The sequence below is a fragment of the Pseudorasbora parva genome, chromosome 7 (assembly GCF_024679245.1).
Source record: "Pseudorasbora parva isolate DD20220531a chromosome 7, ASM2467924v1, whole genome shotgun sequence".
NCBI classification, from domain to species: domain Eukaryota; kingdom Metazoa; phylum Chordata; class Actinopteri; order Cypriniformes; family Gobionidae; genus Pseudorasbora; species Pseudorasbora parva.
The window spans coordinates 33,624,555-33,746,375 of record NC_090178.1 but is presented as its reverse complement, the minus strand read 5'-3'; the positions used below and the strand labels follow the sequence as shown (position 1 = coordinate 33,746,375).

The window sequence follows — 121,821 nt, the reverse complement described above, 5'->3', positions numbered from 1 at the left end:
TGACAGTTTTGATGTCAGGCGATAAAACCAAATAGTTTGATATATTAGTTGTACCACCTGACATGGAAAGTGTACCATACTTAAAGTTTGCATACTTAAAATTAGCAGTTTAGTTTTAATTTACCAGTATTTGAGAGAGATCTTTTTACTCTGCTACAATGATCAATCTGGGTAGTCTAGGTTGTTATTATTATTACCTTGTCAATTCATCATAAAAGAGGCATGTTTGCATTTAAGCCTTCCTGTCTGTTAAACAGTCATAATGGTAAAAAATAATAATTAAGCTTTCCATTGATGTATACAGGTCCTTCTAAAAAAATAGCATATTGTGATAAAGTTCATTATTTTCCATAATGTAATTATAAAAATTAAACTTTCATATATTTTAGATTCATTGCACACCAACTGAAATATTTCAGGTATTTTATTGTTTTAAAACTGATGATTTTGGCATACAGCTCATGAAAACTCCAAAAATTCTCAAAAAATTAGCATATCATGAAAAGGTTCTCTAAACGAGCTATTAACCTAATCATCTGAATCAACTAATTAACCCTAAACACCTGCAAAAGATTCCTGAGGCTTTTAAAAACTCCCAGCCTGGTTCATTACTCAAAACCGCAATCATGGGTAAGACTGCTGATCCGACCCTGTCCAGAAGGCCATCATTGACACCCTCAAGCGAGAGGGTAAGACACAGAAAGACATTTCTGAGCGAAGTGGGAAGACTGTGGGAAGGAAAAAGTGTGGCAAAAAACGCTGCACAACGAGCAGAGGTGACCGGACCCTGAGGAAGATTGTGCCGAAGGACCGATTCCAGACCTTGGGGGACCTGCGGAAGCAGTGGACTGAGTCTGGAGGAGAAACATCCAGAGCCACCGTGCACAGGCGTGTGCAGGAAATGGGCTACAGGTGCCGCATTCCCCAGGTCAAGCCACTTTTGGGCTACAGAGAAGCAGCACTGGACTGTTGCTCAGTGGTCCAAAGTACTTTTTTCGGATAAGAGCAAATGTTGCATGTCATTCGGAAATGACTGGGGAGAAGGAAATGCCAAAATGCCTGAAGTCCAGTGTCAAGTACCCACAGTCAGTGATGGTCTGGGGTGCCATGTCAGCTGCTGGTGTTGGTCCACCGTGTTTTATCAAGGGCAGGGTCAATGCAGCTAGCTATCAGGAGATTTTGGAGCACTTTATGCTTCCATCTGCTGAAAAGCTTTATGGAGATGAAGATTTCGTTTTTCAGCACCACCTGGCACCTGCTCACAGTGCCAAAACCACTTGTAACACGTATAAATACTGCAATGGTAGATTAAAATAGTGGACCAGTATCAGAAAAAAACAAATTCAGCTCAGGGAGGAAAATGGCGTGTTCAATGAGACACAGACACAAGGTTGCAATACCCAAAAGTGTAGTATATTATAGTGACATAAGCTGACAGACAGTTTCAATATTTACATGTACACAAAGATGGTATTGAGTTCATAATTGTCAATAAGCAAATCTAAGTGTTGTTTTCTCAAGTCATACACAATCATTTAATCAACCGTCCATGCACAATGCACACAATGGGTCAATCAGTTCATTCAGTTCAAAGAACCATAATGTATGAATGTGTGTATTGGTGTGCGGGGGTGTGTAAGGGGAGCAGCTGCAGCGCCTCCTACCACACCGGCAAATGCTTGCACTCAATCTTCGGTTCAGGGCCTAGTAGCTCCCCATCCATACAAGAAACCTGGCCTGTATAAACAGGACCAAGCCATGAGTAACAATGATTAAGCATTACAAATAAATAACAATTATATAATGTCATCCCAGATAGCATGGTGACATTGATTCAATGTTGAAATTCCATCAGAATCATCATTTTGGTTGAGGTTGAAATTTCAATGCTAAGTAATATTGGATCAATGTTGAAAATTCAATGCTAACACCATACTGGACCAATGTTGAAAATTCACTGCTAAATAATATTGGATCAATGTTGATAATTCCATGCTTTTCAGTGTTGAAAAGACAAACATTGAATCAATGCTGATGTTTGGTCAGCTTAATTCTCCACCGGTGAGGCTTACGGTCAATCTATCTGTCACATTATTCAACATGTTAAGGCAAGTCCAAATCAATTGGCTACATTTGTGTGAATGTTAGCACATTTATTATCCTCAAAGGATACGATGAGTACACCAACGAGTATGTGGATTAACAAAGAATACATAAATGTAAATTTTGTAATTGTAAGCCTTTCTTTAAAGGGTTACTTCAGCGATTAGCATATGGCTTTGTATCAGTAGAAACCCTGGAGAATATTCAAATTATTGTGCTTTCCCCTCTCATATCTCCCTGAGACGAGAGATTTATGCATTTTATTTCTGGAAAAATTCCTCCTATGATGCAAAATGACGATTTTTGCATCATAGGAGGAATGTTTGCCCAGAGGCTAAAGACTACAGCCAGCAGAGGGAGCCATTTCCGCATGTTTTGAATCCGCGCATGGGGGATGGGAGATTACACTCAGCTTGCAGGGAGAGCTCAGCTTGCAGCTACAGGATCATTTAAACGGAGCTATGGTGTGCAATGTAAGTCTTTTAACTTCTCAAATTCATTTCTATGAAAGTTAAGCGTGCAAAGGCATGAACTGAAACGCGCCAGACTGAACTCGCGTTGTGAATGTATGCCGCGAATGTAGTCGCGATTACCTCAGCTCTCAGTTAGTGCTCAGTGCTGTGAGACTCGCGCGGTGACTCACTCATTATATTGAACAGACACGTTCAGTTTTTAATTGTAGTGTCTCTAACTCAGTCACAGTAATGAAGTTGTTGGCGTTGGGAATGGCCTCACAGGGCAGCGAAGCATTCTGGGAATTGTAGTCTTTCATCCCCATGGGACAAAAATACATTTTCTGTCTTTTCTCAGTCTAGAAAGCACCAAATTCAAAAATAATTTCACATTTCTACTACATTGATGACCCAGTTTAAATACAGATTCATCTTCCCAGCGCTGAAGTACCCCTTTAAATTTTTCTGGAAGAGTTAAAATTGTATGTGTGTTTGATGTCTGACTCTTCCAATAAGAAAGCTGTAAAAACTATGAATCTTTTTAAAAGGTATATTATTTTCCTGCTTAATGTTGTCATTCTGTGTTTCATGTTATTATAATAAAAAATGCAAAAAACAAATAAAAACAAAGAACTTCTACCATAAATTTAGTCTATCAGTTTTAAATAAATAAAAATGTAGCCTATTATTATTATTTAAATCATGTAGAATGTACATGCTAGTACATGAATGTACAAGTTAATAAAGAATTTAGAATATGTGTCCCTACCTATCGAATGCGCCACAATCCAATCCAGCAGGTGGCGGTAATGCACCTTCAAGACATCCACCAATCAGATCAAAGCAAGCGCAGCTGAACAGACTTCAATCGCGAAAAAGAGACACAGGACAACGACCATGTTTTTTAGAGGTAAGTAGGCCTACAAAAATATATTTATACAATTCATCTCAATTTTAATTTAGTATTTTTATTCATCTTTATGTTTTACAACTTGTGTGCTTCTGAGAGTTTTAGTGAACTGCAATGTTAATAATAGTCACATGAGCGCCCACAACCAACGGCCAGGATAATATTTATACATTGAGTTTCAGTTTGTTTTTCACCAAACCATATCATATTTGTATTCATTTTTTTTCTTAAGATTGGCATATACACTGTGAATTGCGTCCGAATTCTGACTCGTGCAACTCTTTTTTTTTTTTGGTCGTGCGTCGTTTGTTGTGAGGTGTTCATCTATTTTATGAGATGCTTTTTGTATTAAGATGATTCATCGGTGCGTGCAACGAGTAAAATGAATGTGCGGCGCGGATCCACAAACGTATCTTACTCGGTGCACGCACAGATGAATCATTTTGAATCATCCTATATTCGTCCAGTGTATAAACGAGAGGCGATCGGAAGGTTAGATGAATTTCTGGCTTGTCAGTAATTGTGTTCACCACTCGTGAGAGTATCTCACAGCTGAAGCAGAACTAGAACTGATTGACCTGTTAGCGGTGAGGGGAAATACAATCAGTTCATAACTGCTTCAGCTGTACGATATCATCACGAGAGCAGATCACAATTAGCCTACATCCTTACATTTTAATCTTTAATGCAGCAAGAAAAAAGAAAAGAGTGAGATTTTTAAGTTCTGTAGGCAGCTATATCAAACTACAGAAATTTAGTAAACAGTTGTGCCTCCAATTCGTGTTGTAAAATGGAAAAAAAATATCTTCCAAACCACCATGTAGCCTATACAGCTCCTCTTTTATTTTCTTAATTTAACTATTTGGTCATTCATTTACTTATTTCATTTTCACACTTTATTTATTTACTATTAAATACAATAATATTATTAGATAAAACACCGGATATAGTCACTTTGCTCTTTCATTCATTGTGTGTCTGCAGGTCCTTTAAAGTCTATACTAAAATGCATTAAATAGTCCTGAATTTAATGTTACCGTTTTAACTGGGATATCAAGATTTTGATAAAATTTCAAGTTTCACTTCATTTTGTAGTAGGCTATATTTGTAATGTATAATTAATCACATTTCCAAATATTTACCAACTTCTTGTTGTTTTAGATGGCGTGAATGCTGATAAAAAAGGAGGCATCAGAGTTTATCTTTGCTGGGACGGTGCAAAACTGGCTCCATTACAACCTGAAAGGCTTCGGGGCATTGCTCATGGTGGAACCCCCTGAGTTTGGAGTATTTTATTCTTTCTTCTACCTTCTTTCTTTCAGTAGTACTGTGTCATTTCTGTATTTATTGGCAAGTTTACATTTGTATTTACTTCCATTTTGCAGATGCACGTTGTCATGTTTTTCCAGGCTCTTCTCATTTGTGTTATAAATTCAGATGTAATTGTTTTAAGTCAATGTGAGATTTCCTGTTGTAACTGTGGGGGCATAAATAAATACATTTGCATGTAAACTGAAGGATGGTGTTTACTTTGAGTGACTTTTTGATGCAAAATCATATCGACTGCAGCCACACATGGTCTCTGATTAAAATGAATAAAATAAAGAGACAAATTTACTGGCATAGAATCCTGCTGTACATAAAGCAAGATTGATCTATTTTTCATTGTTGAAATAACATTATTTCACGGTGCAAACCTGATGAAAAATCAATGTTATATTTCAATATTGATTCAATGATATTTTGATTGATGCATTAACATTGATTCAACATTGATTCACTTAAATAAGTGGTTTAATTTTAGTTGTTAAACTATTGATTTTAAGCCCATCTTGATCTATTTTTCATCGTTGAAATAACATTATTTCAGGGTGCAAACCTGATGAAAAATCAACATTCTCAACATTGAGATCTCAACATTGATTCAATGATATTTTAGTTGATGCATTAACATTGATTCAACGCTGATTCACTGTTTGTCTGCTATCTGGGATCATATCATAATCATCATCACCATGTATATGATTCAGTTTTATCCTGCATATAGCAGTCAACAAGAGTACTCTATAAATAGATAATATCATCAATAATTCCAAAACACATCTCAGCATTAATTAGAACCAGTTCACAATCAAACATCAATATTGCTATAAATGCCATTAAATATTAGTGCATCATTTATATAAAATTTATACAATTAAGCACATAATATATTCTGATTAAATAATAAATTGGTACAGCCAGCGGCAGCACCGGCTAATAAATCTATATACCATACATGAGTACTAACATTAGCTCTTTAACACTGTATGATACAAACAATGACACTCACCAGTTCTTGTATGATTATGGTTTAAAAAATGTTCATGTAAATGGTTTACTGACCATGGTATTACTGTGCTCAATTGGCCTGCCAACTCTCCTGACCTGAACCCCATAGAGAATCTGTGGGATATTGTGAAGAGAAAGTTGAGAGAGGCAAGACCCAACACTCTGGATGAGCTTAAGGCCGCTATCGAAGCATCCTGGGCCTCCATAACACCTCAGCAGTGCCACAGGCTGATCGCCTCCATGCCCCGCCGCATTGAAGCAGTCATTTCTGCAAAAGGATTCCCGACCAAGTATTGAGTGCATAACTGAACATAATTATTTGAAGGTTGACTTTTTTTGTATTAAAAACACTTTTCTTTTAGTGGGCAGATGAAATATGCTATTTTTTTAATGATTTTTTTTAGAGGAATTTGGGGTTTTCATGAGCTGTATGCCAAAATCATCAGTATTAAAACAATAAAAGACCTGAAATATTTCAGTTGGTGTGCAATGAATCTAAAATATATGAAAGTTACATTTTTATCATTACATTATGGAAAATAATGAACTTTATCACAATATGCTAATTTTTTGAGAAGGACCTGTAGTTTGTTAGGATTGGACAATATCTGGCTGAGATACAATTATTTGAAAATCTGGAATTGAAAAAATCTAAATATTGAGAAAATCACCTTAAAGGGGTACTTCAGCACTGGGAAGATGAATCTGTATTTAAACTGGGTCATTAATGTAGTAGAAATGTGAAATTATTTTTGTATTTGGTGCTTTCTAGACTGAGAAAAGACAGAAAATGTATTTTTGTCTCATGGGGATGAAAGACTACAATTCCCAGAATATTTCGCTGCCCTTTGAGGCCACTCCCAAAGCCACCGCTACTGAATCACTTTTACTTTCCCACCACCACGTTCATCTTCATAAAATCAGTTCACTTAGAGAACAGACACTACAATTAAAACCTGAAAGTGTCTGTTCAATATATTGTGATTTAGCCGCTGAGGAAGTGTCAGCACAAACAGCAGGAGTCAGATTACACACATCGTGATGAGCTGAATGAGCTCTCGTGATGAGAGCTGAGGTAAACGCGTCCATGTTCGCGGCAGTAGTTCTCAGCACGTGTTCAGTCTGGCGCGTTTTCAGTTCATGCCTTTGGAAGATTAACTTACATAGGAATTAACTTGAGAAGATAAAATACTCACTTTGCCTCGCCGGCGACTCCGTTAATATCATAAACAGTAAAAGAAATGGACAGAGCGTTCCCATTGACTTCTACGGCGTTAAGTGAAGTCAGTAAAGGAGCACTCACTTCCTGATGGCTGAGTGAACTGCGCAGGCTCAGACTGAGCTTGACGACGTAGATGTGACGTGAGCCTCATGACGGCTGTAGGTCTTCTAGTAGTTGTGGAAAGTGAAATCTGAATCACGTTGTTTAAATATTTTCTCCCGTTGCTTTTGGCTTACTATGGGCTTCTCCCCACTTTTTCTCCCTTGACTTTATCAGACTTTATGTTTCCACATCCCCCCGACTGCCTCATAGACAGTAAAAGATTGCCTGCGAGCGTCTCCTCAAGTCTATATGGTAATTTCTCAACTGTGCGACAGAGTCGCGTTGGTTATGACGCAATCGTTAGCCTATTTTTACAAAAACAGCTTCTGCGGGGCGATAGTGTAAGATACAAGGTAATGGAGCCTTTTATGCATTGTCGTGTTTCTTTATAAATAAACAATGGACAAATGGAGTCTTTAAACGCCTCAGATGTAAAGTTATTCACTGTCAAAGTGACTTAAAAAATGAATGGGAGTCAATGGGATGCTAACAGCAGGGGATGGCTTGGTTAGCAATGGCCGCCCCAATGGGAGGAACGCTCTCCGAGTGCTAGATTACCCCCATGGTTAATATGAGCCGAGCTGAGCTGTGAGTGCGACCCCATCCCCCATGTGCGAGTTGAAAACATGCAGAAATAGCTCCCTCTGCTGGCTGTAGTCTTTAGCGTCTGGCCAAACATGTCACCGACAGTGTTGGGTAAGTTACTCTAAAAAAATAATTAATTACTAGTTACTAATTACATCTTCAATAGTGTAATTAGATTACTGTACAAATTACTCTCGCCAAAAAGTATTTAATTACTTATTACTAATTACTTTTTAATTACTTTCTAAATCCTATCAACCTCGAGTTTAGCGATTCAAGGTTAGACATGAAACGGCTCTTTTAATTAATTCAAATACATCAAATAAAACTAAATAAATTACTCTTATTAACTGACCAAAGTATTACAAATGTGAGAAGGAGACACAAAAACATGCATTTTAAAGTTAGACTTTAAATGTTGATGTTAAGTCCACTATTGAATTATGTATAATTATATTTAGTATTTAGTTCAATTCATCAGAAGTAACTGTAATTAAATTACAGAAAAAATAAGAGTAATCCCTTACTTTACTTTTTCAAGGGACAAGTATTTCAATTACAGTAACTAATTACTTAGTGACTAATTACACCAAACACTGGTCACCGATGACGCAAATCGACGATATTTGAATCACCGGAGTAATTTTTCCAGAAATAAAATGCATAAATCTATCGTCTCATGGGGATATGAGAGGGGGGAGCACAATCATTCGATAATCCAGGGTTTCTACTGATAGAAAGCCATATGCTAATCGCTGAAGTAACCCTTTAACCCTAGTGCATCCTTCCAATTCACTTCCCTTTCATTACCCTCATCCTGATCAAAACTACTCATTTAAAAAAAAAAAATCAGGATTTTAAATCTTTAATTGCTAATTTAATAAATTATGTCATTGATTTGGGGAAAAAAACACACAAAATGACCATTTTTCAATATAAAATGTAATTGTAATGGACTGAACAACATGAAAAGGGGCTTGAATTGTACTGAAGTTTTAGAAATGATTATGCAGCCTGAAACCTCCAGTGAGCTGCAGGATGTATTGTCTTCTCCCTCTGACACCAGAGATTATTTGTACAGTTATGTGTACATCTCTCAATCATCATTGTATTGAATTGCATTATACACCTATCATGCATAAAATTTTTAATATTGTGTTATTCCCATTTTGCTGCCAAAACAGCCCTGACCTGTCGGGTCATGGACTCCACTAGACCTCTGAAGGTGTGCTGTGGTATCTGGCACCAAGATGTTAGCAGCAGATCCTTTAAGTCTTGTAAGTTGCGAGTCCATGGATCGGACTTGTTTGTTCAGCACATTCTGCAGATGCTCGATTGGATTGAGATCTGAGGAATTTGGAGGCCGAGTCAACGCCTCAAACTCATAGTTGTGCTCATCAAACCATTATTCCTGAACCATTTTTGCTTTTGTGGCAGGGCGCATTATCCGCCCAAAAACTGCAGTATAGAAGATTCTCTGACTCATGTCATATAGCCATTACATTTTGGCACTTGTCAAACTTGCTCAAATCCTTACGCTTGCCCATTTTTCCTGCTTCTAACATGTCAACTTTGAGGACAAAATGTTCACTTGCTGCCTCTTATATCACAATCATTAAAGGTGCACAATGCAACTTTCCGTCCACTGGAGGGCGCCTATTCTAAACAAAGGCGTAGTTTGATGACGCCAAGTGTGAGCGCAGTATCTTGGGACATTTGGTCTTCACCTCACAGCCAGTGGAAAATAGGACTCGGGCAGAAATCATGTTCATGGATGCGGTTATTAACGTTACTGTAGTGTAAAGCAGAGCAGGACCGAGTGTTGTGGAGCTGAGCACGGCCACTGGAGCGATTGTTATAGCTACGGGACTTTTATTATGACGGGACGGGACACAGTCACTGGGCACCCTCACTTCCGCTTTTTCCGATGATGATTTTAAGGTAAAGCAGCTCTGTTTATCATATTAGATACATTTGTTTAAAAGGATGTTATGACGTTACTCTGTACGTTCGCTCGGCGCTGCTCTGACATGTTCACACTGCTAAGAGTAAAGCGCTTCTGCAGAATAAAACCGAGGGTAACGCAGATATGACGCGATTGACAGGCGACTCGCTCAAACGCTATGCTGAAACGTCCCGGTCCTTAGTGAAAATAGCAATTTTCTCACAATTTACAAATAGTTGGAAACATTTGGGATATTGTAAATACTCAACTGAACAAAATATATAACACTGGCCTGGTGGTTTTTGGATATTTTACTGCCAAAAATACTACATAGTGCATCTTTAACAGGTGCCGTGACAAAGATAGTCAGTGTTATTCACTGCCTGATTAGTGTATGTTTTCCATTAAAAGTTAGATTTGATCATAAAACTAAGCATAAATATCATCTTACAAAAGACATGTTATTGAGAGATATATTGACAACTTATTTACATGCATCATAAATGGTCTGCTGTAATCTCTTTGATTTGCAAAACAATTCTATCTTAATTTTTCTTATATATATATATATAAATTGTCTAAGGTTCTTTAAACTGTTACATTTAAAAAATACATTATTTCATATGTCAGGGTTTACAAGGTTAAGGATTCTAAAATTCTTAATAATTGAGCCATAGAATCTATGGTCATGCATCTTGTCCACTGGTCATCATTAATTTCACTGAAAACTTTGTTATTCAAGTTATGTTAAGTTGTGCCATATGTTATTTAAAATATATAGTTATTTATTTTTTTGTTTTAAGTACCAATATGTGCAGTTTAGGCCACACTACAACCAGGTGGGGGATTTTTGAAATCTTTAAATAAAAGATGATTTTTTTCAATTATTCTTATCTTTATTAGCAGCTGAATTTGGTTTCAATGTGATGGCTCACTGATTTTGGCTCCAGGTAGGGGTGACGGGGATGTCTCAGATGTGGAAATGTGCAAAAGAAACCTTGAATTCTCAGAAACTACAGAGCTGGCCCAGATTCAGTCTTACATTGTCTAACACAACATTTCTGATGCTATTAACCTTGTTACAGCAGTGATTGCCAGGCTGCGCTGATATTTCTTATGCTGTTGTGTCTTACTGTGAGTCAGCCACTGCTTTGTTTCCCTTGGACACAGAGTATCAATATAAACACAGCCATGATAATTATATGCAAACACTGAGGGCCTGGGAAATAAATCCAGTGTTTTGGTCAACTCCATATCTGACATATTTTACATATGGTACATATAATTAATACTTTAATACTTTATTAGATTGATAAACTGACTAAGATAGATAGATAGATGGATAGATAGATAGATAGATAGATAGATAGATAGATAGATAGATAGATAGATAGATAGATAGATAGATGGATAGATGGATAGATAGATAGATAGATAGATAGATAGATAGATAGATAGATAGATAGATAGATAGATAGATAGATAGATAGATACATAGATAGAACCCAAATTGATTTGAAACTCTGTGTCACTAAGATGAGTCAGTGGAAACGGAACTAAGACTCAAACTTCCAGTCTCTGAAGGGAAATTCACACAGTACATTTGTTCATTTGAGTTATTAATGTACAGTCCCTGACAAAAGTCTTGTCGCTTGTGTACAAATTGACCTAAAGTGCCGCTGAAATATATTTCTAATCAAGATTTTTTTTACAAGAAATGGCTCATTTTAATCCCACCAGCTTTTGTGATAATGTTTCAGTGAAAAACTAAACTTTCAAAAAGTATTCTAATATTCACAGCTTGGTAAAGCCCATTGAGTCAATTTTTGCAAAGACATAAGTGTTGTCACCTTGTCATATGAGCTTCCCCTGTGACTAATATTGGATCAATTAGGTCTCAAGTGTGTATAAAAAGAACCCCAGTACACTAGACCTTCACATCAACTGCAACTAGACCTCTGCAAACATGCCTAAGATTCACCCTGAGACTAAAGTTTTGATTATCAAGAGGCTGAAGACCAGATCCACTGCTGATGTGGCAGACACCTTCAATGTGTCTCAGCGTCAAGTACAGAGGATAAAAAAAAGATTTGAAGAGACTGGAAACGTTTTTGACAAGCCCAGGTCAGGCAGACCCCACAAGACAACTGCTCGAGAGGATCGTTTGTTGGCTCGAAAATCCAAGGCCAGCCCATTTTCCACTGCAGCAGAGCTCCACGAGACCTGGTCACCTGAAGTCCCTGTGTCAACCAGAACAGTTTGTCGGATTCTGTCTCGAAATGGCCTCCATGGTCGAATCAGTGCCCAGAAGCCAGCACTAAACAAAAGACAATTGAAAAAACGTGTGGCATTTGCCAAGGCCCACAGCCTGCTAAAAGGATGGACGCTGGAAAAGTGGCAGAAGGTGGATTTTCAGATGAATCTTCTATGGAATTACACCACAGTCGCCGCAAATATTGCAGGAGACCTACTGGTGTCCGAATGGATCCGAGATTCACCCAGAAAACAGTGAAGTTTGGTGGCGGAAAACTCATGGTCTGGGGTTACATCCAGTATGGGGGTGTGCGAGATCTGCAGGATGGAAGGGAACATCAATAGTCTAAAATACCAAGAAATCTTAGCTACCTCTTATATTCCCAACCATAAAAGAGGCCAAATTCTGCAGCAGGACGGTGCTCCATCGCATACTTCCATCTCCACATCAAAGTTCCTCAAGGCGAAGAAGATCAAGAAGCTCCAGGATTGGCCAGCCCAGTCACCAGACATGAACATCATTGAGCATATGTGGGGTAGGATGAAAGAGGACGCATGGAAGACGAAACCAAAGAATATTGATGAACTCTGGGAGGCATGCAAGACTGCTTTCTTAGCTATTCCTGATGACTTCATCAATAAATTGTATGAATCCTTGCCAAACCGCATGGATGCAGTCCTTCAAGCTCATGGAAGTCATACAAGATATTAAATTTGGATCTCACAGCACCACAACTTAATTTGCTGACATATTTTTGTATTTGCAGTAAATTTGTTACATTTCTGTATAGGCGACAAAACTTTTGTCTTGCCAAAATTTGACCTTTCTGTCTTGATTAAATGATAAATATTTCTTCTGTGAAAATTATTTATTTCAGTGCATTAAACATCATTTGGGAGGGTTTTAGCTTTTCATATGAGCTATTTCTAACACCAAATGATTAATTAAAATTCAGGTTAATATCAGGTATTTCTACAAAATAGATAAGCGACAAGACTTTTGTCAGGGACTGTACATTAATGTACAAATTAAAATGGCAAATGATTTGTATATATTGACAACTTATTTACATCCATCATAAATTGTCTGCTATAATCTCTTTGATTAACAGAACAATTCTATCTTATTTTTTGAGCAAGAAAAAGGTTACAAATATTAGAATTTGAAATGTTCTAGATAGATATTTAAAAACTACAATAATCGCTCAACTGAATAAATTCACAGTGCAATTCTCCCATGACTCAAGACTGAATAAGGTGATTACATAAATATTTTATCCTGACCTTAATCTGTCAACATTTAATGTGAGCTCAAGGATATAGTCAGGGAGCAACATGTTTTAGTCAAATGTAGGTGGAGTTAACAGGTGAGGAGGATTACATGTGTCTGCAAGCTTTAACAGGATTGCAGGAAAACACATAGGGGTGAATTTAGGTCATCTCAATGGTAAAAAGTGTCTCAATCACCATGAATTCATCCTATTACTATAGTTACTGTTTGGCTATTGCATCCCAGAAGAGCCTGACTCCTCCAGCTGAGTCATTGTTCCTCTCAAGGTTTCTTCCTCATTCTAACACTGTAGGAACGAAAATAGAAAAATCATAATGTTTTACGAGAAGTTGAAAAATCATCTGCAAAAGCTTAATGATGTCAGATACGTCCTTTCACGGATGCCTCATTTTTTGGATGGATGCACTTTTTTGGGCTTCAAAATCTCACCCTCTATTCACTGCCATTATAAAGCTTGGAAGAGCCAGGGCATTATTTAAAATATCTCCAATTGCATTTGTCTGAAAGAAGAATGTCATATAGACCTAGGATGACTTGATGGTGAGTTAATCATGGGCTAATTTTAAATTTTTGGTAAACTAACCCTTTAATGTTATGGTACCAGAGTCCTCAGTTTCTCTGATACAAATACACATCCTGTGAAGTCACCGAGTGAATGAACAGTGAGGCAGCAAAGAAACCTGCCTAAATACAATTAACTACATTCTGATCCCATATAGTCTGTTCCGAGGTCATGTAGGGAGAAATTACTGTTTTTTGTTTGTTTTTTTGTATATGGCAAAGCTTTTCTGGTTTGCTGTGATTCAAATGATCTTGCATTTATCCTGATGAAAACCAGATTTGAAAACCAAACTTTTTTTATGAGAAATGTTGAAACACTTGTATTGGTTGGCTTGGCTGGAGCAATTTTAACAAACAACATTCTCACTGGATCTATAAACTTGCAAAGAATAAAAAAATCAGCAAAAGACTATGACATCTATGTGAGTCAAGATTTTAGACCAAGTTTGCTCATGGAATACACAGTCAGGAATGGAAAACCAGTGTATATTTTTCCAGAATACACTTCCACTCTACACTTTTCAGAGGTTTATTCGAGGCCTTTTCTGCAAAGCAACACAACACAATATAGAACAAGCAAGGATTTATCTTTCAAAACAGAACAAAACTGAAGCAATGCAGGGTTTCATCGACTGTGTGATAAGTTAAAGTGGACACAAAATGCAACAAGAACAGAAACTGTGCAATTGATACACAAAAGAATTGTGTTTAATCTAAGTGTCTAAACAAGCATAATGAAGCACATTATATTTTATTAATTTCATAGAAGTAATCTAATCATTTTTAGACCCTTGAGCATAAATACTTGTCAAATCTATATGTATAATAATTATTCCGTTGACTCAATAAACAGAGAAAATCATCTATGACCAAAAACTGAATAAAACATCTTAAGAAGGTCTATTTGAAGGGAACGGTGAGTTCAAGAACAAAATCCACAATCAACAAGTTTTTCTCAAATCCAGTACCAATACAAGTGCTAAGACGAGCTTTAAAGGGAGGGAAGTACAAAAAAAGCTGACACTTAATAAATGATCATATTTAAATTAATGCAATACTGTAATAGACTATTTTATAAGTGGCAGAAGTTATTAAGCATCCATGTCTGTGTATGCCTGAGAAATCAAAACAGAGGACAGAATGGGATTCTACTGTTTTAAATTAAGCTGGTTTCTAAATGAACGTCTGAGGCTGATAACTACCCTGATGCTTTGAGATCTGCAAATATCATCACTTGTAATCTCGTATTTTTTGGTATCAAAATATCTATAAAAATTACATTCTAATGATCAGAGCTAATGCTCCTGTATACAAGCTATACCATCGAGGTACTCAAAAACTTTAAAAACATTAAAACATTTCCTCAGACATAAACGAGAATATTTAAACTGAATAGCTTTCTTAGTAATATTTTGCTTCGGCCTGCAGAAAAGAATTTTCACAAAATACTGCATACTGTTACAAAAATATATTTAACTTCTTTAGCAGGTAAATATATTTAGATCTTGATTGCATACACTTTTATATGTAACTTTGCGTGTGTCATTCCATTTATGCATCTGCAAATGAAATGCGTGTCTGTGTGTGTTTAGTGAGTAGTCAGTGTCTGTATATCCGTGTCGGAGCCGAACAGCTCTTTGTATAGCGGAGGGAAGAGGGAATGCACCGTGAGAGGGTAAAGCTGCCGAAACCATCGCAGTTTCTCGATGTGCAGAGCACACAGACACTTCAGCACCGGCACTCTTTGATACAGCTGGAATCATTCAAAAACACACACAAAAAATTACATTCCAGCCAATACAATTCTTCACATTTTGCATTGAAATTCTCCATCTCCTTTACCTTATGCAGTAGACTCTCCTGGTTGTCTCTGTGCAGGATGTGACTAAGGGCAAGCTCCACATCTCTCCTTACTTTCTGCACCCTTTCTCTGTCTTCTAGACACGGCCGATCTGCTCAGATATGTAAAGAAAGAGCGAGAGATTAAATACATCCTACTTTGAAGTCATAATTTCTGCAGTTTTACTGCGCTCACCTGCATTGATGAGGACCAGTGCAGTGAACACCGCCATCTGCTGTTCGGTCAGTCTCAGCGCACACAGATTGTGAGCAAAGTCAAACACAGCAGCTATTAGATCGCTACAGGCTGAAGAACAAACACATAGAAAAACAGCTTGAACACAATTGTAAACTGTAAAATGATTGATAATAGATTTAGAAACTGAATAATATCCCTTTTTAAAAGAAATGACTCAATTGTAATTATATGTGCATTTGTAGATTAGCTACTCTAAAATCTTAAAGTATATTTTTCAAAAGCTGTACTTGTATTTCATATAATATTGATTAAATAACAGGACAAATAAGTGTACTTTAAGGATTAGTTCACTAATCCAATTCAATTCCAGTTCAATTTCCTAATAATTTACATGTATCTCATCCAAAATATACATACGTTTGAAACTGCATTGATTTGGACCTTAAACCCCTTGGTTGTCATTGAAAACCATTATGCGAAGAAAAGTTTTCCTCAACAAAAAAAAAAAGTTTTCCGACTGAAGGAAAATCTTCAGTAGAATTTTTATTAGTTTTTTTGTTGTTGAGGAAAACATTCCTTTTCTTCGAATAATGGTTTTCAATGACAACCAAGGGGTTTAAGGTCCAAATCACTGCAGTTTCAAAGGGCTTCAGAGGCTCAGCTGAGGAATAGGGTCTTATCTATAGCAAAACCATCTGTGATTTTCTAAAAAAAATTGATAAACATTTATATACTTTTTAACCTCAAATGCGCAACTTCTGTGTTGTGCTTTTTCGTGAAGTATGACGTCATCACATTGGAAAAGTCACATCCATAGCGAAGGTGGAAGTACCGACCAACCCAGTGCCGATAAAATCTAATTTCCTCCTCCAACTTTAAAATCATCTGACATTGTAGTTTTTTCTTTATTTTTTTAAAAGGCTGTTTGATTTAGTCTTTGGACATTCGTTTTAACACTGGGTAAGATACTTCCACGTACATCACAAGCATGACCTTTCTGATGCAATGACATCATACGCAGTGAAGAATATTCTTTTTGAAAATGTGCCAATGGTTTCACTAGATAAGACTCTATTCCTTGGCTGAGATTGTGCAGAGCCCTCTAAAGCCATTCAAAGCCCTTGAAACGGCATCGATTTAAACCTTTAACCCATTGGTTGCCATTGAAGAACATTATGTGAAGAAATATGATATAATATACTGTGGGTGCACAGTAATATAATTAATATAGGAATAAATTACTTTTTAATTGATTATTAAATGGTTTAATTAATCTTTATAGATGCTAGTTTCCATGGCAGAGTTCACTCGCTTTCCTTCACTACTTCAAATAAACTATTAGTCGATGAATGTCAGGAGTGAACGAGAGTATAGTGGGCGATTTCGAACACAGCTCATTGTTTGATTGTGCCCTTGTTTGTTGATGTGTATTTAGGGGTCGTGTACATGACATAATTTTGGCTGTTCATGTACACGACAACGCCGTTTTGAGGGCCTGAAAATGCAAACTTTTATAGCATTCTAATGTTAAGTTAGTTGCATTTTGAAAAGGGGATTCTAAAATCCACTGCCGCTTCAATATACCTGTATATATTTAATTTAAATTCATAATCAAAGCCTTAATCAATATTTATCCTCCTATATTATTATAATGATTTTTAGTGATTCTTTCCAGTTATGATTTTGTTTAAGAGAACCAATTATTTTTTCTTGTTTTCCAAAGTCTTTCATTTTTTATTATATTTTATTCATTTTATATTTCCTTTTACTGAAACACTAAAGAATCAAGATGAATATTTGCCTGTAATATTGTCTGTACCCTCACTGAGAGAAAGCACATGTTATCAGTATGTTTTGGGGAACATTCTAGTTAGAACTGGAGCCTAATCAGCTCCAACCTTGGAGACACTGTGTATCTCTGAATGTGTGCAATATTCTGTGTTACAGATCAGTGTACAATGGGCATCCTAAGAGATGGGTGCACTTGTTGTTCTGGACAAGCTGGCGCCTGCTCCAGACCTGGAAGGTCACAATGGGCCTAATTCTGGGTTGAAAGCGTCAACAAGTAACACGTCTATGGACACATGAAACTGATTAACTGACAATGTGTGGAAATTTACCATGACTGCTCATTTTCTCTGAGCCAGTCAGAATCATCCACCTTGCAGTAATGACATGGATAGACCTTGAAAACAGTATAACTGTTGGGACAATTGTATGTACGGTACGACAAGGGCGGGACGAGACAAGACGGGGAGAGAGGGAGTGCGGCCTACGATCTCCTTGTGAGACTTGAAGCTGGCTTCTGCTGATTAAACTGCAAACTATTCTCCAGTCAATGTTTCATTAATTATTTACACTCATGACTCTTGGTCTTAATTTTTCAATACTGGTCTAGGGTCATAAATCTAACTACAATTGTATTTAATTGCAATTAACACATTACATTCAGTTCACATTCAAGTATTTTTTTTTTTATTTAACCTTTTTTTTTTTTTTACCAGAAAGGACTTTCTGAGATTAATAATCTCTTTTACAGGAGTGTCCTGGCCAAAATAGGCAGCAATACATGAGTTTCATCACAAAATATTACAACAGAAACTGACTAAAAAAAACACTAAACACAGTTACATATCATTGCGCATTTGTTGAAATCAGTCACCATTTGTCGAATAACTGTTTTAAAATGGTCAAATGACAGCAAATTCTGTCATTTTAATTTCAATTGCAGAAAATTCCAGTCAGTAGGAGATGCATACATAAAAGACTTTTTACCTAATTCTGACTGAACAAAAGGAACAGAGAGGATAAAACAATTTTGTGAAAGTTTGCATCCTGAATGTTGTAGTCGAGACTGTTTATGTAAATGGTGAATAAAAGGGGGCCCAGCACTGATCCCTGGGGAACACATTTGGCAATTACTAATGAATCAGACAGTTTACCATCAGCATGTACACACTGTGTTCTTTCACTTAAATAGTTCTTAAACCAGGGAATAATGTCACTTGATAAACCAACACTCCTTAATCTTACAGCTTTGCAAACACATGCTGTTTAAACATGCTCTCACACTAGAAGTCTAAGGGTGATCACCCTAAACCAAAATATTCCTTTAACTCACCGAGAGATTTGAAAAGTTCTGTTCCTGCAAATTTGCCATCAAAAAATACTGTGTTGTTTTCTGTGTTAAACATCCGACTCATCCGGACCAGAACCACTTCCATAGACCCTAATAAGAAAAGAGAGAAAGGAACACACAGAAGGCAGAAAGGAAAGAGCCAAATGTGCAGAATTATAGAACAAGGAATGAGAATGGAAGAGAAGGAGACAAAGCCAGAAAAGTGAGAGATGAAAACAGGAGTTGAGAATTTAGCTGTTGTAAACCTTACCAGCCTTAATCAATTAACTAGTATGTTTTACGGACAGATATCTCACCACTCTTGAGTAGAGCAATTTGATCATTCTGACAAAGCTGACGGAATCCTGGGATACGTTTAGCAAATTCCACCACAAACTGAACGGCATCGGTCAGCCGCACCGCACAGTGCTGCCACATCTCATCCACCGACTACAGAGACAGAGTAGAGAGAGAGAGAGAACATGAGACAGGAAGGGAAATCTGAGACAGTAAGATGTTTTGAGTATATATTCTGAATCTCAATACACTACAGTCAAATGTTTGACAAATGTTTTTGAATGAAGTCAACAAAGTTCTTCATTTTTCACTCAGAAATAGCACAGACACCGGACGCTTGAGGCCAATTCAAACCACGCTGACAGAAGTCAACCAGTGTGGACAATTACCACATTTTAGTACGTCACTTCTCATAAGTGACATACTAAAGCATAGATTCAACGTGTTCAATGGGCAAAAACAAGCTCTGGTCAACACCAACAGACACCAACCGGGGTAACACAAACCCGACAAAGTGTCTGTTGGTTGGCATTTGTTGGTATAATGTGAATTGCCGTTTAGCGTACATGAAAAAAAAAAAACACAACATATGTATACTTTGGGATTTACAGTTGTGCCCATTATAGAAGAGTAAAGGACATGTACTTTGCTCTGGTAAGCATGGATCTCCTCCCTGCTGAAAACCTTCCATCTGAGAGCCTGCAGTTCCTCTGGTCGATACTGAGTTGTCTCTCTGTGAGAACGTACAATACTTGCAGAGAGCTCCTCTGTAAAAAAATCACACAAAGAGACACGTTCATCTGAATGCACGACAGTCAAACACTACATAGTTTAACTCCTAAACCTATTACACCACTTAATTCCACCATATAGCCCACATGACATTTAAAAATGTGCTAAACGGCTTGTGGTTCTCACCTGTGTGCAGAGAGGTTGGATAGGAAAAGAACGAGCTCTCAGGGTCAAAAGGACGAAACCCCATTTCACTGCCACTCATGTTCAGAATAGCCTCTGGTGTAGATCTTGTAGAATCAAATACTGAAAGACAGAAAGAGAAAATAATAAACCACAATATCTTATGAGATTCATCTATCAAATGAACAATAGGTCACAATTTACCTTCATAATAGTAGCCTTAACTACTGTATACTAACATTAAATACCTAAAAGACTATGTATTGTGTATCTACATCTTACTCTGGAAAATTCACACATTTATTGCTAGTAAGTTTGAGGTATGATTTTGCATTTAGAAATGAGGGTAATGTTAAGGCCCGGGTCGACTTCATTTTCGTTAAGTTGCCTTTCAAAGTATACTCCTTTGGCCTAGTGGACTTTGTTTTCAAGTACTTGCACATGCACTGTTGAATGCACGCCGCCTGCGTAAGGTGTGTAACCGAGGTGTGTAACAGTGGAAGTATATATTTTTCTGCACAACAATTATTGAATCTTTGATGACTGAATAAGTTTAATGACTGTCCAAAAGGTGACAATGTCTGATACACAATGACGAAGATGTTTTATAGTTACTGCAGGCAGAAAACAAAAGAATAGTTAGTATCATCAGAACATTTGAAATGGCTCAATGTTTTACTGCAGAGCAAATACTGAATGCATTTAAATATTACTGTCACTTGATGGTGGATCTGGTGAAGCTGTCAGCCATCTCAATTTTGAAGAGGTTAAAAATTATATTTTTCAGAATATGTTTGAGATTGCAAATATGAGCCAGATGCCAAATGTTCTGGGGAATGAGTTCTGACGAGGACAGAGATGATGATATAAAACATCTGCTCAAACTGAACCCTTCCGAGCACCAAAAGGTAATAAAATATGCTTTATTCTTCTGTATTTTTTACAATCATGCATTTAAAGGTTAAGTACATAGTAGTTAAGGCCACCTAATATAAAGTGTAACCGAAAAGTAATTCCATCAGTGTTGAATACAATTATTTGTGAGAATTTCTCACCTCTACCAGCTGACAAGCTGTTGCTCTCACCTCTCCTGTGGGAGCCCCTGTAGGCCAGATTCTGAGCCTGGGCCTCGCCAATGCGCTCCAGATATGGATGTACCTCTGGCGGGCAGCATGGCAGTTCAGGCTCTACAGAATAAGGGTAGGATGGAGGTAGAGGCGGGATGAGATGTGATGACTGTTCTCTGGGCTCTTTGCCTGATCGATAGGCTGGGAGAGACTGAGGCTCTTGAACTGAGTTGGCCTGAAGACGTTGCTGTTGTCGATGTCTCTCGACTTCTGCAAACAGCGAATCTCTCTGACGCTTGGACATACGGCCAAACTTCACCGCTGAGGGAGCAAAGTTGCAAAAAATTTAATGATTTAAATATTGCTGCTATACACAAACGGATCATCAAAATTGTATCTCTATCATTCCAATAAATCATCCATCCATCCAAACATTCTTCCAGCCATCCATCTTTTCTGACCATCGCGGCTCATCCCCTGAGCGACACATTTCTTGAGGCGGCAGCTCTGGCAGCGGTTACGGCTAGCACGGTCGATGGGGCAGTTGCTCTGTCTGGAGCATGAGTACTGCACGCTGGAGGACTGACTTCTGCGGAAGAAGCCCTGTAGAGGCAGAGAGAGAGAGAGAGAGAGAGAGAGAGAGAGAGAGAGAGAGAGAGAGAGAGAGAGAGAGAGAGAGAGAGAGAGAGAGAGAGAGAGAGAGAGAGAGAGAGAGAGAGAGAGAGAGAGAGAGGAGAGGTGGGAGAGGTGAGAAACAATTAGGGGGAATGTGCAAAAGAAGCAGGGCATCCTGTTTGTGAATCCAGCCTAAATTAAAAATATTAGTATAGTCATTTTCTTTTTCTTACCTTGCAGCCCTCACAAGTGATAACTCCATAATGAACCCCTGAAGACTTATCGCCACATATCTTACATGGGATCACCTCAATCTGAGCTAAAGACAAAAAGCAAAAACAATAACAACACTAAGATTAAAGAGTGTTGACCTGTCACAGTTGATTTAAATCATTCCTGATGCTTTTCATCAGATTATAATCCTTGCCAGCAGAGGGCAGTATAGCTCTCTAAAAATCAGTTCAAAAGTTTAACTTTGGGGAAACATTTTTATTAAAAAAATTAATACTTCTATTAATTCAGCAAGGATGAATTAAATTGTTAAACATTGACAGTAAAGAAATTTATAATGTTGCAAAATATTTATATTTCAAAGACATCCTGTTAAGATTACTGAAAAATGTATGAATGATTTCAGAAGGATCATGTGACGCTGAAGACTGTAAACCTGCCAATCCCATAAAACGTTCTGCATTCTTACATATTTAAACAAAAAACAAAACAAAACCCACTTAGTATGATTTATAAGCTGTTTTCCTCATGGGGACCAAAGAATGTCCCCACAAGAACAAGAATTTTGGATATTGCCACCAGGACCACACACACAAAATTATTTTATTTTTTTGAGTGGTTGAAGACTCAAATGTTCAAATGTTAAAATGGTCAGGAATAGAGCAGGACATTTTCAGTGGAGTACTTTTTTAGATGGCCTTAAGTGAATTTGCAGTAAAATGTATTCATTACACACATTCACGGTATACAAGGGTATAAATACACAGGGGTATAAATACACAAACCTCCTGAAACACTGGTTTTGTAACAGACTCAAGATAATCCCTGAAAGCCACATTAAGAAATCCTAATCTAATGAACACACACAGAGAGAGAGAGAGAGAGAGAGAGAGAGAGAGAGAGAGAGAGAGAGAGAGAGAGAGAGAGAGAGAGAGAGAGCGGGGGGGAGAGGATGAATGAGGGGAAAAAGAGAAGGATGAATGAATTGTAGCTTCACTGTGGTGTGGTACAATTTACACTCTTAAAAATAAGGATTCCAAAAGTGGGATTTTGCAGTGATGCCATAGTAGAAGAACTACTACAACGGTTTCCTACAGGTTGATCCCTGTAGGTAATTTCAGGTTTTACTATTCTAGTGGGGACATTTCGCCCCAAAAATGTAGGAGAAACCTGAAACAGACATACAGGCATGCATGCACACAAGGAAAGTGAGACTACTGTGCATTTAAGAATATTATTAGAAACACAAAATGTAAAGGCAATGGTCTTAAATTCCATTGAGCTTTGAGGTGCAAATTTTTTGTACACATTTAAGTGAAAAGGATTATCGAAAAAAAAGTACAAAATTAGGATGGGAACTTGGTTCTGATTGTGAGCTTGTAAGAAAGAAAGTAATTGTAAAAAAAAAAGAATAACGGTTTATGTAGACAAAATGATTGTATCATATTTCACAAGAGATGTTTTTCGCGTGTTTGTGTGTGTGTGTGTGTGTGTGTGTGTGTGTGTGTGTGTGTGTGTGTGTGTGTGTGTGTGTGTGTGTGTGTGTGTGTGTGTGCTTTCAGTCAAAATGACAGTAAATCTAGCCTACTTATTTCTTGGAATCCAGCAATGTGTGTGTGGCTAAGTAATGCGGTCACATCGTCCAGTACCAAGGAACATGAGTTCCCTCCTTCAAAAAGCACACACACACACCAACACACACACACACACACACACACACACACACACACACACACACACACACACACACACACCAACACACACACATACACACACACTTAATCTTTCTGGGGACTCGCCATAGACGTAATAGTTTTTATGCTGTACAAACCATATATTCTATCCCCCTACACTACCCCTGCCCCTAAACCTACCCATTACATGAAACTTTCTGAATTTTTACATTTTCAAAAGAACTCATTCTGTATGATTTATAAGCTTTTGTACCCATGGGGGCCTCAGTTTAGGTCCCAACAATGATACGAGTCGCATTAAGTCTGTGTGCATTCTGGTTTAAGTCCCCACCAGGCTAGAAAAACTTGCGCACACACACACACACACACACACACACACACACACACACACACACACACACACACACACACACACACACACACACACACACACACACACACACACACACACACACACACACACACACACACACACACACACACACACACACACACACACACACACACACACACACACACACACACACACACACACACACACACACACACACAGGTGGGAGGAAGTGTACAGGAGGAAGTGAGTGGGAGAATGATACAAGGTCATAGAGGACACACTCCACTGAGGCATATTAAAACATTAAAAAACAAATAATAAAATGTTGTAAAAAAGGTTTTAAGTGAGAGCTGAACTAATGGGCTTACACTTGAAATTGTTAACCAAGGGTCAGTTTTAATCCTAGCTGTAATGCTGCGAGTACATTTTGTGATGTAGTGATTCATTTAATTTTGGTTATATACCAACCACTATGGTGAGCAACCTGTATCTCGAATGACATTTGTTGACAAGTGTAAGCAACAACACATTAACATCTTGATGAAAGAAACATACCAGTGCAGGTCAGATTGTGCTTTGGCGTTCATGTGCACATTCATTGTGTCAGTGGTGTCTTTAAACAGCAACAATTCTGTTTTATGTGAATTGAGTCTGATCCAATGTGCAATTTGTGCATTGCTTATAATGAAATTATAAACACAAAAATATATATAGATTTACTTTAATAATTTTTAAATAGTTGGCAAATATAGGAATTGGTGCAGCTAAAAAACAGCAACGTTGGTCCAAAACACAACAGTGTGAATGGAAAGTTAACTGAAACCATAATGAAAGTTGACCTAAAGGTAAAGGAGACCTAAGTTCACTTTTTGGGACAGGAACAGTGCGAATCAGTGGTTCTCAACCAAGGCAAACTTCAAGGGGGAGTTTATAATTTCCGCAAATTAAAAAAGGGGGGGTTTGCACTTGGGTGTGATGGCCACTTTGCATGCCACCCCAAAATTTTATTGGCTACTTAAATTTCACCTCCTGTTAAAATATGCATTTGTATATTACACAGTGTGTAATATTTTGAGGATCTATAGACAGAAATGCAATATAATGTTTTCAGTTTAAAACTATGTTTTCAGTGGTGTATAAAGACCTTACATGATGAACCGTTATATTTTATTACCTTAAAATGAGCCATTTCAATCTACATACACCCCGGGTCTCCTTACAGTGAAGTTGCCATTTTGCACTGCCGTGTTTCTACAGTAGCCCTAAATGGACAAACTGCTCTACAGAGCGCTAGCTACACTGTCTCAGACTACAACATCTTTGTCCTGTGTCAGCCACTGTAGCTTCTCTAAGTGCTCCAGAAGGGAGGAATGAACGGTGGCCGCGGTACTAGATGACACTAAAATGTATACAGTTCACCTTTAAGAGAATTTTAACAAAATCTGCAAAACATAGACAATTAAGAATAAACGCAGACCCCTTTATTCTTAATTGTTTGTGTTTTGCAATAAAAAATCCTATTCACATAGTATTCAATTAAAGTGCATAATTTGTTTCAAATGGTTGCAAATGTATAATAAATTCACCCTAGGCTGGAAGTGTATGCATAGAAAAAAAAGCAAAAAATAAAAAAGGTCACTAAAGGTAAAAATGCATAAAAATATTTGTTTTATTTAATATTTAATTGTTGGAGGCTTGCATAGTATTGTGATATAGTATAGACATTGTGTTGTAAATTTTAAAAGTTATGTTTCCCTTTACTAGTTACTTAAAAAAGTTATCTGATGACGTTACTCAAGTTACCTGTAATGAGTTAGCCCCAACACTGTTCATATCAATATCAAAATTCCACTTCAATCACAAAACAGTCACCCAATATTGAACTTTAAGACTCCTTAAGACCTTTCCAACAATGTGTGTTTTGCCAAGACTACAAAAGGTTTTGATTATAAAGTAGGTAAAATCAAAATTACAAATTAGAATGACACAACATCCAATTCAAAAATGGTTTTCACAGGATGAATTTTGAGTTTGTAATCTTTCAAATGATACCTAATTTATGATCATTACTAAAATATGTGAGCGGGACGGGTTAATAGATTGTTTTACATTTTGTTTATAATGGGTTTGGGAATTTTAGAGAAATTCTTAATGAATGCATTACTATTTAACCTATTAGATTTTATTTGACTAAATCTACTGTAGATTTAGTCAAAAAAAATCTTATATTTAGTGAACTAAAACTAGACTAAAACTAAAACAATTCAGATGACTAAAATATGACTAAAACTAAAAAGTATTTTAGTCAAAAGACTATGACTAAAACTAAATCAAAATTGGCTCATAGTCCGGTTAAAGAGGGCTTTGTGAAAGAATGATCAAACAAACAAATAAAGGAATAAATGTGGGGTTTTCATACATTTGACTAATGGTAAAATTGGCTGGTGGGCAAACAAATTATAATAAAATATATTTCCACCCGTGTTAACTCTTTCAGAGTTTCACACTGTTCATACTCTACCATGTATTAATTCACACGGTACCTTTGGCACTGCTAATGCCCTTCAAACACCCCCCATAAAATAGATCCCCTACAACCATAAAAATAGTATCATAGAATGATCATATTTAAAATTATAAAAAAGGTGATATAAGGTAAAGTGGAATCCGAATGTGTCATGTCAGTCTGACCTTTTCATGTCAGAAATGTAAGCTTCTTTTGATGAGTTTTCCCACCTGGTCCATCAAAGCTCTTACAGTGGGTGAATCAAAGAAGGGCTTTTTGCTACAAAAACAGCAAAACGTAATGAAAAAACAGGGAGATTCACCTAGACTGACTGAGACTGGGGGAATATTGAGTATGAAGAGGTGGACATGAAGGTGTCAACCTCAGAGTCTTTCAAGTGGTTTACTGGCTTCTCTTTCGCTCTGACTTTCCCTCTTTCATGCACATCTTACTCTTTATTTTCCTCTCTCTATCTCACTCACAAAGGATGCGACTGCCAGTAATACACTCTTTCATCTGTGTTTTTACTGCCAGGAATGTCCACCCGCCCTCCTCCCCCCGTCCCTCTAGTTCTCGTCCTCTCTTCTCCCAATCCCACCATCTTCCAAAAGGAACTTTTGTGCAAATATTAATCGGATACAGCACTCTTTAAAAAGCTATATCAGAGACCAAAATCTCACATTTCTTGTCTCAGTGGTGCAACTGAATGCAACATTTGTCATGCAATGTAATGCAATTATTATCATAGATGTAATTAATCTTGTGAAGCCTGACATATGAAACAATATAGTCTGAAAAATCTTTAGAAATGCAATTTTATTGAACCGTTTGAAAAATCGTTTCTGAGTATCATATTTGATGCATGGCTTTTAAGACTCATATAGTATGATAGTCAGAATATAGAGCTTGTACTAAGAGGGAAAACAGCTCAAATTTATTCAGAGGCCCAAACTTTACAATACCAAATATTACATTGGTTGCAGTTGTTGATATTTACATAGCCAAAATGTAAGATGAATTTCTGATATCTCTATAACAGCAGACTACTTGCATTTAACACATATAGATATAAGTTGTAACTCATCTTGTATTATTAATATGCCATAATAAGATGCTATAGTTTTATGATCAAAACTATGTTTTTATTGTGGGAGAAAACAATGGAATGCAATGGAATACAAAGATGTTTGAGAAAAGCCTGTATCATATTTGATACTAATTTGAACATGATTTTTAAATGATGTATTGACAATCAGTATGTGTGTGCATACTGCATACAGTAATTAGCATGTGTGTGTTTCTGTGTCAGTATGTGTTTGTGTCACTGTGTCAAGGTATGCATTGATTTGGGGCACAGAAGGAAACTCCTTGCAACTGTTTTTGTGTTGCAAGAGTGTGGGTCTCGTGTCAGCGTGCGTCTGTGTGGGAAGGTGTGAATGTGGATTGATGTCCTGTGCATTGTATGTGATGCTCGTGGATGCAATTTGAAAATAGCCACTTATTTTTACCTAAATGCCATGTGACTAATAAATCCGTAGCCAGGTAAATGACATAATCGCAATGGCGATTGGCTGATGGCACCACAAAGACACGCATACACAGTCCTTTGCACTATTGACTAACCTGAGCTGTGACGTGAATGGCAGCAAACAATATTTGATTTCCAATATTCCAATAGTCCACTTCAGGCCTACATGAGCCCTAAAAACAGATACTGGTAATATGAGGCAAATTAAAGACTTACGATCATTGTTATTTTAGTATCATCTAGATAGTTTTTATTAATATTTTTGAAATAGTGTTTATTTTTATATATTCTGTTTTCTGTTTTTGTCTTTTTAAAAATGTCTATATTGTTTTTATACATCTTCATTTAAGTACATCAACTTTAATTAAAAATGAGAATTCATATTGAAAATAAGAATACATATAAAGAAGTGTTTGTCTTACATTTTCTTTTATTACAGTTTAAAAAAAAAATCTTATTTCAAGTGATAAAGTTTTTTTTTTTTTTAGAAGTCCTTACCAACGGGTTGTATTTCTAGCAACAACAAAAAAATGTTAAGCTATATAAAGCTATTTTTGAATGGCCACTGATGGAAAAAGATTAGATGCTAACGGGCCTTGTTCATTTTGTATAAACGGACTAAATTAGTTTCCTGTTACTACATAAAATAAAGCTTATAACAATAGACTTTTCTTGTCTTTCTTACTTCTACAGTCTAAAAGAAGTCCAGGGACTGTTCTGAAGGAATTTCCTTCAGGTGCTTTACCTGTATTTTTTCAAGTTGTGTTTCACGATTAAAACGAAAATGTACTTAGACAATGTCCTGACACAGAACCGTTCCTTCATCACAGAGGCCTTTCTCAACTCAACTCAAGGCCTGCAATCTAAAAAATTCTCTCTTCCTGGGTTCTTTGCATGTGATTTATATCCCTTTGTGCTTAAAATTACTCTAATAACTACATATTGATTTGCACACACGGAATCCAAATAACAAGAAATATCTCCATATAGAGAAAAAGCTTCTCATTCTCTGAAACCACATGCAGATAAAGACATATTTTCTCTTTTTCTCTCCTGTGCTATCTGCTCACCTAAACCACATGCTGATACAGACAAAAAGCCTTCATGTTCCTCGTCTCTACTCAGAGAAACTGATGAAAAAATATACCAAAGAAGAAGAAACAAAGGCAAGATTCGTCCTAAATTCTGTTCAATAATTATCCCAATCTAATGAGTTGAACACTAACACAGACAAATTTGAGATAGAAATCATATTTCTAAAGTGAATTAAAATTAGATTACACATTACAAACTATTAGCAGTCATAAACCCCAATGGTACTTACCACAGCTGAAGATCAGCGTAAAGCATTGACTTTTCCATGCATATTCAACAAATAATTGTTTTTGTTTGAACAAAGTAAATTTACCTGTTTGAATACACAATGCCTGTGAGAGACTTCTGTATTTGTGATCGCATCTCTCAGATAACACAGCTTTCCAGAAATGCAGATACTATCTTACCTATATATGCGTATATGACTGTAAGAAAGATGTAAGCTGTGATATGTCGTAAATGATTATCTCTGATGTACCACTGATAGAGGACAATTACTTAAAACTGTACCGCAACTTCAGTATTTAGGTCTGAAAATGCCACTGGAAACAGTGCAGGTCCTCCTACTGCAATGTTTTTTTTTATTTATAACAAAGTACAGTTAATAAGCAAACATAATACTTTTAAAGCTTACTTTTTGTTGATCGTTTTTGTTTCAAAATGTATTAAATTTCCCTTTTGCATAAAAACAATTAACTTGCAATGTTAACTTTTGAAATAACACAAAAGAAACATCAAAAAGAAGACATGTTTGATAAAATCTCCTCAGCATAACCGTTGGCACCAGTTGCAAACAAACGTGATTAATAAAATGTTTTGGAGGTTCTTAAATTCTAAGACTAGAATCTTTAGACACAGCGCACTGCACGATTTCAAACTCTGACTGACCGCAACAGGCTCTGACTCAAAAACTATTCCTCTCCTCACTTCATAAAATGATTGTACAGTCACTGTAGTGAGATGGGCTTTGTAACGACGTTGTTAGTGTCTTTAATTGTTCTTTAGAGAGGAAATGACATTGGTGTCAATGAAAGCCTTTCTGAGCCATCGGACTTCAACAAAAATATCTTCATTTGTGTTCTGAAGATGAACGGAGGTCTTACGGGTGTCGAACGACATTAGGGTAAATAATTATTGACAGACTTTTCATTTTTGGGTGAACTAACCCTTTAACTTTGTACCCAGCTTGAGAGCAAGACAAGCGAGAAAGAGCGAACACCTTTTTGAAAAGGTATGACAGCTGGATTCCTAATGCTCCATTTTATAGTCAACAAATTATGATGACACGCTATTTTACTGTTTTAGTCATACCTAAATTGCCATAGCTGTATGCAAACAAAAGTTCTCAGGACAGCAAAGGTCTAACGAAATGTTTAATGAGGAGAAAGAAAGCTGAAAAATTTACCAAGAATCCCCAAAAACTTTAAAGATTTAAGTCCCTCTATTATAAGTACTGTCTGTGCTTCTCTTCAACATCCATCACAGCATTAAGCACTGTGAACTAGTGAAAAACCTCAAGGTGCCACTAACGGAAATCCTCGATCTGAAGAGAGGAGTGCTGTGACAGGACAAAAAAAAAATCACCAAGAGAAAGAATGAAAGAGAGAAAAAGAGAGAACCTGGAAACATCAAGAACCTATAGCTTTCAAAGAAACACAAGACACAGACACAATTTAGGAGTTTTGCATATATTTAATGCTAGTATTTGCTAAGAGAGTGGGGAAACAAATGTATAATCACTGATGTTTTTTGTTTATTATTTGGTTTAGTAGTTTTCTACTTGATATGAATTATATATGTATTATTTTTCTTTTCTAAAATATATCCACAATTAAGGTAATATCATATATTATTTTCTGTTTCTGAAATAAAATAAAATAAAATAAAATAAGTTATAAAAGAATGAGCTGTATAAAACAGATTCACAAAGCATCACAGTCACAAAACATCTTTTGCCACAGGAAAGTGCCAAAAGATAAGATGAAATAAGCAGAGTTAGATAAGACACTTGTGCTTATCGTGATGATTTAGTCACATTCACACACACATGCAAGCATACACACATGCACGCATACACACATGCGCTCAGAAACTCTCTCTCACAAACATACATTCACACGCATACACACATACTTTCACACACATACACACATGCATTCACACACATACACACACACATACACATTAACATACACACACACACACACACTCACATGCATGCGCACACACACACACACACACACACACACACACACACACACTCACACTCACACACACACACTCTCTCTCTCTCTCTCTCTCTCTCTCTTACACACACACACACACTCACACGCATGCACACATACACACATGCACACACACACACACACACACACACACACACACACACACACACACACACACAGAGAGAGAGAGAGAGAGAGACGGGTGCACCTATCATTATGAGGACACTTAAGGACTTTACAAACTAAAAATTCTATCCCCCTAAACTAACTCTAAACCTACCCATCACAAAAAACTTTTTGCATTTTTACATTTTTAATAAAACATTGTTTAGGACGAAATGTTCTCATAAACGTTTACTTTGTAATACCAGGGTAATACCCATGTCATTATACAAATTTGTGTCATTAATCATGTAAACACACACACACACACACACACACACACACACACACACACACACACACACACACACACACACACACACACACACACACACACACACACACACACACACACACACACACACACACACACACACACACACACACACACACACACACACACACATATATTTTTATCCTTATTTAAATTAATAATATGTCTACAGATGATTTAGGACCCAAAGGCACTGGATTATGTTTAAACCAGTCTAAAGGGAAAAGCTTTGTGAATTCAGGGGGAGAGAATATCTCTTTGGTTTTCAAGGTTTTGGTGCCTGAATGTACAAGTCATGATTTCAGTGGCTTTGAAGATTTGAAGTCTTTTAAGAACAAGAGTGAAAAAAGGTGTGAAACTACACCCCCCTCCACACATACACACGTAAAAACAACAGGTAGATTTATACTTATATCAATGTGCTGATGTGCTCATATATTAACTTTCCTGTCATAACATTCAGTTTCATAAGCATTTGGTCTATACGAAAACTGATCTGATCGGATTTTTATTTTTTTATTTTTTTAAAGAATCAAGTCAACTCTTAAACTTTTGAATTGATTTGTTCTAATCTTGACTGATGCACCGTTTTACTTAAAAACGGAGGAAAACAACACCCAAAATGTAGGTGATGGAAAATAGCATTGAAACAAAAGCTCTGCACGCACACCTGTGCGCATACGCACAAGTGTGTGTGCCGATACACACACACAGGGACTGAACGGGTGACCACAGCACAGAAAAGTCTTGCAGCTGGTGGAGCGTTCATTGGCAGCATATTCAAAAATGTGTGTGTGAATGCAGTGAAAATCTAGTGCAATGTTGCAAAATGCCTCACGGTGCATATTTTCTTAATGTGTGTATAAAACCAAAAGGTGCATTCGATAAAATCCACAAATATTCTTTCCGGTTCTGTTCATCGGATGTAGAGCAGAACAGCTATCCCGGAAGGTCTTTCTGTTCATACTTTCCTCTCTGAATAAATGCGACTGAAGCGCTGCTTCTCTCTATAATACAGGATAAAAACCAGGAACTTTTAGGCCTTTTTATGCAGCACTGGTACAGCTAACCTCTTAAATAATGTTAATCTAAATGGCACTGTAATCTGTTAACATTAGTTTTTTAGTAAAAAAAAGTTAAAGTAAAATAAGTGAATGAAAAATTACAATTAAGGACTGTCTTCACAAGTCTTAAAGTGTTTAATCCATGAAAACAAGGTCCTACAGATGCCAACAGACGCTGACGGGTAACACACTGATCCGAAAAAACCCCGAGAGTGTGTTGCCATCGGTCGGTGCAGTTTGAACTGACCTTTAAGATGTTTTACTATATCGGAAGGACATTTTTGGTACATGTGCGCACGCTAGCAGTTTGGACATGCATACTTATTCCTGTTACTATTTTACACTTTTTAAAATAATAGTAAAGCCATTAAAATTATGAAATTGTGCAGTGACTAAAGTATTAAACAAAACAAAACTTTATTTTATAATTTTAAAACACAGCTATATTCTTAGATTACAGCTTCGCACACTGCTCATTCTCTCTAAATAACTTAAATAGGGTGCATCCTGGGACGTTTTTACATCAGTATTAAAATGAAAAAATCTTATTGTAAAGAAATTGATAAGCATTTTAAATCTGTCTAAACTCTCAGAATAATTATAACTGCGTAATAACGATATACTAACCTTGAACCTACTCCTAAACCTAAACCTAATCTTTAACCCATGTAGTTACCTTATATTATCAGTACTTTTGGGTAAGTACACAGTAAGTATGTATTTGTTCATCAATTAAACAAACATCATTTATGTGTGCCTTAAAACTGATCGAGTACGTGCATATACGGAATAGAAAACCAATTTTTAAATGACAATCAATGCAAGAGGTGAGTTATAAACCACTCTCAGTTGTGGTTGGAATCTTGAATTATAATACGGCGCCTTAACAACATTGTCAATCAGTCAAAAAAACAGGCTTCAGCAGGGTTCTGGACTACAGCGAGAGCTTCAGTGCAAACCTGCGTCAGATAATGCAAGTTGATAAAATATGGCACAGCTGACTTCAGCAGGTCCTGCTCGAATCGTGGCAATTTTGACGTGCTGATATTTAACCACATACGCGATGTGGGCTGCTACGGAAAATTCAGTTTTAGGGGACTGTACAAAAATGCTTCCTTGAGAGTCAATTCTGAACGAAGTCCATAACCACAAGCCTCACAAACGAAGGTCATCTGATGCTTTTGGGGTCCTCCATTTTGTCAGTGTGGGTTTCAGGATAAGGTAAACAAAAATAGAGGCAGAATTAACGATCGTCTATATCGTTTTAGCAGTTACTTCTGGTTTATTTTAAGGGCCTTGTAACAAAGATGACTGAGAGAGGATGTTGTATTCAGACTGTTTCTGAAAGCGAGATCTTATCTTGCAGTGTTTGTTTCATTAAGGAGATAATCAGCACATTAAAACATTTATCTGTAGGCCAGGCTCTTCATCATATCTACAGCTGTGGTTCTAATCATAACAGCCACAATGCACAAGATAAACTAATAATCAATCGATCTGCCCATTAAACAATATTGTGGCTTCTTCTGCTAGGGTTTTGACTAACTGATATCAAGAATAACTGTCACTGTCTCTATAAATAATTTCTTGGATCGCATAAATGTAAAGTTATTTTTTGTCCTAAATCACTTTAGAGAAATTCTTATCTTTGTTGAAAAGCACTGTACAAAACAATTAATATATTTGTGATTAATTCTTGACAGCTTCTCTTAATTGAGCGAAGATAGAGTTATTAATTGTTTCGCGTATGCTTGAGCATGTTACATGTATCTGTACATAAAAATGTTCTGTTAATTAAAATGTCACTTAGAATTTAGGACGTTATTCACATTATAGTACAGAATTAAATTTATTTATCAATCTATCAATTTCCAATATGATAATTCAGTGTCAAACCAAGATTAAGATTTAACTGAAATTAAAGTCAAATGTTTTGTGTTTTGTGTTTTGGGCTCAACGGTAAATTGTGGAAATGGTGTGGTATATTTGATGTTGAATGTGTGAAAATCCCTATTACTAAACTCAGTGACAAAGTGTAAAGTCACACACCCACGCTGGACTGCTTAACACACACACACGCACGCACATGCGCGCGCAAACACACCAGTCTACAAGCTACTTTTAAAGCCATCAATTACACAATAACGTGATTACAAAAAGCAAGTATGGAAAAAAGTGAAGAATGAAAGAGAGGCTGCATGGAAAATTTCTATTCATTTGCAAAAACTGAATGAAAGTTTTTCCTGCACAAGCATTATGTAAAGTCAATCAGATTACTTTAAGCACATTTTAAACCACACACACTTTAAAAACACTGATTGTTATAGCTTTCATTTGGAAGTCAGGTCAGGTCATACTTCGACACCAAAGACATTTTCATTTACAAATCAAAATCCTGATCTCAAAATCAAAGCACATCAGACCCACACTGCTTTCTGTATTCCTGCCAAATCCTGCATATCATCTCACTCCATCCTTCAAGGTGTCCATGATGGGGTCACCCATCTTTGACTTAAGTGGTTCAAGAGCAAACCAAAGTCTTGGACTTTTCGTCTACCTGCTAATATGGCGGAGCGAGTCTCGTACAACTACAAACAACAAAGCGAAACTCCTAAAAAGGTCAATCTCATCTGAAAGGCTGAAAGCAAAGGATATATAATCACGTTGTCTTAAATGAGTGAAACGAAAGAGCAATTTAGGTGCAAAGTGTTTCGAAACTTGTCCTTTGCATGCGATATAAGTGGCATTAACAAAAATGAAATACATTGCGCCCAAAGACACGAGGATGAGTCCAGTGTGATGTAAACAAGCATTTGTCACACACCCACACAAACATTAGCAAAAATACATATTTACTAGGCCAGACACAAAACACAAATGCCTACCTCGCATCATCTTCACAGCATGTGTGAACTGCTGTCTTTTTCTCGTGAAGATACGTCTAAATCACTCAATATGGTCTCACACTGTTAATCAAACTTCTGAACAGATGATGCTGTCACGGTGTGAGAGATGACAGAGAGATTAGGTGGTTTTCTGTCAGAAGGTGACAGAGGGAGATCAATTGTGTGTGTTTCTAACTGAGAGTGACAAAGAGGGAGAGGGCCTGTCCCTTTCAAACTGTAGATATGTACACCCCTCTCTCTCTCTCTCTCTCTCTCTCTCTCTCTCTCTCTCTCTCTCTCTCTCTCTCTAAAGAACTTAATGTGCTGTTTCTCTGTCCGTCTATAGGTGGACTCTACTTTCTCTTTCTCTTTCTATTTCATCGTTGAGCAGTTCACCTCATCATTCTGAAATCCTGAATTGGTCACTCTATCTCTCTCATCTTCCACACAACACTGTAAAAGAAACTCAGCTCATTATATTAGGTTTGGCATTGATTCTTTAGTATTACTTGTTTCCCAAAAGTTGAAATAACTTTTTAGTGACCATAAAAACGAAATTTAAAATATTTTTAATGGAATATTGCAGTATTTATTATGAATTAACATATCTATCTATCTATCTATCTATCTATCTATCTATCTATCTATCTATCTATCTATCTATCTATCTATCTATCTATCTATCTATCTATCTATCTATCTATCTATCTATCTATCTATCTATCTATAATTAATGTGCCCTCGTAATCTTTAATCAAATTAGCTTCTCCTCCAGCAACATCTCTTCTCTGTGATGAAGTGTTTACTGGTGCGTGGGCGGGGCAACCTGGTCGACCAATAGCAAACCACCACCATCCAATAAAGTTTGGGAACTGTTTCACTAGGATATATAGGTAACAACAGACTATCACAACTTCTGTTTCATGCCGATTAAATTTTTGTCAACCCAAATACATTGGCAAAATCAATTGGATAAACACCGCAAAAAAGATTACAGTGGTGGACACACAACTACAAACTCCTAGTTATCATCATAACGTTCCGCCTCTTTTGGTTTGTGTTTCATAGGTAACACTTTAGCACATATTCACTATTAACTACGCCTTTTGCCTCAATAAACTCCTATTTTACTGCTCATTAATAGGTCATTTTTGTAGTGTTTAAGTTTAGGTATTGTGGATTAACAGATGCTGAATAAGGTCATGCAGCAGAATAAGGCATTGATGTGTGCTTTATAAGTACTAATAAGCAGCCAATATCCTAGTAATATGCATACTAATAAGAAACTAGTTAACAGTGAGAATTGGACCCTAAAATAAAGTGTTACCATTTCATTCTTTATTAAAAAAGGTACAACAGCTAGGCCTATTAATCAGACGGTACACTTTTAAAAGGTACACTTCGGTACACTCTAAAAAATGCTGGGTTAAAAACAACCCAAGTTGGGTTGAAAATGCACTAACCCAACAATTGGGTTGTTTTAACCCAATGGTTGAGTTGATTTAAACCAATGGTTGAGTTGTTCTTACCCAGCAATTGGGTTGTCTTAAGCGACATTTAACCCAACCACTGGGTTAAAACAACTCAACCACTGGGTTAAAACAACTCAACCACTGGGTTAAAACAACTCAACCACTGGGTTAAAACAACTCAACCATTGGGTTAAAACAACTCAATTGTTGGGTAAGTGCATTTTCAACCCAACTTGGGTTGTTTTTAACCCAGCATTTTTTAGAGTGTAGCTTTTTGACCCCTAAAGGGTGAATATTAGAATCTTTTGAAAGTTTTGTACCTTTTTTCTTTGAGAGTTAAAATTTAAATGCAGCATTTGAATTGTTAAGTGTTGACTTTTCTTTTAAGTCTTATAATTAACAACTGTTCAGAAAGGATGTGAGGCAGGTCTGATAGGCGGCAGATGGTTTTGGTGTAAACAACCTGTTTAAGATTGTCATGTGATATTGTTGCCGCAGCGTACAGCAGAGTTTTGTTATTGCTTGTCATTATGAATCATGGACCAGCCACGTGAGTGTTTTCTAATTCTTCTACAGGCATACTTTAATAAGCCCAGTACACACTAATATGATATGAAATATCAGTTTTTCTTTTTAGAGTTTTCAAAAAAAAATTATACAGTCAAATTGACTACTAAACAATCATAAAAGACTTTGATGAAATGTTATGGAAGTTTAGTGGATGTTGCCGTAAAAGTCAAAAAGTTTGCAAAAACAAAACTTTAAAGGAGAGAGTGAAAGGAAAAAAAGCGAAAGACAAAAAGACGAGCTACTTACACAATGCTTGTAATCAAAAACAAAGGCGGGAAGAGTTTTAAACAGCATCTTTTCAACAAAATACTCTCAGATCTTATCTCGATTCAGATGGTGAACGCCCATAGCTGCGCGCACCTGTGCTAGTGTGTCTACGGTAGCTTTGCTCATGTTTAAACATACAGCTTTTGTGGCTGAAGTAAAAATATACATGGATACAGGTGCATTGTGTGTGCGTGTGTGTGTGTGTGTGTGTGTGTGTGTGTGTGTGTGTGTTCCACAGGTGTAATTATTCACCGCTTTGCTACACTGATACATGGCTCCCTCCCTATAACCACAATGGAGGGGGTTCTCTGATATGCAAAAAAACAACAACATACACATGAGGTGAAACATGCCACTTCTCAAAGCACAGACACACACACACAGCGAGATAAACTACTATTGTATTGCAACTGATGAATGGTTGAGGTTTTCAGTTGTACTTACTCAGATGGGATTTCTTGTGCACTGAATTTCCTAAAGAGTGACAAAAACAATAGTTAATTAGTGGGCACTTTCCACAAACAGGGCACACTTGGGTGTAGCAAAACATAAGAGGCAATAAATATGTATGTTGTAAATATGTTAAATATAGAATCCAACATAATAGTAAAGCAGCATGTCAAGTCAAGTGTTTGGTTTAGAATGCTTTTTTACAGTGCTGATTGTTTCAAAGCAGCTTCACAGTGTTAACAGGAAAAAAATGCAACAGAATTTGATACGGCTGTACAGCCGCTCTGGAGAAAACAGTGATGTTATCTCAACCATTTTAATTATCATATAGTGTCAATCCAGGCAGATCAGTAATTTAGTTAAACAGTTAGCATTTCTTTCCACTTCGCATTAAAAGTAACTAGTTGTAAACACATTAAATGTTTGTGCTCCCCCTTAAAATATTGATTTTGGCCTTGGACAAATGTAAATCATACGACATTGTAAACATTTTGACACCACCTGTTCAAATTATTTGTTGTAAATTCAGTAGCATTTTTATTTCCTATTGAGCTGTGTCCTTATTTATCTAAGCTGACATTGCATTTGTCAAGAACTCCATTTAATCACAAACTAGACTGAGTTTGTTTAATTTATTGTATAAATAAATAAATAAATAAATAAATAAATAAATAAATAAAAATCCCTTCTGGCATTTATTTTTTAACAACTTTAGTATAATTGTATGTTGTTGTTTTTTGGTATACATTTTTTTTTACATGTTTGTGTGTTTATTTAATGTTTATTGCTTATTTGTCAAATCAGGGTTTTAAACTGTTAACAGGATTGCAAAAATGTATTGAAAAATGAACAGAAAATAAAATAGATGCATTTCATTCATTTAATTTTTAGTTTGAAGTTAAAAAAGTGAATGAATGTTTTTAAGCATCATTTGTTGGGGGGAAACATTTTTTTTAAAAAAGATTATTAAGGCCTATGACCCTATAAGTACAGTGTTTTTCACACACCTACACACGTTGAAAACTAAAAGTCTAAAACACGTGTGTATACACCAGCACATGCAAATTAACACATAAGTATGTTTTTATTGGAATAAAAAGCACAAACACACATTATCATTCACATGAAAAGCCCCCTCAACCCCCATCCCTGCCCACTCACGAGCACAAACAGCAATCTCCGTTGTCTGACGTTTGACCACACTTTGAGAAAGTTCAGATTTGATGCTGTGTTGGCCGTTTCCGATGGGTATTTTTAGCAGGGTGTCTGTCTGAAGACACAGGGCAGGTACGATAAGCATCGCAGGGAAGAACACTTGGCCTCACTCTCTCTTATTTTCTCTGTCTGTCTCTCACTCCGACTGTCTCTCTTACTCTCTCTCCCTCTTTGAAGGGCTTTGTGGCTTTTTGAAAAAGTCACTTTTGCTTATGTAGCGGAACACACACAAATAGGTGCGTGGCGACTTGCAGACGTACTCGGAAACAAAGACTCTCAAAGCAGGTATTTCACAACTCCATCTCACGGTTTGCCTAATAGCAAAAAATAAATAAAAAATTTGGCCAGTGCTGTCAAAGCCAGAGTTTTTGGTCAATATAGGAAGCTCGACCCTGATGATTTTCTCAAATTCAACAAGAATGTATGTGTTCTCTTGTGTGTGTACATTTATAGGTACAACAGCAGCAAGGTTCATCGTTTGATCACAGATTAAAGGATTCTCTGTATTGCCTGGATCACCAAGGTAATATAAGGCACCTTGGTAACAGATCTAAATGCAGTTGGAAAACACAGCCAAGCCCTGATTACACTTCTTATCACTCCATTCTGGCCAACTAGCACGGTTACTTGACCACAGCGCTATTCCAGGACCAGAGAAAGAAAGAAAGAAAGAAAGAAAGAAAGAAAGAAAGAAAGAAAGAAAGAAAGAAAGAAAGAAAGAAAGAAAGAAAGAAAGAAAGAAAGAAAGAAAGAAAGAAAGAAAGAAAGAAAGAAAGAAAGAAAGAAAGAAAGAAAGAAAGAAAAAGGAAATTTTGACTGCTTGAAACTCAGTTGTTAAAAAAAAAAAAAAAATCACACTTATTCAAAACTAACTAGGCTATTAGTATGTAACCTATTTAGCATGATTGTTAAAATAGCATTTTAAAATGCATATCTACAAATGATAGATTTAAGTCATTAAGACAAAAAATAACAAGTCTGAACACACTGAAAAACATGCAGCCCAACTGACATTTGGGCCTCTGTTATCAGTGCCTGACATAAACGTATCATCAGTCTTGCTTGTACTAAACAACACTTGTCAGGTGACAGCTATAGTATAAGTACCTCCTCTCCTACACATTTAATGGGGCTACAAAAAGGAATTTAACCGAGGTATTTGTTCACTTGTCAACAGTTTTTTTTTTAAAACAAAATTATTTTTCACAACCCTTGCTCTGACCAGCTATCCTCAAGTCATATTTTATCATTGCAGTCCTGCGTTTTCATGTGATTTCACTAAGAAGCTATGAAGATACTGAAGTTTTAAAGCATTAAAAAGGTGCGACAGTCCATGTTCCCTGAACTAAGTGTCTTCTAAAAAGTTATATTCCTAGACAATAGGACTAATAAAGGAGGAAGAGAAGATAATGATAAAACAGCAAATGCAACACTTGAGCGTCTTAAACACAAAAACTGCTCGCGTTATAGCTTGCCCTCGCAACAGCAACATATCAGTAACAACACCAGTAAAGATTTTAGTTTTGACATCATAGCAAAAACTATTTTAACTCAATTTGCACACAAAAATGAATACATTATGTGTTAACTATTAATAAAAAGATAATACTTTAAAACAGCATGTAGCATTTAAATATATCTTTCAGTAATAAACATTGATTGATGAAAATGTCAACTGAAAAGTTAGTAATAAAATAAGGAACAAAGAAATGCATTACACTTTACAGAGGAAGTAATACTATTATTAGTCTGCACTTATACTCCAAGACTATACTGTTAATTGGAGTCTTAATTTTCAACCAGATTTTATTGACACAATGTTATATGTAAATCAATTGTACTCTTTCTCTGTTTTACTTGCACCAATAAATCAAAGTTTATATGTCAGCAAATATGCAATTGGACAAATCAATATGGATATCTATAGGTTCAGGTAACTATTGGCAACCCCAGGGCTTTTGTTAAAAATACAGATTGATTTTCAGCATTTTTGTATTCCTGCATACATACACAGATCAGTAGAGGGACAGAGCCAAAATCAAAAGTACATTGTGGGTGTTGAGGTTTTTGGCAAAAGGAAACGCCATAGCCCTTTTTTCATTTGTTTTTGTTTTTTTACTGCATACCCAGTCAAATTGTATTAAAAGTCCATCTTGCCACCAGTGCACGGCCCCTTTAATGCACAGATCTAGATTTTATTTTGTCCGGCCACTGATATGGTGATCACTGTGCCAACCACTTTGCACTTTTCACAAATGTGCAGAACTCAGTGGATGAGATCACACTGAGCAAAAAAATCTGCATCATATGGACGGATTCTGAATACCTTTAAGGGTAGTTCTCAAAAATAAAAATTATACCATTAATTGCTCACCCTCATGTCATTTCAAACCCGTAAGACTTTCGTTTATCTTCCGAACAAAAATTAAGATTTGATAAAATCCAAGAGTTCTCTGACCCCCCATAGACTGCAACATTATTACCACTTTCAAGGTCCAGAAAGGTAGAAAAGGCTGTTTTGCTGCTGTCTATGGAGGAGTAAGAGAGCTCTCAGATTTCATCAAAAATATCTTAATTTGTGTTACGGAGATGTTACGGGTTTGGAACGACTTGAGGGTGAGTAATTAATTACCTTAGTATTTTCACTTATGGGTAAACTATCCCTTTAAACATGTATGATTGGCCATTGTGTTTATGCTGTCATGTCTGTGATTGGCTACTGCAAATGTACTTTTTGCCATTCTTCACAGACCGCATGACAATACACACAGGAGCATTTGAAAGCAGCAACTATCAGCGGGTACCAAATTGAGTTGGTTTTCTGTACTTTTTGTACTTCAAAAAGGCTGAAATTTTTTAAGTATAATTTTCGTACCGAAGTACCAGTACTTGTAAGAACATTAGCCCTGCCAAAAGCTCATCATCCAACTTTAAAATGGCTAAAGAAATTTGTGTTACTGCATGCAGTGTGAGCCTATCAAGATGGACATGAATTTCTTACAGCTAAATAATGACAAAACTGAAATCATTATTTTTGCCCCATCAAATCTGACATCTGTCAGCTTGGTTCTCTCTCTTCTAATGTTCATAACTGTGTCAAGAATCTTGGTGTCGTCTTGACGTCACAAATTCCAGCCTGAGTTTTGATAAGCAGATTAGTGCTGTGGTAAAAAGCAGCTTCTTTCAGCTACGATCTATTGCTAAAATGAAGACGATGCTATCGAAGAGAGACCTTGAAACTGTCATTTATGCTTTTATTACCTGGACTACTGAGTTATTAAGTTGGACTACTGTAATTCGGTTTACCTTGGTCTGCCTAATTCAACGGTCTTTCATCTTCAAATGGTTCAGGACGCAGCAGCTATACTACTGACTAGCACCAAAAAGTGTCAGCACAGCTTTTCTCCACTGGCTGCTGGTTAGGTCCCGGATTGGTTTTTTGCTTTTTGTTTTTAAAGCTCTGCATTGGCTCGCACCACAGTATATTAGTGATCTAGTTGCCATGCACAATGCCTCAAGATCACTACACTCTTCTAACCAACTTCTTTCGATTTCCCGGCTCATGTTATAAAACTAAAGGTGACCGGGCTTTTTCTGTGGCAGCTCCTCGACTCTGGAACAGTCTCCCTTTTCATTTTAGATCTTCCCCTCTGTTGCCACTTTTAAATCATCTTTAAAAACTTATTTGTATTCTTTATGTTTTGACTGATTGTATATATGTTTTCTCATGTTACCTCAGGTAATGTAATTCTGTTTTGTTTCATTTTTCTTGTACAGCACTTTGGTTACAACCTCTGTTGTTTTAAAATGCTTTATAAATTCATAAACTAAACTAAACTTGTCTATAGAGTAAATGGCTGAAAACAAAAAAATACATGGTAAATAGTCAGTCACGCTTGGCTATTCTGAACATGTGAACATGTCCTTGCATCTATATAGAGCTTTTCTTCTACGTCCACTCAAAGCACACCTTGTGGAAATCTCTTCAACAACCTGGAACCCATTATGCCCAGGAACAGTCACAGTGTGTCCATTAAAGGTCCCGTTCTTCGCGATTCCATCTTTCAAACTTTAGTTAGTGTGTAATGTTGCTGTTAGAGCATAAATATAATACCTGTAAAATTATAAAGCTCAAAGTTCAATGCCAAGTGAGAGATTTTATTTAACAGAAGTTCCCTTTCAAAGCCTACAGCGAACGGCTGGTTTGGACTACCGCAGGAAGTGCAGGGATGTAATGACGTCACTAGAACCGTTTGTTGACTAACCCTCCGCCCACAAGAACACGCAAAATAGGGGGCGTGGTCTTGTTGCTCTCCCACGTGGAGAAGAGCGCGCATTCAGCGCTTGCATCTCCCTGTTAAGGTAAGAGGCGGGACCTTTCCGGGCAAAGTGCGCTAAGCTGCTGTCCAATCACAACATGGGAAGCGCTGGCCCAATCAGAACTCGTTACGTGTTTCTGAAGGAGGGACTTCATAGAACAAGGAAATCATCAGGCCGTTTTTAGGACAGAGGAAATTGTGTGAAAAATACAGTGTTTTTTTACACGCGAAACATGAACTCATGTTACATTGCACACTGTAAACATAATCAAAGCTTCAAAAACACGCGAAGAACGGGACCTTTAATATACTGGGGCATTAGGATCCACGCAGACGGCAAGGCACCTGATGAATTCTCTAACCTCTACAATCTGTTTGTCCCGGGATCGTTTGATCTTGGTTCATTCAACAATCTAAAAAAATGCTGGCTTAAAAACAACACAAGTTTGGTAGAAAATGGACAAACCCAGAAATTGGGTTGTTTGAACACAGTGAATGGAACCATTCAAACAACCCAATTTCTTGGTTTGTCCATTTTCAACCCAACTTGGGTTGTTTTTAACCCGGCATTTTTAGAGTGAAGATTTTCTGGAACCTGTGCATGAGTTCACACACATCCCGTAAAGATCCTATAAAGACATGCAAGTTTACTTATGATCTGCAATGTCTCTCTCTCACAAAACAACAACACTTGTGCATTTTTTTCTGATCAATCTTGGGAAGTGTTTGCGTTCACACAGAAGACACTTTAGCAAATTTATGACACTTTTCCGGGATGGAAGTGCTGTGTGTCACCACAGCTGATCATCATTCGTTGTGTTTACTGTGCATTTTCATTGAAGCTGCAAGCACAGCAACTCTGAAATATGTACTTGTTCTACATTTCTGATGACATTATAGACTGAAAAAGACATGTTTCTAAAAAAGGAAGGAGCACTGGTGACGTTTTAGTGTACTAACAACTGTGCAGCCCTTGAAGTGGCCAACTCCCTCTGCAATAAAACAGGGGGTCACCTATTCGGGTACTAAACAGGCTTAACCCTGCTTAGCTTCAATGGGTAAAGAACTGAAGGGTGTTAAGATTCTGGAAACATCAACTGTGAGGTGGCAGTTGTCCACTATTGTTCCATAACAAGAAGCAAATGAGGACCCCTGCTGCTATACAAGAGAAAACAACAATCCAGTCAACAACAATTATATAAAAAGGCAAAACTAACCCATCCTGAGAAACACTCTTCTAAAAATTACTTCAGTTGTGAATGAAAATGAATGCACATGAATAACTCAGAGAAACAACAGAGTACATCAAAGTTATTTCAGTTTTCAGTTGATAACCATTGACATTATCATGAGTATCAAGATTTGCCTCATCTGTAGACTCATAAACCGCTATAAGTAACATATGCCATATTATCGTTGAGTTGTCATAACTGTGGTTTCCTTTCGTCTCACACACATCTCTTCCTCTGTTCAGTCTTTAAAGTTCTTTCTCACTCCTACCTGTATAAAATCTCCCCCATGTTTAGTCAAATGTCACACTCTGCCTACGCAATCAATGTATTCAAATATTTGCTTGGGAAGAAAATGTGAAATAGTGTTGCAATGTATGTGAAAGCAGGTAATCTATATAGTAGTGGTGTAGTGGATGTATAAGCTTCAGGATCTCAAATTAGCCAATCGGCTTCTGGAAATAGATGAGGAATCCAAAGACACTCACTAAACACTAATCTGTCCTTTAATCCAGATTATGTCCATTATTACCACACACAGAGGTATTTGCAGTATTTCTGGCAAGGTTATGTTAGGGTAAATTAGAAAAAAGAAAACCTGAGAAATCATTGAATGAGAAATGAGCTTTGAGGTTAGTATCACAAAGCCATCACAAAGCCATCTAAGCGGTAAAGATCAGAAGAGTTTGAATGAGATTTTTGCCGAAAATGTTGGATATGCTATAAAAAATCATTCACATTAAGATGAGGACACTGGGTGGTTAAACCTTCATTAATAATGTTTACACACATGGCCTAATTCTGATGAAAGTGGAGTGCTTTAATTTCTTATCAGACTTGGCAGTTATTTAAACATTCACAAAGAGAATGTTAGAGGATCAATACAATGATTATTTGGTGACTCCAGGATAGATTAAAAAATCATGAAGACAAAGAGATGCAAAAAAAAAAGAGTTATCATCAGTAGGGTCCACAAACTTAAATACATAAAGATTTCAATTAGAACCAAAAACCAAGGCATTTACAATCTGATGCTGTAGAACATTTAAAGTCTATTAAGAACTATTCATTGACTAGTTCTTTCAAAACTCATGTACTTGAGGTTGAGCACTAAAGGACTGTTTGGAGTAGAGATGCACCACAAGTGTTTTTTTGTTTTTTTGATACTTGCTCTCTTATTTGACCTTTTGGCATTAAAATAGATGAAACTAAGGGGCTGTTAAATGTTTGAATCTGATTGGCTGACAAATGTTCTAAGTTATTTTCAGGAAGACGCACAGCTAAAGTAGTTCCAGGCAGGTCTTTTGGAGCCAGATCAGTCTCAATAATAATACACACAAAAAACACAATGTACACATGCGTAGCCGATTTCACATGCAGGAAACCAAATTCACGTAAGTGAAAAAAAGTAATTAACAGATGCAAAACACAATTCATAGATATACAACTGTGCACAAAAACAAAAAATAAACAATTTTGTGTGCATATTTTTTAGATTTTCCTCGCAGTGGGAATGCAAATTCATTCTTAACAAAAAGCCTTCCCAGATTCGTAATGTCAATCTTTTATAAAACTGCTGTTGTCAACAAATAGAAGCACTAATGTCGTACTGCATGGTTCCGACAAAATAAAAGCTCCGTTTAATGTTTGAAAGAAATTCTTGTTTTAAAAGAAGTCTCTTCTGCTCATCAAGGCTATATTTATTTGATAAAAAACTGTTATATTGTGACGTATTATTGCAATTTAAAATAGCTATTTTCTATGAGATATGAGATAAAATATTCATATATGAGATATGAATATCAAGTAAATTGTGTTCCTGAAATCAAAGCTGAATTTTCAGCATCATTACTCCAGTCTTCAGTGCTACATGATCCTTCAGAAATCATTGAACAATTCTTGATAATAAAACAGTTGTGTAATGAAAACAGTTGTTTAAACATTTTTTTGTTCTTTGAAAGCTTTCTATTTGAGATAAATGCTGTTATTTTGAACTTTCTATTCATCAAAGAACCCTGGGGTAAAAAAATGTGAGCATAGCAGAATAAGAGACTTCTTTTAAATATATATATAAATCGTACATATCCCAGTCTGAACTGTATTGTAAGACTTATTAAATTAGACTTAGACTTAGTATTGTAAGAATATTAAAGTGCAAATTACCACCTGACTATACTCTTGAGGGTTTGCTACTGTTACGATTAAAAACTGTATACGGGTAAGAAATTATGTAAACAGCTACAAGTTAAAAAATTGATAGTGGGTGTGCGATTATTATCAAGAATTGACAATAGTCAATCGTACCGAGGGGCCCTCAAATAAAATTCTGCTTAAGGCCTCATAAAGGCTTGGGCCTGCCCTGTGTGAATGTAACTGTATTATTAATTCAAATACAGGACTGACAACCCTATTCTGCTGCTGTGTGAACATGGCCTCAGTTTGTAAAAACAAAGTCAAACCATAATCTCACATACAGTAATGCATTAACAATGGACGTCTATGGAACGGAAATGTGATGGGATCATTCTCCCCCCAAAAAACTGAAATCCTCATGTCATTCCAAACTAAAAGTTTCTTATTTTATGTTCCACAGAAGAAAGAAAGACATACAGGTTTGCAACAACATGAGAGTGAGTAAATGACAGAATTTTCCTTTTAGTGTGAACTGTCCCTTTAAGAATTTTTAAGACCCTTATATTAAGTACTTGACTTTATAGCTTGTATTAATTCTACAATCAACATCTAAAAGGGAAAAAGTTAAACTCTTGTGGGTTCTTAAAAGGAATCTCTGTGACTTGCTGTTAATAATTTCAACAATCATTTTTAAACAAAAATGTTATTTGGGCTGTAACATTGTCTAGAATTTAGCAGTGAGGTGGAGTCTAGCTGTTCTATAGACAGATGAATTCTTGGTTATACATTACAGTTCATTCCTGTGGGTGGATTTTCTCTTTTATGTATTTTTGAGCACATTGTGGGAAAGTTATTGTGCTTCCTTAAATAGCAGGAATTGAGGTATATAACTCAGCACAGAAAAGGTGGATAAGCGATTCTATCACAATAGTCTTGTGTTAAACATAATGCAAACATATTTAAAACAGTGTGTATTAAGGTTAATCCAAAACTGTCCCCCATATACTTCCATTGTAAGGCCATTACATGAGTTAAACTGAGTAAAGAGTTTAAAATATTGTGTTAACACATTTAATAGATTTTTGTAAGTGCCCTATTATGCTATTTTAAACGTTCCTAATTTTTGTTTTGGAGGTCTGCTACATATGTGTCAAAGGTCAAAAATCACTATAATTTTCTTTTCTTTTTTGTTTATAATACATTGTACATCAGGGACCCGTTCTTCGTACCTCGCTTAATACATCCGAGATGATTTGACAGATCCCAGATCTTTTAATCCTGATAACTGATCTCTGGCTGATTTGGTTCTTCAAACGTATTTGAGGGCTGGATTCAAATATCTGGATTAAGTTATCTGAGATCACTGCTCGTGCCTGTGTTCCCTGAAGAGGGCAGATGCATTGATACTCGAAACCACGATCAGCAATGCAGCGATTGGCTGGCGTCAAGACAACGTAATGACATCATATAATTAAAAAAGCCACATGGCAAAAAACTTGTCAAAGAAAAAAATTTCTGGACCTTTATAAGGCAACAGACAAACGACCAAACCAACATAAAAGTTAGATAAATTAATGTGCACTGTTTTGATGAACATGATTCCCAATTATTTATATTCACGATTTTATAATATTTGTGTACACACTTTACATTTTAATGTTGTAATTTCATTTTTAATTCAATTTGAAGCAGATTTGTTATGTGCCAGTATTAATTAAAGTTCCTTAACAGTCGAGCTCAAATGATCTGCATCTCTTGAGCTGCATCAAGCCACTCCTATAATATCCGTCATCACTCACATTAATGACGCAGATTAACTGCACAATGTGCTAAACCTCCAATACAACTATAAAGTAATTATTCCATCACAACTCACAAATAAATCTCTCAATCAAGTGACTGTGTCTATAGTATTATACACAAATTTTACACAACATTAAAATATTATTTTCAAATAAACTTTTATATTTATTATTATTTTAAATGATTATTGCCCCTGGTTCAGTAATGAACTCTAAAGTCGCAGTGGCTGGGACAGATTTTAAATATCACCTCAAGATGCAATCTAATCCTGTTTACATGGAATAAGCCTGCTCCTGAGCTGGTTTAAGCTAACGGACCTGTTGCTATGACAGCAATCCAGGATGAGCGTGGAAGAATCAAACAATCCGAGATCAAGACAAATCGTCAACAAACAAATCCAGCTAACTGAGATAGCGACGTACGAAGAACAGGCCCCAGATCTTTTCTCACAGTGTCTGAAACGACTCAATAAAGGATTCAATCTCCTCATTTCCAAGAGCTTCCTCTGCTCTGACTGGTCAGATGGCCCAGTCTGTTGTGATTGGTCTACCACTCAAGGGCGCCGTAAAGGGGTGGAAGGTTAGGACGATTCTAAGGGCCCAGACTAATTTAGGGCCCAGAAGAGCAGACCCCCTATTTCTTTTCTTATTTATTTTCTCTTTTTTATACATACATTAAATGTGCTTGGGCCCCTCATGCAGTAAATGTGTATTTTGTCCGTTTTGACCATAGATTTTATATTTAAAAAACTAATTTCAAAATGTCAGTCACAACCTTCTCCCCCCTCCCTCACAATGGTTCATTCCACCTGCGCGGACCGCGCTAGCGTGAGCTCTTGGTTATTGCACTTGCTATGATGAAGCGCAGACAGTGACACACGCAGGTATGTCACATCAAAAGTCGGGGCATCAAAAACGGAAAGAAGGAAAGAGAAGACAGAGAACGCCGAAGTCTACAGTATGTCACACAGTTTTTCAAAAAGAAAGGCAGCTTGCCCTATTCCTCTAACGTTATTCCAAAACTTTCAGAGTTAGCCTACTTATTTTTGTTGCTACATGACCTGCTTTTATCTAGCTAAAATAATTACTGAATTATAATTTACATCCAACAATACATCTCTGATGTGCTGTCTCCGGGTTATCATGTCTCGTAGACACAGATTCAGTGGCTGCTGCACACCCTTCTCCCACGCCCCCCGTCCCCGTCTCAAATGAACAAGGTGAGCCTGAGCGCGAAACAAAAAGTAATCTACACGCTTCAAAAATTACAAAATCAGTTTGCCATGTTCTGTCACGTGACAGTGCTGCTGCTACGATCAATGCTGTCTTACTTGATGTTCTTAAAGCAGCACTAGGTAACTTTTCAACCTTCATAATATATTTTCAAGACTCTTGTGATGATACATCGACTTACAATAGGTTGAATGAGTAATGCCAAGACACACCTGGCATTACTCCTGGTGTGTCTTGATTTTGAGCCCTTTTGGCCTAGCTAGTTTTATTCCTTGACTGATTTAATTATGAGTTAGTTCTAGCTGATGTTTCCTGATTGAGCAGGTGGACCCAGCTAAAGCTTGTTCATGTAAAATATATGTCAATATGTGTACAATATGTTCTGTTGTGCTTGCAATTGCAATTGAGATAATTAATGTTCTCCCTTTTATGTAAACAAGTACATCTTTCTATATTTGTTTCTTGTTTTTGTAGGCTTTGTACTCATCTTTAGACATTTTAACTATGCAATGTGCTAAATATCTTTTTTAAAGTATACAGGGCATGTTTATTGGGTTAAATTTTATCTGTAAAAATTGTAGGGGGCCCAGAAATTTTGTTTTCCATAGGGCCCAGAATTTCTGGCGGCACCCCTGCTACCACTTACAGCATGTGTTGGCAAAGAAAACGCTTATTTTACCATATTTAAATTTCCGCTCCCAATGCATCCTCAGCGTTTGTATACACAGTGATATGAACAATAATAATGACATCGGTTTGACCGTATCAATTGCAACGTGAGCCCTCATCTGTTAGAAGTGCATGGAAAGTGAATTTGCTTTCACAGCACAGAAAACAGCATTGCTACAACATGTTGCTTCTCAGCTTCAACTGTAGTGCTTGAGGGCAACACGTTCTCACACCCAACTTGTCACATATTGACGCTTTGTCAGGACCTTTCGGCCTTTAGCATCATTTTTCGACACAAAGGGTATGTTATCGGCATAATGAAATGATATATTGGGATTGTTATTTTGCCATTATGAAATGTTGGGAGTGTGATTCCCAATTTAATCGCCCAGCACAATTTTATTTACATTCCTTTTATTTACATTTAAACACATAACCCAACCCCATCCCTAAACCTTCCCATGATTTGTGTATTATATGATATAAAACATAGCAATACAGATACGACTGCAGGCACAATTTATTGGCCAAGGCCAAACAGCGATTGATTTACATGAAGAAAATCCCTAAAAGCGATCAGCGTCTCCATTCGCCGGAGATCATGCACACATTAAAGTTCCCATTCTTTGCGATTCCATCTTTCAAACTTTAGTTAGTGTGTAATGTTGCTGTTAGAGCATAAATAATACCTGTAAAATTATAAAGTTCAAAGTTCAATGCCAAGCGAGATATTTTATTTAACAGAAGTTCCCTTTCAAAGCCTACAGCGAACGGCCGGTTTGGACTACAGCCCTGCACTTCCTGCTGTAATGACGCAACTAAAACTGTTTGTTAACGAACCCTCCGCCCACAAGAACACGCAAATTCGGGGGCGTTGTCCTTTTGCTCTCGCAAGTCGAGAATAGGAAACGTTGTTTTTGTAGAGTGTGTTTGTCGTCATGCCATTGAAACGCTGTTATTTTCATCCCGGAGTCAAATCACCTTTGTTTGGCCTTCCCACGGACGCTGTACGAGATCAATGGCTACAGTTTATGGTTAACTCGGTTCCGGAAAATTATAATCACAATTTAAAAATAAGTGCAGCACATTTTGCTGAGGACTGCTTCCTCAATCTCAATCAGTTTAATGCCGGATTCGCAGAAAGATTATTCTTAAAAGATGACGCAGTTCCCTCATTGTCTGGAGAAGGCGTTGTTTATGGTGCACAACCGGTAAGTGTATTTTATTATTTAAGTCGGTCCGTTTAACAGTTTATGTAACTCATGACACAAAGTGCAACGCTGTTTAGCTTTGTTAACTGACGTTAGATGGCAATTGAAACTAATCCGAAAAACTTAGCATTTAAAAGTGTAGTAATTCATTCAGACACCATCGATTGTTGGTGTTTGTAATGAACAGTTTAAACTACTGAATAGACAGCTTACCATTCTGAAACATCCAGCAAAAGTCTTTCCTGAGCAGGTTGTAATCGATCCTCTTCGATATTCTCCGGGTCTGATTCCGACTCAAATTGATAAGGCAATATAGACATTTTTGCAATAACATTGAGCGCGCGTATGGTATCTACACGTTATGATAAGAGGCGGGACCTTTCCGGGCAACGTGCTAAGCTGCTGTCCAATCACAGCACGGGAAGCGCTGGCCTAATCAGAACTCGTTATGTGTTTCTGAAGGAGGGACTTCATAGAACAAGGAAATCATCAGGCCATTTTTAGGACAGAGGAAATACCGGTATACAGATAAGTAAATTGTGTGAAAATACTGTTTTTTTTACACGCGAAACATGAACTCATGTTATATTGCACACTGTAAACATAATCAAAGCTTCAAAAACACGCGAAGAATGGGACCTTTAAAGGGGGGGTGAAATGCTGTTCCATGCATACTGAGCTTTTAACACTGTTAAAGACTTGGATTCCCATCCTAAACATGTTTCAAAAAGTTTTTAAAAAACTAAGTTGGACGTTGAAGTCTTTCTTTGTCAAAAATACTCCTTCCAGTTTCTCACAAGTTTCGAAACTTTTTTTTTCGAGTATTGGTCTGAATGACGTATAATGGGGTAGAATTTCCTTGTACGGGCTCTTCTCCCGGGGGGGTGTGCGCGCTACCAGAGCGAGAGAGCTAATGGACGCCCATTGCTGTCACAGGACTTCACAAAAACAACAATGTCACCAAAGAAGTCAAGTGTGTTTTTTATGGAGCGGTCCCAAAAATAAAGGTTCACTTCACGGTCGTGCTTTGGAAGCAGGCGGTGAGTAAAACTGCTTTAAATGTCTGTGTATAACCTAGTTGGATATAGAGCTCCGGAGGTTGACATCACGCAGCCTAAGCACCGCCATTTTGGCAGGCAGGCGAGGGAGCGCTAGAGCGGCTGTTGCATTGGTATCTATAACATAATTTAAAACCAGACTATTTAAACCTTACTATTTCAACATGACGGACAGCTTATGTGCACCAGGATGCCAGAAGAAGTGGGAGAAAGCAAATGGGAAATAATTGTATCGTAGTAAGTTGTTGAATGCTGTCAATTTCAGTTTATTGTTCATTCTCACTTCAGCCTCACTTAAATAATGATAAAAAATCTTCAATGAAAACGTCAAGAAAGGCTATTTGAAACTAAATTAAGGATCAATAAATAAATACTGAAGAAAAAAAAGAAATGACACTGATTGAGTATGACTAATTTTATTTTACATACACAACACGGATGCAGCGGCATGCTATTTTGGTTCGTGTTAACCTAACAACGTTAATCTATTCACATTTCTATATCATGTAAAACAAGAGCGTGATGCAGTTCAGTCTGCCTGATATTCTATCTGTTAATGTTACTTCTGATCGCAGGCTTCCGTGAATATTTAGTTTAAACATAGATTTAAGCTTCAACTAATTTTAAGTGCAACGCAAAAATATTGCATATAGCACGCATCAACGTTGTAACTTAGTGCCCATTTACGTCAAAACTGGGCTAGTTGTAACTTGCGCACAGCTGGTGCAACAGGTGTCCTGAGAGGAAAGCTCTCCGTTCCTTTATCGAGACACGTGAAAAGCAGCCCGGGGGCAGTTTACCACAGGTTAGCAAAACATTTTTTGTATGTTAATGCTTTACATGGATATATGACACGAGTGAAGTAGCTACAATGCTTTATGTGCAGAATAAATCGATCTGGTCACCCAATTCTCCACGAACTTAACAATAGGCTTACTCCATTTTATTCTACTGGACATGGAATCTCTTATTTATTTCCATAGACAGTAAAAGAAATGGACAGAGCTATCCCATTTACTTCAACGGCGGAAAATGAGGCCAATCAGTGGCACTCACTTCCTGATGGCTGAGCGAACTGCGCAGGCTCAGACTGAGCTTGACGACGTAGATGTGACGTGAGCCTCCTGTCTGACAGTTGTAGGTCTTCTAGTAGTTGTGGAAAATGAAATCTGAATCACGTTGTTTAAATATTTTCTCCCATTGGTTTTGGCTATGGCCTTCTCCCCATTCTTCTCCCTTGACTTTATCGGACTTTATGTTTCCACGTCACCCCGACTGCCTCTTAAGCCCTATTCGGACTGGATTAGATTAACATGGGGACGTGGGGGTAAAGTAATTATTACCAGAGGTTCTCAGTGATTTTAGTCCCGTCCGAATGTGCCATCTCGGTAATCATTACGGACAATGTCAGTGAAGATTACAGAGACTTTTACCTTCTGTAAAAAGGTCCGGAAAAATGGTCTTGGGTAATACTAATCCCGTTCGAATAGACCCGCTGTAAAAATGCATGGCAAAATTCCATAATTTCCTGTTTAAAAGTTTTAAAAAAAACACATATTGCGAACTTGGTGGCGCTTGAAGTATTCGGTTACGTTGTAGGTGGAGGGACAACTCTGGCAAACGTCCAGTATTTTCCGCATATCATTTAAAGCAAAAAGAAGACCAAGCTCTTAAGATCAAAGCACTTATTAGAGGCACAGCACTTATTTTAGCTCTAGGAAAGTGTCTATTACCAACACAATCCAATCAGAATCGTTAGACTGTACCTAATTGTTTATTAAAAACACAAAGACTGAGACAGAGTTCAGACTGGCTTTAATGTTGTGTTTGCACACGTGATAACAGCAAGGTCATACACACATGACGACACGGAGCTTACTGTGGTGCGTAAAGCGAGTTACTCCTCCCACTTTTGCTAATTTTACTGAGATGTCTTATCCCGTGCGAATTGGCCATTAAAGGGGGGGTGAAATGCTGTTTCATGCATACTGAGCTTTTTACACTGTTAAAGACTTGGATTCCCATCCTAAACATAGACAAAGTTTCAAAAACTAATGTTGGACGTTTGATGGAGTATTTCTGTGTCAAAAATACTCCTTCCGGTTTCTCACAAGTTTCGGAGAGTTTTTTTTCAAGTATGGCTCGGCTTGACGTTAATAGAGCGGAAGGTCCTTGTATGGGCCGTACGGGATCTTCTCCCTGTAGGGTGCGCGCGCGCGTGACTGAGGTGAGAGAGGAAATGCACGCCCGTAAACAGTCTCTCAGGTGCAGATCCAGTCGTCCGTGAACACTTATGTCGCGCGCCGCGCTCCACTTTATTCCTATGGGTGACGTCAAGCGACTTCAACGCTTCAGCACAGCATTCCGGGAAGGCAGCGCTGCATTTGAACCGATTTGAACGCAGAAATGACGGGAAGCTTCATAACATCGCTTCAGTCGCGTCTAAAGGTGGATTTCCATGCCACTGCTGTCACAGGACTTCACCAAATCCTACCAAAGAAGTGTGTTTTTGACGGAGCGCTCCCAGCGATAAAGGTTCAGTCCTGCTTTGGAAGCAGCCGGTGAGTAAAACTGCTTCAAATGTCTATGCTGTTGGCTATCGTCGCGTGAGTAAACATCAGTAAACGACACGATCGCGTGCTTCATCATTCAAATGCGCTAACGGACTCCATTGCTGTTCTATGTATAACGTTACACTAGTCTGACGTGCAAAACTGTTTTGCTTGCTACTGCTAAGGTTTAGTCGCATACAATAGTCCAAAAACCGAATCATGTCCTCATAAACTGCGAGTAAAGACACACAAATGTTGACAGGCCACTAAATATAGTACATACCACAGAAACGGACGTCCTGATGTTGCTGTTTCTCCTGTTCAATTTATTTCAGCCTCCGAATGATTCTGGATCATATATCTATTAGCTGAGATAGCCATGGGTTTCTCCACGCTTGAGGACGTCACCGCTTTGTTCGCGATCGTCATTCTTTACCTCCACCCACTCGATACGCCTCCAGGCGCTCTGTTTTTTCCGGAAAGACTTGGTACAGCCTATATTTCTTTTATAAATATAATAAAACTAAAGACTTTTAGGAGATATGAAAGATGCAATACTACTCTATAGGTACTCAAGATTGACATGAGATTGACTGAAACTGAGTGTTTCACCCCCCCTTTAATATTACAGACGTCCTGAGGTAAAATTACTTTACCCCCACGTCCCCAGGTTAATCTAATCCCGTCCGAATAGGGCTATAGACAGTAAAAGATTGTTTCTGAGCGTCTCCTCTTCTCTATACGGTAATTTCTCAACTGTGCGACAGAGTTGCGTTGGTTATGACGCAATCGTTAGCCTATTTTTTACAAAAATAGCTTGTACGGGGCGATAGTGTAAGATACAAGGTAATGGAGCCTTTTATGCATTGTCGTGTTTCTTTATAAATAAACAATGGACAAATTGAGTCTTTAAACGCCTCAGATGTAAAGTAATTCACTGTCAAAGTGACGCAAAAATGAATGGTAGTCAATGGGATGCTAACAGCAGGTGATGGCTTGGTTAGCAATGGCCGCCCCAATGGGTGGAACGAATATACTTCGAATATACTTCAGGGGTTCTACTGATAGAAAGCCATATGCTAATCGCTGAAGTAACCCTTTAAGCACTTGTGTGTGCACATGTGAACATAGGGATGAGACATTGACTCAGAATAGGAAATTAGGCGTATGATGTACAAGAGAGATATGAGGGGCAAGTAATTATAATTCATTACATTTATAAAGCACTTTTCTAGGCACTCAAAGTGCTTTACATAGAAGGGGGAATCTCCTCAAGTACATAGGTGCAAGTGGGAGCTCATCAAAGAAGAAAGGCAGACAGAACATAACAGAAAGTGAATGTGGAGGAGTTCAAAACAGAGGGAAAGTGTGTTCAGATGATGCAGTGAGAGAAGCAGAAAAGGAGTGTCAGATAAGGGAAGTGTGAGAACATGAGATGAATATGTTTTAGATAGTGCTTCATGAAGAGAGAGGGATGCTGACAGGATGAGAACAGAGGCATGGCAGGGTTTATATATGCTCAAAATTTGGATTTTTTTTTTAATGTTTGTGTTTGTTATAAAATGTATAACAAGTCCTATGTAAATGCAATGTCTAAACAGTCATCATCAATGTTGAAAAAATAACAATAAAGTATTTTCAAATAAAAAAAATATCTAAAATAATTTAACAATTATATGAAACAATGCTGAGTAAACCTATTTTGAATAGTATATTAAACAGATTATAATTTTTTTTAAACTTAATAATTTTGGGAAAGTTTTATTTGTTTGTGTATTATTCCAATAATTTAAATTAAACCGAATGAAATAATCCACCTCCCACATGTTTGGCCTTAACTCATATTGCATGAAAGGGTTTAATGGTTAACACCACACTGCTGCGTTAACTTCCAGTTTAAACAGAATAAGGTCACTGAACAAACTGATCTCATCAAAAGAATGTCGTAAGAGTGAAACAGCCAGAAGTTCAACTTCAGATAACCCAATACGCAGTTTCCAATTAAAGCAATACTCTTTCAGCTGAATAAGGCCCTAAAGAGCCCTATTGGGTTGCAAGTTCCTAATAAGACACCCTTGAGGGAATTTCATTTCAGTAACTAAAGTATAGTCTTATCTCTGTGCTACTTGCTCAATGGGTATCGCTTTCCTTTCCTTTATTCCTCCTTTATCTCCCTGACTTTTTGTTTCTTCCCGCAGCTCTCTGGAAAAACAAGTGAATCTCTACATTCCTGCCACACAACTGATCATATCTGTCATATATCTACCATCATTACAAAAAATCTCACTTTTATATACTATTCAAATCCTTTTAACAGTTTGTACACACTGTAAACCGTACAGCTCAAAATAATGAATTGGTTTGAGTAGAGCCAACTCAAATTAAACAAATTAAAGAACTTTTTATTCTGAGTTCACAAAGCTGACACATTTAAAGTAATTCAATTTTAAGTGTTTCAATATTTTTTGTTTAATGAACTTGTTTCTTTAATTTAGACCAACTTAAATTTAACTGAAGCTGGGCTGGGTTCTATATACTCTGCACAAAATATAGAGTAAATAATCAATTTAAAATATATTTTTATATTTTTTTGTGCAAGATTAATGTTAAGTAGAAGATTTAGTAGTGTTTAATGTTTTGTTAGTTTTGTAATTTAGAAGGGTTACCATGCATGGATGGTGACAAGTGGAGCATGAGCTTGGTTTGAGAACAGATATATGTTAAATGTTTTATATTCCTGTCCCCATTCAACAAGTACTATGCTATGCTAATTGTTACCAATCAGCAAGGTTGCATTTACTGAATTAGCTAGTTAAAGCTAGCCAATTTTCTACTACCAAAAATATTTAAATTGAGATTACATGATAATTTTATAAATGATCTTACTCAGATATTAAGTTAAGAGAACTGTATTTAAAAAATCTGTAAAATAACGTAAACAGTGCTGGAAGCTTATGGAAATGATCAGTAATTTTACAGATATTACCACTAACAATGAAGATCAAAATTCTAAATACAAGTAAAACACCTGTAAAATAATAATAATAAAATAAAAAAATACGGGAAGGAATTCAGTCAAATTAATACAGAACCCTACACCGTGCCCCCTTTTTACAGGTTTCTTTTGTTTGTTTGTTTTGTGAGTTTTAAAGTATAAAATAAAGAAGTGCAAGTTCTACTTACTTAAATTTTAACACCCAGTTCCAGAGACAAGGCTTTTTTTTCTAAGGCACATTTACAACAGATATGCCCTAATTGAAATAAGACCTAATCCCGGTGCAATCTAAGGCCTGTCTGTGAAACAGGGCGTATACATTTCTTAACTCAAAATTATTCTGGTTCACAGCATGTATGTGTTTGAATTTTAGATTCTCTACCAATTAAATCTACAACTAATTGGCTATTGCTCAATCTGCACTTGTGAAATATTTCCACTTTCACGGTTATATTTGAGTGACATCAAGCAGTCATAGCAGCTATATTCCAATCTTTTTTACTGGCTACACTCTTAAAGGGGTGGTTGCATGCGATTTCACTTTTTTAACTTTAGTTAGTGTGTAATGTTGCTGCTTGAACATAAACGGTATCTGCAAAGTTACAGCGCTGAAAAACTGAGATGGCAGTTTATTGCCTACAAAAACGTCCAGTTTGGACTACAGCGAGCTTCTTCCAGGGTTGGTGACATCATAAACCCTTGCTAGTCACCGCAGATGTGACTTCTTCCCGTAATGGTAAGGGGCCTGGCGTTTCCGGACAACCTGTGCTTGGCACTTCAGACAATAAAAATACAGGAAACTACATTTGGCCATCTAACCAATCTAACACCATTGTGTTTTTCAGAGGGATGGGCTTTAGAAGCAGGAAGCAAACAAGCCGTTCAAAGGACAGTGGAGACAGCGGTGTGGTACCTTTATTCCACACCGCTGTCTCATTTTTTAAAAATATGACGTTTAAAAAAAGAAGAAGTATTAAGACATGTTATAGCCCCATAAACACACCCAATCCTTGAAAAAAACATGGAACCACCCCTTTAAAAAAAAGTTCCCAAATAGGGGTTTTGCAGCACTGCCTTGAAAGGACTGTTTTGGGTTTCCTTTTGGGCGATGTACAGTTCCATGAATGATTAAGGTTCTTTATGGAACCATTGATGCAAATAAAGAATTTTTCGAATGTAGAATTTTTGTGTTCAAACGTTGCCGTAGTGATGCTTTAACCACCCAAAGTTAAAAGAAATATGACAGCAAAAGTGAAAACTGCATTCTTACTAACAATGACTGAAAGCCAGTCAAAATGACACTGCACGTTTAACAAGAATAGATAAGGCAGCACAACACTTTTGAATGCACACTGAATCCGAGGGAGAAGTGACAGAAGTCAGAAAGTTGTGGTTTGGCTTGCTCGTGTGGCACAGGCTTGGCACAAGGGCTGTGGGTTAGTGTAGGACTGCTGGCACACAGACAGGCACTTCTGTCTCATAAGGGGTGTGTATTTTTAGAGTGCCACCGGTCTCATATCTAACACTGCATGTGCGCGCGCGTTTGTTCCACGTTTTAAGTCTGACACTTACACACACACACACACACACACGTGCAAGCTGAGATCACTACCGCATTCGGCTATGTTATAGTTTAATAAAAAATACACGCTCACCTCTTTTACTCTGATCGTGGTCGTGATTCGGGTCCGGCGATGAGGGTTCATCATTTTCCATTACTTTCCAGTCACAACTCTCCGTGACACACCTATTTGCCTTATAGGATTTATTAAACTAGTTACATTAAAAAAAATCCACAAAAAATAAGAAATCTAGATGGAAAAAAGAAAACTCCTGATACTTTAACGACCGGGACGCCGCAAGCGTTTTAACAAGCACATCGCCATTTTCAATAATTCCCGAAAAGTTGGCGCGTCTGTCTGGTCAACAAACAAACAAGGCTTAAATCAACACGTTCCTCTGCTTCTCTTCGCTGTTGTTTAAATATAACTTACATGCGTACATGACATTTAAAATAAAATAAAAAATAGGTGGTCCTGGAGGGAGAGAGAAAGAGGGATAGAGAAACGGACGGGCACTTGTTGGATAAATAATCGACCGAGTGGCCTCTGGCGCGCGCAGTGACTATGTCTGTCCAGGCTCGCGCTGCGCTCGAGCTGTCCCGAGCCAGTACGGTGTTATGTCATCATCAATCATTATGTAATAGGCGCGGGAAGCGCGAGAGCAATGTTTTTAACGGGAGACTGAAGAGTGTTTTATGAGCATTTTATTTAATTGTGTCTTTGTTGTCTACAATAACATCACAACACACTACAAGACACTTTTTTTGCCATCAGAAATTCTCATTATTTCATATTCTAGCTACCAAACTACACAAACTGGATTTAATAATATTTTACACTTCAATATATTTTAGATGTTTCAAATGTTCTTTTATCTTTAGAGGAGTTGCATTTGTTCTGGACACATGGTCAATAATCCTTCAGTGATGTTATATAATGTGAATTCAGCACTTAACTGTCACTGGATAACATGAGGCGACTATGTCAGTGTGTTAATGCACTTGTATTGAACTGTTAATCAGGAAATAAATATTGGTGTCTTTTATATACATCTTAATCCTAATCCCCTCTCCCTAGACCTTATTTTATCATTTTAGGTCTTAAGAGAAATGCAGAGCCCATTCCTGGTATTACTATAATAAGACTCAGACTGTCAGGGTTCTCCAAAGTTGAGATTACCACAAGAATCCTCAGTTCAAACCGTGCAAAAAAATTACTACATTTTCTGAGTCTAGACTATTGCATTGGGCACCCTAGAAATAAAAAAGCTCACTTATCTATTATCAATAGTGTAGTGATTTATGAAGCACAATCTAAAAGCCTTCTGTTGGTCAACAAAGTGAATTTGTGTGTCCAACCTGAAACGAATGCAAAATCTGCAAGGGGAAATATTTCGACCTTGTGTACGCTGAACTCCATGTCATGTGGATCCCTGTTGAAATGACTGGGTTTCAACTAAGAAAATGTGCAAATGTGACCACACTCATCAAGAGGTCCTCCACTAGGACCAGGGGGCATTTGTGCCGAAGAATGATACAGCCCTCATGTTATAATTTTTAATAAACAAACTGCTGCTGAAATAAGTTTTAATGAATTAATTACTGCTATATGTAATGTATTTGGTTTTGTTATTCTTATTCTGTTATGTTTGTGTCATGATTCCTGCTGTCATGTGATTCCTTTGTTCTAGTCATGTGATCCTGCCATGTGCTCCCTTGTCATGTGTTCTATAACAATGTTCTGATTGGTTTATAGAGGGAATGCACATGACGTTAACAGGCAGCTGGAGCTAGCAAAAGATCCAGTGTGTATCTGAATTTGACAAATGATTACATTTCCAACTTGTTTTCGTTTCGGTGAGTAATGTAGCCAATCACTAGCCTGACAAGCCAGACCCAGATCAAGATGTTTGGTTTGGGAACTCACCATTGACAGGGCTCAATCCGAGGGGCGGGATAAACGGTTGTCTTTCAAACTCCCTCCGCACACAATAGGACAGCGCTACAACCAACCAGAGCAACGTGAAGCGGAGCTAGTTGATAGATTAAACATTCGCCGTATCCGGTTGGCAAAACCCTGAACACATCTTCCTTTTTTAAGAATGACTTCAGTGCCGTTCTTTGTTCTTTTCTCAAAGATAAGCTTAACAAAGTTGATTCAAAAGACCACAGAAAACAGACTAGAAAACATCTAGTAAACACAGAAACTGTTTGTCAGTTTCTGTGTTTAGAAGCACGCAAACACAACTCGGCCGCCATTATGTTAAGCCCGCCCACCGATTCTATACACAATGGCCCTCATTTATCAAAAGTGCGCACACCAAATTTCCAGCGTACACCTTGCGTACACCCAAACCCACGGTGACTTTGAGATTTATCAATATGGACGTTGGCGTACGGCACGCTCAAATCCTACGCCAGCTCGAGGTGTACGCACGTTTGAGTTAGTGGGAAAATGCGCGGAAAAACAATTCCTAACACCACAAAACGCACTGACAAGATATGCTATATTATGAAAAACCACAACAACAACATTCAGTATTTTTGTGCAACATGAACGTCAATTTTTAATTTGTGTGACTTTACCAAAGCGTTTGATTTGTAGGCTTCCTACAGTCGCGAGCCTGTGCGCTTTACCTGACGTTTCAGGCCCGCCTGGCCCGGCAGCTGCGCACGGACTGGGACTAAAATAATTCAGACTGACAAAATAATAAAAATGACCTTCTTCTTTTAAATAATAATAAAATCAATAAAAACGACATTCTTCTTCTAAATAACAAGCGTCATTAAGAATAATAATAAGAAGAAGAATAATAAGAATAATAATAAGAATCTTACAAATTGTCATGTAATTATTAATGTGAATGAATGGTACTCCACATCACATCATCATCACTGTCGTACACCCCAATACATGTGCCGTGATACGAAATTAAATGCTAATTGTTTCAAAACGTGCTGTAAAATAATGCATTGTGATGGTAATTTATCATCCAAACAGCTTTAAACTGCTGGGGTGCGCTTCTCAACCACCACACTATTAACAGTACTCGTAATTTGGGTCCATATTTTGTTTTTGTGGGTGCCTTTATTCCCACTCTTTATACTCTTAAATAAAACAATTTCGTTTTTTTTTCCTACTTCCCTGGTGATCTCGATGGCGCGCGTCTCAATCATCTCACTATTTCAGTAGTCAGAGCACTGAGTCAGCCCATTGACTTATGTCCTAATCAGTGCCCTGACTAGTGGACTAGTGAGATGATTGAGCGCGCCCGATCTCCACGTCGGAGAAGTTTTGCTTCTTTGCCGTCTTCTGTTTGTCCATGGCGTAAAATGAGGGCGTGGGGGAGGCGGAGACTTGAATATATAGGGGCGTGTTATTCTAATGACGATCGTTTTCAGCCGGCACATTTATCAAGGGCAAGTATTGCGTACACCTGGATTGCAGAGGTGCGCACAGCTTCTTAAATTCTTAAAAGAAGAAGAAGGAAGAAGAAGGAAGGAGAAGAAGAAGAAGAAGAAGAAGAAGGAAGAAGAAGGAAGAAGAAGAAGACTAACGGTTTCAATAGGTGCCTTCGCACCTTCGGTGCTTGGCCCCTAAATATTCATGTTGAAATCAGGCTTATAAAAATGTCAGGAAAACATGATTCCTGGCTGCATGTCATTATCCATGGATCACTGGATCTTTGGTAAGTTGTAAGGACCACTGTATTGAGCCCAAACTTTAGTTTAAACTGATAATCGTTTGCTCTACTCGCGTTTTCCTCTATATACTCCAGTCACGCAGCAGCTCTTCTGTCAGCATTTAAACTGCCGTCAATTATCATCACAGTTCACATCCGTTCCAATCCTCCACATTCAGTTTAATTTCCTACCGTATTGGAGAGAAATGTAGTTGCACGTTTGAGTTGCCATTCGTGGCTCTTTATTCAGAGACTCTCCTCATGTGTTTGCAGTTTATAACGATGCATTTAAAGCAGCACTAGGTAACTTTTCAACCTTCATAATATATTTTTTAAGACTCTTGTGATGATACATCGACTTACAATAGGTTGAATGACACGTCTGCCATAGCCTGACGGGGACTGCATCGTTTTTAATCGTACTTTTAAACTTTGGGTTTCGGGTAGTAACCCGAGAACAAGAAGAACTACAAAATTCGACTGCTTTACGGCATATACGTCACTTCCACCAACACCCACACTTCCTTAAATTCGGATGTGCGAGCCCAACTTTGTTCGTCGGATAATATAGTCATGTCTGAAGCAGCAGAGACAAATAAGAAAGAAAAGGTTTTGTTGGAGGAAAGCAATAAGAGGAAACGAAAAAGTGATGGGATTAAAGGCAGGACGAGGATCAACACTGGACCAGCGTTTTCTCATCGGCGTGAGCTGAAGGAGGCGTGACCGACCGATGCTGTCATGCTTGTTACGGTGAGCTACCACTCAAACATTGAACTGAAGTATCATATAGATTCTGTAAAACGGTAACCAATAGACTACTATAATGACGCTGGCTTGTAAACGTGAGCATCGTGATTATTTGGCGTTTGAAAAAAATAAAACCCATGAAATTATATTCATATGACATGCTGAAACATATGCCACTGACTGTAACGTTACCTGGGATGAAGACATTTCACACGCGACGCCAGAAGAACTCTGAACTCCTCCTGCAGTGTTTAGGGTTACTGTTTGTGCTGCACCAACCCGCGGGACGCTTTTATGAAGTTATTTGGCCCGCACCACTGTATATATTTTTACAACCCGCCGCGCACCCGCGACCATTAAATAGACATACGGGGTCCGCGGGTTATGAGACGACCCACGCATCACTAGTTCAGGGCTATCAGGGTTGTCATGTCAACAAATGCACGTGCGATGGCGTCCCCTGTTGTAGGATGACAGATCTTCCGACAGTAGTTGAGGACATTATTTTTTCCAAACTGTAGGGGGACCCCGAGAGCAAAAGTAGCCAAGTGCGGCTTTAAAAATGAATGGCCAAACATGTCATTACAAAAGTTCACAATGCTGCTCAGGTGAAATATAATGTGGACAACACTGAATAAATATCTTTTAGTCAGGTTAGGGATAGTTGGTCACTCAAACCCCTTTATCTGAAACTCTACTTAACCGTCGGACTCGCACATCCGGCCTGTTTGTAGTTTTTTAACACTTTTTATCTGTGTTTGTAGTTCTAATCAATTCTTCGTCAAACTCGCAATGGGTTGTGGGCAATATCAGCTGTTAGAGTGCACATCGATACTAATCATTTTTTTGAATACTATTTAGTATGGATAGTATGCAAATTGGGACGCAGGGTGTGTATTTTATGTTGCGTTTCAGGTAACCCGTGACTTCCCACCCGTGAACTCAACAAAATTCAAATTCATTGAAGTACTCCCACGCTCTGACGTCACATAGCCCGAGAAAACAACAATGGCAGCCCCGTTATTACAAATTTACGTTATTACAAATAACGTAAAATAAAAGGTAACAGCTTATCTTGCCTTATGCACCGTTTTTCTTCTCCATTTCTCTCAAATAAGCAAGAAGTAAGCACCTTTGGCTATAGAAATAATTCTAAATGAGCATAAGCCCCGTACTGTCTGCCATGCTTTGTTTGCAGCTACAATTGCTTGCACTCAGGCAGTTTCTCGTGACTTTGTCTGGCACGCTACAAAGTTGTGAGTCATGGTTTGAAGTCGTAACTCACAGGCTCAAAAACCTGCCGCCCTCATGTTTGCCATGTGTCTTTGTCTATTTATTGTTGTAACCTGGGGCATATACCATGATGGTAGTTTAACAATGATAATTATAACAAAGTGCCAACTAATCATTAATTAACAAAAATGCTACGTGTAATTGATTACGGGTATAATATTTACATAAATGATATCTAAATCATTCAAAATTATTATAATTATAAATAAGCATTGTTAAAAGCCAGATGCTTAGTCTTTAAAAACCATTTGCTATTTATAGTGACATTTAATTTAGAGTAGAAAAAGGAGGAGTGACTTTATTGCATCAGAAGTGTGTCACTTTACTCGCAGCTGATTGATCCAATTTCAGTTTGAGATCTCTTATCCAGAACATAACCTGCTTTGGAGCAGGTTAGCAGTGGAGCGTAAGTTACTATGGGGATGAACACTAGGCTACTAAAAACCAAACCACTTTAATGGCACCTAAATGCCATGATTGGCACAAACTAAGCTTAAACATATCTGGCTAGCTAAACCGGCTTCATATGGGCCCTTGCTGTTGGTGAATTTACCATGCCTGTCACGGATCGCAGAATTTCCTTTGTCCTGTGTTATTTGTCTGTGGCCTTCACGTGGGTTGCTGGGCAACACATTTGATCATTAGTGATCATTTGCATCTGCGGCTCGTCAGCGCTGCTATAGGTGCTGGTCTTATAATTAAAATATAATTTTCAAGTTGACTTATTTCACTAATTCCATTCAGAATGTGAAACTTGTATATTATATTCATCCATTACAAACAGACTGATATATTTCAAATGTTTATTTATTTTAATTTTGATGATTATAACTGACAACTAAGGAAAATCCCAAATTCAGTATCTCAGAAAATTATAATATTACTTATGGCCAATAAAAAGAAAGGAATTTAAGAAATCTTGGCCAACTGAAAAGTATGAGCATGAAAAGTATAAGCATGTACAGCACTCAATGGGGCTCCATTTGCCTGAATTACAGCAGCAATGCGGTGTGGAATGGAGTGGATCAGGCACTGGCACTGCTCAGGTGTTATGAGAGCCCAGGTTGCTCTGATAGTGGCCTTCAGCTCTTCTGCATTTTTGGGTATGCATATCACATCTTCCTTTTCACAATACCCCATAGATTTTCTAGGGGGTTATGGTCAGGCAAGTTTGCTTGCCAATTAAGAACAGGGATACCATTAAGGGTGTTGACCTACACTGGTCTCACGGTTCGGTTCTATTACGATTATCATGTCATTGATTCGGTTCAATTCGATATCACGATGCATCATGGTAAATTGACGGTTCACTGCATCCTCAGCATGTATACAATTTTGTCACAAAACACACTTCTTGAATTTATCAAACAAAACTCAAGTCTGGGCACATAAGATAACAGGAGCATTTAGAACAAATACACAAAATACTTACTTCAGGTAGGTACTTCAGGTGGTGGTCTGGGTCACATTACAGTCAATGCTAAAGTCTAAATACATCTGGTTGTTAAAAATACATGTAAACTTTACTCATCCCAACAATGCAACAAAAAATGTGCTGAGAGAGTGCATATAGTTGCTATAGGCTAGGCTATATCATGTTATAGCCATATATGATGGCACTACAGCACGCATCGCCATAGACTAGGCGCTCGTTTTTTTCTGGAAAGACTCGGTACAGCCTATATTTCTTTTATAATTATAATAAAACTAAACACTTTTCGGAGATATGAAGGATGCAATACTTCTCTATAGGTACTCAAGATTGACATGAGATTGACTGAAACTGAGTGTTTCACCCCCCATTTAAGCAATAAAACGCAGATATCTGTTGTTTTGACGTGACGTGAACTCGATTAAATCTGCGTATAGTGCGGGAATTGAAGGACGGATGTATATCCCTTTTTCAGAGATACATTTATGTGCCCAAGTGCAAATTAAATCGTTTTGATAAATCATAACTTTGTTTTGAGTTCTCCAGGTCGTGCTTACCGGGTTGTTCATAAAAGCCGAGATGTGCCCAGATGTCGGCTTTTAAAGTAGTTGGAGCATTTTTAATCACCCGCACTCCGACTCACATCTCTCGCCTCTCTCCTCCCTGTATGCTATTCCGCTCAAAGCACGCACGTGACAAATAACATTATACGTGACATCAGTAACATTATAACAGTAAAATTATGGTCTAATACTGAACCGATACTGAATCATCCTCGTCTGCATCGCGATGTATAGAAGAAACAGTTAATTTCGACATCACTAGATATCATGGTCCTTAAGCAGACTGCTTGCTTTGGCACTGTGTACAGGTGCCAAGTCCCTTTTGGAAAATTAAATCTGCATCTCCATAAAGTTGGTCAGCAGCAGGAAGTGTTCTAAAACTTCCTGGTATACGTCTGTGTTTAAAACCCACCCACTGTTGTGATTGGCTGACATCTTTGCATTTGAAATGATATTACGTGCGGAGTGGGCGTGGTTTAGTCAGGCGCGAGCAGGAGCGGCTGCAGCGCTGCCAGTCGAGAGAGAGAGACAGAGATGGAGTTGGGGAAAGATTGCTGAGAAAGTGTTATTGTACCTCATAAAATAAAACTTTCATGCCATGGGACCTTTAATAATTGTCAAGCAAGTCTCAAGTCCTAAAATGTGTGACCCAGCATGCTAAATGTATGCTCTGTTAGACACGTACACTGTACTCATAAGCAAAACGATCTATAACAATGCAATACTATATAAAAATCTTTTTTACTCATATAAGTGTGTTGCACCATTCCTATCGGATCCAAATCCAGCATCGACTGGAGATTTGTTTACAAATGATCCCGCAGTGAACTGAAGTGAACATTTCTTCCCCATGTGAGCTGGAACTTCATTAAAAATAAAGTTCAACCACTCATTCCTAATATTAGCATCCCAAGGAAGCTTATGCAGCGACTGTGTTCTTCCACAACCAGGAATAGCGCAATATCTTAATCTTCCTCTGCATGTTTATTGTTGTTGACCAGCTAGCACGAGCCCTCCATGAGTCGGTGGGCGAGGCTACTAGATTAGACGCGCTGTAGATTCTGTAGAGGCGGTGTTTCGTTGCGCACTGACGTAAGTATGAAGCACAGGACCGTTTGCTGAGCCTGGTGTCTATAAAAGCTTTTCTTTGACTAAAAAGAAAGTTTTCAGCTCTGAAACTAAGAGGATAATCTTATATTACCATGACCTTTTATATATGAAAAGCTGATTCCTCAATTCATCACTCCTTTAAGTACAAAAAATGTTAAAAAATGTTGAATACTTTTGTACTTCTACTTAAGTGTGGTGCTTAAAGAGAACTTCAACTTCTACTCAAGTAACTTTTTTGATAGAGCACTTGTACATTTACTAGTCTGGGTCTCTAGTACTTTATACATCTCTGCTCCTCGGACTGGATGTTTATCTGCTGTGGAGTTCCAGTTTCTGTCCGGATTGGATGTTTATCTGCCATTGAGTTCCTCGTTGGATTGTGTTCTGGAGATCTGCCCATTGTAGTCCCTGTGTTGCCAAGGACCAGTTACACCATTACTTTTCTTATTCTTTTCCTTGAACATTCTGAGTTTATCCTTAATAAAGGTTTTGCACTTGAATCTCGAATTATCTGTCCTGATATAATGATCCGACCAGGATGGATTCAGTAAGTGGTGAGTGGAGAAATGTTATTGCTAATAACAATGTTAATATGGATCAACAGGAGGAACAGATATTGGCTACGGGTCGTGCAGTGCAAGCCTTGGTGGCACAGGTGTGGGAGGTTACTGCCCAAATCCAACATCTAAGAATTGAAGTCAACAGAGCGCCCACTGCGTCTACCCCGCTGTCTGTTTCCCCTCCCGCGCAGTGATCGGAACATGTCACCGAGCCTTTTCTTCCACCTCCTGCTTAGTATGCTGGTGAGCCACATTTATGTCGAACTTTTGTAACTAAATGCTTGTTGTTTTTTACTCTTCAACCCACTTAATTTCCTACAGAGCAGTCCAAAGTGGCATTGATGATCATGCTACTATCAGGACATGCTGCGCTCTGCGGAACAGCGGTGTTGGAAAGCCAACTTCCTTGCTGCGCCTCGTTCCAATCCTTTACTGAGGAATTAAAGAGAGTGTTTGTTCAATTGGTTTTGGGATGTGAAGTGGCTCGGAAGCTGACAGATCTGCAACAGGGTAATCGGTCATTTACTGCCTATTCCATTGACTTCCACACCCTAGCGGCAGAGACCAAGTGGAACGAGGAGGCACTGTGGGACACCTTCCTGAACGTGTTGGGTGTCTGTGATCACTGGGATATCGTTGGGTTTGGATTTGCCCACAAGTCTCGATGGACTAAATGAGTTGGTGGTTAGAGTGGACTGTTGTCTGCAACAACGTGATCAGAAAAGACGTTCAGGTTCCTGCTTGGATGTGGAGTTCCTAAACCCATGCAGGTCGGCAGAACCCGGCTGACCAGGGAGGGGAGGATCGAAAGCCAACCGACTGTGTTTATACTGTCGAGCGAGCAGACATTTCGCTACAAACTGTCCGGTAAAATCCAGAGTCCATCAGTAGACTTGAGGTTATTGACGGGCAGTGTATCCTTTTCGAGAAATCTTCTTCAGCTACTTTTCTCCCAGTCAGACTACAATGGGTCAACTTTTTCGATACCTGCCAGGCTTTAGTGGACTCAGGAGCAGAGGGAAGTTTTATTGATGTGTCTTTGGGTGCTCAGCTGAATCCATTTCTGTCCAGACACTCAGCGGTCAAGTTATGCCATCTGTCACCCAGTGACCATTCCCATCAAGCTCATTACTTCCTGTAATCACACAGAGGAAATCAGACTACCGTTAATTGATTCCCCTCTGGCTCCAGTGGTGTTGGGTCATCCCTAGTTGTCCCATCACAATCCCCACATAAACTAGCAACAGAAAACTTTCCGTGCCTGGAGCAGCTTTTGTCATGCGTCTTGTTTGGTGTCTTCCTGTTCTTCCTTGTTTTATTCTGTTTCAGGAGGAATCCATGGACCTGTCTAATGTGCCCAAGGAGTACCTGAACCAGAAGGAAGTGTTCAGTAAGTTTCGAGCTGCTTCTCTTCATCCACATCGTCCCTATAACTGTGCCATATAGTTATTTGTCAGATACGTCTCTGCCTAAGGACAGGTTATAATACCTTTTTTGCTCAGAATATTTTTTCAATTTTTACCACCGTTTTATTCACAATTACAGCCAGCTAGTCGCTCCTCTGACTGCCTTGACCTCCACAAGGGGGATGCTCAGGTGGTCAACATGACCTCCACAAGGGTGATGTTCAGGTTGTCTATTATTTTCCAACCTAAAAGTTACTTTGTTTTGGCTCTGATTCTGGTGACCCCTGATTCTTCACATCAGTTCATGGTGGAGGTCAACACATCAGAGTTGGGGGCTGGCACGGTTCTCTCTCAACGTTCTCCCGCGGACAGTAAGATGCACCCTTGCGCGTTTTATCCCCATCATTTGTCAACCACCGATCACAACTACGATATTGGTAATGGAGAGCTGTTGGCAGTCAAGTTGGACTTGGAAGAGTGGTAAACTCTGCAGTGCATTGGCCCTCCAGGGTAAGATTTGAATAGCCCTGATCTAGACCAATCACAAGAACCTAGAGTACATTAGATCTGCTAAACGTTTGAACTCTAGACAGGCTCGGTGGGCTCTTTTTTTCCGGCCATTTTGATTTTTTCATCTTGTACACTCTGTGCTCTAAAAACATCAAGCCTGATGCTTTGTCTTGTATTTTTGATAATTTTGAGCATCTGTCTTGATTTTACCATACTGGAGAAACTGATCATTTCTGTGGTTGTCTGGGAGATAAAGTTGAAGGTTCGTAGTGCCTTACTCCGAGTCGCCTGAGAATTTGCGGTCCGATGTGGGGTCATTGTTCCAAAATCGCTTGTCATCCAGTTATTTGGTGAAGCAACGATGCCTGCTTAGTTTGCACGGTTGGTAAGATGTCCAATCGACCCCCAGCAGAATTCCCGCTGTCTGTCTCTTCGAGTCCCTGGTCCCATCATGCGCTAGATTTCATTACTGCCCTCCCACCTTCTCAGGGCAACACAATGATTTTAACCATGGTGTTCCGGTTCTCAAAGGTGGCTCTTTTTATTCCCCTGCCAATATTACCTTCTGCCAGGTAGACAGCGGTTACTGTCATTGATCATGCTCCTAAGGGATGTGGTCTCTGACAGGGGACCCCAATTCGTGTCCAAATTTTGGAGGGAATTTTATTGATTTCTGGGGGTGAATGTCATTCTTTCCTCTGGTTATCATCCTCAGAGCAACAGTCAAACTGAGAGGCCCAACCAAGATTTGGAACAAGTGATGCAATGTTTTTGTTGTTGTTGTTGTTGTTTTTAGACCCTTCCTCCTGGAGCCAGCAGCTCTCTTGGGTTAAGTACGCACATAACTTGTTACCAGTATCATCCATGTGCCTAACCCCGTTTGAAGTTACCAGCCATCTTTTTCCGAGCTTGGAGTCCGAAGTTGTTTTTTCCTCCACCCACACCATTGCCCAGAGGTGTTGTCAAACTTGGAGAAAGGCTAGAACTGATCTCCTCCAGGTGCGGGAGCACATTAAAGCCCAGGCCAATTGCCAGCGTTCAAAGCCTCCCGAATACGTTGTTGGTCAAAAAGTGTGGCTTGCTCCTAAATTTATAGGCCATTTACTGTCACTAAAATCCTTAGTCCAGTGGCAGTTCGCCTCAAACTTCCTTCGATGTACAGGAGAATTCATCCAGTATTTCATGTATCTAAAATTAAGATGTTCACCCATTAACCCGCCGCCCCGGTTTCTCCCCCGTTGCTTCTCTGGGAACTTGTCTAGTCGGTTAAACATATTCTGGACTCGAGACAGTGGGGACGTGGATTCCTATACTTGGTGGACTGGGAAGGTTATGGTCCGGAGCAAAGAAGATGGGTGCCTGCGAGAGACTTATTGGATCACGCCAATATCATTCATTTGAATAGGCAGGTAGCTGTTCACAGGAGCGCCAGGAGACCCTCCTAGGGGGTGGGGTACTGTCACAGTTCACAGGTCTGTGGAATTTCATGTTTCCTGTTGTTTTTGTGTGTATCTGTGGCTGTAATGTGTTGGCAACCAATGATCGCTGATTAGCGATCAGCTGCAGCTGCGACTCGTCAGCGCAGCTATATATTGTCTCTTTGTTTGTTCGTTCATTGTCAGTTCATTGTCTGCCCTTCGTCTCTTGAGTTCCAGTTTTCTCCTCAGACTGGATGTTTTACTCCTGTGGATTAAACTGCACTTGGGTTCTCAAGCTCTCTTTCAGTGGATACTTGTTACACATATTTATTTAGTTTTTCTGAATTTGCTAAAACACATTTCTTGAAACCATCACCTGCTTTCTCAACCTTAAACACAAAACCAAATCTTCAAACTACATTCAGAGATTCTTTTGGCAAAATCATCTTGCCTGTGCTTAAAATCAAATAATGCTACATCCAAAAAAAAGGAGAACACAGCATCCAAAGCATGCAGTTACAGAAAGATTGTAACAAAGTAAACAGATTTTGCAATTATTATGTATACGTATAAAAAAGTATTGTAATCACTACTTACAGTAGTAGTAAGGTGAATAAATTGTATCCTGTATGCACTGCAACTTTTGTATTGTACTGAATGTTAATTAATGTCTGTATATTCAGCACTTGCATTTTGTAAAGATACAACAGATTTGTGCAACTTCAAAATCAACGTCAATGAGAAATTAATTCTGCCTCATCATCACGTCTTCATGTTGGGTTCAGCCTGAGGACTTTGTCCATATCAAAGGCAATGTTGTCTCTTGTCAAAAAAAAGAAAAAACCTAGTGTGCCAGATCCAGCCTTGACAAAATTTGCTCTTCCGGTGCATCCGTTGCTGTATTAACATTCAGTCCAACATTTTGAGTCTATTTTGGCAGTCTAAAGTGACTGACTTAAAAAATATGTATAGTTGGTTTGATCACATCATCAGAAATAAGTGTGAACATTTTTGAGTTGTGTGTAAATTATATTTAACTTTCGCCTGCCTGTGTTTAGCATTTTGAAACATAAATGCATCACAATGTGTTTTAGTGAGTGAGAATGCGTTTAGAGTTAAAAGGCGTCTCAACTACCTGGACTTGTTTGACAGAAAGAGTGATTTGTTTGACAAACTAGTTTAATGGAAAATTTTGGTTCAGAGAATGGGATTTAGCCATTCAGAAAAACTGTAACTGTATAAAAATCCAACATGTCTCGAAAATATCAAGGTTAGGTTTTGACTAAAACTTTGCATCTCAGCAAAGGCAATGGTGATGATGGAAATGGCATTTTGGTCAGACTTAGGTTTGCACGTTAACACCACGCATGGAAAATATATCTCCGAGAGTTTCGCTGCAGTGGTCCCACAGAAGCCATCACGCAAAGCCCACTTGACCAGACTCTCGACACCTCTCCATAGATAGAAACCCACCTCAGTCTGTGTCCTACATACATCATATGCGAGTGGCCTGTGGGAGACTATGGGCCACCACAGATATGCAGGTTTAGATATTTATTTCTTTAAGTGAGATTCATATGAGGCTAACAAGGCTAGGAAGGTAGGTGTGTGTGTATGTTGCTCCAACATTACATGCCTTTGAGTGGTAGTACGGCATATGAAGTAGATGAGTTTAAAAACTCCACATATGAATGTACACTCCTCTGATGTGGATAATGTGTCAATCATTACCATAACAGTGTGGTGTCAGTCAGTTCTCTTTACTGGAATATATGCAGCAATGTGGAACGCAGATCAAATGGATTTAATGCAAGTGCAATATGGATACGGTGGATATTTCCTCCCTCTTTTCTTTCCTGCTACAGGAACAACAAAATTCATAGCATATAGAGGTTAATGCTAACATTTGTTTTCATTCAAAATGCATTTAAAATGAGGATAATATATCTATAATCTAATTATCTATAAGGATAGGGGGAGGATAATATATCTATAATCTAATAATCTAATTAATTAGAGGCTTTGTAATTAATTAATCGAAATGAATCGCATTTTAATTGCATATAAATATTTGACCTGAGAACAATGAGAAGTCATTTTTCACATGTATTTTTAGTATACCATTGAATAATGACTGAATACATAAGCTTAATCAACAAAATATTGTTTATTTATTTCAGTCCAGCAGACCAGCGCAATGTTTGCCATTAAGAGTAGCAAAAGCATATTTGTGATATTTGAGGCTGATGTGCTGCGGTGATACGCAAATTCCTTGTTGTATAGCTTGCACATTACCACGCTCTTGTCGACGCTTCCATCCTTTCGTTTTTTTTAAACAAAATTTCCCAGCCACGGGGCCAAGCAAAGCGGTCTTATCAGCTTCTCCGTTCATGTTCACTACGGTTTGTTGTTGTCGTGACTCGTGAACGCTAGTTGGTGTTCCAGTATAATCGGTCCGTCGAAACGTATTCATTGAAAAACGTTTCGTGGTGCAAAAATAAGTGTGGTTAAAATTGTTATTTATTTTTTTGCGTAATTAATTAACGTGTTAAAGTCCCGTAATTAATTAATCTTAATTAACGCGTTAAAGTCCCGGTCCTAATATATATATTACCTTAAATATTATATGTCCACCTACCTAATATTGTGTTGGTCCCCCTTTTGCTCCCAAAACAGTCCTGATCAGTAGAGGCATGGATTCCACTAGACCCCTGAAGGTGTGCTGTGGTAACTGGCACCAAGATGTTAGCAGCAATTGGACTGAAATCTGGGGAATTTGAAGGCCAAGTCAACACCTCAAATAAACCATTCCTGAACCATATTTGCTTTGTGGCAGGGCACATTATCCTGCTGATAGAGGCCACAGCCACTAGGGAATACAGTTTCCATTAAAGGGTGTACATCAGGGCTATTCAAATCTTACCCTGGAGGGCCAATGCAGTGCAGAGTTTAGCTCCAACCTTAATCAAGCACACCTGAACATGCTAATCAATGTCTCCAGGATCTTTAGAAAATCACAGGTTGGCGTGTTTGATCAGGGTTGGAGCTAAACTCTGCAGTGCATTGGCCCTCCAGGGTAAGATTTGAATAGCCCTGGTGTACATGGTCTGCAACAATACATACATACAGGTGCTAGTCATATTTAATATATCATCAAAAAGTAAAACTTGTATATTATATTCATTCACTACACACAGACTGATATATTTCAAATGTGTATTTATTTTAATGTTGATGATTATAATTGATAACTAAGGAAAATCCCAAATTCCCAAATTTGAATATTGTGAAAAGGTTGAATATTGAAAACACCTGGTGCCACACTGCAATCAGCTAATTAACTCAAAACACCTGGAAAGGCATTTAAATGGTCTCTCTTGCTGCGTCCCAATTCGCCTACTTATACTATGTCCTAAAAGTATGTACTCTTTTTGTGAAGAAAAAGTATATACTTTTGAGTGTGTAGCAGAAAAGTATGCAAGCTTCGGGACATACTACTTCGCCATCTTTAACGGACTCTGTCGCTTAGTTACGTGCATCCCGTCACCGTTTAACTGCCCTTTCAATCATCGTCAGATTCGTCAGTTCAAATCCTCCACATTCAGATTAATCTCTTACCGTATCGGACAGAAATGTAGCCGCTCGTTGATCTGCCATTTGTGGGTCTTTAATGCAGAGACTCTCCTCTTGTATTTGCAATATAATGATGCATTTAAAAGTTAATGGCCAAACGTGTCATTACAAAAGTTCACAATGCTGCTGCAGGTGAAATATAATGTGACTACACTGAATAAATATATTTTTGTCAGGTTAAATATTGATAGTTGGTCACTCAAACCCCTTTATCTAAACTTCTCTACTTAACCGTCGAACTCGCACATCCGTCATGTTTGTAGTTTTTAACGCTTTTTATCCGCGTTTGTAGTTCTAGTCGAATCCCATTCACCTCGCAGTGGGTTGTGGGCAATATCAGCCGTTAGAGTGCCCATCGATTCATACTTCGAATTCGGACCGGAAATAGTAAACCATCCGGGAATCTTTGGAATACTCTTTTCAACATACTATGATTTGGGACATACTAATTCTATTTTCGAATACTATTTAGGATGGATAGTATGCGAATTGGGACGCAGGGTCAGTCTAGTTCTGTAGGCTACACAATCATGGGAAGACTGCTGACTTGACAGTTGTCCAAAAGATGACCACTGACACCTTGCACAAGGAGGGCAATACACAAAAGGTCATTGCAAAAGAGGCTGGCTTTTCACAGAGCTCTGTGTCAAAGCACATTAACAGAAAGACGAAGGGAAGGAAAAGATGTGGTAGAAAAAAGTATACAAGCAATAGGGATAACCGCACCCTGGAGAGGATTGTGAACCAAAACCTATTTAAAATGTTGGAGAGATTCACAGATACCCCTTTTCCACCAAGGCAGTGCTGGTGCTAGTTCAGAGCCAGAGCCTAGTTTCAAATCATTTCTTTGTGTTTCCACAGCCAAAGCACCAGCTCCGAGCCAGGAAAAGTGGTTCTTAAGTAGCACCAAAACATTGCTGGGCTACAAGTAAGAACCGCTTACGTCAGGTGCTGGGGGCGGGGTCAGCAAGATGAACACAAACTTGAGATCCGCCATTTTTTAAATAGCAGCTAATGGAGCTAATAGCTGCTGCTCGTTTATAATCATCGTCTATACAAATTACTGCGAAATGCATGAATGCGTTGGATTCGCTGTTTTGATGCCAATGATTTACGATGTCGAATCAATAGTAACGCAACGTTCGGCATTGTTGATGGAAGGCTCGTTCGAGATGCATCTGCGCTGTGACATCGCCGTATGGCATCAAAGTAACAGCGAGAGCAAATGACTCCTTATGCTTTTGAATCACTCGCGCAGTATTTGGATATCATATGCGGGTTGGTCTGTGCAGCGTCGATGCATTAGATAGAACATGCCTGGAAATTGTGTGTGTGTGTGTGTGTGTGTGTGTGTGTGTGTGTGTGTGTGTGTGTGTGTGTGTGTGTGTGTGTGTGTGTGTGTGTGTTTGTGTTTCCCGCTGCCTCGCTAGCAGTAGAGTCCTGCAATGGGTCGGGTACCCGCGGGCATTGAAGTGGCTAAAACGGGTGGATTGTGACATTTATAAAATACACGGGCGGGGGTGTGGGCGGATAATTAATTCTGTGTGGGTGGGTAGAAGCGCGGATGAAAAATATGTGCAATATTTTTCTGTGCTGTGGCGAGGTGGAGGAGCGAGCGAGACCAGGGCGTGATGGCGAATGAGCGTCACCTGTGAGCCACACCGGTCTCAAATCCTCACATGAGGGAGCTCGGTGGCATATAAGGAGGAGATATCACCAGACCTGGATTTTACGTTGAGTTGTGTTTCTTTTATTATGTGTGTGCGTGGCAGATGTCCGTGGGGGGTCGTGTTACTTTCGCTTTGTTTGGATAAGTCTTTTAAATGTTCGCTGGTTCTCGAAAAACGATCCGGTCGATCCGAACTAGCACCCGGTTCACTCTGGTGGAAAAGGGGTAAGAGTGGACTGCAGCTGGAGTCAGTGCTTCAAGAACCACTACTCACAGACGTATGCAAGACATGAGTTTCAGCTGTCGCATTCCTTGTGTCAAGCCACTCTTGAACAGCAGACAGCATCAGAAGTGTCTCGTCTAGGCTAAAGACAAAAAGGACTGCTGAGTGGTCCACAGTTATGTTCTCTGATTAACATAAATTTTGCATTTCCTTTGGAAATCAGGGTCCCAGAGTCTAGAGGAAGAGAGGAAAGGAACACAATCCACATTACTTTAGGTCCAGTGTAAAGTTTCCACAGTCAGTGATGGTTTGGGGTGCCATGTCATCTGCTGGTGTTGGTTCACTTTTTCTGAGGTCCAAGGTCAACGCAGACGTATACCAGGAAGTTTTAGAACACTTCATGCTGCTGACCAACTTTATGGAGATGTAGATTTAAATTTTTCAACATGACTTGGTACCTGCACAAAGTGCCAAAGCAACCAGTACCTGTTTTAAGGACCATGGTGTCCTTAATTAGCCAGCAAACTCGCCTGACCATAACCCTATAGAAAATCTATGGGGTATTGTGAAGAGGAAGATGCGATATGCATACCCAAAAATGCAGAAGACCTGAAGGCCGCTATCAGAGCAACCTGGGCTCTCATAACACCTGAGCAGTGCCACAGACTGATCCCCTCCATGCCACGCCACATTGCTTAATTCAGTTTTTCAGTAATTCAGGCAAAAGGAGCCCCATTGAGTGCTGTCCTGAGTGTTGGCCAAGATTTCTAAAAATCCTTTCTTTGTATTGGTCATAAGTAATATTATAATTTTCTGAGATACTGAATTTGAGATTTTCCTTAGTTGTCAGTTATAATCATCAAAGTTAAAAGAAATAAACATTTGTATATATATATATATATATATATATATATATCTATATCTATATATATATATATATATATATATATATATATATATATATATATATATATATATATATATATATATATATACTGTATATCAGTCTGTGTTTTGAATGAATATAATATACAAGTTTCACTTTTTGAATGAAATTAGTGAAATAAATCAACTTCTTAATGATATTCTAATCATATGACCAGCACCTAAATATACTACGGTCTATAGTTGGAAACATTAAAAGGTTAGTTCATCCAAAAATTTCAATTTTGTCATTAATTATTCACCCTCATGTCATTCCCAATCCGTAAGACCTTTATTCCTTGTCAGAACACAAAAGAAGATATTTCTGATGAAATCCAAGAGCTCTCTGACCCCTCCATAGACAGCAATTTAATTAAAACTTTCAAGGTCTAGAAAGGTAGTAAAATAGTTATACAGTTATAAATAAATCTATTTAAAGAATAGTTGTTAAAATAGTCCATGTGACTACAGGGGTTCAACCTTAATTTTATGAAGCGTCAAAAATACTTTTTTTGCACAAAAAAACAAACAAAAATAACTTTATTAGGCAATTTCTATGCAATATATTTTTTAAATAATTAATAATAAATAAATAAATAAAATAATAATATATAATATATATATACACAAGCAGCCATTATACTGAATATAAGTAAGTGATGGGACAGAGAGATTTACTGTGTATTTCTTACATGTGCATAAGTTAAATATCAGCAAGATCAGTTGGTCATTGCACACACAAACACACAAATACACACACAGAGACACCATCTCAGACACACACCTGCAATCTCACTCACGTGTATAGAGATGAGCACACATGCACATGGCCCTGTGGTGGATTTTGGGCTGCTTTCAGCTTCGTGCTCCAAATAAATAACCCAGTTTTATTGACACAAATAGAACTGCAAGGAGCAAAACAGGGGTAAAGAGTGTGAGAAAAAAAGATAGATAGGTCGATAAAATACAAGTTCAGTTTACTAGGTAAACTTTGCAATGCATCCGTTAATGCGGTGTATGGTGTAAACATGCCTAATGAGCATATGTTTAGATTGATGAGCAGAAAACAAATAGATCAGTGTTGGTTTGGCAGAAACTGTCATGGGAATAACTCATCACACAGGTGTGCAGTGAGTCTACATGGGTGTGTTTAAAGTGGTTTCAGGTAATCAGATTTGGTTGTGTAATTATGCACATTTTCACACTGATTGCATCAATGACATCAACTTGTTTTCTATCTCTCTTACATAATATTCAAGTATGTTTACCTGAGTCTCATCCGTGCTGGTCAATTTACAAGAGATTAAGGTTTCTGTTATGCTCTATTTAATCCTAAATGCAGAATGCCTCCCTATGTAAATAATTGCTGCACAGAAAAATAGTCTGACATCACTTCCTGTTCTAAAACATAACATGGGATTCCCCCATACTTCACAAATTAGATAGCCTTTAAACTGTGGCATTCTTTGGACTAGCTTTGAGGGGAATTCCTTAAAATACTGTAAAATTATATTCCAAACATTTTGATTGACACAATCAAGATTTTTTTTCTTTTAATTCTAATATTAAGAGTGTAAAGCTTTTATGCTGTCTTCCTGAAAGACAGAGGTGGCCGCATTTCTGGTGTCGCTCTTAGGCCTAGTGGTCATACAGAGTGCTAGCAGTATCATCACCCTGGTTCTCTCAACAAAATGAAATCCAATAGGATTTTTTTTCATTTTCTTTTGGATTATTAAAGAAAATAAGATCTGTGAGGGTGTGACCAACAGGGTGTTTGTGATTATTAGGCCTACACGTTGTTCATCATGAAAATCTCCACAAGAACACAAACTCATTTTGAAGCCTATAATTCAATTGCCAGAAGCAAAACGTACATTATAAATAAACTGCACCACAGTTGCATGACTTCTCTAGCTTACCTTCAAGTTATAAGTCTGCAATAGTGCGAAATTATAAACACAACAAGGCTGTGAAACCAGGACAAGTGAGTAGGACTTTACCTGTTCATCGTGATTTTCCAAGTCCACGAAAGCCTCTATAGTCTTATTTCTGCCACTTGTTAGCCTTTTTAAAGACAAGTAAAACCTGTTAAAAATGGGAAATTAGGCTACTTATATATTTAGTATCGTAGAACAAAATATATTGAGCTTGTGGTGGACACAGATCAACAGGCATTTAACATTTAACCAAATACCAGTGCTAACTTATTTACAGGTTTTGGCCTACAAAAATGCGTCATCCCTACAACACTGCATCGCTCTAGTCTACATGATAAATTCGGCTGAAGTCCCGCGGCTTAATTAGGAAGGGAAACAGCGACATCTTCTGAATAAAAGCGACATTGACGAGATGTTAAATGAATGACTCTTTCAGCACAGTCGTTTTCTCGGGTCATATCGAATTAATTTTTCTTTTCTTTTTTGTTTTTGTTTTTTCGTTTTGAAGTGAGGTGAATTTGTTAACGTATCTTCTATTGTACAGTGAACTTTATGTTATTTGATTTTCATGACCCCTTGAAGGACTGAAAGGCCTAACGACTGTAATCATACGTGTTAAGGTAGGGTAAGGTAAGAATCAGTTAAAAAACTTTTTTCCAAATTTGTTTAAATTTTCTTTATATATCAATACATAATTAAAATGTAAGTACTCTGAAAAAGAAAGTATAAAAATTGATTGTCTGTAGACCTCTCACGACTGTTTTAAAGACATTAACTCATCATTTCCATTCACCTTCTCATGTAGGCTATAGTGCATGTAGTGGCATCATGTCAGAATCACATGTAATAAAAAAATCTAACTTTTATCAGTATGAATATAAACAAATAAGATGTATTTTAGTACTCACTATCAAGCTAGAATACCAATACTGGTAAGTTTAAAAAATATTTTTGTTTGATTCGGTAAAGAGCTAGTTATATTTATAAGGCAAAGCTAAAGACGGGTACCATTGATATGCCTACATGTTTTTCCAGTAACATCAGTTATGCTGTGATGAAGCTGAATTTCATGTAAGATTGATAGCATATACAGTGTTTTGCATGTAAGAGTTTCCATGATGAATATAAAAACAAACCAAAGGCGGAAATAAATATGCAGGTAAAGTTCCCGGTGAACATGGTAAAAGAGTTTAGACAGAGGGTATCTAAGCTTAGCCTAGAAATCTAGATGCACCCTATAGCGGCAGCAAATTTAATCTGCCCGCGAGTGTCATCTAGCAACTCTCAATACCCTTCTGAACTTTATTCGCCTTGCTGGGCCAATCACATTGTGTATAGAGTCGGTGGGCGGGGCCATATTGACAACGGCCGAATTGCGTTTGCGTGCTTCTAGTAAACACAGAAACTGGAGAACGGCGGTCTTTCGAATCAGCTTTGACCTCGACTCTGGAAGACTTGGAGTTAAGCTTTTCTCTGAGAAAAGAACGGCACTGAAGTCATTCTTAAAAAGGGAAGATGTGTTCAGAGTTTTGCTAACCGGATACGGCGAATGTTTAATCTATCAGCGAGCTCTGTTTCACCTTTGTTGGTCTGGTTAGTTGTAGCGCTATCCTATCGGGTGCAGAGGGAGTTTGAAAGACAACTGTTTATCCCGCCCCTCAGATTGAGCCCTGTCAATGGTGAGTTTCCAGACCAAACATCTTGATGTGGGTCTGGCTTGTCAGGCTAGCTAAAGCTAACTTAGTTCTATAAAAAAGTTCCTGGATGCAGTGTACTAGCTTTTATACATGCATTTTGTTATCTAAAGTAAAATTTAGAGAAATTCAACACGACAGCAATCAACTTGAGCTAAGCGTATTGAGTATTTATCATTTCTACTAATGGTTTGCTAAGTGAATAACATTGTAACTTTATGCTAAGTAATGTTACGTTAGCTATATAAGGCAGCTACGTGTGCTAGTGATACATGCTTCATGAAAACATAAACCAAAAAAATGTATAATCAAAATGAAAGATTACCTGTCCAGCAGAAATACATCCATCAAGATGTTGCTTTTCAGCCCCTTGAGGTCCCTCAGTTCTCGCCATCGTTGAAAAGCCACGCCGATATTTACTCGCATTTGATTTCTTTGTTTATCCAAAGACTTTTTGTGCATTGCCTTTTCTTGTACTGTCTTCCTTTTTTTGCATTGTGCACTGTGAATTTTAAATGCTCTTTCTCTGCTATTATTTTGCTCTTCCTAGGTTTCGTGCCATACGCATGTGGGCAGATCCTGTAGGAGGCAGCTATTGTAGCGAGAGAGAGTGACAGTCGCCCAAGCCAATCACTTGTTTCGTCCCGGAAGAAAATAATGAGCAGTGTTTAATGCAGATTAAAAAGTCTAAAGTCACTCGATTTTTATACTCTCTTTTTCAAAGTACTTACATTTTAATTATGTTTTGACATATAAAGTTTAAATAAATTTGGACAAAAGTGTTTTAAATAATTCTTACCTACCCTACCTTTAACTGTGTGACATTTAAGGGTGGGGGGGGGGGCTTGGGTGAAATGCTGTTTCATGCATGCTGAGCTTTTTATATTGTTTTGAATCTACATAAAAAATTTGACAAATCATGAAAATACCACAATTTGGCATGTTTTACTGCATCTTCACAAATAAAACACAATTACCGCTTACACAATCTTTTAATAATATTTGAATAAAGGTTGTTGATTCTAAAAAATGTTCATTGTTTTAACTCCATGAACTCAAAATTAAGGCAACCAGGTAATTATTTTGTACAAAAATGTTCTACAGTGCATATTATTTGCTGAAACTTAATTACTGTCCGATTATCAAGCTAACCTGATAAATATGGTAGCATATACTATATGAATGAGATTTCCCCAATTGCACAGCCTCAATCAGAGTCCCCTCTGACAGTTCAGAAATAAGCAAAATCATGCACGGATCGAATCCTGGCAATCTATTGTAATGCTTACAGTGTGTATCTGGATGTGCTTCCTATAGTATACTAAGATTATGTCATGGTATAGGTTAGAGGTTAGTATTTGTTTCAGCGTTATGAAGGAAAACAACTTTGACTGACAACAAATTCAATGTAGAATTCATTTGTAATGTTCATATCGGTCTTTGTATGTCTTTATTTAACTTGCTTCGTTGGTGAATCCTTGGTTCTGATTCTTATAGTTTTGCTCTAGATTGTTTTTGTTTAAATAAAATGTTAATGTTAAGTCGAAATTAAATTAAAACAATTAACAAACTATTTATTCAGCCAGTCAAATTCCATCCATTTACCCATTGATTTTCCAAACCACTTGTCCTTTGGGGTTGCAGGCCGAGTCAAGTTATAAAATTTAATTTATTTAAAAAAAAAAAAAAAACTTTACTAATATTCTGAGTGTTGACTGTAGCATGTTAAAGTAACATTTATGGGTAACAGTTGAAATAGCTAAATAAAGTCGTTGTTTTTGTTTGTTTGCGCACAAAAAAGTATTCTCGTCACTTTGTAACATTAAGGTTGAGCCACTGGAGTCACATGAACGATTTTAACAATTGTCTTTACCTTTCTGGATCTTGAAAGTTGCAATGATGTTGCTGCTTAAGGGTAGTTCAGAAAGCTCTTGGATTTCATCAAAAATATCTTAATTTGTGCTCCGAAGAAGAATGACTGTCTTACAGGTTTGGAACGACGAGATGACAGAATTTCCATTTTTGGTTAATGTTAATTTCAACATTTACTAATACTTTTTTGAAAGCCAGTTAGGATTTTAGATCCCACTGGCTTGTCTTGCAGCACAGAAACTAGCGCCAAGGTGGGGGCTATATGGTGAAATGGTATGCTTTAAATTAGACGAATGTGAGTGAGTGTCCTCAGTGGAAGCAACAGCAGCAGAAGAAATAGGTTGTGCTGGTTGGAAGTTTTGCCATGGCATTTAATTTCCGCCATTTCTGAAGAAAAGCAAGCAACTTTCTTTGACAAAAGGTCCCCAAGCAACCGAATGACTACTATGACTAGATTCCTTCAAATAGCACGAGGAGTACCATCAGCTGCTAAGGCCCAAGTGTGGACATTTAGTTGTCACTGTATTTGGACAGGCCTAATGTTTTAGATGTCTCAGTCTCACTAATTTAAACACCCATTTTAACTCTTTAACTACCTAGTGTGTGACATCTAAAACATTCTGTGAGGTGGGTCCCAAAGATTGGTGTTGAGAAACACTGGTATATTAATCGACAAGCTTTGAAGTATTTCCTTATTTATTCTCTACATTTATTCTCAAACTTTGTATGGGGGGCAAAATATAAATATTGTGAAATATTCAATCACTTCAATCTTTTTACTGTCACCCAGTAATGGTCATAGCTCAAAGTCGTCTGCCAAAAATGCCTCAGTCCAGGGCTGGGGTCAAGACCACTCTGGTACCAGACAGCCCTTTCTTGGTCCACTCACAGAAAGTATTTTGGCAGCTTTTGATTGGAACCTCAAATGATCCAAAAAAAGGGGTGTTTTCAATTTCAAGGGGTCCAATTTGGTCAATTTTCAGAATAAAAAGACATTTCAAGACACAATCAGACACTTTTTGATTATTGGCTTTAATGAGATTAATAAAGGCAGTTATGAACACGTTATTATTCTTTAACAATAACTTTAATTTAAAATGCACACTTTTCCATTTATAACAAAATGTCAAGTCTCTTTAACACAATATGCAATATAGTACTGCTAAAATATATATTATTTTTCATTGTATAATCAAACTAAATTCTTAGTCCCGCTTTATATTAGGTGGCCTTAACTACTATGTGCTTACATAAAAAATAAGTACAATGTACTTATTGCATTCATATTGTTTTGTCAAATACGTTTGCTCATATTGAGGTTGGATACGGATAAAGTTAGGGACAGGTGTGGAGGTATGGGTAAGTTTAAGGGTAAAGTTAGGTGTAAGAGAAGTGTCAACAGTGTAATTATAAATGTAACTACAGAAATTAATTACAGCTGTAATTACATGCAGGTATTTTTAAAAATGTAAGTAAAAAGTGCATAGTATAAAATGATTAATTAAAATGTTAGACTGTTACACAGTAATTAAGGCCACCTAATATAAAGTAGGTCCATAATTGCCACCATGATTAAAAAGTTAGTAACAAACTTTTTTTTAGGCAGCAAAACTTTAAATAGCATATAAATAAATATACACGGTTAATAGTATTTCGTTTAAAATAAAAAAATGAGGTAGCCACATGTAACCATTACATGCATACACTTCCACCTCATTCAGAAAGCTGAAGTAAAACATCAACTTGATCAGTTGTTCATTGCGCACACACTCCACCTCAGACACACCTGAACTCTCACTCATTTGCACACACATACTGTACATTGCATCGGATTCCGGGCTGCTGTCAGTTTCATGATCCAAATAAATGGCCCACACTTATTGAAACAAATAGAGCTGTGAGGAAAGAAAGAGGGGGGGAGAGAGAGAGAGAGAGAGAGAAGGTTTTAGAGATAGCACATACAGTTTGTAGTTATTTATAAAAAGGACTTTTTCAGGGATAGTGTGAAAGATGATTGGGACAGTTGACAGAATTTTCACTGACCATATCAGCCATCACAAAAGTTTATCGTTTGCATGTGCTAGTTCAAAAGTCGGCATATATATATATATATATATATCGGAGTTAAACATCAACTCAAACAAGAAAAGAAAAAATAGGTAGGAACGGGACTTGATTGGATCTTGTCATTTGCTGTTGGTGTAACATCATGTGACAGCTTGTCCCGCCCTCGAGCCAGAAAACACATCAGAGAAGTCATTGCACATGGAAGGGAAGTTATGAGGGCACACAACTGCTTGAAACACTGGGTGCGTTTACATGCACACCAGTAAGCTGATAACTCACAAATATCAGCTTATTGAAATAACCAGTTTTCCCCGTTTACATACAAACCAGTAAACTGACAACGCAAGTAAACCAGGTTTACATGACTTTATTAATAAACCGGGTTATTTCCTTGTAGTGACATCAAACATAATAATAATGTCCTTATCTGACTCCAAATGTTTCGTCAGTTTTGATGTTAAACAAAGCATGTGCCATGTCAGCGAGAGCTTTACGGCTCATATTGTCCCTCATGCAGATCCAGATGCAGCGTTTTGACTGAACCTCTTCTACTTCTGCTGCATGAGATGAGAACACATCTTTACAATTTTCTGGGTCTTAAAAGAGTCTGCGTTTGTGGTAATGTCCTTATTAGCATAGCCATAACATAGCCGTGCTATGCTTACGCCGTTTATGACCTTACTCCGATAAAAGAAAATGGGTTACACGCGTTTACATGACCATGTTCAATTTTGGCTTATTGGGCATAATCGGCTGAAGAACGTGCATGTAAACGCACTAGGGCTGGGACAACGCAAGTCGACGTCATCGATGACATCGACACAAAAAATACGTTGACGCAAAATATGCGCGTCGATTCGTCAGACTCAAAATAAAGATGGCGGCGCCGGAGAGTAGTAGCAACCATAGATATACATAATAAAGTATATTATGTAATTAATATAAGTATATTATTTATTATGTATATCTATGGTAGCAACACGAGCGGCTCCTCAGACTTCCAGAAGTGCAAGGCTTGCAGGTTGGCGCACGGAGCAAGCGCTCTTAACACAGGCACGCATGCACGCTTTTTGTTGTCACGGCTACATAAACAAATTTCTTCACACAGGAAGACAGATGTTTTGGTAATACTTTATGTATTTTAATCACAAAAACAAACATTTGCATAAAGTGCAAGCATAGGGCACATTGGCTACCTATCTTTTAAATTTCAAATGTTCAATGTCTTATCACGCTGATGTGACCGAGGGTATCCATCCTCTAAGTGAGCACAGTTTCATCCCAGGACTATTCCGGTTTTAAACAGAATATTGACGCCCGTAATGCACTCCACATGTAACTGTTTTTACTGTCATGCCACGGATGCCCGTTGCGTTTCTGTTGCGTGTCAGCCACGGGGCTGCATGGCGTTTTCTCTGCCTCTGCACACTAGAAGCGTGTCTGACGCGGCGCTGCTGCTGCTATTGATGCGGAGGGAAGCCCTATTCTTAATGTTAAACATAAATAGCCTACTGATACAGCCAAGACAACGTCGGCAGTAGCCTATTGACCACATATCTGTGGTATTGCCGGCAAAATAGGCTACAGAATATTTTGTTCTGTAATGACAGTTGCAATATTTCAAAATCGATAATTGTCGTTTTTTATTATTACAATTAGGCCTATATCTGCCTTTATGTTAACCAAGAGACTTTCAAACATGGAAATGTAATTTATTAATATGTAGCTATTCGTGTCAGAATGATATATAAACATCTTTTCCTATTCTATTTTGCCTGGAGACGCTTCCAACACGCTCGCGTGTCGCGTGAAAAATAGGCGCTCTTCTATTTCTAGCATGCACGCGTTTTCCACACGTCACGCAGGCAGTGTGCAAACTCCAACCTGTTAACATGGGAGCCGAAACAAAAACGGACACGCCACGCAGCCGAGACACTCACGGCACGCTTGCAGTGTGTCCCCGGATTTGATTAGCCAACTTGTTGATATTTAATCGATGGGCATAGCCTGTAGGCTAAGTTGCATACATAGAAAAATCGTATATTGTGTTTCTTTGTTGTTGGTTTATACTTATTTGTGTGTGTGTACTTTATGCTTTCAAGGTTTTATTGAATGCATTGCTCTTGTATAGTCTTTTACTTTGGAATTTTAAGAGCAATTAATATAAGTATATGCCTAACATATATTGCAATGTTAAGGAATTAGTTTTTTCATTCAGATAATTAAAACAACATGTATAAATTGCTATTAGGCAATTAATGGGGAGATAATCGTTAATCGAATCGAAATCGAATCCGACAGGGAAAATGAATCGTTAGATTAATCGATGCATCGAAAAAATAAACGCTAGATTAATCGCTTAAAAAATAATCGTTTATCCCAGCCCTAAAACACACCTAATGATTAAACTTTTTATAGTCACGAATGTGCAAAATTCAATACATATATGAGCTTTAGAAATGTGGTACAAATTTTCATTTTTTAATTTTGTGTTTGTTTCTTTATCCAGCTAAGTTTCACAAATAAATGATGTTTTTGGGTCTCAATTACTAGACTAAAGAATTTTGAGAAACCCATTTTACCTTTATAAAGGTTTGACTAGGCTAGTTATCAACACGTGTGGATGATACCACAAAAGACCATTTTGCTAAATTAAACAAACAGACATAAAATTCTAGAGGAAGTACAGCAAATAAATACTACTTACACTAAGAACAAATAATGTTAGATACAACGTATTATTTTTGTTTTCATTATATGTGCAAATACTACAACTAAGCAGATTTCTAGAGGTTAGCTACATTATCTAGGAATGTCAGGCGCACATGCTTTGCTTCTGATAATAAACTGCCTAATGGTGACACGTGAAAAGGGAACGATTGTGACACTACAGAAACACATGATACATGACTAACAGGTATATCACCTGTGTGGTGTCGGCATGCATAACGTGTAAAGTCAGTCTACAAGGATATGCATATGATGTGGTTTATTGATTTGATTGGCGTTTACACATACATGAAATGCATACGTTTGTGTACTCTACCTGTGGCCTCAGTGTAGATTTTGGACTCATCATCAGTGCTGGTCACTTTGCAAGTGATGTAAGTTTTCCTCCTCTCTATTCGATCCAGAGCGCTGTGGATTAAAACCACACTCCCCAGAGGCATTGGACTGTACAGGAGAACAGAGTTCAACAGGTGAGATAATTCTTAATCGATCCCTAAAGCCAGTGTAAACTGGAAAAAATAAGGGTACAGCTCAAAGACTGAAGTACTGAAACATTCGCTTACTTGCGGTAGTCGATGTTGAGATTGGCAGTCATAACAGGTCCTGACAGGTAACTAGCATGAGTACCCGTCACGGTGTCAATCATGGTGGCTATGGCTCCACCATGGACATGCCTGACACATAGGGAAAAGGTGTAACATCATTTCCTGTTCTTCCTTTCTTGACAAACAAATTGGTGGCATTTCATTTCAGCCAATAAACATAGAATAGAGTAATTGCTTACCCGGGTGCACCCTCTAATAAATGTCCTGCCTGAAACACACAAACACATCTCTTCTCCTCCTTATTGACAAATGTAACATATTCAAAGGCCACGCCTTGCTCTCTAAAATTTCTTGTGAAAAGTCGAGCTTTGGCCTGGATGAGTTTGCTGAGGTGGATGCCGCCTACCAGACAGAAACATTGTGACATTAGCTTTTATATACATTATCATGTCATTTTATTTTACTGATTACAGTGACTAGGGGTATGTTCACACTTCACACGTTTAGTTCTGTTGTCTTGGTTCGGTTTAATATTTGTATACTTAAAGACAAACAGTATATTTTACAAAGGAACTTGTCCAATATCCAAAGCAATGCTGTGTGCTGGGCTAAATGTGTTTGCTGTATGTGCATACGATACACTATATTGCCAAAAGTTGGCACGTCTGCCTTTACATGTACATGAACTTTAATGACATACAATTGTTAATCTGTAGAGTTTAATGTGGAGTTGGCCCACCCTTTGCAGCTATAACAGCTTCAACTCTTCTGGGAAGGCTTTCCACAAGTGTTAATGGGCTTTTTTTTTTACCATTCTCCTAGACTAGAAGGACATTTGTGAGGTCAGGCACTGATGTTGGACAAGAAGGCCTGGCTCGCAGTCTCCTCTCTAATTCATCCCAAAAGTGTTTTTTCAGGTTGAGGTCAGGCCAGTCAAGTTCCTCCACACCAAACTCAGTCATCCATGTCTTTATGGACCTTACTTTGTGTTCTGGTGTGCAGTCATGTTGGAACAGGGAGGACCAATACTCAAATGTTCCCACAAATTTGAGTATGAAATTGTTCCTTTCACTGGAACTAAGGTGCCACGCCCAACTCCTAAAAAAATAACAACCCCACACCATAATCCCCCCTCCACCAAACATTGCACTTGGCACAATGTAGTCAGGGAAGTACCGTTCTCATGGCAACCGCCAAACTCAGATTCATCAGACAAAGATGACAAAGAAGTGTCATTCGTCACTCCACTGCTCTAAAATCCAGTGGCAGAGTACACACACACACGCAAACGAAAATCTACTGTAAGGAGACACTGTCCTGAACTGTAATGGGCAACATTGCAACTATGACGAGAAAAAACAGGTATGCTTGAGCATTCGGTCCTTTTTAGGGTCACATCCTTTGACATCATGTCCTGTTTTTTGTTTGTTTACATTTCTTTGGTCTATGTTGCATTCATATTTCAGTTGAAACACACCAGAGTTAATTTAAAACCCGGCCGCAACTCATCCTTTTTAACAGTCTCTGTCTGCTTATTTGGTGCGCACCAGGGTTCGGATGGCAGTCCCACCAGAGTTGATTGAACCAAACCTGCCAATTGTGAACATACCCTAGAAGTAACTATGCAAATACATATTAATCACTTACCAGTAGCATATTTAATGGAGCGGTTGTAGCTGGGCAACTTCCTCCAAGGCCCCTTTTTTTGCTGCTCCCCATTTTCAGTGTTAATGTCACACAGTGCATTATAGTGGTCGTAAACCTTGCACATCTCTGGACTCCACGACGAGTTGGGCTGGCTGAAATCTCGTGGCTTAGATGAGAACGGCCACAGTGACTTCGTCTGGATGGAGAGTAATATTAAAGTTATTTTTCATTAATGCAAATCAGAACAGTGTAGCTACTGTTAACAAAAATGATTAAATATCTTTAAATAAAATAAAATATAATAGATCAACTTAAACTTGATATTTGAAATGTTGCATTGGCAACTAACTAAATTAATTATATTATAAAAGAACTATATATTATAGAAGTCCTAATATATATATATATATATATATATATATATATATATATATATATATATATATATATATATATATATATATATATATAATCATTTAAAAAAAAAAATTTAATCAAAGCTAAAGAAAAATAATATTTTTTAGAGCAGTGATCATATTGTTAACTACAACTATTAAACCGCTTAAATGAAAAAGCAGAAATAAAATTACAAATTTAATTAAAATCTGGTAAAATATTGATATTTAATCAAAATTTGGGAACACTTTACAATAAGGTTGCATTTGTTAATATTAGTTAATACATTAGCTAACATGAACCAACATGTTCAACATTATTTAAAAATAATTTATTAACAGCAAAAATCGATTTTAATGTTTGCTCACAGTTGCAACTAATGTTAACAAAGAACAACAGATTTTAATAACGCACTATTGAATGTTGAAATTATAATTGACTTAGATTAACAAATGGTGCAGATTTAATGTTCATTATTTGTTCATGTTAATCAACTAATGGTAACAAATGAATAAACGTATTGTAAAATAAGTATTGTTATCTAACTAAAATGTTATTCTGCCAAGACCAAATACACTGTCATATCCATTATCATGCTAAAAATCTTCCAGAGAGTTCTCACGATATAACTTATTTGACTTATGTCCTTGCTCTAGCAATGCTTGCTATTGTTGTTCAATCTTAGAAATGTTTGGTTTGAAGGAATGTTAGTCTTCGCAAGGAGATAAGAAAATGTCTCCATTTCAAGGTTTTTAACGTCACAGGACGCTGTTGTGAAGCAGTCATTTTCCATTGTTTTCCCCAGGGCATTAAAACATATGCAACTAAGATTATTCAATAAATCATCACACAATGACATGACCTAACAATGAGAAATACATTTGATACACCATTTATTAATATTTGGTAATGTTAGTTGTTCATGTGAATTTACAGTGCATTAAAGGCACAATATGTAGTTTTTTGCCGCCAGACGTCACCTATTCAAAACAAAGGCGTAGCTTGATGACGCAGAGATTGACCTTGGCATCTTGGTAGTTGTAAACTTCACCCCACAGCTGGTGGAAAAAAAATTGGGACTGGGCGGGGACAGAATCATGTTCATGGATGAGATTATTAACATTAACACACATTGTGGTTTGAAGCAGAGCAGGGCCGAGTGTTGTGGAAGCTGAACGAGGTCACTGAAGCGTTTGCTAATGAGAGACGAGTGTGACACACGACTCAACAGCAGTGGAGCTGGCCCCACTTTATATTAGGTGGTCTGAAGTAGTATGTACTTACATCAAAAAATAAGTACAATGTACTTACTGCATTCAAATTGTATTGCAACACACCTTTGCTGATATTGAGGTGGATACAGGTACAGGTGTGGTGATTTGGGTAAGTTTAAGGGTAGGGTTAGGTGTAAGGGAAGTGCCAACTGTGTAATTACAAATGTAACTACAGAAATTAATTACAGACGTAATTACATGCAGGTATTTTTTCAAATGTAAGTACAATGTAAAAACATGTATGTACACAACAAGTGCATTGTATCAAATGATTAATTAAAATGTTAGTACATAGTAGTTAAGGCAACATGATATAAAGTGGGTACATGGAGCTTTTATTATGCCACAGTCGACGCTTCCACTTCTTCTGGTCATGTGTAGGTGCGGTAACACTGCATTGTTCTATTATATTAGATACATTTGAGTGTGTTGAAAGTTGTTATAACGTTACTCTGTGTGTTCACTCGGCGGCTACACTGAGACACTTGTTGCACACTGACTGCAGTGAGCTAGATCGAATATCATATTAATAAATGCTGGATGGCTTGTGCTGTTAAAAGGGACGCATTTCATTTGAACACATATTGCATTATGGAGAAAATGCTGTATTAATGTACAATAAATTGTTTTCTGTTGATGAATGTCTCCAAACAGTTGTTCTCTTGTCTAATAAAGGGTGTTTTCATGGTTTCTTTCTACAAAATAAAACTGGAAATGGAAATTGGGGGTAACACACAGACTCGATCCGTGTCCTGGTTAAAATAGCTTATTTCTCTGGATTTAACATTCTTGGAAACATTTGGGATAATGTAAGTACACAAGTCAACTATAAGTACTACAAGTCAAACATTGTTCTAGTGTTTTTTGGATATTTTAATTGTGCCCTTACTCTTAAACACCACTTTGATGACTTTGACTTTTAATGTATTAGCAAATGTTGAAATTTACAATTTACAGTTACTAAAATTAAGAAATACTGTCAAAGTATTGTTTATTCTTAGTTCATGTTAACTGAATATTATAATAACATTTTATATATGCTAATTAAAGATAATTCATATAATAAATGTACACATATATAACACTAAAATAACTGCAGAGGAGAGAGTACACTCTTAGAAGAAAAAAGAAAAGGTTATTTATAGAGGAATAGTTGAGTATACTCCAAATAACCTTTTATGCTAAAACGGTTCTATAATGACAAGAAAGAACCCTTTTGGCACTTAAAAAGGGTTCTATATAGAACACTGCAACAACAACAAAAAATAAGACAATTACTTTTGCTTGTCTAGTAAATACTTCTTGTTTTAAGAATGTTTAGAGGTTTGGACTAGAAACACTACAAAAATACTAAGTAAAAAAAAAACATTTATTGCAGTGAACTTTTTAGGGGTCCCAACTAACGTTACGTAGCGCCGACAGAACCTTTTAAGGTTCTATATAGAACCTTTTCTTCTAAGAGAGTACGTTAGCCAGGCAAGAATGCTCTTATAGGAGAGGGGAAAAAACTTAACAAAATGAGCAGATTTTGCCAAAGGATTTTAAAATGTGCGACAAAAAATGTAGCCATCCATTATTGGCAGGCATCACACCTAAGGTTGCAACTAACGTTATCATACAATTACTACCGTTAGGTGTACAAATGTAAAAATGAACACTTTACCGAGATAGGTCTGGTGGTCTTGAATGAAGACTGTAGGTGCCTGTGTGTCTCTTTAGAGAGCAGCTGGTTAAGTTTGATTCCGTTCAGTCCATTACAGATCTGCTGGCCGTGGAGGAGGCCAAGTCTTCTCGCGATGTGTCCTAACATGCTGACTGTAAAGCAGTCTGTTTCCAGAGGAATGTAGTGGCTCTCGCTCCGCAACAAATACAGCAGATATGTTATTCTTCTAGACAAGACAAACGCCTAATGTCTAACGTTAGCTGCTACTGTCTAATGTCTAACGTTAAATGAATATCACTTTCTTGTACATGATGTAACGTTAAGTTAATTGACTGAAGACATTTCCACACACGCACTGTCCACAGAAACCGCACACAAACGTTAGCCGCTTAGCCCTTTTAAAGAAATAAACCGGAAAACAAAATAAAGTCGTCATCAATTAACGTTAGTTAAAGACAAAACACTGCATAAATACGACAGCCAACTTTAAAATGGAAATACAAGATATGCCGGTGAACTGTTTGACTTTCAGAATCACGGATGTCATTGGTGATTGGCTAGTTCACGCACGCGGAGTGAAAACACGTGTCATTTTAACCACGTGACCGTAATTTATATGTTTGATTGGTGGGCTGTAGTGTTTCAACTTCCTGTGTGTGTGTCTGTTGCCACAACAATCCCTGGTTCCAGTACTTTCAGCGCACTGCTCGAATCTACTTTTTGTGTGTGTGATTTTACATTTAGTTGTTGTTTACCTGCACCTGATGCACTATGTTTGGTCGAGAGGCGCAGCGTTCAACTAACAAGTTTGTGCAGAGCGAGAGGGACAGAATAAGGGTACAGAAAGCGTTTTTTGTTTTTAAATAATTTTACAGTCCCAGGGTCCCCAGAAATTAAAAATAAATAACTCAAATAACATTAAATAAAATTACTACATTTATAAAATTATTTGGGGTTAATATTAAGTCTTTTTTTCTGCAAGGGAGGATGCTAACTTATCAAAAGTGACAGTAAATATTATTATATATATTATTTTAAATAAGAAACACTAAAGAGGAATGATAATGAAAATTATAAATTCTATAAATTAAATTTTAAAATAAATTAAAATATTTTAAATTGGTTTTATATATATATATATATATATATATATATATATATATATATATATATATATATATATATATATAAAATATATATATATATATATATATATATATATATATATATAATTTTTTTACTTTGAACAAATTAACTTCTTGGTGTGCAAGACGTTTTGATCTTTAATTAAAGCTGTTGTCCATAACTTTTTTGTTTTGTTTTCAAGATTTACAGAAATTATATAATGAGAATGTACAACATGAATCCATTTTCCAAACCATGTTTTTGTCTTACCATGCCTGAATAATTATGATACACCTAATAAGTGTTTATATTGGGACTACTTCAGACCGGTCTGGTAGGAATTGCTGAGGAGGCACACAGTCCTTGCGTGACTCGCCCATAGACATAAACAGAGAGAAGTCGCTCCGGCTGGAATGTTCTTCCATTCTTCATTAACTACTATAGCGCAAAAAGTTACGGACTGCAGCTTTAAATGTTAAAAAATGTAATGCATGTTTTATTCATCTACAGTCCTCCAGGAGTACATTACTTTTTAACAGCTTTCTTTTTTTAAAAACAGAAACATGAAGCGATCGCTGACATGACTGCTGAGCTGGACAGGTGTGTTTATGCTGATTTAAAGTCAAGTATTAAGATTTAGGCCTGGTTTCACAGACAGGGCTTTGATTAAGCCATTAAGAGTTGAATACAGTAGTAAATATATGCTGATAAACTATGTACTTGTTCCAGAAACCAGAATGTGAAGTTGAAAGCTGAATTTGAGTGTCTCGGTCTTGCTGTTTATGAAAAAGCCCTGAAACGCAGAGAGAAGACCATACAGAGAGAGATGGAGATGTGGAATACCTCTCTCACTCAGGTCAGAGATAGGTCTTTTGTGACTTTCTTGAAAATATCTGAAAATGTTAATATATACACAAAATAGTATCTTACCCTTTTATACCTGTGGCCTGGTTTCACAGACAAGACTTAGATTAAGCCAGGTTTGGGGCTTAGTTCAATTAGGATATTTAAGTATCTTTTATACACACACACAAAAAAACCCCCACTTGAGACAAAACAATGGCATTGTTTTAAGATATTGTCAGTGAAGTTGCTTTCAGTTAAAACAGCTCAAATATACATTTTAGTCTGGGACTAGCTTAAGCTTTGTCTGTGAAACCGAGGGTAATTGTTTTAATAGGGTTAGATCACCTAACAATTTATATTCTGTCATCATTTACTCACCCTCATGATCGGTTCAAACCCATAAGACTTTTTTTTTTAATCATCAGAACACAAATCAAGATATTTGTAATGAAATCTGAGAGATTTCTGTCCCTCCATTGAAAATCCATGCAACTAAAACTAAGTTTTAAATCGAGTGGCTTAATCCAAGCACAAGCAGATCTCTCCCCCCATTGACTACCATAGTACCCCCCCCCCCCACACACACACACACACACACACTATCCCTATCCCTATTCCTGTAACAACAACTTTTTATTCGTTTTAGTCCAAATATTATAAATATGTGAAATATATCAACTACAAAGTATGGATGAACGAAGTCACCAAATCTAAATATTTAAAACAAACACCCTTTCAACATGAAATCAAGGAATGAGATCTACACTTTCCCCGCCTCTCTTCACAGCCTCTTAAGTATCCCAGGATATGTTGACTCTTTTTATGGTTAAACCGTTCAGTTATATGGATTTATTTTACAATCTCTTTATAGATGTTTTGAAGCATCAGTGTTCTGGGTGAATACACTTTCAATGGAGAGACAGAAATCTCTCAAGATTTATTGAAACTTTTATTTATTTGTGTTTCGAAAATGAAATAAGGTCTTGATTTGGATTAGGAACGATTGCAAATGAAGGCAATATTATTATGTTTGGTTAAACTAACCTTTCAAAAGAGTAGTTGTAATAACTGTTTATCATCAGTAGGGGGCAGTACAAAGACACAAGCTCAAGTCAAACTGAATCAGGAAATACAGTAGTTATTGTGGATCTGAGTGTCTTCTTATGTAAGCCAAATTTGGCCAAAAATGGTTCCGCTTTAGGTTCCTCCGGTTCATTTTCAGTGAGCAGGTTTATTTGACCATGCTACTGAGAAAGACACAATAACTGCTAGACTACGCTGACACAGACAATCCCGCAGTTCTGTCACAGATATTCAAACAGTTGCATACGACAAACAGCAGGTGTCAAATGAAGGTAGTTGGAAAATATTCAAATGACTGAATGATTTTACTTTGTTTATCCTCTTTTAATCCTGTAACAGACTGGACAAACAGAGGTTACTCTAAAGCTTATCATTAGTGTACCCATCTAAGCCGCAAACTGACAATTTAACAGAGAACAGTGCGGGAACAATACAGAGAGGGAGAGGGCGATTTTCAGTGTTTGTTAAATTCATTATTTAAGTCTGTTCAAGATTTTAAATGTATGACAAATTCCCATCAAAGTGAACATGAAGTATAGTTCAAATAATTAGAAGTATAAAAATTTAAAGCAAAATTTTAAACAATACAGTTTTTTTAAAATGGCAACTATAATAATACAAATGATTCTGTGGTGAAGTAAATACTACAGAAAAAAAGTGAGTACACGCAACAATAAAAAAAGTAAAGTCTATATTAGTACTCAATTCAAGCGTGTAGAAATTAAAGCGTAAGTATCAGCATTATAAAATTAAGTAAAACCTACTCAACTTTTCTGATACTGTGTTCCCATCATGCACTGGGGCATGAATATTTAATAAGGTCGATTTTTCACTGTTTTCCAGCTGTATTTACACTGTTTAATCATTACTTTGTTGTTAGGTTTAGCAACTTGCCATTTTGTGACATATGGAGTTCATTTTGTATTCAAAATGGCATTCAAAAACCATCCATCAAATGGTACCGTCATTGTGTACCAAGTATTCAGGTCTCAATTTTCACATTACTTCTTTTATGTAGATGTGGTGTCTGTCTACTGCACAATATCTATTGTATTACTTACTTCAAGCAAAGCATTCACGTTAAAAGCGTAGTTTAGTTCAGTGTTATATTATTTGATTAAGAAGTATTGCAAAGGAAACTTCAATACACACATTGTCTTTTAACAGGAAAATTATGTAATTTGCACAAACACTAGTCTTGTTTGATCTACGTAATAAAATTATGCACAAAAACATCTTGTTTTTTTTTAAGTAAATCAAGCAGAACATTTGTATCAGTGTGCTTGGGTTTTTAAGCATATAAAATCAATTTAAAACCATTCGTTACATTTTAAGGGGGGGGGGGTGAAACACTCAGTTTCAGTCAATCTCATGTCAATCTTGAGTACCTATAGAGTAGTATTGCATCCTTCATATCTCCGAAAAGTCGTTAGTTTTATTATATTTATTAAAGAAATATAGGCTGTACCGAGTCTTTCCGGAAAAAAATGAGCGGCTGGAGGCGTATCGAGTGGGTGGAGCTAAAGAATGAAGAGTGCGCACAAAGCGGTGACGTCCTCAAGCGTGGAGAAGAAAACGCTACACTAAATCAGATTCAAGTTCAACTAATACATATATGATCCAGAATCAGATCCGGAGGCTGAAATAAATTGAACAGGGGAAGCAACAACAGCAGGACGTCCGTCTCTGTGGTATGTACTGTATTTAGTGGCCTGTTAACATTTGTGTGTGTTTACTCGCAGTTTATGAGGACATGATTCGGTTTATGGACTATTGTATGCGACTAAACCTTAGCAGTAGCAAGCAAAACGGTTTTGCACGTCAGACTAGTGTAATGTTATACATAGAACAACAATGGAGTAACCGTTAGCGCATTTGAATGACGAAGCACGCTTTGTGAGAACGCTAGGTTTGTGTTTGGGTGGTTTTACAATAAACAAACTGACACCTATAATGGTCAGCTAAACAAATGTATTTAAACACAAACCATAGATCGCATGCTCCTTTGATAAATTAACTAACGTTATACACGATCGTGTTGTTTACTGATGTTTACTTACGCGATGATAGCCATCAGCATAGACATTTGAAGCAGTTTTACTCACCGCGCACGACCGTGAACATTTATCACTGGGACCGCTCTGTCAAAAACACACTTCTTTGGTAACTGTTGATTTGGTGAAGTCCTGTGACAGCAGTGACCGTGGAGATCCACTTTTGCGACGCGACTGAAGCGTGATGTGACGCTTCCCGTCATTTCTGCGTTCAAATCGGTTAAAATGCTTTGCTGCCTTTCCGGAATGCTGTGCTGAAGCGTTGAAGTCACCCATAGGAATAAAGTGGAGCGCGGTGCGACAGAAGTGTTCACGGACGACTGGATCTGCAGCTGAGCGAGTGTTTATGGGCGTGCATTTGCTCTCTCGCTCTAGTCACGCACGTGCGCACCCTACCGGGGTCCCATACAAGGACCTTCCGCTCAGTCGACGTCAAGCGGACCCATACTCGAAAAAAACTCTCCGAAACTTGTGAGAAACCGGAAGGAGTATTTTTGACACAGAAATACTCCATCAAACGTCCAACATTAGTTTTTGAAACTTTGTCTATGTTTAGGATGGGAATCCAAGTCTTTAACAGTGTAAAAAGCTCAGTTTGCATGAAACAGCATTTCACCCCCCCTTTAAGTTTATTATTGTTGTTATATATTAATTTTATTGTTTAATACATAATTTATTTTTTTCTGTTTCCCAACATTGTAAATCCAACAGCCAACTAAAGAATGTCAGAAAGGTTGACAGGTTTTTGTGAATCAGCTCTATTATATACCACAGCTTTTGAGAAATTGTCTCTCTTTTTGTGTTATTTGCATCGAAGGAAGATTCAAATACAGTTTTGACTTGTAAATGGTGTTGATATTGACGACAGCAGGAAAAGGTTATTATCCTATATCCTGTGTTTGTACAGGTACGGAGAGAAGCGTTACGCAGGTTGCTGGAACAGGAGAGACAACTGCACATCAGAGAGTTGAGCAAGACTGGTCTGGCCATTTATCAACAAAGAACATAAACCATTAAAAACATATTCCCATTCAGCTTTCACATTTCACAGCTTCTGCAAGGTTGTATTTGGTTGAGCTCTAGGTCTGACCATGAAACTTTCCCAAAACATACTGATAACACGCACTTTCTCTCAGTAAGAGTTTCAGACAGTATTCATCATTAGTGGCTAAAGACAAAATGTAAAGTATTGTTCACATAGGCCCGAGTGACCCCCAGCGACCTATAGGCTGTCAGGGTCAGCTAAAATAGTAAATACAGGTTTTAACTAATAAATCTCATAAGTTTAAAGTCATTCAAATCATTTGATATTTAGAAGGATACATATTGATTAATAACAACCTCAGTGGATTTAAGAATCCACCCCCTCACCTGTGATCACTTAAAATCTTATATCAAGCTCATTTTAGTTTCCTCTGTCTACACACACACTACCGAACAAAAGTCAGCACAGCGAGATCACAATACAAGACGTCTCTTATTTTCACCATGGCCACATTTGTTTGATAAAATGCAGGCTTAATAAACAAAACAAAAATATGTAATATTATCCCAGTGTTAGGTGTAATGCATTACTAATTAATTACTGTCATTTAATTACTATTCCCTTGAAAAGTATAGTAAGGGATTACTCTTAATTTTTCTGTAATTCATTTAAAGTTACTTCTGATGTAATTGCATTATAGAAATATTCTATATTCTCAATATAGTGCGATTGATAAATGTATGTTTTTAATATAAACTTCTCCCTTTTGGTCAGTTTAAGACTAATTTATTTATATTTATATTATAAATAAATAATTATATTTATATTTATTTATATTTTATATTTATTTGAAAGAATTAAATAAGCAGTTTCATGTTTATCCTTGTATTGTTTAACTGGTTGTGGTTGATATGGGGTTTAGAAAGTAATTAGTAATTACATTTTTTTACAGTGTCATTGTTACTTACATTAGTTACTATAGCAATTACTATAAATTATGCATAACACGCTAACTAACCTTAAACCAAACCCTAACCATATAGAACGTACATATATATTACTCAGTACTTAAATGTATAGTTACACAACAAAGACAATATTCTAATTAATTAAAATAAAGTATAATCAATTAATTAGTAATTGAATTACATGCACTGTTGAAAATGTAATTAGTAGCTATAATTATTACTTTTTTAGAGTAACATACCCAATGCTGTATTATACTTCAGGAATCATTCAAATATGCTGATTTAATACTCAAGAAACTTGTCTTATTATTATCATCAATAGTCAGCTTAATTTTTATATAAGCAGATCATTATAAAATTGCATGTTGGAGATAATCACCATGTTTACTAGTTCATTGCACATGTTAATGCATCATTCAAGAAATTAATTTATGGTGAACTTCTATAAAATAAATTAATTAATTAGGGGTGACCCCGAATAGTCGAAGATTCGATGCATTAATATGCAGAGCCAGATTCGACCACCGATCTCACAGTCGAATCTTTGTGAGTGTTATGAAACAAGGATCATACCATTTTGGCAATATGGGGGTGCTCAATATTTAGTTCACCCAAAAATGAAATTGATGTCATTAATGACTCACCGTAATGTCGTCCCCCCCGTAAGACCTCCGTTCATCTTCAGAACACAGTTAAGACCTTTTATATTTAGTCCGAGAGCTTTTCTGTTCCTTCATGAAAGTGTATGCACACTATAGGCTGTCCATGTCCAGAAAAGTAATGAAAACATAATCAAAGTAGTCCATATGTGACATCAGTTAGTTAATTAAAATTTCTTGCAGCATCGAAAATATATTTTGGTCCAAAAATAACAAAAAAACGGCAATGTTATGTGATTTCTGCAGTTTGGCACGCGATCCGAATCATGACTCAATCCGCTGATTCATGACCGTTTGAATCTTTATTTGAGGATTGAAAACAAACGCGGAAGAGAAGACAATGCTGAATAAAGTCGTAGTTTTTGTTATTTTTTGAATATAAAATATCTTAACTGTGTTCTGAAGATGAACGGAGGTCTTACGGGTGTGGGACGACATTAGGGTGAGTCATTAATGACATCAATTTCATTTTTGGGTGAAATGAAACGGGACACGAACCTCAGCGCCTTCGAACACGTTTTCAATGAGTGTACACACACTGGCGGCGGCCGGAAGTTTAAAATCCTGTTGCGCCATAGAGCGCCATTTCAAGGTTTTATATTACATTTATATTATATTTCCCTCAAATCGTCAATGTACATACTGATTTCACCCTGTGCTACAAGATACACCTATCCTGCAGCTCTTCTGTCAGAAGGAGATTCAAAATTGAGCTCTCGCGTATGTGCTCGTCCGGTGTGAGATACCTGAGACGCTGCTGAGCTTCGTGTCCGGTGTTCGAACCCCTTTAGGTATAATCGGCTTAAGAATTTGCATGTAAATGCACTCAAAGTTTTCTTTTCCTCTCTAGGCAGGTATTTTTTTAGGTTTATTTATCAAAATATTCTTTTATATATTTGTGTGATGTTCTGAATTTCGATCGCAGCTTTAAAATGTTATGAGAATGTTTATCCACCACATTTAAACCTAAATAAGAAAGCTATTGTCAGTTCGTCTGCCAGTTGGCAGGCAGTTTTGGTTACTTTATTAAAAGTTGTTGCTGTGTGCACTGTGCAGTGTAAATCCTTAGTCGGGGACACCCCTAGAATGAATTACGGTCACCTAAAAAAAAACTATTCCTGTGTTTGATATTCAGGAATTACAGGTTCCTGTCATTGCTGTTGGGCGATCTATTGTGTTCTTTAGAAAGAAAAGGAAGGCAAACACTGTTCACATAAGAGCAGGACTGTATCCTTTCCTAACAACACAATTAGACATGAAGAAAAATAGTAGCACTGGTAAATATGTACGTTCCCACCCTGAAGATCCTACATTAAGCAACTCCAATCATAAGTTAAGGTGTATAAGGTGACTCAAGTTACTAGAGACTGACTGATACACCATGAATGTGGATAAACAAGTTAACAGAACTAGAATAATGGGACTTACACATTTGTTCACATAATGCGGTCATATTAAAAAGCTTACAATGCAAGTACAATGAAATTAAAACCGCCAAATATGCTTCTAAGACCAAGGATTGTTTTAAATACTTGTACATAACCTTTATCATGACAATAAAACTTGTTAAACCTCCTCCAGTCTGTTTCTTTAGATGAGCAGAACAGACACACCCCATCCTCAAACTTGAATAGTGTGCTAAACAGAAGACTTAATTCTCCAAATAATTTTTGGTTTAAGCCGTTGCTGATTGCTCAAGTGAAATGATGCAATACAAGAAACTTTATAAGCACTCTACAAGGGTCAGTTACACTGTATGATGAGCAAATAGACAGTACCAGAGTCATTTCCTTTGTTTGCAAAAGCATATGCTCTGGAAGTGCAAAATGAATAATGAATTTAAATAGGAAATGTTCGAAGTAAACGCAAGATATGTAATCAGATTACTTATTTCAAGTAACTAGTACACATTAACTTTAGAAATGCAAGTGACTTTGTTTCCCCATGTATTGTTTTACACCTCTCCTGTCCCAATGTTGAGGGAGATCTATAATAAAGTGCAGAGGCGTTGTGTGCACTGTGTAAACATAATGGATATTGGAGTTGTAGACTAAATGTGAGCAGACATTTACTCATCTCACTTGCACAAAAACAGATTCTGTATCCCTCAAAATAATAGTAAAATGCAAACTCAGCCATTCAACTTTTAAATGAAAAAAAAAATAAACATAATAATACACTGCCTTGATTAAAATGTATCAGTGTCATGTGACTAGTGTGAACGGTCACATGACCAGATCAGTTTTCTTCCTGCATGCACATCTAGATGATTTCGGGTGTTTCTCAAACAGAGGGCTGCATTCTACCGAGACTAGTGGGCTAGTGTCCTCCTCAGCAATTTAGCTAAAGCTAGAATGAGACGGTCTAGTAACCACGTCACACGTTCCCATCCCGCGGTGACATTTAAAAAAAAAAAAAAACTTTGTTATAAATCTTTATTATATGCAATACAGTGAATGACAGACGTCTGCGCTCTCCCGGTGGCTTATGTTATTGTTAGCTTAGTGTTAGTGATTAATTTAAAGATAACATCTACGCTTTCATGTCCGAAAACATTATTTTTTGTCTCATTTCTAAAAATACTGATTTTCAGTCAAATTAATTTTTACAGCTGTCTGACTTTGAGATGGTTAGTCCAAACCAGCCGTTCGCTGTAGGCTTTGAAAGGGAACTTCTGTTAAAAATATCTCGCTTGCCATTGAACTTTGAGCTTCATAATTTTACAGGTATAATTTATGCTCTAACAGCAACATTACACACTAACTAAAGTTTGAAAGATGGAATCGCGAAGAACTGGACCTTTAAACATTTAAACATCATATAAATCAAAACGATCTAATGTTACTGAATGAAATGTGGACCCAAGATGAGCTATAGGGCTGTGCAAGCATTAGGGGTGTTCATAGACTCGATCTACTCCATCTGCGTTTGATTATCACTCTGAATCTGATCTGGATACAGTTTTTCACAAAAACATGATTTTTTTCAGCTTTTTGTTCAAAATGTTGCTTTTTTTATGAAACTTACCCACATTCAAGTGCTAATAAAAAAAGGAATGCATGAAGCTAGAATAAAACATTCAGGATCAGCTCATTCTTTTGATATATGGCATGCTAAGATAGAAAATATTCTATGGGCCATTACATTTTTGTTAAAATGGTCAAAACTGGCAACTTTTTTTTTTTTTTTTTTTTTTAACATTGGTGGGAAAAGAGTTAAGAAAACTTTTGAGTCTTTTTTTTCACATCAGTCTTAATTACACATTTATTTAGTGCATTGTTCACAAAGTAGCACATCCACACGTTATTTAATGAAATAACATTTTAAAAAATCAAATAAGGTGTGAAGAAAAAAAAAATATATATATATACTACACAACCCCATCCAGAAAAATATTCCTGAGCGCTCCATTAGCCTTCTGAAATCCCTTCACAGTGCAATTGCGCACAACTTCCTATAAACAGACAAGCAAAAGGACTTTGTAAAAAAAAATCTTTGAAATTATACACAACATAACTATTACAGGTTATAATCAATTGAATAGACTCAAATCAACCACTCTTACTTTGCCTCTTCATTTGCAACATCCACGAATTTGCAGATCTTCACGTCTCTTTCTAGAATGCTCTTTTTTAGTCCCAGAATCTCATCCTGAGCTTTCTTCTTCTCAGCTTCTTGGTCTCCTGCAGAGGAACAAGGGAGAGAGTGAAACGAAAACATTGACAATGAGCATTATATTATCCACAAACCTTCTGACACTACAGTTCTTTAAATAAAGATTACGCATATGTACCCTTTAATTTCTTAAGTGCTTCTTTTGCGTCATTGCTCTTCTTCTCTAAAGTACCCTGAAACAGACAGAAAGACAGTGTGAGAGCACATACGTGTATGGTTTATACAGTATGGGCAGACAAAACAGGAACACAGGGCTCAGTTTAACAAAGAACACTGCAATAGACCAAATCACCAAAAGTGATTTGCATATACACTGTAAAACATCCACTGCGGCGATGTTATAAAAACACTGTAAAGAATCCTGAAACATTTTCACATATTGCACATTCCATCTGTCAAGAGACTGTCAAGATATATTATGAAGCATTTAAAATAGAGCAAATAGAAGCCTAAAAGCAAAAGTTCACAGTAAAACATGAATATTGTGAAATATTGCAATTTAAAACATATTTTAAAATGTAATGCATGTTGGTGGCTGTATATAAAGCGCATGATGAAGTAGTGTCCAAAAGAAAGTCATTTATTACCAAAGAAAACAAACACAATGTCGATCACAGGGGAGATAACTCACTCTTCCGCAAAGGATAAAACACTGGTGTTTAAACAATACAGGACAATGAACTGACTGTAACTGTGGGCATATGTGCAAAGGGCAAACAAAGGAGTTAACAAGTTTATTAACAAGGTAACAAGCAAATGGGGTAGGAATGGAAAGAGAAAACAGAACATAACCCTGACACTGAATGCAAAGCTACATTTTCAGAATCATTACTCCAGTCTTTAGTGTTACACGATCCTTCAGAAATCATTCTATTATGCTCATTTTTTCTCTTCTTTTTTTAAGGAATACTTCATAATTGTCCTTTACTTCTAATAATGATAATGAAAATAGTAAGCGCGGCTGATTTTAATGGATGAATGTTCGCATATTTATTTAACTGTATAAAATAGCTTAAAAAGGAATGAAATTCAACAAGAAATCAAAAAGATTGCTGTATTGCCAAAGAGTCACATCTCAAAACTAGATACTCTCACAGTTTCGTAACATTAAATATGATCATATAGTGTGGAAATATAATCATTCTGTGCCGCTGTAAATCTTTCAGGAAAACTTCCTGATGTTCCTAATACACTGTTAATCGCTTACGCTTTTGGGTTGATAAATATTTGAAGCATAAAACGTATATCCATGTATGAATGTACGATATAAATCATACAGTATTCATACACATAGTTGTGTTTTTATATATCTGCTATTATTGTGGATTTCTGAACTTTTGTTTTATTTGGGGTCAATTGTTCCTTTTTTTACTGTGTATGTTTTGTCATCCCCTTTTTCTCTACACATGTTAAAATGTACAACTATGTTCTGACATGTTATAATATGTGGAGAAACATAAATAAAACGAGGGGGTAAAGAAAAAAAGAGAAATGACTAATTCCGGTGTTGAGGGAAGGGGCATCGGACTGGGGGTAAAACCAGTACTGCTGACCAGGGCACCAAGGGGAGAGAGGGCCCTTGAAAAATCTGGAATATATTTTAACATGGAACATAAGGACCCATCAGGACTGCCTATGCATAAGGCCTGGGATCTTGTGTTACACCCTTGGTTGGTTGTGGGTAACACATTACAAGCATTGTGAGATATGTAATCAGATCACTTTGTCATGTAACTTGTAGAAAAATAGATTACTTTTAAATTTAGAACAAAATATCTGAGTTACTTTTTCAAACAAGTAATGCAAACTACTTCGTTTTCCCATTCATCACCGAGACCTCTCCTGTCCGGCTGTGTAAACATGATGGTTATTGTAGATCTACAGTAGAGTAGCACACATTTACTCATCTCACTTACACAAAAACAGATTCAGTATTACTCAAAATAAATGAAAACAGTGACATGCAGACTCAGAATATTATGCAAACATTAGATGTTAAACTACACAAATATACTAAATGCTTTTAATCTCACTATATTAACCAACATCTTTGCTGAGGATCCAATTTCACCATAATAAGGAAAAATGACTTTAGTGAGTTTTTTTATTGCTGAAGTAAGGGTGTTGAACTTTCTTCTCCTGTCCTATTCTTCTGAAGTCCAGAACAGCAGAACAGCTGAACGGTTTGTTTGAGCTGCGCCCTCTAATATGCAGAACTGAATTTGCATTTGCTTTAGGTGTGAACAGGCCCAGGTGAACATTTGCCAAAATATAACTTTTTTAGAAATAAGTAATCCCAGATCAGACAAGTAAAAAAATAAACATTACTTTCCAAAAAAAGTGACCAAGTAATGCTATTAGTTACTTTTTTATGGAGTAAGGCAATATTATAATGCATTATATACATGCATAATATTATATAATGCATTTTTTTAAGTAACTTTCATTCAGCAAGGACGCATAAAATGTATCAAACATGGCTGGGAGTGTCAGACACATGCAACAATGAACAATTAAACAGACTTTAAGATGATTTTAGGCAAAAAAGCTGAAAAATGCATTGTAGTCTATGGGAATTTCATGTTTTGTTCTATTGAAGTGCCACCTAGAGGCACAATCCTATCGTTTTGTGTGTGTCTTTGGAGCCTATACATGCATGTCAATTTTGGTGAAAATCTCTCATTTCGTTTTGGAGTTATAGACATTTATATAAAAACATAAATGACTGACACCTGTCTTTGATTGAATTTTACTACCCCCTAATATCAATATTTTGATATTTGGCCAGTATTAAAATGCTATAGACCCATGTTTTCAAACTTCTGACGCTGGTTTCGTCTTGATCGGACTAGCGGTTTCGAAGATATCAGCTAATGTTTTATAAGCGTTTATTTACAACGCTCCACAAACCATATGCAGAAACCAAGTCATTGGACTTTGCAAAAATTCAGGAAACTAAAAAATGTACTCCCATGAAAATAACCACAGAACCACACCCAAAGTTATGAGCATGTGAAGAAATAAATTATCCCCTAGGTGGCGCTGTTTCAAAACTTCTCAGGCTCCTTCAGGGTATTGTGCTGATGACCCATACCGAGTTTCCTAACAATCTGTTCATGTGTTCATAAAATACAGCATTTTAGCACATAATTCAAAATGGGCGATATGGTAAAATCAGATATCACTCGACTCTGCATGACATCCCGAATCTAACGAGACCACTTTTATGATTGGACAAACAGTTCTGAAGTTATAAGCAAAAATAGCCATTTTTCGTGTCTTCGGACCAGTAGGTGGCGCTGTGCCAAAACACTGCAGGTCAGTTCAGGTTATGCTTCTGATGACACGTACCAAGTTAGGTCTGACTGCGATTAAACGCTGCAGAAGAGCTACATAATTTGTTTGCGCACTTATCAAAAACGATTTGACGATTTAACATGAATCCCATTAACATTATTTGTCAGCATGGTCTGAAGATTATCTTTTTCAATTTTTGTGAAATCAGAGCAACGTCTTGAGGAATTTGAAAAAGTAGGAAAATTTACATGATAGAAAATAAAGTCAACGGGGGAGCCAAGCAATCAAAGGGAAAAAATTATTTAGTTTCTAGTCCTTAGGCTGTGTTTTTTAGCCAGCAGAAAACGCTAAGCGCTCTGCTGAAAACACCTCGCTGTGAGCGCTTGAGAGCGTTTTGGCAGGCAGCGTTTTTTTTTTTTCTTCAGTTGAGACTCTTTGCTTGTTATGATACGGAAAATCCACGGAAGTCTTACTAATTTCACAGGTAGTTTGTTTCTGTATTGGTTCTATATAAAACTGCAGATCCAATGTAAAGTATTTGCTCTGGCTTTTGTTTTAAATCATTTTGTTCCGTTATTATTGCTTGTTTTCATCTGATGACGACACGCAGAATGTTGTATTTGTCCCGCCCCTCCTCCACTGTGATTGGACGGCTGGGTGAAGAGTGACAGTGATGAGCGCTGTGTTTTACTCAAAGTTGAACATTCTTCAACTCTCGGCGACCAGTTAAAAAAATGCTGCGCGCTCAGCGCTTGAGCGTGAAATACTCGCTCAGCGCCTCGTTGCGCTCCAGCCGTTCTAAAAACGCGGCGCTCTCATTGAAAACAATTGAAAACGCCAGCCAGCAGCGTGAAAAAACGCTTTGGTGGACACATGGCCTTAGGGTTCAAAAGTTATTAGCATAAATATGAGTGAAACTTTGGACAGTTGGTGGCGTCAGATAGTTTGTTTTAGAGACTCCAAAATTGGTGTGGTTAGTATTGGTACTGAGCTCTATCCGTGTACCAAATTTCACAATTTTCCTGCAAACGGTTTTATTGGCTGCCATAGACTCCAATCAACGCTTTTCACAGACTGTGATGACACGTTTTAACGATCATCAATATGGTAAATCTTTTTTTGTATTTTCATTTTTTTTATTTTTTTTTTATTTTTATGTATGTACATATATGACACTAATAGTTTGTATTACCGGTATATTACTTTTGCATTAAATTACAAAAAACAACTTACCGCTGCTGTGAGGGTGTTTCTAATACAGTGTCTATGGGAGTGACGATAAAAATAACATCTTTCTCTCTTTTCACTGTCGTTATTATCAATCTCTCTTTTGGGAAGTTGTGAAATCACTATTGTTGCATTTTTCTTTTACTATTCTCTCATTCACCGCTATAAAAGTTAACCCAACTATGACTACTTCCACTCTGAGAAACCTGGAAATGTGAAAAGGGTCTGTGGTGGGAATAATAATAATAAGAAGAAGAAGAAGAAGAAGAAGAAGAAGAAGAAGAAGAAGAAGAAGAAGAAATCAAATTATTTCGGTGCTTGGCCCCTAATTACAATTTAAAATATATTAAAATAGAAAACAGGTATCTTTAGACTACAATACTATTTCACAATATTACAGGTTTTACTGTTTTCTTCATCAAATAAATGCAATGCAGCCTTTGGGGAGCACATCAAAAAAAAAAATCTCCACCAAAACTGTTAAACAGTAGTGTTTATAGCATTCAAGGCCGCAGTACATAAACTTATCAAAAGTATTTAATGTCACCTACCCTCATATCATTAACAAAAGAGCAAAAAGGAGTAGCTTCATGCAAAGGCCAAGAAAAATACAGCAGTATTTGATTCGAGTTTGTGATTAATTTAAAGTGAATCAATCAAAATCCAGTTCTATTACTTAAATCAGAAAATCACTTGCTGCTCAACTGCTACAAGATTATTTATACTAGCCTACCGTTTCAGTTTTGCAGGTGCCAAGTTCCTTTTCAGAATCAGAGGTGCCTTTCTTAATGTCTTCCATCTGTTTTTTGAGCTGATCCCTCTGTGTGTTCAGTGCATTAAGCTTTTTATTGAGCTCCTCCACTTTCGTCTTAGCTTCCATAATGCCATCCTCCTTCAACTTCACCTGTTCACTGGAAACAACGATGCGTGTTTTCAGGTTGCGGATATTGAGCTCCTGCTGTACAGCCTGGTAGATTATAATCAGCAGCGCACATAGGGCCAGGAAAACCATTGCCGATAAGCCTCTCATCCTGAGGGAATAAAGGGAGGAAGAAAGAAGACCAAAAGTGTTCCTCAGGGGACAGCTGATTTTGTTTTCTCTCTCTATCTGTAGACAGTCACTTGGTTCTCATGAAAGGAGCGCCTATGCTGTTGAATGAAACTGACGCAGCTCCCTGTCTTGTCTTCCTGAAAATCATTCGATCTGTGCCAGAGACAGGTAAGCCTGTCTTACCTGTACAACTGGATGTCTGGGTTTAGGCACACAAATGTGTGCGCGCGAGCGTGTGTGTTATAGAGAGAAACCTTAACACTTCCTTCCCTGACCAACTTTTCCACTCTCTCTCCACCCACTTTTGTTTTTTCAAAGCAAAATGGGAAAAACAATAGGCTATGACATAAAGTCTCAGTCATTTTGTTCACATCAAATTATATAGGCTCCCTTTCTAAGCCCTCCCTTATCCCTCATACAACCACCCAAAATGGTTACAGGCGTGGCATTATAAAACGCAGCAAATTTCGTAAATCATTACAGGTGGTTAAACAGGATGAACCGGGATACTCTTGTTTGCATGACTTAACCAACATGTCAAACTGTCGTCTGAGTAGGCCATCGAAACCCCTCTTTTTTCCCCAGCCGTGTTGCTCACCTAGTTCGTTGAGGTTTCAATACTCTACTGTGAAGGCTTGGTTCGCCAGATGTGAAAATTATTTTGTCCATCATTGTACTTGGATTTTAAGTTAAGTGGTAAGTTTCAGACGTGGCTTAAAAGAAGAATTTCTTCTATATCTGACAAGAATTTACTCTACTTGTGGTATAAGCGACTTGGACGGCCGACGTGGTCGAACCTGTCGGAACGAGCGTCCTCGCGTCAACAACTCACTGAACCGAATCATTGAACGGAGAATCATTTCTGTCGGACTTGAACATGTCCAATTTATGCTAAACTGCGAAAAGAAACGAATGAGAGCAATAAGTGAAAGAGGATTTGACTGAAATGAGGCTTACTTAGCAGAATATTAAATAAACGTATTGGAAATAGGCATTGAATGAGAGATTTGCGAACACAGTCAAAACCATTGTATTTTCACACAGTGGTCGATGAGATTGAGTCTATTTGTCCATAAGCAATTTTCTCTAAATGAACGAATACATCAATAAATTGTATTATCATGCAAAGAGCCAGAATCACTTATACAAAGATTCAGTTTTTTATTCGTAGATGTTTGGAAGATTTTACAGATATTTGTTCATGATAGCATTTAGGCTATTGCTAAAATCATGCTGAATTTTCTGGGATTTTACAGTATTTTCTGATGTATGGAATAGGGATAAAAAACATGTCAACAAAATAAAACAATAATTTTGATCCTGGCTTTATACAGTACTCAGATTTCTGTGACACATAGCCTACAGTATTAGCCTATAACAAATAATAATTGTGAAAAACAAAATAAACAAACTAAAAAAAAAAAGTAAAACGTATCAAAAGTTCAAACCACACATATAGGCTTCTGTGTATCTGTATCCATGACGTACATTATTTGCTGAATCAGTTTAACCAGATCATTGAAACGAACTGTTCGAAAGAACCGATTCGGGGAGATGAGTCGGACCATCCATCAAGCGTAACGTCTTACGTCTTAATTGCTCGACCTCACACCAATGCGTTTGGGGGTGGGTGGGTGTGGTTTGTCACATGTGGGCTGTGTTACCTGTAACGTCGGCTCCACTCCTTTCAAGCACCGCTCAGGTGAACAGGTATTGCGTTAAAAGAAATCTAACCAGGAAGGAAGCCATTTGAGGATAGTTTACTTAGGCTATTTTTGCATTTTTACATTTTAGCTCTTCAACATAATGCCAAAGCATTCGTGTTTTAGGAGGTGTTAGAATCGGTGACATCTGTGCACCTGCTAGCGCGAGAGACAGGATCTAAATCCGGTCCAGCTTCCTCTTGAGACCTCCATCATGAAGTTTCCTGCCCTGCTGTTGGGTTTTCTCTTGGTGTGCAGTCTGGGCATCGCTGGCTACATCCATTCCAGACGAAAGCTGGAACTGCATCTGAATAAACAGGCTTCATTTCTAGATATTAAATTCAGAGTGACCAGAGATGTTCTAGGAGAATACAAAGAGCAGTTTATCCAGTCAAACACACAGTTGGAAAAGTCTACGACAGAGGTGGACACTCTAACCAAAGACCTGACCCAAGTTAAGAGCTTAGCGGCTCAGAAAACGAGTGACTTTGATATCTGTAAAGGACACAAGGTGAGTTGAATAAGGGGATATTTGTTTATACAATTATCAGACTTAATTTTTATTCTCTTTAATGGATTTCTTCTCCAGAAACAATACACAGATGAAATTGCTGCTTCAGAATCAGAGACTAAACATATTCAGGGTGAGTTCATTTTCAATTTTAAAAGGAAGACTTTGTGGAAATGTCTGGTGTTAAAAAAACCGATATATATGTTCACATTGCACTGTATTGTATCTCTGATTAACTAGGCAAAAAAACCCCATAACAATACTGCCCCCCGGCGGCAACAAATGTAAATAACTGATAGGCTACATAGGCCTGATGTTAGTCGCTGAGTATTGAAATTAAGCAATTTATCTCTGTTAAAGTGGTTGACAATAGGCTACATTTTGTACACCAGGGACCTGCTTGTAGGCAGCATTATTGTATATGTATGTAATGTGCGTGTGTTTATGTTTTATGTATTTATTTCTGTCTTCTGTACCTAGATGAGTTAGTGAAGGCCAAGAACCATTGGGAAGCGGATGTTGCTTTTTTAAAAAAACAATTGGAGCAGGAGAGCACACTCTGCAAGTACATCGACAAGGCATCTGAGGAGGGAAAGTGAGTGCATTTGTATAACAGAATGATTTATGGATCTCCAATCTAATTTAACTGTCAGAAAAAGTGGCTAAATATGTGCAGAACTTGATTGCCAGTCCTTCTGTTCTGTTCACAATGTACATATTAACCTGAGACCTTTAAAGAGGATTTTACATTGTTACATATAAACATACTTTTTTTGTTATTACTTTTTTATGTAACATAAATAGGAAATGAACAAAGAGTATTTCTGCTGAGCGTTAACATTGCTTAAAAATACTCCTTTACTTCTCCAAGGAAACTTTGTAACATAATTGAAGAGCCGCCAAAGCCCAAGGAACCACAAGCAGACAAAGCCAACCCTGAAGAAAAACCAGAAGAACTGAAACCGGAGGAAAAAAAAGGTGATGCTGAACAGCCAAAAGTAAACGTGCAGTGAAGAAAAAACAAGTGGATTGAGTTTGTGTTTGTGTTTGGGAGACGGAGAACAATACCATGCCAGCGTCCCCTGGGGAACGGTATAGGAAGATTAGCTAAGGCTGAACATCTTGCTTGGGTTGATCTCCGACATTCCAGACGTCCATCAATCGGCAGACACACACTTTCTCAACTCTGTGCACGCAAACCTGGGTTTGAAGTTTGACTGATGACATTGCGGTCTGTAATATTTCTGCTCTGTTTTCTGACAAATAATTGGTTTAAAAGAAATAAGGGATGATAAAGGTTATATTGACCACATCAGTTGCATATCTCCTATATATCAATTGCATTTTGTTGTCCAATTTACCAACAATTAAGTTATGTAAAATTTTCTTGGATCATTTTTTTTCTTTCCTTTTTTATACACACAGTCAGGTTTCTTTGCTTTCTGGGCGTGTTTGTCTTTTTAAAAATTCTTTATTGCCCCTGTTACAGTGTCATCATGACCCTCCCTCAGGCTCATGCATACATGTCCGCTTGTATCGACCAATGGGAAAGCTCTGACCCTCTTACTGTCACTCCTATTTATCTTCACTCTGTTTACCTCAGTTACTATTGTTATATAGTCCTAACAAAACTGAGCTTCAGTGGAGCCGCTGTGAAGTTCAAAGAGTTGCTCTTCAGTGTCCTTTGTTATAAGTTTTGGTTTTAGGCTGAAATATTGTGATGTTTAATAGAAATAAAGGCAGCGTTTGATTTGACATTTCCTTTTATATGTTCTTCCAGTAAGTTTTTACTGCTGTCATTCTAGGTTGTTTAACCAGTTTGATGGGTATGTAAAAAAATAAATTAAAAAGGCAGTTTGAGACGAAACATAATATACAGCACCAACTTTCTGATAAATCTTCGGCAGTATTTATAGTTGTGTTAAACGGAACTGGAATATTCCAGGTTTAATAGAAGTTAAGCTCAATAAAGAGCCGACATGGCATGAGATCAACAGAAAACAACTGTTTTATGTCAAATATATTATTCAGGACAGTACTCATTAAAAAAAATAACATGCATTTTGTATGATCCCTCTAATTTTGTTAAAAACTTCACATTTTCACAGATTCTGCAAGGGGTGTGTATACTTTTGAGCAAGAATGCTATATTCAGTGGTGTTTGGTGTCTCTTTATAAAGGCTGAGCACTAACCGTTATTCACACACTTGAACCAGAAGGAAATGCGATGCATTAAGAGAGCCGCGTTTCCTTCTGGAGCATCAGTGAATGCGAACCTTTTTAATAGTTGTGCTTGAGTCCCTCAGTTGTCCTCAGTGGGAAAAGATAAAACTCAAAATCACAGTCACTGCTTGAAATGGTTCAGATAGGCAAAAGATGGTGGAAAACTGAAGAATTTGCAGGACCTGAAAGATTTTTCTGAAGAACATTGGTCAGTTCAACTGCTCAGAACAAACAAGAGGCTCAGCACAGTATTAAGATTCAATGGTTCATAAACTTCTGAACAGGGTCATTTTTTTTAAAAATGTATATGTAAAAATATATATATAAATTATTGGCCCCACTTTATATTAGTCGGCCTTTACTATGTACTTAAGTACAAGTACCATGATATTGAGGTGGGATACGGGTAAAGTTAGGGACAGGTGTGGAGATATGGGTATATTTAAGGGTAAAGTTAGGGACAGGTGTGGAGGTATGGGTATATTTAAGGGTAAAAAAAGTGCATTTTTACATTTTTTTACATCTCTGGCCCATCTTAGACCTAACAAAAAAGTGCCGATTCAAGATGCTGACCAATGCACAAATCTATTGAGTGGTTTACAAAAACAGAGCTCAAAGAAGGATACTTTCATGTGCCTGTTAATCCAGATCACAAAAAGGTTATTGGTGTCAGCCACCCTCTTAGGCTGTGGGTATAAAGATCCTTCCATACCTGGACGATTGGTTAATCTGTACACCAAGCTGGGATGATATCGGCAGCAATAAAATGTAGTGCCTCTGGAAATGCTCAAGAGACAAATTATACAGGTAAGTAAAGTTGAAGGTCACCCTGAAATGTGTTCAGGTTCTGTGTCCGTGGATAAGCAAAAAGTGTTTGATACCTCTGGGGACCATACCAGCAAGGAGAATGGGGGTGACAATGGATGCTTCTCTGGCAAGGCAGAACAGTCAGGGGTTTATAGGTGTTCTCCTGGACCACATCAATGTACTGGAGTTGAGGACAGCCTATCTGTCTTTGAGACATTTGATTACATTCTACAGGTCAATGTCCTTGTAAGGACCGACAACATTTCAGCATTGTATAATATCAACCATCAAGGAGAAACCAGGGGTCTCATTTATAAAGCGTGTGTATGCACAAAACGGGGCTGGAAACGTACATATGCCAGTTCCCACGCAAAGGTTGTGATCTATAAAAAACAAACTTGACGGGAGAATGTGCGCACCTTTAAGCAAACTTTGAGCTATGTGTACGCACATTCTGGAGACAAAGGGAATTGGCGACACAGATGGTGAAGTTGTGAACTGAAGTTAGATCGTGAACTGTAGAAGGGGTGGTGGAGGGATGTTGAGTGCATGTGATCCTCCACTTGAGCTGATTGGTAGACATGTTGATTACTGATTGTTGACAGCTGGTTGGAATGACATCATGATTGGGTAGATCATTTGAACGTGCTCCTCCCGAACTTAGTTTTTTAAGAAACATCATATATCATAAAATATCAAAGTTTCATGAAGCACAATTGCTCATTGGTCCTAACTATTACTGTGTTCATTACAAAACCGTCATGAGAAAGCACTCACTATAACATTTTCGTCTTAAATTTTTGTCTACAAATAAATTCTGTGATTTTGTCAAGGTGTTAACGATCAGTCTATTTGTTAGAAACATACGGCATTGATTACGCCAATGGCAGAATAAGGAGAGAACAAGTTTTCATTCAGGGACATTATCATCAAAACTGCATGGGGGGTGAAATGCTGTTTCATGCATACTGAGCTTTTTACACTGTTAAAGACTTGGATTCCCATCCTAAACATTGACAAAGTTCAAAAACTAATGTTGGACGTTTGATGGAGTATTTCTGTGTTAAAAATACTCCTTCCGGTTTCTCACAAGTTTCCGAGAGTTTTTTCGAGTATGGGTCGGCTTGACGTTAATAGAGCGGAAGGTCCTTGTACGGGCCGTATGGGCTCTTCTCCCGGTAGGGTGCGCGCACGCGTGACTAGAGCAAGAGAGGAAATGCACGCCCATAAACACTCGCTCAGCTGCAGATCCACTCGTCCATGAACACTTCTGTCACGCCGCACTCCACTTTATTCCTATGGGTGACATCAAACGACTTTAACGTGGCCGCACAGCATTCCGGGAAGGCAGCGCTGCATTTGAACCGATTTGAACGCAGAAATGACGGGAAGCTTCACCGCTTCAATCGTGTCACAAAAGTGGATCTCCACGGTCACTGCTGTCACAGGACTTCACAAAATCAACAGTTACCAAAGAAGTGTGTTTTTGACGGAGCGGTCCCAGTGATAAAGGTTTGGTCCTGCTTTGGAAGCAGCCGGTGTGTAAAACTGCTTCAAATGTCTGTGCTGTTGGCTATCGTTGCGTAAGTAAACATCAGTAAACAACACGATCGTATAACGTTAGTTAATTTATCAATGGAGCATGCGATCTATGGTGTGTGTTTAAATACATTTGTTTAGCTGACCAATATAGGTGTCAGTTTGTTTATTGTAAAACCACCCAAACATAAACCTAGCGTTCTCACAAAGCGTGCTTCGTCATTCAAATGCGCTAACGGACTCCATTGTTGTTCTATGTATAACGTTACACTAGTCTGACGTGCAAAACCGTTTTGCTTGCTACTGGTAAGGTTTAGTCGCATACAATAGTCCATAAACCGAATCATGTCCTCATAAACTGCGAGTAAACACACACAAATGTTGACTAAATACAGTACATACCACAGAGACGGACGTCCTGCTGTTGTTGCTTCTCCTGTTCAATCTTTTGTACGTACGTACACTTTTAGGATGAAATCTATGCAAAGTTTGATAAATGAGATCCCAGGTCATTGCGCTGCCTCCAGGAAACCAAGAGACTTATGTTTTGGGTCTACCCAAGACTTATCTTACTCAGGCCAGTCTACATACCCAGAGCAGTAAAACGGGCAGCTGATCTCCTCTCCCAAACTATGCCTCCCCTAGGGCCAATGGAGATTTCACCCAGAGGTGGTGCGTCTGGTATAGGCCCATATTGGAAGAGCCCACACCGACCTGTTGTGTTTGCATCAGCCGAGACAACCCATTGCCTGATGTGTTTTTCTGTGAGCGGCTTGTGGTCTTGATTCTATTCTATGCTTTCTTTAGTCACTTTTAGACTCAGTTAGTTAAGGTTTATGTTGCAGCTATTCCTCATTTTCACAGTATTGTGGAAGGCTTATTAATTGGTAAACACATGTAGGTGTCTCAATTTTCGGGGCACGTCCATTCTATCCAGAAAAAAAATTAAGATTACGATCCTGGCTAGGATTATCACATGGTTCTACAGTCAAAGACTAAATTCCTGCTTGAACCATTGGCCCAGGCAAATCTGAACTTGCTAAAACAGTTTCCTTCTTGTTATCTTTTCAGCAAAAAGAGTGGGTGAAATACATTCTTTAACAGTAAGTGGGGACTGTCTGAGCATTTCAACTGAGCGTCTGAACTTGAAGCGTTTCAACCTGACCCAGATATCTCAAGTACAGGACTCGATTTCTCTACCATGTGTGTAGTTTGAGCACTTTGCGCTAACATTGAGCATACAACGTCATTGAGACATTCACACCCTTAGCTGTTTGTTTGTTTTGATAAGAAAAGTGTCGGACAACCTGCCTTGGAACAGTGCCTATCACATTAGATAGTAGACACTATTGCACAAGTCTATTCCGACCAGAGCTTACCTAATGAGGAGTCAATGTGGTGGCATAAGGAAGTGTTGAGGTGACCTGGATTTTATATAGGGAACCAACCACTTTAGGGTCAGTTATCTGAATGTGTTTACTGAAGATCATTCAAGGTAAGATCATGGTGACAGTCATCACTCTCATAGATCCATAGTTATAGTCATAACTTGCATTATATTTTAATGTTTTAACATCATCACAAAGTCAAACTGGTGCAGGTGTCAGTTGTTGTAGGGTTTATGTTTACCTTAAATGATGTAACAGTTGCACCAGAGCAAAATTGTATATTATAATTTAACAGAGATTAGTAAAGATAAATAATTTTGTATATGTCTTGTTGCTATACTATTGAAAGTGAGTATTTCTAACTTTTAACAATTGGCCCCACTTCTACTGTAAGCGCATCACTGTTAGATTTTATTTTAAAAAGGAGGGGAAAGTAAATTAAGTAATACTCTAGCAATTCCATTTTATTAACGTTTTTATTTTTAGTTATAGGTTTTGAAATGTGTTCTTTTTTTTCCTGGTTATCTTTGGTAAATCACACTATACGTCAGAACTGACCATAGGCTACATGAACTTAATTGGCTTAGTATCTGTTCCCATTGTGTGCGTACCTCCCCTCCCCTCTCTTTTTTGTTTCTCTCTCTGTTTTCTCTTTCTATTACCCCGTAGGCTCACAATTAGGGCAAGCAATTAGTGTCTCTCTTCCGCCCGATCTCATTCAGAAGGTCATTGTGTACAGCGGGACTCAGAGGGAGGGGCAGAAAGCTGATAACATCTGCTTCGTTTCTGATTCTCTGATGAAATAGCATATTATGGCTCATCTTATGTAACCTATTAATGTGTTTAATGTTAAATTTAAGCAATGTGGAAAACAAGAGTTTTAAAGGGAAACGACATGCTTCCAGATATCCGTCCAGACAAATAAATCAACCAAAGTAGAACAGATAAAAGTCTTTTTAATTTTTATTCACAAATGCAGTATATAAAATTTTATTCCAAACCAGAAATTCTATAAGCTGTTTTAATTCTTATTTTATTTTTTGGTATGTGTAACAGGTTTTGTATTTAAATAAGTTATAAAGTTGTTTGAGTCTTATTTTTAATGTTTTATTACAATAAACAATAAATGATTCAGTTTTTCTTTA

At 37.5% G+C, this 121,821-nt stretch overlaps 4 protein-coding genes and 1 long non-coding RNA gene across 8 annotated transcripts; 1 reads left to right on the top strand and 4 right to left on the bottom strand.

Annotated features, from left to right (window-relative positions):
* Positions 1–14,270: 14,270 nt before the first annotated feature.
* On the bottom strand, positions 14,271–61,125 carry rorc (RAR-related orphan receptor C). 3 transcript variants are annotated; one of them, XM_067449158.1, is made up of 12 exons: positions 60,634–61,124; positions 38,557–38,586; positions 22,039–22,124; positions 21,652–21,793; positions 21,179–21,511; positions 20,127–20,246; positions 19,854–19,975; positions 19,229–19,361; positions 18,915–19,022; positions 15,791–15,901; positions 15,598–15,707; positions 14,271–15,508 (listed from the first exon to the last, which is right to left on the bottom strand). In XM_067449158.1, exons 1-12 carry the CDS (start codon positions 60,692–60,694, stop codon positions 15,344–15,346), a joined length of 1,521 nt encoding a protein of 506 aa, XP_067305259.1. In that variant the 5' UTR covers positions 60,695–61,124; the 3' UTR covers positions 14,271–15,343. The 3 variants fall into 3 exon arrangements, with proteins under 3 accessions (XP_067305259.1, XP_067305260.1, XP_067305261.1); XM_067449159.1 differs by having other exon boundaries at positions 21,209–21,511; XM_067449160.1 differs by lacking the exon at positions 38,557–38,586 and having other exon boundaries at positions 60,634–61,125.
* A 14,790-nt stretch (positions 61,126–75,915) lies between these two features.
* LOC137083303 (uncharacterized) lies at positions 75,916–81,781 on the bottom strand. Its single transcript, XR_010906473.1, has 3 exons — positions 81,711–81,781; positions 80,511–80,615; positions 75,916–76,028 (listed from the first exon to the last, which is right to left on the bottom strand). It is a non-coding gene; the product is annotated as an uncharacterized lncRNA (long non-coding RNA).
* A 4,445-nt stretch (positions 81,782–86,226) lies between these two features.
* them4 (thioesterase superfamily member 4) lies at positions 86,227–96,087 on the bottom strand. The gene is made up of 6 exons (XM_067449157.1): positions 95,536–96,087; positions 92,203–92,398; positions 90,795–90,957; positions 90,574–90,684; positions 90,327–90,454; positions 86,227–87,108 (listed from the first exon to the last, which is right to left on the bottom strand). The coding sequence occupies exons 1-6, from the start codon at positions 95,680–95,682 to the stop codon at positions 87,065–87,067; spliced, it is 789 nt and encodes a 262-aa protein (XP_067305258.1). The 5' UTR covers positions 95,683–96,087; the 3' UTR covers positions 86,227–87,064.
* Positions 96,088–106,486: 10,399 nt separating this feature from the next.
* si:dkey-87o1.2 (uncharacterized protein LOC796684 homolog) lies at positions 106,487–113,370 on the bottom strand. Its single transcript, XM_067449156.1, has 5 exons — positions 113,104–113,370; positions 112,188–112,485; positions 107,049–107,103; positions 106,821–106,938; positions 106,487–106,709 (listed from the first exon to the last, which is right to left on the bottom strand). The coding sequence occupies exons 1-5, from the start codon at positions 113,175–113,177 to the stop codon at positions 106,685–106,687; spliced, it is 570 nt and encodes a 189-aa protein (XP_067305257.1). The 5' UTR covers positions 113,178–113,370; the 3' UTR covers positions 106,487–106,684.
* zgc:174935 (uncharacterized protein LOC796019 homolog) lies at positions 113,047–116,474 on the top strand. 2 transcript variants are annotated; one of them, XM_067449155.1, is made up of 5 exons: positions 113,047–113,201; positions 114,335–114,719; positions 114,798–114,852; positions 115,200–115,314; positions 115,591–116,474. In XM_067449155.1, the coding sequence occupies exons 2-5, from the start codon at positions 114,423–114,425 to the stop codon at positions 115,730–115,732; spliced, it is 609 nt and encodes a 202-aa protein (XP_067305256.1). In that variant the 5' UTR covers positions 113,047–113,201; positions 114,335–114,422; the 3' UTR covers positions 115,733–116,474. The 2 variants fall into 2 exon arrangements, with proteins under 2 accessions (XP_067305256.1, XP_067305255.1); XM_067449154.1 differs by lacking the exon at positions 113,047–113,201 and having other exon boundaries at positions 114,148–114,719.
* The last annotated feature ends 5,347 nt before the right edge of the window (positions 116,475–121,821 follow it).

Coding starts and splice junctions, on each gene's coding strand:
- rorc (XM_067449158.1), bottom strand. CDS start 60,694: ATGGAAAATGATGAACCCTCATCGCCGGACCCGAATCACGACCACGAT. Junction 21,794..22,038: donor TCACTTGTGAGGGCTGCAAG/GTAAGAAAAAGA, acceptor CTGCCTCTACAG/GGCTTCTTCCGCAGAAGTCA. Junction 20,247..21,178: donor CAGCTTGTCAGCTGGTAGAG/GTGAGAAATTCT, acceptor TCTGTCTTTCAG/TATTTGATTCTACAAGATCT.
- them4 (XM_067449157.1), bottom strand. CDS start 95,682: ATGTTAGGACACATCGCGAGAAGACTTGGCCTCCTCCACGGCCAGCAG. Junction 92,399..95,535: donor AGACCACCAGACCTATCTCG/GTAAAGTGTTCA, acceptor CTCTCCATCCAG/ACGAAGTCACTGTGGCCGTT. Junction 90,958..92,202: donor CTCCATTAAATATGCTACTG/GTAAGTGATTAA, acceptor TCTGTCTGGTAG/GCGGCATCCACCTCAGCAAA.
- si:dkey-87o1.2 (XM_067449156.1), bottom strand. CDS start 113,177: ATGATGGACAAAATAATTTTCACATCTGGCGAACCAAGCCTTCACAGT. Junction 112,486..113,103: donor TTGAAACCTCAACGAACTAG/GTGAGCAACACG, acceptor TTATTCCCTCAG/GATGAGAGGCTTATCGGCAA. Junction 106,939..107,048: donor AGCACTTAAGAAATTAAAGG/GTACATATGCGT, acceptor GTTCCTCTGCAG/GAGACCAAGAAGCTGAGAAG.
- zgc:174935 (XM_067449155.1), top strand. CDS start 114,423: ATGAAGTTTCCTGCCCTGCTGTTGGGTTTTCTCTTGGTGTGCAGTCTG. Junction 114,853..115,199: donor AGAGACTAAACATATTCAGG/GTGAGTTCATTT, acceptor TTCTGTACCTAG/ATGAGTTAGTGAAGGCCAAG. Junction 115,315..115,590: donor AAGGCATCTGAGGAGGGAAA/GTGAGTGCATTT, acceptor TACTTCTCCAAG/GAAACTTTGTAACATAATTG.